Source organism: Salminus brasiliensis, chromosome 2 (genome assembly GCF_030463535.1).
Source record: "Salminus brasiliensis chromosome 2, fSalBra1.hap2, whole genome shotgun sequence".
Taxonomy (NCBI): Eukaryota; Metazoa; Chordata; class Actinopteri; order Characiformes; family Bryconidae; genus Salminus; species Salminus brasiliensis.
This window is the reverse complement of record NC_132879.1, coordinates 54,727,429-54,871,607: the sequence shown is the minus strand read 5'-3', so window position 1 is coordinate 54,871,607 and position 144,179 is coordinate 54,727,429. Positions and strand designations below refer to the sequence as shown.

Genomic DNA, 144,179 nt, shown 5'->3' with positions numbered 1-144,179 from the left:
ATCACAGCAGAGCCAAGTGCTTAGCTAGCTGAGTGTTGGCCACTTTTAAGCTCTCCAGGCTAAGTTCTAGAGTAGTTCTGAGCTCAGAAGAGACACAGATGACAACTGACAAGTCTAATATTGTTGTTTTGGGTTTTTTTAAACTGAACTGGTGTAAACTGATATTAGTATGTGATGTGATGTGTGGCGTAAAGGTCAAAGTTGTATTGCTTCCCAGCTGGCCACCAACATCAAGACGTTGATTTCTTGTTGAGTGTAGTTTTTGACGTTGTGTGACCAAAAACCCGTCAGGGTGGCGTCTAATGCCGGCGATTTGTGGAAAAGTGACGACAGCTGACATTGTTTTTTTGTTGGTTTTACGTTGTGATGTTAAAGAACCAAAAATTCGATGTCTTCCAAACATCTCATCCCAATGTTATATTGATGTAGAGTATTGACATTTAGACACAAGGTATGATGAACAAAACCCAACGTCTTCTAAACGTTACAATCCAATGTGATCTTGGCGCAAAATATTGACATTTAGACATAATGTATGGCGAACAAAACCCAACGTCTTCTAAATGTGTCATCCCAATGTCATATCGATGTAGAATATCAACATCTAGACATGAGGTTTGATGACCAAAACACCAACGTCTTCCATACGTCTCATCCCACTGTCACATTGATGTAGAATATCAACATTTAGACATGAGGTTCGATGACCAAAACCCAACGTCTTCCAAACGTCTCATCCCAGTGTTATATTGATGTAAAATATTAACATTTAGGCACAAGGTTGATGGCCAAAATTCAATGTCTTCCAAACATCTCATCCCAATGTCATACTGATGTAGAATATTGACATTTAATCATGAGTATGATGACCAAAACCCAACGTCTTCCAAACATCACATCTCAGCATGATCTTGGTGCAGAATATTGACATTTAGACATAATGTATAGTGACCAAAACCCAATGTCTTCCAAACATCTCATCCCAATGTCATATTGATGTACAATATCATCATCTAGGTACAAGGTTGATGACCAAAACACCAACGTCTTCCAAACGTCTCTTCCCACTGTCACATTTATGTAGAATATCAACATTTAGACATGAGGTTCGATGACCAAAACCCAATGTCTTCCAAACATCACATCTCAGTGTGATCTTGGTGGAGAATATTGACATTTAGACATAATGTATGGTGACCAAAACCCAATGTCTTCCAAACGTCTCATCCCAATGTCATATTGAGGTATAATATTAACATTTAGTCATGAGTATGATGACCAAAACCCAACATCTTCCAAACGTTACATTCCAATGTAATATTGACACCAAATATTTACATTTAGACACAAGGTTTGATGACCAAAATCCAACGTCTTCCAAACGTCTCATTCCAATGTGATATTGGTGCAGAATATTGACACTAATTGACACTATAATTGACACTATTGACCTAATCATAACCTTAACCTCCACCCAGCGCAACAATCTAACATCATTAGATGTTGATATTTTGTTGGTTTAAAATGATGGTGTTCAGTCAAAATGCTTATCTAACATTGTCTATGTCGATGCTTATTTAACTCCTGTCTAACGTTAGAGTCCAGCAACTTTCTCACATCAAACTGACGTCCAGCGCCTGCTGGGTCTCCTCGTTTCTCCCGCTCCACTGTTGCCCCCACAGTGTTCTGAGTACAACAGCTGTCTGTCATCATAGAAATGAACAGGAGGCGAAATGAAAATTGCGTCAGTCTGCTGTAATGTAAATGCAGCATAACACAGCAGTGAAACCAACAAGTGGATGACTGTCTTATATTTTCCATAGTTCTTGGTGTCCAACCAACTGCTCAAATAATCACTTTCAGTTTTACTGGTTTTGGCCCTCAACGATTTCTTGGCTCCAGGTAGAAAAAATCCATTTAAAAGCTGAATATACTAAATTCTCAGACATTCAGGCTACTTAACTCCAGCAGAAATAAACATTAGGGCATCCTGACAGTCTGACATTGGGGCAGTCAGGAGTCCAGTTCATCATTAAGCCCTACAGCATGAAGCGGAGAAGCAGTAAAAGGCCCTTCTACCAGAGTTTCCCCAATTCACAGCAGGCTAAGAGGCCTCGTACCTGCCCACCAGACCTTGTGTCACTCATAGCAGACCCCCACCACCCGAAAAAAAGAGGTTGGAGGAGCATGAAAACAAATGGCCACTAAAACGTGCCATTATTAATGACACTGCAGTCTTACAGAAGAGTAAAGCTGCCTTAAGACGATGTACATACGTGCAGAGCTGGGATTTGAGCACATAATCTCCCCCTTAAGAGGGTTTCCCTCTTGTCAGGCTCATCGTAGGAGATAAGCATTTCACTGGGGCACATAAAGAGGCCTGTATGCTTATATAAGGACCTGTCTCTTTCAATAGAGGGAGATTCAGACACTCGAACAGATGACATATACGTTAAATAGACTGTGTAATTTCTGTAGCAGATGCCTTGAGTTTTACAGGACCATCGGGATATAGTCCTGGAGTATCCCTTGCTTTTGTTCTCTGCTCTAACACTCCCACTGCTCAGGAATGGCTTGTTAATGAGCTGGGCCCAGTTAAGATCCTCAGGAGAGAGACTTCAGTGTGATGCTCGCTTGACCATTTAGGGATTATCTTTGTGCTAACATGCTTTTGGGAAACCCAGCCTTGAATAGTTATCACTAAAATCCGGCAGGAGAAAGGGCAGGAGATTCTCCAGAACCAGGGTTGGGAAACTTGGGGATCCTGGTGCATTTTGGAATTGAACACAGTGGAATCTGATTGGTGGATAAGCAGAAAGCCCTTCCCAATGTTTCTAAACACCCACAAAAAACAGCCCCTGTAGAAAGTGATTATGAAAAAAGCTCAGATGAGGATCATAAAGATCTATTTCTCGAGAATGATGGGATGGTGTGGTTCAGGCATGTCGGGTTTAACCAATTAAGTCTAGACATAATTGTAATTCTTAACAGTCAAAGACCCATTTGATGTGCTTCCCACCAGGTTGATGGTAAACACTTGATCTACTGGGTGGCTCATTCTGAGCTTGTGTTGTGATCCATTAGTTGTGCACTGGGGAACCTTTTTCCATATACACACGAAGGCCTGTTTGAGTCCCCGCCTATTTTTATGTCTGCCCTATGGGGTTGTGATTCAGTAGAAAGAGGAGACTGAAATACTGGGCCATTCCTGTCACATTGCATGTGAAAAGAACCCTGATTTGTTGGTTCTGGTCACAGGAGCCCTTTGGGATAAAATAAGAAGGAGAGAGTTTGAGAAACAGAGAGAAAACAAACTGTGTTGATATGAGAGAAAAATAGGGTTCTCCAAAGGGGTCTTTCAACGATGCCATAGAACCATCAAACCACACTTGGTTTATTGAAGATCCATGTTTAAAAAAAGATTTCTGAGGGTGAGGACCATTTTAAAGGCTTAAGGACCTGAAAGGTCATCTACTACTTAATTGGGCCTTTAGCCAGAACCTTCACATTATCGAGGGTTCTGTAAATGTCATTTCCTCTGCAGAACCATCCTTTTAAATGTTACTTAAGGAACCAGACCTGTTTCTTTGGCATTGGCATAGCAGAAAGAACCTTTTGTGGCCCACACTTAGACAGTCCTATCTGAGTAACTCTTGAAAATAAAGGTTCTTGATCTGGGCATATGATTCTAGGAGAAATGTTCAGTTGGTATTAAACCGGTACACTTCGGTTCTTTAAACATTACAAAGTCTTACACCTGTTTTGGCCCACACAGTGGGTTCCATGATATAGAAAAAACACATTTGGTTCTCTGAAGACCCATATCTTCTACCTTCTAAAGAATAGTTGAGGGACATTCACAAAATTCCAAAGTTCTGTACCAATTTAAGTGTTCTTACCAGACCCTGTAGATGATTTAAAGGTTATTTAAACCTTAAAAATGTTCTTCACGTTTACATGTTCCATTTTCTGAAGATAGCTCTCTAAAGAACCATCCATTTTTAGGCAACCAAAGTGGTTCTTCTACGGCACTGTGCAAAGATCCCTCTGTTTTACACCTCTATTTCAAGTGTCTGCTGTAACACGCCCACAACCTCCCATAGGGCCTGATGTAGTAGAGTGCCCAGCACCCTATAAATCCCTATAAAGAGACCTAGAGATGGAAAATTCAGGTCCAGGAGGTCAAAAGTCACCCAGGATTTTGTTCCAACTGCCTGGACAGCTCTTCTGGTCGTCAGTTAAGCTGTAGCAGAGCTACCCAGGCAGTTGGAACACAATCTAAGGGTGACTTTTGACCTCCTGGACCTGAATTTTACTTTCTGGACCTACTAAGCTAAGCTGCAGCAGAGCCGCCCAGGCAGTTGGAACACAATCCATGGGCGGATTTTAACTTTCTGGACCTGAACTTTTACTTGATGTACCTGAATTTTACCTTCTGGACCTGCTAAGCTGCAGCAGAGCCACCCAGGCAGTTGGAACACTATCCAGGGGTGACTTTTGACCTCCTGGACCTGAATTTTCCATCTGTACTGATACCGCTATCATTTCCTCTCATCTCTCGGTCTTTTTTAAGGCGTGCTTTAACAGAGATGGATATACATCTAAGTTCCGGTCAAACTAAGTCCATTGATCTGTTGCTTGCAAGATAAGTGAAATGGGAAGGACATTAGAATGGGAAGCTGTGTGGGTGTGCTGTGATAAAGTCAATACAATAATTAGAGATTGATACATCAGGGAGAGAAAGCGAGACAGGATGCCGCCTCCCTCTAAAGGCTGTAAAGACGGGGGTGGGGGGCGGGGGGGTTCCCGTTGTGCTTTAATGCACTGTAGGAAATGTAATGGTGCATTTGAAGACACAGACATTGCACAGCAGAGCAAGAGTGCTAATAGTCGTGCTGATAGAACATCTGATGGTCTACCATGACTAGCATATGATGGTATATCATGACTGACAGACCCTCTTCGCTCTGGGGCGGGAGTTTAGGAAAGTGTTAACCTAAAATGTCAGCTTCACAATTCGAGACAGGATACATTCCCTCCTGCGTTTCATTCGATATTCCACCGGGATGCCTCCTCCATCTCTATTGGGGGCTGTGGGAGGAGTAGATTTCACACAACAGAGGAACTCACACCGCTCTCACTTCCGTTAGATGATCTTGAGAATCACGAGTCTACACCCTCTACATACCCTTGACTTTGCTCATGTTTGGACTGTGCTTAATTCAAGGCAACATACCCTCATTGTTTTGGTACTGTGTGTAAAAGGCCCTGTTGTTGTGCATACTGTATACGACCACCACCATCCTGATCAAGGACCAATGGAAAACGCTGAAACCCAAGGACATGTGCGCACCCTCGGTTGCTGATTCTGAACACTTCCAGCTTTTGAAAAGGAGAAAATGTGCCAAAAATTATTGTATTCAAGGACATACTTACTTTTCCCACACGTCATTTTCCTCCCTGGGTGTGTTAAGACTGAGTGACTAAAAAAAAAAAAAAAAAAAAAAAAAAAAAAAAAAAACAATACGGAAAAACCCCAGATCTCTATTTTAGTAAGAAAAAAGTGTATGTTGGATGTTTCTTGTTTAGTGAAGTAGCTTCTGTTTGCCAACGGATACGCCCTCACTCACCTGGCGTCCCCCCTATACTTGTTCGGCCCTTGTCCTCGATTTGCTTTTGTTCGCTGAGAATCAGCTTTTCCGAATGTCTGGCTCAATTTGACCGTTTTTTTTTTTTGCTTTCTGATACTTGAAGGAGTGTTGTGAGTGAAACGGCCGACCACTTAAACACAATGACAACCCCTCCTCCTGTTACCGCAAGGACTTCTCTGAATAAACATGTTTTTTTATAACATCTGTTTCAACACGGTCTTTATTTTTATTTATTTACTGAAGATAAGATTCAATTAATTGGATGCAAAAAAACATAACACTGCTCATTGGTACATATGCAAGTTAACCAGAAAATGTGACTATACATCATCAAGTGTCCGCAACATATTAATAATGCAATAAGCCACAGGTGGCCATGCAATTACACAGATTTTACCATAGTTTAGGGGTGTTAAACCCCACTTTTAACCTTATTAACCATGGAGACGTCACTGCAATCCACAGCCTCTTGGACCTACAAATGTAGAAAGTCATGTTCAGTCATTAATTGAAAGGTGTATTTGTCACTGTACAGTGTGCACTGTACAGCGAAATGTGTCCTCTGCATTTAATCCATCTGTGGTAGTGAACACACACTCACACACACTAGTGAACTAGGGGCAGTGAGTACACACACACACACCCAGAGCGGTGGGCAGCCAACTCCAGCACCCGGGGAAGCAGAGAGGGTAAAGGGGCTTGCTCAAGAGCCTGGGAATCGAACCCACAACCCTGTTATCGATAGCCTGACGCTCAAACCGCTGAGCCACCACTGCCCCGTATGTGTTATTAATATAAAATGCCAACACTCTCATGTGGGGCTCACATGTGTTTTTACTGGGTCCCAATTGGCCTTCCCAAATCAGCCCCATTATTACAGCCCACCTTAATCTCACATGGGTCCCACGTAGGCCCTGTATGCAGCACACATGCTTAGCCCATCCAGGTCCCATCGCTGACCCTGGTGGACATCCATATGCAAAGCCAACGCAGAACCCGAGGACAACATGGTCTAGCTGCTAGTTGGGCTACCCATACAGGCCCTATATGGACACATTAGCTGGGCAGGGACTATTTTAATAAGATAAGATAAGATAAGATCATTCTTTATTAGTCCCACAGTGACTAATAAAGGAAATTCTCAGTGTCCCAGCAGAAAAAAGATAGCAAGACACTCAGATGCAAAAACATAGATAAATTACCACCATATACACAATATAAATAATAGAAGTAAAAAAAGCAATAACAATATTATTTACAGATTATTTACAGATAATTGCAAATTGACTCTTAATTGCACTCTTAAAAACACGTAACCCACTGTGAAAAAACAGCAACAACACACAAGCACAGCAGGTAAAGAGATTGGCTGTCATTGCTGGTTATGAGATTTTGGTGATGCCTGCTGTGGCCATGCTACCGTGAGACCAGTGGAAGGAAATGTAAGTGACCACCACTATTTGGCAGCCTCTAAAGACAGCAAACCATATGCCAAAGCTCACAAGGAGAAAATAGCCCTGGACTGTGGTTAATTAGGATGTAATCCTCTTGTAGCTTGTTCTTAGTAGTTCTTAAGACTCATTTTCGAGGCAGAAAAAAACATTACGATTCACTCATTAGGGCACCAATAGCCTTGGTCATCTGAGGTAAAATGCCTCTGCTATATAACCGTAGTGCCATTTTTATCCTAAAGAGCCCAACAGTCAACACATACTAAATGAAATCAATTTGAACAATATTTCTATTTAACTGCTGAGCAGAATGTGGTTCTGAATGACTCACTACACTTGTTTATTGAATACAAAGGTCTCTTGTATGGAAGAACACTGGCACAGTCATGGCTCTACAATTAAACCAAGGCAAATGACCTAAATAGTACGTAAACACTATTCAGCGTAGCTGTTGAAGAAATCCGTTAACTCGTTTAGGAAACAGTTTTCAAAATAAATGTATAAATATAGACGCCATAGCACCATCTATCCTGGACCTTCTGTATTTTTTAGATTCCAGACCGGAAATCAAGGAAACAGACGGTGCAATCGATTGCCCATGCAGCGCACAAGCCAGATAGGGCAGATAGAAGGCTGCCAAATAGTGGTGGTCACTTACATTTCCTTCCACTGGTCTAATGGTAGCATCACCAAAATCTCATACCCAGCCAATCTCTTTACCCGCTGTGCTTGTGTGTTTTTGCTGTTTTTTCACAGTGGGTTACGTGGTGGTCTTGGGCATACACATGTCACACACATGCCTTAAATGCTGTGTTAAAATAGTCCATTCCCATCTAATGTGTCCATAAGGGGCCTGTATGGGTAGCCCAACTGGTAACCAGAACATGTTGTCCTTGGATTTCACGTTGGCCTCGCATATGGATGTCCACCAGGGTCAGTGATGGGACCTGGAGAGGGTAAGCATGGGCCCTATCTGGGTTGTGCGCTGCATACAGGTCAATCGATTGCTTCGGCCTGCCAAGAATCACAAAGTCCAGGAATGGAAAATGGAGACAAGGTCAGAGTTGAGGAACCGCTTTTGGTTCCCTACAGAACATCTGAGTTTATCCGTGTTTGAAGAACCTATCTGAAGCTAAAAGAACCTCCACATATAGCAGCCCACCATCCTTTAGAACAGTGGCTTAGAGGAGGGCCCCCCTGACTTGCTCATTTTTCTGGTTTCCTGGTCAAACACACCATCGTCCACTCAGGAATGGCTTAATGATGAGCTGTTTAACTGGATAAGGTGTGCTGGGAGTGGGGTAGACACTCAATTGTGCAGGGCAGGGGGTCCTATAGGATTGGGAACCACAACTTTGAGAAGACAAGCACCGGGACTCTGGATGAACAAACGTTCCTTGGATGTCCAAAAGGCTATGGTCTATGTGTAGATATGAACAGTCTCCTGAGCTTTCTTTAGGCTCCAGCCCATTTGCAGTAAATAAGGGTACATTTTTGAGCGGACAAACCATATGTGGAGGACATCTAGATATCTAGAACCTTCAGTGTACACTGATCAGCCTGGAAAAGTGAAAAACACTGATTTTCTTAGTTTTGAAGGTGATGAAAAGCAGAACAAATGGGTGGGCGTAAGAATCTGAGCCACTTTGACAAGAACCAAACTGTGATGCTGTAGACGACTGGGTCATCAGAACATCTCCAAACCATCAAGCATCAGGTCTTGTGGTGTTGTTCTGGTATGCAGTGGTCAGTACCTACTAAAAGTGCTCCAAAAAGGACAACCAGTGAACCAGCGGCAGGGTCAAAGGCTCATTGATGCTCATGGAGGCCCAGCGCACCTCACAACTTACAGACCTTATTAAAGGATCTGCTGCTAACGTTAGTTAGTCTTGGTTCCACAGCAGGACGCCTTCAGAGGTGTTGTGGTGGCACAAGTGGGCCTTCTCAATATTGGTTTTATTGTTTTGGCTGATCGGCGTATTTAAAAAAATAAATATTGCAGAATAATGCTTAAACCTGAGCGAAATGTGGTCTAGCCTATTGCCTAAGGGCCATTTCGTGAGGTCTTTATGAGAACGAAACTGGAGAAAATTCCAAGCCCCAACAGTCATAAAGCCCCTTGACCTCAAAGTCCAGTCAATGCTCCAGGGGCTATGACACAACACCTCATCTCAGCACCCTGCCCCGAAGAACGCGAGGGTAAACTGTTCACACAAAACTACAACAAACACCCTCTGGCCTTGGAAAGGTCATCTATTCATCTCTCACTCTCCTCACATTTCCATAAAGTAATATCCACTCACGTCTCGCTCTCATTCTCTCCTGCCTGCTGCGCAAGTCTCGGATTACTGACAAAAGCGCCGAGCCCTCAACTCACAGATTCTTCTTCATGTCACTCTCATCACACTCACTCCAGTCCCCTGACGAGTGTAAAGATGTCATTCTCTCATTGCGCTTCAAGGGCACTGCCACGGTGACCCCGTAGCCAGTTCCTCTGACCTTTCTGCAGAAACGGGGCCTTGCTGGTGAAGAGGCCTGTCAGGAGGGGTTCCTCTCTGACCTGAAAGCAGATGTGTGTTTTTTTCCCCCCAAAATTTAGAATTAGCCTGAAGCTTGGATTCGGATGAGGGAAGGGGTCCGATTTTGAACATCAGCACCGCTGGGAACATAGCGACAGGGGCAGGAACAATTAGTTAAGATGGCTGCAATGCTGGATTTTATTAGCACTCCAGTGGCAGTTCTAGCAGCCCTCTGCCGAAATAGCTGTGATGTCTGCTCTGTGTCGTCAGGGTATATTACTGATTGTGACAGTAGGTTGACCGCCTCATAATATCTGTGGGATAGCTAAAGGAGAGCACACAAGAGCAAAGACAATACAGGATATCTGCAGCTCAGGTGAGTTATCAAGGTTATTCTCATTGCAGGTGTATTGAGAGCCATTGTTGTTCTAGTAGAGATGGAATTGTGGGATCTGTGACAAAGTAATGGGAAGAAATTGGGGCTCTTTGAGTAAACACATGGGCAAACTGCAGCTACACTTGCTGTAATTGCTGTATTTTCAGAATTCCATGTCGTTCTAAAGAGTACTCATCGAGAAGGCCTGCGATTTAAAGGAATTATCTATAATATTTAAATTGATGTGTATTAATGAGCCGTGTGATCCTCAGCAACTTCGACTCGGGATGGCCCATGTAAAGAGGTTCGCTGGAATTCCCATGTCTAAGGTACACGTGCAGCTCATCACATTCCTACTATATATCTAAAATTTCCTCAAAAAGTTGAATAGTCCAATCCCTTTAAACCAGATATATGGAATAACATGTCCTGTCCTGTCTGGTTTCGACACTGGTGGTCTTACGCTATATGTCCAAATATATTAGGACACCTGCTCCTTCATTGTTTCTTCAGAAATCAATGGGTATAAGAAAAGAGCTGATCCTGCTTTTGTTGGAGTATCTCTCTACTATCTCTACTGTCCAGGGAATATGACTTTCTACTATTTTGGAGGAGCACTGCTGTGAGAATTTGATTGCATGAGCTAAAAGAGCGTTAGCGAGGTCAGGATGTTGGACTATCACCACCCCACCACATCCAAAAGTACTGGATGGAGCACCAACCATCATTCCACAAGTAGTTCCACAGCTAGTTCCACTGCTCCACAGCTCAATGCTTGGGGCCTTATACCTTATACCTTAGCTCACGCCTGGCATTAGGCAGCATGGTGCCAGTTGGTTCATGATGTTTATCTGCTCCAGAGAGTCCTATTCAATTGGCAGTACTTCTCTACAATACAGGGACTAGACAAACTGTGTATATGTGTGCATTAGCACATCTGTGTCAGCAACGAAAGCAGCTTAAAGTAGCTGAATGCATTCATTAGAAGGGGTGTCCACAAACATTTGGACATATAGTGTTTGTTTGCTACACTGTGACCAGCAGAGCTCATTCACTTATAATACTTGCTCTAAAGGCTCACCAGAATGGTGCCTTGCTGTCTTTTACGCAGTGTATGAGAGACATGTGCAAGGAGGAGGACTACATGTTCCTACAAGGCCGGAGAGAGCTGGAGAAGACTCCAGAGGACAGCACGTTTCAGGACAGTGAGTGGCAGCAAAAACAAGGAGAAAGGGTAAATAGCCCTGTGAAATGTTTCCCGTCAGTTCTCCTCATAAATTCCCAAACGTAGCCGACCAGCCAGAACTCGTCTGCCCTTCAGGTTTGGCTTTCCTCTTCAGTTTTCGCTGGAGCTATAAGTTTTAATATAGCTAGTTACAGTTAGTCCCCTAACAATGGCCGCCCCCAACATTGACCACGTGCCATGTATAGCTCTCTACGCTCTCGCTTTGCCAATCACTTGGATGGAATAAAAAAAAAGTAAGCTTCCGCCGTGGAGAGGCATTTCAACTTTATTCTGGCATGAAATGACATCGCTACAATGCCGTAATCTTGCGCATCTAGAGCGAAAATATGCAATATGTGGAAGTGGTTGAGATTGGGGGCGGCCATTGTTAGGGGGCTATATTGTTACTGTCCAAAATGGCGACTTTACAGGAGAGGGCAAAAATGGTCTTAAAGGTCTTAAGTCAATGTAAAATAAGAGCTTATTCTAAGTAATTTAGAGCATTTCTATTGGTCCATTCATCCACAATGGGTTTAAACCATGGAGAAAACTAAAGAGGGCCAAAAATGTTAAAAAGTAGCTCGTACTCAACTAGCTAGCATGGTACAAATCTTACACTTGCCACAAACCATGTCATATTTGAAAGTAATTCTAAATAGACTTGCTTATGTTTGCTTATGTTCTAACACTGTAAGACGCATTGTTATCCATACAAATCTACCGACAAAAGTACCGACAAAATTCAAGCCTCAGAATATAGCTAATGTTTTTAGCCATGCAGCACGCTAGCTAGCTTCCCCCCATCTAAAAGTGCACAAGCAAGTCTGTTTAGGCAATTCGCCACTGTTTAGGCAAGTGTGAGGATGTACGCATGAGGCTGGATGATTATTGGTGTACGTTAGCCGTTAGCTTCCATTAGCGCATTTGTTAGCCTTGTAGCTCCAGGGCAGAACTGAACATGTCGTGGCTGATTGACAACATTTTCTGTGAGGGGAAATTGTGTCAATTCCAATAAAGGAATATTTGCTGGTTTCGTTAGTACAGCAGCTAACTGTGCGCTATGTCCTGCAGCTCCGTCGGAGGTTGGAGCGAGAGCAGCAGGAGCAGGAGAGGCAGCAGCAGCTGGAGGAGCAGCAGAGGGTAAAAATGCATGTTGGGATGTAAGAAGGCTCATGAAGCGTTGATCTGAAGATGGCGATTCAATTGCCAGACTGCTGTCCATCTAATTCTGTGCCTATTTTGTTAATTAGCCTCCTTTCACCCTGTTCCTCAATGCTCAGAACCCCACAGGACTGACCACCACAGAGCAGGCTGTAGTATTGGGGTGGTTGGTCATTCTCAGCACTGCAGTGACACTGACTGACGTGGTTGTGGTGAGTGTGTTAGTAAGGTGTGCATGTTGTGCTGGTGGAACGAGTGGATCAGACGCAGCAGTGCTGCTGGAGTGTTTGAACACTGTGTCTGTCCACTCACTGTCCACTCTGTTAGACACTCCTACCTAGTTTGTCCACCAAGTTAGAGACAGAAGCTCTGATTTGTTGCTGCACAGTTTGTGTTGGTCATCCTCTAGTCCTTACTCAAGACGCTGCTGCCCTCAGGACGCTGTTGGCTGGGTATTTCTGGTTGGTGGACTATTCTCAGTCTAGCTGTGACACTGAGGTGTTTAAGAACTCCAGCAGCACCAGTTCTCGTACCTCCGCAACACATGCTAACACACCACCACCCTGTCAGTCAGTGTTACTGCAGTGCTGAGAATGACCCACCACCCAAATAATACTACCTACCTGCTCTGTGGTGGTCAGTCCTGTGGGGTCCTGATCATTGTAGAACAAGGTGAAAGAAGGAGGCTGATAACAGAGTCTGCAGAAAAACAGATGGATACAGTCTGGAATCACAGAACTACACAGTGCTCCTATATGAGAAGTGGAGCTGATGGAGCGGAGTGGTCGGTCAGTACAGTATGCACTCATTTTTGGCCTAAGTTAACTTCTTGAGCTGTTTCTCAATCCAATAAATATTTCAGAATGCACTGAATCATCTCCTAAAGCGTCATATTCAGATTGAATCGCTATGAGTCAGCCATGGTTTCAGTTCAACACCCCTAGTACACAGCTTCCTAAATACCACAGATAGGCGCCAGCCTGCCCAGCCTGAGCTATGTCCATCTGCAGCGATAACACTATTTATAACCAAGTCTGATACCCAGGGCTATGTCTTTGCAAGCACAACCAGCCTTCCTCAACAGACTTACTTGTAAGCCTAATTGCGCTTGATTGCATTACTGGTGAATTGCTTGGCTGCAGCTGCATGTGCAATGACCCCTGCTGCCCAAACCAAACAATGCTGAGTAGAGTCATGGAGATTCCTACAATAACACTGATTCCTCACTTCCTTTCACGTAAACAGCAGACGGAGGGAGAGTGTGCTGAGCTGGCAGAGGTTCAGGGCTGTAGCAACAGCAGCAGAGGCCCAGAGTAAGGAGTCGTAGTAGGTGTTTGTGTGTGTGTGGAAGGAAAGAAGCCTCCCAGCTGCATGAGGTCCACTGCCAGCATGGTGACGGTCTAACGGCAGAGTGTGAGGTCAGCAAAGGACAGATTTTGCTCTTGTTGTTGTTGTTGTTTTCCTTTGTGACTGGAACGTCAACCACTTGGGAAGCTCTCACCAGGCTGATCTTCTGAAGTCTTGTCCCATGTCTTAGGTCCAGCACCAATATATATATATATATATATATATATATATATATATATATATATATATATATATAGTGTATAGAAATGATGGGCAAAGTAAGGAAGTCATCAACGTCCTCACGAGTTAGCTGAGCACAGTCCAATGACTAACGAATGGATGAAGGTGCTACCCGTGGCTGGTTCACAAGTGAAACTTGGTGCATTATCTCAATTAATTAATTAATTAATTAATTAAATCCTCACAGCAATGCCCTGCTCCTCCATAATCTAGTAGAAAGCCTTCTCTCCTGGACAGTAGAGACAGTTACTCCAACAAAAGCAGGATCAACTCTTTTTAATACCCTTGATTTCAGAAGAAACCATGAATGAGCAGGTGTCCCAATACTTTTGTCCATATTTTACACTATATTAATGCGGGTTGGGTTAAATTAAATGTCCTTATGGGCTTATTTTGTTTTTCCCCTCTTGGGACCCTTGTTAGCCCAGACCTTGTTTTGCCCCCCCTAATTCCCAAAAGCTACAAACTGACGGTCGACTACTTGCAGTTCCTTCCTGCCCAGCTGCTTGTTCCATCTCGGCTTAGAAGAGGCCGAGGCCTAATAGTGCCAGGCCTTCGTTCCCATGTGTCCTCCATTTGAGGCATTTACCATCCATCACCACCATTTTCCCAAACCAAATAAATAAACAGGACTATATAGACACCTCTGGCAATCCCTCCTTGGGAAGGGGAGCTGGGTGTGAAGGATTCGGGCGTCTGGGGAATGAGGTGCCGGAACATGTTTTTAAGAGCCGTTACAAGCGGAGGCGCCGCGTCTCAATGCTTTCCATATGCCGAAAAGCTCCAGGCACAGCGCTCTGCCTATAGGAGCCACACGAATAGCAGGAAGGAGCGTCCCCACAGGACATGTTTTAGGAGAGGAACGGCAGAGGGTCTGGCCCAGCCCTATTATATCACTCCACATCAACCGGATCGCCCAGACATGGACAGCGAGGGCTGTCTCTTAGCAACACAGGAAGCGATTTTTCAGCATTAGGTATTTCTGTATTCTGCAGTATGTAGGGGTAGGTCTAAGGTCCAGGGAGGAGCCATCTCCTCCAGTTCAGAGTGTGAGCTGTTTTCAGCCTCCCACAGGCCAGCAGACCAGACCTCACACTCCTGCCTCGAGGAATTTGCTTCTGCTTCTAATGGGATCCTTCAAGCTGTGCATTTCGGCAGTTATCATATTTACACAGTCCCCCGAATGTAGTCGATTAGCCAAGAGCTGCTTAGGGTCAGACGTTTGGTTTGGTGGATGTATGAACTGGAGGTGTTAGGCTAATGCAGCTAATACGTAATACAAGCTTATGGCCACCAGGTGAGCATGAGGGGGGGGGGGGGGGGGGTCTTCGTTCACACATATTAGCTTCTAGTGGTGTAATAGATCACAGAAAAATCCACTAATTCAAAGAGACAGACCGTGTCAAAATAAAAGTCTCTAATGCAAACGAATAAACAGACTGTCAAAATAAAAATCTCTAATGCAAACGAATAAACAGACTGTCAAAGTAAAAGTCTCTAATGCGAACGAATAAACAGACTGTCAAAATAAAAGTCTCTAATGCAAACGAATAAACAGACTGTCAAAGTAAAAGTCTCTAATGCAAACGAACAAACAGACTGTCAAAATAAAAGTTAGTAATGCAAACGAATAAACAGACTGTCAAAATAAAAGTCAGTAATGCAAACGAATAAACAGACTGTCAAAATAAAAGTTAGTAATGCAAACGAATAAACAGACCGTGTCAAAATAAAAGTCTCTAATGCAAACGAACAAACAGACCGTGTCAAAATAAAAGTCAGTAACGCAAACGAATAAACAGACTGTCAAAGTAAAAGTCTCTAATGCAAACGAACAAACAGACTGTCAAAATAAAAGTTAGTAATGCAAACGAATAAACAGACTGTCAAAGTAAAAGTCTCTAATGCAAACGAATAAACAGACTGTCAAAATAAAAGTCAGTAATGCAAACGAATAAACAGACTGTCAAAATAAAAATCAGTACTGCAAACGAACAGACTGTCAAAATAAAAGTTAATAATGCAAACGAATAAACAGACTGTCAAAATAAAAGTCAGTAATGCACACGAACAAACAGACTGTCAAAATAAAAGTCTCTAATGCAAACGAACAAACAGACTGTCAAAATAAAAGTTAGTAATGCAAACGAATAAACAGACTGTCAAAGTAAAAGTCTTTAATGCAAACAAATAAACAGACTGTCAAAATAAAAATCAGTACTGCAAACGAACAAACATACTGTCAAAATAAAAGTCAGTAATGCAAACAAACAAACAGAAGGAGTGAAAAATTGTTTGAAAAAGTCACTAGTATAAACGTACAAACAGACAGACATGTCAAAATAAAAGTCAGTAATGCAAACGAATAAACAGATTGTGAGTAATTGTTGCAAAAAGTCACTAATACATGAACAAACAGACAGTCACACATATTAGCTTCTAGTGGTGTAATGGATCACAGAAAAATTCACTAATACAAATGAACACATCATGTCAAAATAAAAGTCACTAATGCAAACAAACAAACAGAACAAGTGAATTGTTGCAAAAAGTCACTACTACAAACAAACAAACAGACCGTGTCAAAATAAAAGTCACTAATGCAAACGAACAAACAGATTGTGTCAAAAATTGATGCAAAAAGTCACTAGTACGAAAGAACAAACTGAACAGTCACTAATATAAACAAATAGACCTTACAAAAAATAAGTCACTAATACAAATGAACAAACACGCCATGTCAAAATAAGAGTCACTAATATAAATGAACAAACAGGTTGTGTCAAAATAAAAGTCCCTTATACAAATGAACAAACACATTGCGTCAAAACATCAGCCATTAACACAAATGAACAAACATACCATGTCAAAAATTGTTGTAAAAAGTCTCTAATACTAACAAACAAACAGGCTATGTCAAAATAAAAGTCACAAATAAAAATGAACAGACAGTGTAAAAATAATTCACTTATACGAATGAACAAACAGACCATATAAAAATAAAAGTAACTACCACAAATTAAGCAGTTTGAAGTTTAAATTGAAAGCTAAAATTACTGTCTCAAATTTGTTGATCTGAGAAATGATCCAGGTTTTTGATCCATTACACCACTATAAGTTGATCCGTTACTCCACTACATGTTAGCTGCATCCCAGTGAGCATCGACTGATGTTGTTATACTATTTACACTGTGGAAACTAGTTATTACAGCTGATACTAGTTGTCTTTCTCAACCTAAGCTGCCCTTTTATATTAGTTTAAATGACATTCAATTATTTAGTGTTGTGAAGCTCCATTGTTTTAAACTTTAACTTCGGATGGGATCCAGACATCGCTTGAGTGTGATCGTAGTCGTTGTATTGACGTCTGTTAGATGTCCTTGTGCTCACTGGAATTTGCCACACAGCTTCAGTGCAGAAAAAAAACCCAGTGTAAATTAGATTTTTGGCCAAACCATTGCTTTCAGCTTTTACTATAACTGATCATACTGCTAATCAGATTAGTGTCAGACTGAAGTGTGTGTGACTGTGTGTGTGTGTGTGTGTGTGTCCTCTGAAGAAGAAGGAGGAGGAGTGGAAAAGTCATGTGGCGAAACTAGCATCTGAACGCGAGTCTCTCCACAACAGATTACACAGGCTACGTGAATTCAGGGTGAGGTAACCCCATTAGTCTTACACACACACACACACACACACACACACACACGTGCATGTACACTTGTGCCTTAATGTTTTTCATAATATAAATACGCTAGCTGCTTTTTAGACATGTGAATATATACACCAATCAGCCATTACATTAAAACCACTAAGAATCTGAGATGACAACCAAACTCTGATGTTCTAGACGTCCGGGTCAGCACATCTCCAAAACATCAGACAGGTCTTTTAGGGTGCTCCTGGTATGCAGTGGTCAGCATCTACCAAAAGTGCTCCAAGGAAGGACAAGGCTCATTGATGCTCATGGAGGTCCCGCCCACCTCACAGCTTACAGGACTTATTAAAGGAGCTGCTGCTAACGTTAGTTAGTCGTGGTGCCACAGATACCACAGCAGGACGCCTTCAGAGGTCATGAGGTCAAAGTGGGTCATGCCTTGATGGGCCAGAGCTGTTTTTGTGGCATGAGGAAGATCTACGACAATATTAGGCAATGTTGCGTTTGGGTTTATCTATGTATTTAATGATGAAGGGACCAATGTCCAGAGATTTGAGGAGTTTGAGGAAAACGTCCCAAATGTACTAATCATTTTCTCATCTTCATTTAAACCTCAAACACTAATCAGACACCAAAACCGAAGGGGGTCTGTTTACGTGGCTTTTGTGGCCTGTAGGTCTGATTTTATCTAGTCTTCCTACAAACTACAAAAAAAAAAAAAAACCCACACAAACATACACAGAAACTCTGATTAACCACACAGATGTGAGACTCAAGGACAGACTGACTCAGCCAGACCAGATGTTTTGTACAGCATGCTGAGCAGTGCCAGGCCACTCTGCATTCGACCGATCCCGAAACAAAAGGAAACCATAACACACAACAGAGCACAAGCTCGGTTCATCAACTCCCATAAGAACACAGTGTTCTTCAACTGAGCAGACACCGCTGATCTTCCGTGACACTGACCGTATTTTCAGTCTTCCTTTGTTCATGGGACAGCTGCGCATCTGCAGTTTGAGTCCAGTCTAATTCAATTTAGAACTTAATATAAATGTGATGAGCTGAATAAATGTGATCGGCTATAAATGTGATCGGCTTGACTGAACATCAGCTGTCAACACAGCCGCACGTTTCGTCTTACTGTGGGCTTTATCTAATATTAAATTAACGGAAAATAAATGTAGCTTTTTGTTACAGCGTATTAAATGCTTACGGACCTACAGAGACTCGCCCCATCACCAGGAGACCAAGAATAATTTAGCCCTGGCAGTGCCACAGATATGCCTAACCGGGATGTGGGGTGATATAATTTAGCTACAGTACGTCTGTAAAGAAATCTCAGCATAAATGACTGAGATGGGAGGGGGTTCTCGACCCATGTGCTGCCATCACCCCCAGAAAAGTGTCCCATGACCACTGTATTACAGGAAAATTAGCAGCTACATGTTCATGTAATACATTGGAGGCTGTAGGCTACGCTACACAATGACTTACCTAAAGCTGCCGGAAGGGTCGCATCTCCGAGGAGTCCTTTGGCTCATCTTCTGGATCTGAGTGTTGGACATTGTAGAGCACCTGAGGTTTGCCATATGCTTTGAACGACCCAAGGTCCTCTTTTCCGAACTAGGCTGGCACCGGCTAGCAGGAGCCAGTGACGTCTGCCAGCGCAGCACTACAGTGATGTAGGCGGTTAGTGCCATCTACCCACCCTATTGAGAGCAAGGCCAATTGCCAATTTCTCTGGGCCCCGGCTGCCGATGGCTAGCAGCGTGACCGGGATACAAACCAGCGGTCCTGCCATCACAGTGACAACGCCTTAGTGCGCTGGACCACCTCAGGGCCCGGTTCTGTCAGATTTTATCTCATATCTTATAGAGATGTGAGCCTGGTCTCTTAAGACTGGTAATAACTGCCTGGCGGTGTTGTATATACAGCTCTGTTTTGGTTATGTTGGTGTTTTTTTCTTCCTTCAATGGATGCAATCTGTATTTGATGCAGTTCTAAAAGTTGCCCTGAAATTATTAGGATGAATCCGAAATCTAGTGAAGCATTTTGTTGGAAGCTTCCTGCTGTGCATTTTAACCAATTGACACTGAAATGTTTCCTTTCAGGACTTTCAGAAAAAGGTGCTGATACAGGACCTGGGCCTGGATCCAGAAACGTCCAATGAGAAGCTGACACAGATCCTTATGAGACTGTAATACTGGATATCTGACATGACAGAAACAGAAACACTGGGTGTACAATGTGCTGGAGGAAGAACCCACAATATACTGTATCACTGCTGTCACGCAAAAACCTTACACCTTCAAAACAGCAACTTAACAGACCTTCTTAACGTTCAGTGTCAGGAAGCCAGTGTAAGAAGAGTATGTCAGAAAGTACAAAAACGCTAAAAATAGAGATACAAGGTTTTTGCATGATAGTGACGATACACTATATGTACATTATATAACTAATCAATCATCATAAAGCACTGACATATTTTGTGTGTGTGTGTGTGTATAGCTCACTTTCAACAATATAGACTAAATGTGCAAAAGTTTGTGGACACCCCTTCTAAGGAAAGCATTCAGCTGCATTACGTTGCACCCATTGCTGACACAGATGTGCAAATAAAATAAACAGGAGCCTACTGGCACCTTTCCTAAAGCCAGGCGTAGGCCAGAGGGGTATAGAGCCCCCCAGCATTGAGCTGTTAAGAATTAGGGATGAGGTAGGATGATGATCATCCAACTTAACCCGACCTCACTAATGCTCTTATCGTTGAATGCAATCAAATTCTCATGGCAATGCTCCTCCAAAATATAGTAGAAAGCTTTCTTCACTGGACAGTAGAGACAGTTACTCCAACAAAAGCGGCATCAGCTCTTTTTAATAGCTTTGATTTCAGCGGAACAGCGAAATAACAGGTGTCCCAATACTTTTGTCCATGTAGTGTATTTTGCTGGAAGACTGAAAAAATGGAAGAAAAACAGCTTTTAATGCTTTTAATGGAACCAAATCATTCATTAGGTAATCAGTGTGGTTGGGCTGCAGTTGAGGAACAGGGATTAGGGATTAGGCCCAGTCCTGGACTATACAGTACACTGAATGGAGATTCCTTGCAGTCCAGGACTAGGTCTAATCCCTGTCTGGGAGACTGGTCTACACTTTGAAAAGTATAAAATCCTTGAGGAACTTTTGGAGGTTCTTGAGGAACCTCCAAAAGTTCCAAGGATTTTAGAAGATAGGTTCCTCAAAGCACTTTAAGAGGTTCCTCCACAGCCTCACACTGAGGGACCTCCAAAGTGAGAGTCAGACTGTTGATGTACACTGATGTCTGTTCCACTGGCGTGTATCTTTCTGCTTGTCTGTGTAGCATTTCTTCATTTGGTCAGTAGTGCCCGTCATGATGGACGGAATCACTGCAGTTTGGCTGATGGGAAATAAACGTGTGAAGCTGCTGGTGAAACTACAGTGGTGTCCGGTGACGAGTTGAGCCTACTGGAGTGCCAATAACGTGCTAAGACAATCCTGCACAAGCCAACCCAGTTTCTCACATGTGATACTCATAAAGAGAGCATCACAGACATGTCAGCTGACCACATTTCTGATGGAATTGTGGGAGATGTGGTTTTGCAGTTACGCAGTCAGACAGTTGTTTAGATTTGTGGGCCTTCTTTGAGGACTTTGGACTCAGAAAAAGTGAGAGAGAGAGAGAGAGAGAGAGAGAGTGTGTGTGTGTGTGTGTGTGTGTGTGTGTGTGTGTGGAGGGGCTCTAGCATTTCCAGCAGTACAGGTCTAGTGTTAAATAAAGGAGAATCTGGGGAGTCGTGTTGCAACGCGTCTGGACCCTGAGGGCAGGAAAATGCCAGGCTCTAGTGTTTCTCTCTCTCTGCCCCCCTCTCTCTCTCTCTCTCTCTCTCTCTCTCTCTCTGCCTCCTTTTATCTGATACAAACAGACATCACCAAGCACCTCAATTCCCCCGAATCACTCCTGCTCACCTCAAACCTGTTTAATTCTAGTCCAGTAGACTCTGAAAAAGCCTCAATATCTAACACATGTACACTATATGGACAAAAGTTTGTGGACGTCCACACAGCTACTTTAAGCTGCACCCATTGCTGACACAGAAATGCTAATGCACACACACAGAGCTTGTCTAGTCCTTGTGGAGAAGTACTGCCAATAGAATAGGACTCTTGTTGGAGTCTTGGAGTTGAAGCAGATAAACATGAGTCTATTGGCACCATGCCGCCTAATGCCAGGCATGCCCCCCTCAGCATCATTGAGAAGAACTGTGTTCTCTGGAATGATGGATGGTGGTGCTCCATCCGATACTTTTGTGATCAGCTGGGGAGTTGGGGACGACTCTTTTTTTTCATACCCTTGATTTTGTGAGAAAAGCGTCCCAATACTTTTGTCCATATAATGTAGGTTCATTATAAGCACCTGGGATGTCTTTTGGAAGCGCCTAATACATGTCTAAATGCTTTGACATTAGCTTGCAGCTAAGATACTGCTAGAATCCCATAGGGTCGCTAGCAGAGAAGATGCATTGGTGGGTATTTCCAGGTCCATCATTCTTCACAGTGGTGTAACTATGGGGTGGGGGTGGGTGGTCGTGCACTGGAACTGTCTAAAGAACTGTGTTGCAATAGTACAACTCTACTCTGCCTCTTGCGTGCATGTGTTGAAGCTCCCCGGCCTGTTGTTGCCAAATTCCATTTGAAATGAACTGCATAACTTGGAGTAATTTCAGGGTATTTTGGCCATGTCGGAAAAAGCCACCCCATTCAGATTTTAATATTGAGCTTATATAGCCTACCCCTTCAGCTCATTTCATTTAGTCTTTGCAGCACAACAAGCACTGAGCTTTTCCATGGCTCCTCCGTGGCTGCAGTAGTAGCCTCTACTATAGAAATGTAGGAGAGAGCACTGAGGGAGGAGGTTAATGGAGATCACCTGAGACAAATCAGGTCAGCACAAGGTTTTGTCAACTCCACAAAGGAATGTGCTACCGGGAGGGCTTACGTGATGCACTTGTGTACCCACAAATACAAAATGGAGAAGTGTGGTGGTGATACACTTACGCGCACACACACACACACACACACACACATACACACATACACTGGTGGGAATCATACATTGTCCCATATCTTGTCACTGTCATACAAAATGATGTATCTCCCTTCCTGACATAATATAAACCCAGCATGAAGATTTCATGATGAATGGACCAATAGAAATGCTCCAAAACGACGTCCATGTAAAGTTAAATTTTTTGGAGATATGAGGTTTTTGCAAGATGGTAACAATATGTAATAAGAGTACACCAATCAACAAAACATTAAGACCACTTGTAGTAATATAAGTTGGTCCCTTTTTCTGCTGCCAAAACAGCTCTGACCCGTCGAGGCATGGACTCCACAAGACCTCTGAAGACGTCTGTCCTGCTGTGGCATCAGCTGTGGCGTCTGGCACCAAGACCAGCCTTATCAGCAGATCCTTTAAGTGCTGTAAGTTTTGAGGTGGGTGGAGCCTCCATGGATCTCATCAATGAGCCTCAGGTTGCCATGACCACCGAATGTCCTTACTACTTCTTTTCATGACCACTGCATACTGGCAACACCCCCCACAAGACCTGATGCCTGATGTTCTGGAGATGTTCTGATGACCCAGTCAGATTCTTCTGCTTTTAACATCAACATCACCTTCAAGATCTGATCACTGTTCACCTGCTGCCTAATATGTAGATCCACCGCTTGAAAGGCGCCATTGTAACATCATTGTGACCTCACCTCTTAGTGGTCTTAATGTTCTGGCTTTAATGTAACATCTGCTTTTCTGATATTTCTGAACTCCTCTTCTGAAACTAAGGATGTTAACAAGGACTTTGTCCCTTCTGTGCTGTAGTAACAGCTTCTACTTCTACTTACCCATGCGTCTGGAAAGGCTTTGCCCCAGCCAACAGGCTCAGGGGGGGCTCAACATGGGTGTGGAACATGGGCTAGGTGGGTTCCAGGTGGGCCTGGGCGCTGAGTGGGTTCGTACATGTGCTGTTACTGGTGGTTACGGGTTGTACTATGCCGTGTACAACCCAGATACCTCTCCTGGTCTCAACACTGAACCCAGTGGGACACTGGTGGGCATCCATATGTGGGGCGAACATAGAACCCATGGACAAACCCATTTTGGGGTAACCATGCAGACCCCACATTGGCATGTAATCTGGTTGCTGTGCAAATCTAGTTGCATTCAGCCACAACAGTGTTAGTGAGGCCACATGCTGATGATGATGGATGATGAGTTCTGGATCGCCACTTCACACCACTCCGGATTATCCTGAAAAAAAAAGAGACTGGACGGAGCTCCATCACTCCAGAGAACGTAGCTCCGCAGCTTCACAGCCCAATTCTAGGAGGAAGATCTGACTGCTGCCCTTCTGTGCTTCAGCTTTGTAGGCTTTGTTCTTCAGTCTTTGGAAAATTCATCCAAGGAACACACAACACACAGCTCAGGAGACCTTTTGCGAATACAGTTTTGGCCTCTCTCTGCTTTGATCCCTCAAAAAGTCTTCTCAGATTATTGCATTCACTTCACTACTTTACTGTGAGCCCTGCTCCCTGCCTAACCCTGCGAAAAAATGCCCAGAGGGAGAAAACCAGGCAGGTTCCCATCACTGATCTCCTCCCTACTGCTTATACTTCAACTATTGGCTATGTGCCAGCAAATGATTCAATTAGAAAACCCCCCAAAAAAACAAAAAACACCATGTGACAAATATTGCACTGTAATTGTTAATGGTGGTGCATCGCACCTTAGCAAGATCCGGTCACTTGCTGATCTCCAGTTTGTGGCCTGTGCCGTTTCAGAAATACGCTGAGGCTTCTGCACGGTACCACAGTTTGAGGATTACACACAGACCACATCTAGCATGACATCCATCAAGTCATTTGCCAACCACATCACATGCCGTACTGGGGCTTTATAGGGTTATTCAGCCCTCAGCCCACTGCTGTCAGACAGAAAAGAGGAGGGATTAGAATTACAAGGTGAAGCCGACCCTTTGCTTGAGTTTTACAGTTCCACACAATGGCGAGAGGCTTTGAGAAAGATTACACGTGTCATCAATAAGATGCATCGGAACAGAGCCAGCAGGTGGGATAGGGAGGGTTGACGTTGTGCATGGTTCTAGACTGAGCTCAACAGGAGCTTTGCTACCTCCTGAAATCAGTAAGCCCATAAACTGTTAGATACAACATTCGAGGAGCACCTTATCTTTTCTAATAACCGTCATAACAAGACCTTGTATATCTGAAATGAGCAATTTTGCAGCATAATTCTAAAAGGAATTTGAAAAGGGATTCCAACTATTTTCCAACTAAACTTCAATCATTTCATTTCAGTCAGTGAAAGACATTCATTTCAGGCCTATAGACCATTATCACACTCCCATGTTCATCGTTAGTAGCGTTAAACAGCTTCCGGGTGCTGTAATCAATGAGGCTGAGGCTACTGCCTTTTTAACGAAGCAACCAATAAAACAGAGTTAAACTGAAGTGGAGCGAACGCAGGGCTGAACAGTAGGACAGATTGAAGATCAACGTTAATTTTTTCAACATCCATTTGATGTTAAAAGCTGTTTCAGCAAGGTTCGGTTAGAAATCTTGAGAAATAGAGCCCTCAGTGCCGGGTCAGGCCCTTCAGTGCCATGTCAGACCCCTCAGCACCGGGTCAGGCCCTTCAATGCTGGGTCAGGCCCTTTAATGCCGGGTTAGACCCCTCAGCGCCGGGTAAGGCCCTTCAGTGCCAGGTCAGACCCCTCAGCACCGGGTCAGGCCCTTCAATGCTGGGTCAGGCCCTTTAATGCTGGGTCAGACCCCTCAGCGCCGGGTCAGGCCCTTCAGTGCCAGGTCAGACCCCTCAGCATCGGGTCAGGCCCTTCAATGCCAGGTCAGACCCCTCAGTGCTGGGTCAGAGCCCTCAGCGCCAGGTCAGGCCCTTCAGTGCCAGGTCAGACCCCTCAGAGCCGGATCAGACCCCTCAGCGCTGGGTCTTGGTGTGGAGTTTAATGTAGAAATACAGTGCTGTGTCTTTTTGCTAGCTGTGGTGTTCAGGGCACTCACTAATGTTGCTAATGTTTATATAGACTAAATGGGAGGAGTTAAAACGGCCGTTTTTTTCCCTCCAGAATGAAGCTCAGTTAGTGCTGGTTTTGATTTGATTGCATTCAGCATTAATGAGGTCAGGAAGCTGGAGAATCACCACCCCACCCCAATAGTATCGGATGGAGCACCATCAGTCAGCTCAGTGCTGGCCTTTAGTAAAAGTTGACAGAAGTAATTAGACAGTCACAGTGTGTTTATCTCTTGCAGTGCTCATCATAAACCTGGTTCAGTGTCTAAGTGTCACTTTTCTGGCAAACAGACTTGCTTTGCAGGTTTTACTGCTGCATAGCTATATACCATTACCGCTATAGAACAATGGGCTCGCTGCAGGCTAGGAGGAGAGACAAACAAACAGAAGAGCTGGGATAAAAGTCCTGGCGTTCTGTGTTTTGACTGCTCATACCTGCATGACTATCTGAACCTACACTGTATGTCCAAATGTTTGTGGACACCCCTTCTAAGGGGATTACTGTGGGTAGTTGGTGTGATGAGGTGGGCTGGTGATCATCCAGCATCCTGACCTCAATAATGTTCTTGTCACTGAATGCTGCAATCAAATCCTCACAGCAATGCTCTTCCAAAATCGAATAGAAAGCCGCCTTCTTCTCTGGATAGTCGAGACAGTTACTCCAACAAAAGCAGGATTAACTCTTTTTTTAATACCCTTGATTTCAGAAGTATATAATGCTTCCTGACTACAACACCCAAGATTCCACTCACTCCGTCACAGTCACATGCCCCCAGTCAGCCAATCAGATCCTGTATATATACCAGAGCCGCTTTATATGGTGTCTATGGGGCCAAGGGGCACGGATCAGGGTGCAACAGTGTCGAGTCCACGGTGGTGGACTCGACTAGTGCTAGCACTGAGTTCTTATGCTTAGCCAGTGTAGATATGGCAGCAAGTGTGTGAGTTTGGGTAGCCAGCATTAAGACATCCTTAATCTCCACTGAAGCTCCACCCTTCTACCTAACAGGACACGACTGAGGCGGTATTGTGATCGTAAACAGGAGAATTGGAAAAGGGCTCTAGCCATGAGAGAGTTATGGAAATACGACTGGTGAACCTTAATCAGACTGGGGTTGATTGCTATGCTTGGCTGGAAGTTTGGGAGGCTGAACAACAAGCTGATCATATCGGAGATATGCAACGTTTCCATGCTGCTGGGCTTCATGCAGCTCCTTTCTTTTTAAACGTACAGCTTCAGAGAGTGCCTTCGAGTGCTTTATATAGTTTTAATATTTCCTCCTTGTCTTTGTAGCGCAGTAGCTTTACTACATACGCTTCATGCTTTGGGCTTGTGTTGCAGCCAGTGGCACTGGGAACATTTCACTGGTAGAGGAAATGGATGGATTCCATTAAACACCACCAAATACACCCAGCCAACATGCTCATGTGGGGCTCACATGTGTAGTACCTAGGCTAGGTGGGTTTGTACATGCAACCCAGGCAGGTTTTTCCTTGGATCCTAAGTTGGGCTTCCTAAATGGGCCCATCGTTACAGCCCACACTGATACCAGGTGATCGTCTACAATGGCTGCTTTCTTTGGTGCCATCTTCAAAAATGGTGCTGGAATGTAACCGTGCCAAAGAGAGATGTCACTGAGCTCCGCTGACTTCACCTTGTAAGTAGTAAGTAGCGGCCAGAGCGAGCAGAGTTAGCATAGCGGTGACAGTGACAGTGCACCGGGACCAGTTTGCTGTTCTGTGTCGAAGAAATGAGGCATTTTTCAGTCTGAAAATGATCAGACATTCATAAACTTTGATTTTGCTCAAATGCTCCATATTAACCCATTCATTTTGAACTCTCTCAGGAGCGCCCTCTAGTGTCTGACAAACCCGGAAGACCTTCTGAAGTGGTAATTCTCGTCTCTACAAGTTCTCTGTATAAACCTATTTGTTCTTTGAGATCTTTGTGAGCTATATCTGATCTTTTTATGTGAATATTGAGCGTTTTTCCTCCTGTCTCTCGTTATATTTGACCCTGTTTTTGTCACAGTGTTTTTTTTCTCTACCCTGTTTTTGATTATTCTTTTTATGTAATCTTTCCCCATGTGTCTGTTTTGCTGCTTATATTGCTGACCTGGTCTGGCCTACAATACCATTCTTTTGGACTGGGCTTTTACTACTAAAGCCTTCTCCTAACAGCGTTAAAATGTGAAGCAAGATTAGTGTATTATGTTTGTTTTGTACAATTTTAGAGTGAAAAAATGAACATTTTGGGACCCCCAAGAGATCTAAGCTGAGATTAAGTTGAGGTCTGGAAGACCAAAAACACTTTCCAAGAGAACTTGGAACTTGTAGGATTACATAAAAAGACAAAACTGACCCCTCAGCACCAGGTCAGGCCCTTCAATGCCGGGTCAGGCCCTTCAATGCCAGGTCAGACCCCTCAGTGCCGGGTAAGACCCCTCAGCGCCAGGTCAGGCCCCTCATTGCTCGGTCAGACCTCTAAGTGCCGGGTTAGACCCCTCAGCGCCGGGTTAGGCCCTTCAATTCCCTTCAATTCAGGGCAAAGGCCCTTTATGTTTGTTTTGTACAATTTTAGAGTGAAAAAATGAACATTTTGGGACCCCCAAGAGATCTAAGCTGAGATCAAGTTGAGGTCTGGAAGACCAAAAACACTTTCCAAGAGAACTTGGAACTTGTAGGATTACATAAAAAGACCTTCAGAAAGATTTAGCAGACTCTGGAGGGGTGGTGCACTGTTCCACTGTCCAGCGACACCTGCAAAAATACGACCTATCCAGCATCCTCACCACAAAATTCACAAAAATCAGCACAAAGGAACATCTAATCAAGCCTGATGCAAACTAGTCATGGAGAAAAAGAACACCTCTCCAACTGTTAACGAGGGGGGTGGATCGATCATGCTTTGGACTTGTGTTGCAGCCAGTGGCACAGGGAACATTTCACTGGTAGAGAAAAGAAGGGATTCCAATAAACACCACCAAAAACACCCGGACAACGTGCTCATGTGGGGCTCACATGGGTGGAACTAGGTGGGTTCCAGGTGGGCTTGGGCTCTGAGTGGGTTTGTACATGCAATTCCTGGGTCCCCATCATTACAGCCCACCTTAATCTCACATGGTCCCATCTAGGCCACGTGTACAACCAAGATGGGGCCCATGTTTAACCCCTCCTTATCCTATCACTGACCCTGGTGGGGATGCATACGTATGTGGCGCCAACGTGGAACCTAACAAGGACTAAACTTTTCAGTTCCCAGTTGGGCTATGCATACAGGCCCCTTGTGGACATGTTAGCTGGACAGGAAGCAAATACTACACCTTCTGTAAAAAAGCTGAAGTCGGAAAGAGGATAAAGATCATATACACACCTCAAAGTCCACAATGAACTACCTCAAGAGATGCAAGCTGAAGGTTTCTTTTTTTGCCATGGCCCCTTAGAGCCTAACCCTGACCTAAACATAATTGAGGAAATGTGTGCAGCAAGGACCCTAAGAGGCCTAATAACCTCACTGACCAAGACATTTTTTTTATAAGAAAGACTCCCAAACATATGGAAATTGTGACTAAATCTTGCTTAAAATATTAAGCAGAAGTGTCATGTTGAACCTTTTTGGGAATCGGATCATCTTTTACTCACTTTGACCAGGGGGCCCAAACCTCTGCTTTGCACTGTAAGTCCCATGTAGTCAGAGAGTGCTCATGTCTTTCATGAAATTCATGAAATTCATCCAAACGCAGTACCCTGACAACATGGAAGGAAATCTGCTTGCACATAATTGGGATTAAATGTGTTTATTCTTCTTGCATGAGTATTAAATCCTGCAGGTCCATTGAGGAATGGGAGATAGAGGGAGTGATGGCCAGATGTTGGTCTTCCTCATCCAGCCTCCCACTATATGGCAATCATCCCATGACTGATGATGGCCAAACCAGGAGTGGGGGGGGGGGGGGGGGGGGGGCGAGATTATGGGTAGGGCCCAAAAAAAGAGGCCAACTGCCCCACTCTTAAACACGGCCAGTGGTGTGCCATGTGCTAAGCTGCAGAATTAGAACGCTGGATCAAGAGAAGATGGCACGGCATCTTTAAGGAATCAGAGCAAGTTAAGTAAATGGTGCCGTGACTTTAACATGGTAGGGGATACCAATCCCAGATCTCCAGCGAAAGCTATGTGTTCTAGATATGAAGTCCTAGTGGATAATGACTATTGATTGGTCCTCCTCAGGTGAGATGTGCTAGATTGTGGAACATATACCTTTGAAGTCTGTTAAAATGCAGCAGTCAAACACAGTGTGTTGAGTCAGACAATCTGTCAAATGGCCTTAAAGGTGAATTCCAGCAGGTCGTCACTCCACTCATTCGGGCTGGTTTGATGTGAAGGGGTTCATTTCGGAGAAACTTGCCAACTTTTCTTTACAGAAGCTGATGATACAAACCTGGGGTTACAATGTACAATCTACAATAGGCCAAAAAAGCCTATACACTGATCAACCATTGACTAAATCCCCCAAATACTGCTACTACAGATCTGACCATGTAAGGCATGGACTCCACAAGACCTCTGAAGGTGTCCTGCTGTGGTATCTGGCACCAAGACCAATGTTAGCAGCAGATCCTTTTGAAGTCCTTGTAGCTGTGAGGTGGGACCTCCATGGATTGCATCAATGAACCGTAGACCCTGTTTACATCTGGTCACTTCATGTGACCAGAATCTGAATTGTGTCCTGATGAGATTTTAGCCACATGCATTTACACTCAGTAGACAAATATGTCTGACTAAAATCTGATCACTGTATGGGACAGATTATGCAAATTTGCATCTTGGAGAGATGGAGGTGTTTACACTTCTATGACATAATGTGGCTCCAATACCATCTCAGACCACCTCCTGAAGTGGTGTGATCAGACTGGTATCTATATGAAGTAAGTGATCGGACACCCCAAAAGACCTGCCTCATGTTTTGGAGATGTTCTGATGACCCCGTCATCTAGAACATCAGTTTGCTTCTTGTCAAAGTGTCCCTCAACAGATGAAGACCCCACTTTAGATAAGGATAATCAGTGTTTTTCACTTCACCTAATGGTACTAATGTTATGGCTGATTGGAATACAATTTTATATACCATCCAAATGACCAGCAAACACACCCCATTTTTTTGAATGTTTTTATATGTCATTTTATTATGTCAATTAATTGCTGCAGACTAAGGCGCCTGATGACTGGTTCGATTCCCCGGTCATGCAGCCTGCCATCAGCAGCCGCAGCCTGGGAGAGCACAATTGACCTGGCTCTTTCCAGATGGGTTAGATGGCTTTCTGGCTCTCCCATCATCACATCAGCGTGTTGCCAGGTGGCACAGGCGTATGCTAGCCGAAATATCACAGCTGGCTGCTCAGTGCTTTCCTCCAAGCGCAGTGGTTGGTTGCTTGGTGACGTTGCATCAGCAGCAGTTCCAAAAGAGGCGGAGGCTGGTTGCACATGTGTTGGAGGAGGCATGTGTCAGTGCTCACCCTCCTAGAGTCGGGAGCATTACTAACGAGTGGGTTGGGTATATATACAGTTCTGGAAAAGAGACCACTTAATTATTTTTTTCTCAAATCTGCATCTCTACGTGTCTGACAGATGTTTTATTCCAGGCGTTTCATCAAACAGAGCTGAGTTAGCTGAATCTGCAGACTATGAATGGCATAAAGTCTCAACAGCGATGTGAAAGACTAGTGGAGAGTTGGCCAAGACATGAGAGCTGTGATTGGCCGTTGAGGTTATTATTTCACCATAGTGATTCTGAATGCTCTCAAAGTTCAGATATTAGCACTGTTATTAAATCTGAATAATAACTTTTTTACTTTACAATTATTATTATAATCATTTATTTATTTATTTGAGCAGTTTTTTTGAGCAGTTGTCATTTCTGTAAATAAATAAATGCCCTAAATATTTTTTATGTGGAATTTAGGAGAAATGTTGTCCATGATTTATAAAGTACAGTGCAAATGTTAATTTCCCTAAACACATTGCTCTTATTTTTTTCCGGAGCAATATATAATTTATATAAATTAAATTATTTATCAGATTTAACTCTTCAGATGTGCAGTTCCATTTGCCACCAAGTCAGCAAGTTTCTTTGAAGATAAGCATTTCACACCAGACCCCCCTGAATGACTGTTTACATCATAACAAATTAATTATGCAGATGTTTTAAGTAATCTGTGAAATTCCCCTTTAAGCACATACAATGCATACAGCTTACCCTGCTCGAAAGACCCAGTAGACGCTGGGCAGGTCACTGTCTGTTCTCTACAATGATTTTGAAATCCATACGATTTGACCCCCACTGAGATTTACCATTATACCTCCACAACTACAGCCTACTCTAAGGGCCCAGGCAGCAGTTGAATAAATGGAATATGTGCTTAATAGTTATGGTTCCATTTAAAAGGCCGCACACTGAACTGCTCACCCAGTTGGCAGAAAGCCGAAAGCCCTCGAAGTGATTATCATGGTCGTTCCAGATGTCCCACAGACAGGGCAGAATTCCACAGCACCTGGTAGACCAGGCAGGCAGGCCATCAGCTTCGTGCTTTTTGAAATACTTATGCAGTTACCTACGTCTTGAGAAGTGCTGCGTTCACACACACTACTGTCCATTTAAAAAAGCAATAATAATCCCAGTGAGCACCACCTGACACGAGCTGTCCATGGAGATCCAGTGCTGGGTCAGCCTGATCTGTCCTCAGACTGTCCTGCTGTTCTCTTGGTGGGTCACCAAAGCTGCCATTCTTATCACTTTAAATGACATAAAACTCAGCATTAATGATTTTTTTTTTAACATCCATCAGAAGTTCACCAAAACAGTCATCTTTTTTTACGTCCTCGAAAGATATTAAAATGTTCTTTCTAGCGAAATCTTGCAAAGTGGTCTTTCACAAAGATTATAAAGAGCTTGTTACAAAAAGCTGCATGGTCAGATAACTTATCGCGAGGCCCTAAACACACACGTGGATCTTACGGGTAAATGGGCCTTCTACAAGACGCTCAAACACACACGTCAGCAGTAGGGGTGTAACGGTACATACGGAACCAGAATGCACAAGTGCAAGTGTCCCAATTCAGGGGCTTCATCCTTTGAAGGACGCAGTTTACGACGACGTGGCCTTCAAAGACTGCGTAAACCACAACGGACGAACCCAAATGCAATCTGCGTCTGCTCTACTGCGTTTTTCTGTTTGTAACTAGCCCGTTTGTTCCTTGATTCCTAAAACAGAACGATACATTTTTTATTATAATAATTTCATTTAATATTAATTACCTGAAATGATCTATAATGAATTTACTCCCAATATCTTTTATTAATAAAACAAATGGAATCGATGTGTCGAGTCAGCTGGAAGGTTTTGCAGGAAAAACGGTTTAGCATGTTGGTGTTAGCATTGCTGCTGTATCTCGGCCCTAAAGTGCGCAACATAGCACTAAATCCCTGATTCTGTTTGTGATAGAGTGTGTAATTCACTTCACCCTTTCAGAGTTGGGTGGAAGCTTTGACCTTGGATTTTTAGGTGTCTGAGGTTTTAAGAATCGTCCACATCCCCACCGAGATGCATCTAAGAAACGAATCCCCGGCCCCTAGTTCAAACTGAAGATTGCAGCTAAACACAGAACAAGAATCTTAACTTTATTGTTTCAAAAAGAACAGGATACTGATGGAAAGTGTTTCAATCAAGGTGAGTCTTGGCATGAAAGAGCTTACAGCTTAAGGCATGGAACCGCTGCCTGCTAAATAAAGCTGTAAGCTATTATCAAGTGCGCAACCTGCCCTGCGAAGCTTCGCTCAAGCTGACTGGTGTCTGAAAATATAAATAAATGGAGAGAACCCTAGCTTTACCGAAGGCCAAACGGAAACCGTGACTCTTGTGTATCATTACACCCCTAGTGAGCAGCAGACCTGAAGGCCTTGTTTACCAACGAGCAAAGTGAACAAGTCAGGGACTGACCTGCATCTTTAAAGAGAGAGAGAGAGAGAGAGAGAATCCTTAACGAGATTTGACACTCATTCTGATTTATGTATTGATTTTTGTACAACACGATTTGTGCATTAAAGTACAGTTTGTTTTGTTCCTAAGTTCCTTATTGACTGACAGGTTTGGTACTCTCTATTAAACCAAGAGATGTCACATTATTCAGATAAACAAATAAAACCTACAGTGATGTCGTTACCTGAGAAAATGAAAGGTTATAATTATTTGCTGCGATACGCTACATCTCATCAAATTTGCAAAGCAGTTTGTGATTTGTGCAGTTTCACAAATTGTGCAATGACCGCATGAGCATGGACCAGATGTGCACTATAGTTTTTTTTTGTTTGGAGTTGTGCAAAAAAAAATGAAGAAAAAAAAACAACAACCCAAAAATCATCCTCCTCTTAGTTCAAGAACAGATGGAGAAAAAATCCAAAAATCCAAAATGTGCGAGAGGCCCTCTTTTGGACTGTCAGACTGTCAGAATCCCACTCCTACTCCAGTGTCTGCATCAACTGTGCATGGAATGACAATGCAAGCCACCCTACGAAGCCTCTGCCCTGCGGCCGGGATGACTCTGGCTCCCCCTCAGACCGGGAGGGAGGACACGTCAAAAAACGGAAGAAATCAAAAATCGAAAAATCAAAAAACCACGCCGCCGTGGACATATGCTTCAGACGTTACAGTACAGGGATTAAAAATTACGACCTCTCTCGCTTTTGCTCCAGTGAGAAAACACTGCATAGAGGGTGCCACGCCCCGCCCACTTTAACAAACTCAATGGAGAGCTCAGCCCTGCCCTCCTCCTTTCTTCTCCGTCCTCCACTCCCAGCACACTGGGCACTCTGAAGGCCGCTTTGGCCCGGCTGACCCCTCCCCCCCGCCCCAAGCTCACACGGCCGTATGCCTGCCCGCATCACTGCGTGGCGACATGGAGGCCTGGCGGGTGAACTGGCTAAAGCTGGCGGCGCGGGGGCGTGTGCGGGAACGGCTGGACAGGGGGATGGTGGCCCCAGCAGCCGTGGGATCGTCGGTCTGGGCCAGGTGGGGAAGCTGTGGTTCCGAGGCATCCTGCGGAAGCTGGGACTGCTGGGGCTGCTGAGGCCGGGGCTGGGAGGCCTCTTTGGAGAAGAGGCTCTGGATGAGCTGGAGCTTCTCCTTCTCCTCATTCATGAAGACGTCCACCAGCAGCGTCTTCTCGCGCTTCAGCTGCTCGCTGATGTTCTTGGGCACGTCCGGGATCACCCAGGCCACCAGCACACCCATAAACATCACCAGGTTCTGGGAATGCACAAGAACACACACACAAATGCAGTCATTCCATGCTAAATGCAACAGCGAGTCTTTGTAAACCGACAAGGACCTAGTACCTGTACCCTTCCTCCGGTCATGAAATCCAACCGTTGAGTGGTCACTGGAGACGCATTCAATATGTAAACAGCTATGCATCTCGCTGACAGTTCATATCAAGTGTGAACGAGCTCACTGAGGACATTCGGTCTGAAACTGCTTAACACCTCATTAAAAAATCACCAATATTCTCATACACAGATCAGCCATTACATTAGTACCACCTGCCTAATATTTTTGAAGTAGGTCCTCTTTGTGCCGCTACAAGATCTCTTCACAAGAGCATTCGAGGCTCTGAAGGTCTTTGGATTCTCGTTTAAATATGAAAAGAACGTAAAATGATCCGTGGACTCCCCCACTACCCCTGTGTGTCAGATACGCTACATGGACAAAAGTAATGGGACACCTGCAGAGTCTCTGTCTCTACTGTCCATGGAAGAAGGCTTTCTACTAGATTTTAGAGGAGCATTGCTGTATTGCATTGTATTGGATTTGACATGTTAAGGCCTAACCCTAATAGAGTCGGGAGCCTTGCTAGAGCTCCCTGCTCCAACACACCGGACTACCTGATGAGCTGGATCTGGTGTGGTGTAGAGAAAGCGTTCAAACAATGAAACAGAGCTGTTCTGCACTATTCATATGATACGTGCAGCCATTCCCACAGACTGTAAAGCACTACAGGGACACTACATATCGGTGATATGGCCTCGAGACAGGTACTGAAGAATGCACTGTGTATTAACAGAGCAGTCGTTAGCAGATCAATTGATTGTGGATCACTAATCATTATTTACAGCCCTCATTAGTACAAACACACCAATAATGGGACGCTGGGTGTGAAGAAACAATAGGTAGCAGAGCGAGTATATCCTAATGTGCCTGTGTGTGTGTCTCTGTGTGTGTGAGTGTGTTCCTTTAAGCCGACGGCACGTCATGGCATTAGATTTCGGCCACTCCCTGTGTGCCAATGTTATCTGTTACGTGCAATGGTTACTGACATGGGGTTGGGAAGGTAACTTTCAAACTGGGTTCAGTTACAGATTACTGATTGTCTGATGAAAACTGCCATTCATATTATGCAATACCAGCATCCAATTCCAATTACCTTCCATTCATTTTCCATTTAAAACCATGTATTAAAGGCTTTTCAGTTCAGCTGTCTCAAAGCTAAAGCAGTCATATTGCCCTTTCTGGCACCACCTAGTAAGGATTAGTAATTTTTTTGGTATTTTAAATACTGAGTCCCGTTTAATCCACTTAAATAATGTATTCTGTTGCTGCTCAACCCTTTTACTGTGGAATACAGGGAGCAAAAGGAGCCGGAAAACATGTAGAGTTACTGCAATGGCCCGTAAAGAGGAAGCCTTTTTGCTGACTGTCCCCAAATAAAACACACAGTTAAACTGGAGGTGCTGGTGTAACACCTGGTCACAACGTCGTATATATCACCATTAAGTGTGCTAAGGCCCGCGCAGTATGTTCCACAGTCAGCAGCTGCGTGTAAGGAAAACTACCTTGCATTTACATCTGCAGTGCGGAGGAAAGCAGGCCCCGTGAACAGGAGTCATAAAAACAGAGCAGTGCGCTTTATGTGTTTGTAAGCTTGACTTCACGCTACTGTAGTGGCTAATCTGCAGCTCCCTGGGACAGCAGCTCTCTTGTGCTAAAGTTAATAGCATGAGCTTGAAATGATATGCATGAATTAATGCCTGGATAAAACCTGATAAAGTGAGAGGGGGAAAAAAAAACATGCCACTCCATGGCAAAAAAGGGAAGGCCTCGCCGGCCTCGTGCTGGGTGAGCTGGGGTGAGAGTGGGTGGTTCACAATGGGAGAACTTTGGTCAACTTTCATGTATTACCCATCATGCTGCCTGCCATCAGCAGCCTGAGCCTGAGAGAGCACAACTGTTCTCTCTGGTTGAGTAGACGGCTCTCTCACATCAATTCAGTGTGATGCTGGCCGGCACGGGTATCTGCTACCCGGCGCTTTCCTCAGAGCGCGTTGGTTGCCTGGTGGCGTTCAATTGGTGGCATTTTAAAAAGAGGCGGAGGCTGGATGCACATGTGTTGGAGGAGGCATGTGTCAGTGCTCACCCTCCGAGTGTCATTACATGTGATAGGGGGAGAGCAACTAACAAGTGGGTTGGGTAATTGGCTAAAATCTGAAACTGGGAAGGAAAAATGGGTAATATTTTATAAATAATTTTTAAAAATTACAGAAAATTTTATTCATAAATAAATAAATACATTTATTATATTTATTATTTGTTATACATCAAATTCAGCATACATTTAATATTTATAAATCAGCCTGATCTGTGGAGATTTTCATCATATACATCATAATACAATCAAAATGTTGTGAGGTCAGAGATTTTGACTCATACTGAGCCAAGTAAAAAAAAAATCCGTACCTGGAAGAGTATGACGAAGGCTAGTCGAGCTGCTAGAACTGACCAGTAATGTTTGGAGAACTGGTAGGGCTGGGCTGACCAGGGTGGTTCTCGGTAGTCCTTGTACCTGCAGATCAAACAGACAGGGCCAGAGGTCTTCAGCTGAGAGCTGTTTTGCTGTCCGGCCAATAAAAATAGAGCGCAAGCCAGCAGCACATGCTTCTCACATTCTTTCAATTCTTCCATGGTGAAAGACATTGAGACGTCCGTCCCTATTAATTAGACCAGAGGGCTTAAAGCTCACATTTTAAAGGGCCAGGAAGACATTTCAGTCTCAGTCTGTCTGATTTCTGTCTGTAAGATTGTAAAACAGTCCCTGGTGTGTTTTTCTGTCATTTGAGAGGGAAAAAACATGGCGGAAGCTTTTTAGGTTGCCAGAACCATCATGAAAAAGGTTAAAGGACAAAATGTTAATGTTTCATTGTGTAAAGTCATCAGATCCTGCTGCGGTGAGAATGGAATTATAGGCTCCTCAGGGAAGGATATGGTCAGTAAAGTGAGTGAATACCTTATACAGTATGACTGAACCTTCCGCTTGCATAGCATCACATTAAATTAGCTGTATCCTTGCACGTTTCCCAGAGTTTTGATTTCCTTTATTGAATTATGAAAACAGTTGGGCTTTATTGAGGAGCTCCAGACTCCTACACTTGACTTCATTGCCATATACAGTAATATTCCTGGGGCGTGTAGGACTGGTTTATATTCCCTAGGACAGACAGCCATCTTCATCTGGAGATATAATTATCTGGGTTGAAGCTCCTTGTTTACACGGGGCTAAATCAGCAAAAACTGCATATATGGAAGCGATCAAGGTTTATTTGATTTGGGAGTCCAAATGCATTACTGTATATTTGAAAGAATTTTCTACTTAGACATCCCAACTGTACCACCATCCCCTCACTACCACACAAACAAACACAAGGGTAGTAGAACCCCTTATGGTGCTACAGAGGCCTCTAGGGAAAGTGGCTAACAAGTGTGAGCACAGGGGTCGTCCCATTCCCGACTGTCTGCGCCAGAAGAGTCTGCCTGTCTCCGATAACCACATTCTTCAGCGATGGCCTCCAGCTTGTTATATCCAATATATGAAAGCAGCCACCCAGACCTTGCACTTCAGAGTGTGTGATGGAGTCCTGGTGAGGAACTTTATCTATGTGTTTCTGTCACTCTGCCACTCTCTCTCTCTCTCTCTCTATATATATATATATATATATAATTTTTTAGCTACCACTTCTAACCACGCTACGCCCTCCCCCGAGGATGCTTCCCTTCCAGTTACAGCCGAGTAATCTGACAGTTATCTCTGCTGCCACCTTATCATGAGGACAACAGAGGAAAATCCATGAAAGAGTGAAGTTAGCGGGGTGTAATTATCACTTATCATTCTGGTGGTTGTTGTCCCAGCTGACCATGTGAAGAATAAAATGTCCATGTCAGGTCCACTCCTACAAACCACTCCTACGGTCCCCAAATCCAGGTCTTTTTACTGTCGTTTCTGGTTTAGACAGCATTTGTTCTGTGCAAACTTGTTTTAAACAGTATTTGTCATCAGATTTGTCCTGAAATCTACAGAATTTGTACTTGGACTATTCCTGGAATTGACAGTATTTGTACTCAGATTTGTCTTGGAATCAACAGGATTTTTATTCAGCCTTTTCTTTTTTGCTCAGAATTCTTACGGGCTTAACATTATTTGTGCTTGGATTTGCCATGGGATCTACCGGTTTCTAGTCTCAGACTCTGTAGTATTTGTATTTATACTCTGACTTGTCTCAGACTCTGTAGTATTTATACTTGGACTTGTCTCAGACTCTGTAGTATTTGTATTTATACTTGGACTTGTCTCAGACTCTGTAATATTTATCAGACTCTGTAGTATTTGTGTTTGTACTTGTCTCAGACTCTGTAGTATTTGTGTTTGTACTTGTCTCAGACTCTGTAGTATTTGTGTTTGTACTTGGACTTGTCTCAGACTCTGTAGTATTTGTACTTTAGTATTTGTATTTATACTCTGACTTGTCTCAGACTCTGTAGTATTTGTATTTATACTCTGACTTGTCTCAGACTCTGTAGTATTTATACTTGGACTTGTCTCAGACTCTGTAGTATTTGTATTTATACTTGGACTTGTCTCAGACTCTGTAGTATTTGTATTTATACTTGGACTTGTCTCAGACTCTGTAGTATTTATACTTGGACTTGTCTCAGACTCTGTAGTATTTGTATTTATACTTGGACTTGTCTCAGACTCTGTAGTATTTGTATTTATACTTGGACTTGTCTCAGACTCTGTAGTATTTGTATTTGTACTCGGACTTGTCTCAGACTCTGTAGTATTTATACTTTAGTATTTGTATTTATACTCTGACTTGTCTCAGACTCTGTAGTATTTGTACTTGGACTTGTCTCAGACTCTGTAGTATTTGTATTTGTACTTGGACTTGTCTCAGACTCTGTAGTATTTGCACTTTCACTTTTCTTGAACTCTACAGTATTTGTACACAGATGATTTTGTAGTATTCATACTTAGACTCATCTCAGACTTGACAGTATTTGTTCTTGAACTGGTCTAGACTTAATGGTATTTGTACGCTGACCTGTGTCGGACTTAATTGTATTTGTACGCTGACCTGTGTCTGACTTGACACATGTACCTGGACTTGTCTCTGTCCTGAAGGTAATTGTACCTGGACTTGTCTCTGACTCAGTAGTATTCATACTTGGACTTCAGACTTGATTTGACAGATTTGTCTCAGATTGACACTTGCATCTGTACTTGTCTCAGACTTAATAGTATTTGTACTGTAATAGTGTTTGTACCGGTCTTGTTTGTGTCTCGACTGAGACGTGCAACCATAAAAAAGATTAAACTGGTCCTCAGGAACCACCAGCCAGTCCAGAGTTTTGACAATTCATAGAGGACAAAGCAAATCTCTGGAACATCAAGGGTCCCAGTGGACTGGTTGCATAAGCACAGCTTTAGGGACCAGAAGCAGTTCTTTTTATGGTATCACTCAAAGAATCTATTCTGAGGACAATGTTGGACACCAAACATGTCTTGATTAATTGACTGTGTTTTAGGTTAGAGAGGAAAACTATGTAAATATCATTTATTTACAAAATCTAATTGGTTAAGGCTTGATCTTTTAAGCCTTACGGATTTCAGGTTTTAGTCTTATTTGGCCTAGGAGTTGGTCTTGACCTGACTCATAGTCTTGGATGTGTCTTAGACTCAACAAAGTTGGTCTCTGCAACAGCCCTACAGGTAATACCGGTCCAGCCTGACTCAATGTCTCAGTAGCACAAGCATGTAATTTACCTGATTTATCTTATTATCAAGTGTCAAGAAGGTGGGCTAGACTTAAAAATTAACACTGTTAAATACGACCTCAGACGAATCCACTCAGTCATTCTCCTTCTCATGTGAACAGTACGCAGGAATTATAGAGGTGAGGAGGAAACAATTCCTTGGAGGCTCCATGTAATTTTAGCCATGTGCGAAAAAAGCTCAAAGTAATGCTTTCCTGCCAGACCAGTTACCACAAAATGTCCAATTATGCTGTCACTCAGATCCTTCAGAATATCAGCATGAAAACAGCCCTGGTTTAGAAGTTCGGCACTGCCGCGTAATGCAGCAGATCTCGAAGGTACAGTAGTTTGTTCTTGAGCTCTAGGGGGCCTGCACTGGTCCGCACTGGACTCCGCTGGACCGTTATGGGGGAGCAATTGCTTTAGACACATGATGTCAGTGTTTTGATATATGATTAAAGATTTAAAGTCCACAAGGAAGGCCAGTACAGCATCCAACCCATTAAGACCCAAGCTGGCCCAAGCTAAAAGAAAAGTGTGAGGTCATCTTTTCCCATCTCATTGTAACTCGTCCACTGAAGTACAGCAGTACAGAGTCGGGGTGGTGGTACAATTTCGCTGAGCTCACTGAGAGGGGGGGGGGGGTGCAGGGACACTGGTGCGGAATGCGATCTCCCCTGACGTTTGCCCTACACAGTACAGGCTATATTTTCATGTATATTTCAGACCCATGTGAAACGGGTGACCTGAAAGTTGACCACTCGACTCCCCCTTTCCGAGTCAAAGGCTATTTTAAACTGATTTAGTTTTTATTAAATTAGTTTTGAACTGGTTCAGATAAAAACTCATCTTCATGCATAAGTGCCCAGAATTCACTAAAAGCATTAAACCGCTACAGATGGCCTCACCTGCAAACTGTGACAGTGGAGCCAGATGGTGCTGTGCCTTCTTTGAAATGGCTAACATTGAAGTAGGACAGGGTGTGGTCGATGAAGCCGTGCATGGTGCCGGTCTCACTGTACATGTACTGATACACCAGTCGTGGGATGAAGTCTGATGTGAAGGAGATGACAAAGGCCTGAGAAATAAAGACAAAATGTAATGTTATTATTACTGATGTTCTACTCTATGTAATATTATGACCTTATATAATAATAATAATAATAATAATAATAATAATAATAACAACAATGAATAACCCCTTAAACAGCCTATAGGCCCCCACTATAAATACATAAACACATAAAATAAATGAATAAAAGCCAGAAATAAAAACAGATAGAGATTTCATTTTTATTGCAAATTAGGGTTATGGCATGATTCGGGATTCGAACTGGCGACCCCCCGGCATGTTTAACTGGATCTTTCAGCATGGACAATACCTCTGCTAACAAGCTACACTGTAAAAAGTGGCTGGTTGTGTGGTGGCAAGCAATTAAACTGAGTTTACTCAACTCAAACAACCCCTACATGAACCATTATTTGATTTAAAGTAGTCATTTGAGTTGAATAAACCCAGTTCAATTGCTTGTTACCACACCCTGAAGTGTTAAAATGGTTTTAAACATCTTAAAATATCTTAAAAACATTACATGTAAGAAATTCTTTATAATCAGAGGTGATGATTAGAGTAGACGTTAATAGATGTACGTGTTGTGTGGTGAAAATCGTATTATTATTATTTCGTTGTTGATGTTTTTGAGGTGTATCACTCAGTAACTACAGGAACTCCTGTACAAACTGGATAGGTGGGTGGGAGGGGCTATGCTTTGCTAATAGAAGTTTATAATAACACCTTTGGCCTGCCGGTGAGTCATAGCCTTTTTAACGGGGTTAAAAACTCTGGAAGAGATGCAGGCCAGCCTGCACCGTTCACTCTAGCCTGCGATCCAGCCTGCTTATTTTTCTCATACTGTTTAAATCATTCTTTATTAAATTCTATTAAAGTAACCTTGCCAGGGCTTTGTGAATGAACCGTGGGTTTGAAAATGAGGTAAAATCCTACTTTTAAATTCTCAAAATAATAAACTTTTTATTGGACTTTAAATACAATGCGTGCAGCTGTAATACAAAGCATATTAAACAATCTCATAAAATCAAATAAAATGTGTGAGAAACAAGTCTGAGTGCCTTAAAACTGTATGCTCTTCCTGTGTGGGCAAAGAACTGCTTTAGACAGCACAGTTCAAAGCATTCCATCATATGTTTGCATTTGAGACTTCTGGCCCATATTAAGTAGAGCAGCTGTAATCCGGGGCTTATCTGATACTGGAGGCAGAATAATCCTCACTATAGGCCCAAAGCCTATCACAGGGAGGCACAGTACTCTCTCCAGAATGGACTGACAGCACAGGAAAGTCTTCTTCCTCCAAGTCCATCAGTTACGCTGATCAGCCATAACATTAGCACTAGCTGACATGAAAAACAGTGATTATGTTCAGCTACAGTGGCATCTGGAGATAATAGGGGTGGATAAATCAGTCCTTGAAGGTGATGTTGGTGTTAAAAGCAGGAGAAATGGTCAAGCGTAAGAATTCGAGACACTTTGACAAGAAGAACCAATCTGGGATGTTCTAGATAACTGGGTTAGAAAATCTCCTAAACATCAGGCATCAGGTCTTGTGGGTTTTTCCTGGTATGTAGTGGTCAGGAGCTACCAAAAGTGCTCCAAGAAAGGGTCATTGGATTCGGTCACTAATACAATCCATGGAGGCCCAACCTCACAATTTACAGAACTTATTACAGGATCTGTAGCTAACGTCTGGTCTTGGCACCAGACCTGTTGTGGCAGCACACGGGGGACCTGCTCAATATTAAGCAGGGGGTAATAATAGAGATGTGTAAGTAGAGATAATAGAGACGTGTGAAGAACCTTTAAATTGGTGAAAAACCTTTGAATCGAGTCTCAGATCATGGAGTCTAAGTTTAAAAGGCTCTTCACACTCATACAAAGCTATTTTAGCTCGAACTCACAATGTGCGGTACCAAAAGGGGTTCTTCTGTGGCATCGCTCAAAGAACCCATTGCAGAACCTTTATTTTTAAGAGTGTCCACTTCTGGAAGACTCATGGGAGCAGTGTGGAGAATGCAGTATGTGGAGAGGGGCCCTGAGGACTGCTTTTGAGAACCCTTGGCTGAAAGAATGGATCTGACACTTACGTTGATGATGACTGAGAACTTGCCCATGCCGCTGAGGATGTTGTACCAGATTCCTGAAAGAGAAAAATGAACACAGAGGTCAAATTCCTAAACTAGTTCATCTGAGACAACTTTACAGTACGTGCACGTTGCCCACTGCATAGCCTGGACAGGACGTCCGAATGAAAGTTTGCTCTTTTTGAATAAAATGTTGTTTTTCATTTAGAAAAAATGAATCTAAATGAAATTAAAACAGATTAAACTAATGGCTTTGATATTTAGGGCCTAAAACCTCGCATAATCTAACCTCTCGTATAATCTAACATGCCCTAATTCATTCAGCTCTGGCATTCGGTTCTTGTAGGGTCTGTTTTTTGCATGAAAAAGGACCTAACTGGTCAGTAAGATCTGATCTTTCATCTGATTCAGTCATTTTGATGTTTGTTTGTCTTATGTGTGCTTTGCTTAAACAATGCGGTGGTGTAAACAGTACCCACATTTTATACAGTACAGTATATATATATACACACATTCATATCAGGACATCATGACCACCGACCTAATAATGGGAATAACCACCCTTGGCTCAGATGACTCTAATATACTCATACTGTATATTCAAAATCTATACATTGCCATATATCATATCATATATGTTAAGTAGGTCTGTAACAGCAGGGAAATCAGCAAACTTTTAAAGAGGTTCTACTACACATTTCACACCATATAGGAGACTCATGTAGGCTCTGTTTAGCTCCCTAGGCTAAAGGGTTGCACCACCTCATGTATTTTTGAATATTGACTAGAGAAATTAGTTAGCTTTGGCTAGAGTAGTCAGCTTTTGTTAAAGCCAGGGTTACACTATGCACTATGTTTAGCCCCAGTTTGAGCCCCGGTTGTCAGTCTGCTTGCTTCTGAGCTGGTTGGTAGTGGTCTGCAGATTATTCTTCAGCTGGGATTGACAGTTGGAGAGAGAATCGAGGCGCGCGTGAGGGCAGCAGACCCCTGATCGCGTCTATATAGTGGTCAGCAGCTCAATCTGAATGGTTCCCGTTAATAGGCAATGAAAATTGAGCATGAAAAGTTTTTTTTTTTTTTTTTTTTTCGTTCCACCTTAAATGATGCAGCAGCTTCATTCTGATGGTTGTACCTGTCCTGTATTGCAGCACCATTTAAGGTGGAATGGAAATTCGTATAAGAAGCCAACATCTGCCTCATACGTATGGTAGCCTTAAGCTAATCGCCTCCAATTCCCTCTGCAGTCTGTATAGACCCTGCTGACCCCAGCATTGTTAAACAGCTCAACACGCTTGGAGGAGAACACTAAACTGCCAATGCAGCTACATCACCCTGCTCACCTAGAGAGACTGGTGTGAAATATCTCACTTCTGCCCTCAGACTGACAATGTGCTTAAAATGAAGTCAGCGCTTAGACAGTTGCGCCGTTCTGCAGTTTTGTTTTGTTTGTTTTTTTCGTTTGAAACACTTCACTGCACAAGCCCGTATCACTTTCATCATCTAGCTGTTAACTCTGTGATAAAATGTGGGCATGTGGGTCGTGTACAAACATGACTGTGACCCATCATACTGAGAGATCAGATCTTGAGCAATAAAGCATTGAGCAATAAAGCTTGTGTGAATCTCCTCTCTCGATATGTAAGTATAAATAATGTACCGATATCCTTTGCTCTCACTGCATCCGGCCTCCGCAGCTCGGTGACAAACTTCTTAGCGTCCAATCGGATCTCGATGATATTGTTCAAGAGAGCGAAGAGTGGAGCCAGAGGGAAGGAGGCCACGAAGAGGGAGACAAAGCCAAACTGGATGACTGCAGGCGCAGAGAAAGAGAGAGAAACACAAACAAACAGACGGGTGAGATAAAGAGCCTTCATCTCACTTTCATCATGCTCCTGCCTGTCCAATCTGCAAGCGTTCAGCGTCATGCTCAAGAGCAATAAACACGGGCTGGGCTGCACGCGTCCACACTCCGCTACGTAAGTGTTTATACAAACCTGAACTGATCAAAAGCAGGAAGGCCTCATCCACCAGACTCATTTTACACCATCATCTGGGCTGGATATTACTGAGGTGCTGATTTCCATTTACACTGGCCTAAGCATTTTCATTAAGTAATGGTATTACATAATACTGGATGTAGTACTGTGCAGAAGTCTGAGCATGTTAACCCTGAAGGCCTGTGCATAGGCCCACCCCTCAATTCCTCACCATTTATAGTACCATCATTTTTAGCAGATAATGGATCATTTCTAGCAGATAATGGATCATTTCTAGCAGTTTCTGAATCACCTATAGCAGTTTATAGTGGATTCTGGATCACTGACAGTAGATACTGAATCATTTACAATACAAACTGAAGCATTATAGTAGATACTGAATCATTTACAATACCAACTAAAGCATTATAGTAGATACTGAATCATTCATCATAGATACTGAATTATTTAAATTAGATGCTGAATCATTTATAGCAGTTACTGAATCATTTATAGTACATACTGAAGCATTTATGGAAGATTCTGATTCATCATAGATACTGAATCATTCACCATAGATATTGAATCATTTATATTAGATACTGAATCATTTAAATTAGATGCTGAATCATTTATAGCAGTTACTGAATCATTTATAGTACATACTGAAGCATTTATGGAAGATTCTGATTCATCATAGATACTGAATCATTTATATTAGATACTGAATCATTTATATGAGTTACTGAATGATGTTTAGTAGTTACTGAATCATTTACAGTACATTTTGAAGCATTAATAGTAGATTCTAATTTACCATAGATAAAAAATATATATTTTATTTATCATTAAAAGTAGGTACCGAATCAGTAATATTAGATACAGAATCATTTATATTAGATGCTGAATCATTTATAGCAGTAACTGGATCTTTTATAGTACAGTGAAGCATTATAGTACATACTGAAGAGATACTGATTCATCATAGATACTGAATCATCATAGATACTGAATCATTTATATTAGATGCTGAAACATTTACTGTAGATACTAATTTATTCTTCATAGATACTGGATCATTTAGAATACAAACTGAAAACTTTATAGGAGATACTGAATAATTAACATTAGATGCAGAATAATTTATATTAAATGCTGAATCATTCATAGCAGTTACTGAATCATTTAGAGTAGATACTGAATCATCCCTAGCAGAATATTTCTTATATGATTTTTAATTTATCCTACTAAATAAACTTTGAACACGGGCCTACTGCTGGATTTACCACTAGCCCATATCTGCCTGGTGCAACTACTATTTAATTTAATTTTATTCAATGTAATAAAACAGGCTGCTCTCATCAGCTCACGATCAGATGTGCTCACATTCATCAGGTAATGGTTTAAAACCCAGACGGCAAAAAGTGTAGGGTGTGTTAATAAGTAAAAGCCTGGCGAGAGAAGAGCAGACAGTCAGGGGTGAGGCAGTCAGCAGACTGCTGATTGAGCAGGATCAGCAGCCACAGCTGAGGTGTGCTGTCATCTGGCATCCTTCACTCCTCACTAGGCAGAGGAGAAGGAGAGAGAAGGGAAATGAGGAGAAGGCTAGAGAGAAGATCAGACGTAGGAGCCCGTAGATTAGATGTGCACAATCGGATTCACAAAGGGTCAGTGTGGGAGCAGGCTGTCATTACAGCACGTCTCCACTGGAAGACTGAGAGACCAACTGATACAACAAGTGGAGTCAGGTGTGTGTCCAGCTTGTGTGGAATGAGAGCCTGCAGCCACGCAGGCCCTCTGTGGATATGACTGGACACCCCTGCCATAGATGGTGTGTGTTAGTTGGTGTCTCCGGCGTTAGCTGGTGTGTGTTAGTTGGTGTCTCCGGCGTTAGCTGGTGTGTGTTAGTTGGTGTGTGTTAGTTGGTGTCTCCGGCGTTAGCTGGTGTGTGTTAGTTGGTGTCTCTGGCGTTAGTTGGTGTGCGTTAGCTGGTGTCTCCGGCGTTAGTTGGTGTGTGTTAGTTGGTGTCTCCGGCGTTAGTTGGTGTGTGTTAGCTGGTGTCTCCGGCGTTAGCTGGTGTGTGTTAGTTGGTGTGTGTTAGTTGGTGTCTCCGGCGTTAGTTGGTGTGTGTTAGTTGGTGTCTCCGGCGTTAGTTGGTGTGTGTTAGTTGGTGTGTGTTAGTTGGTGTCTCCGGCGTTAGTTGGTGTGTGTTAGTTGGTGTCTCCGGCGTTAGTTGGTGTGTGTTAGTTGGTGTCTCCGGCGTTAGTTGGTGTGTGTTAGCTGGTGTCTCCGGCGTTAGCTGGTGTGTGTTAGTTGGTGTGTGTTAGCTGGTGTCTCCGGCGTTAGCTGGTGTGTGTTAGTTGGTGTGTGTTAGTTGGTGTCTCCGGCGTTAGTTGGTGTGTGTTAGTTGGTGTCTCCGGCGTTAGTTGGTGTGTGTTAGTTGGTGTGTGTTAGTTGGTGTCTCCGGCGTTAGCTGGTGTGTGTTAGTTGGTGTCTCTGGCGTTAGTTGGTGTGTGTTAGCTGGTGTCTCCGGCGTTAGTTGGTGTGTGTTAGTTGGTGTCTCCGGCGTTAGTTGGTGTGTGTTAGCTGGTGTCTCCGGCGTTAGTTGGTGTGTGTTAGTTGGTGTGTGTTAGTTGGTGTCTCCGGCGTTAGCTGGTGTGTGTTAGTTGGTGTCTCTGGCGTTAGTTGGTGTGCGTTAGCTGGTGTCTCCGGCGTTAGTTGGTGTGCGTTAGCTGGTGTCTCCGGCGTTAGCTGGTGTGTGTTAGTTGGTGTCTCCGGCGTTAGTTGGTGTGCGTTAGCTGGTGTCTCCGGCGTTAGTTGGTGTGTGTTAGTTGGTGTCTCCGGCGTTAGCTGGTGTGTGTTAGCTGGTGTGTGTTAGTTGGTGTCTCTGGCGTTAGTTGGTGTGCGTTAGCTGGTGTCTCCGGCGTTAGTTGGTGTGTGTTAGTTGGTGTCTCCGGCGTTAGTTGGTGTGTGTTAGTTGGTGTGTGTTAGCTGGTGTGTGTTAGCTGGTGTGTGTTAGCTGGTGTCTCCGGCGTTAGTTGGTGTGTGTTAGTTGGTGTGTGTTAGCTGGTGTGTGTTAGCTGGTGTGTGTTAGTTGGTGTCTCCGGCGTTAGCTGGTGTGTGTTAGTTGGTGTGTGTTAGTTGGTGTCTCCGGCGTTAGCTGGTGTGTGTTAGTTGGTGTCTCCGGCGTTAGCTGGTGTGTGTTAGTTGGTGTCTCCGGCGTTAGCTGGTGTGTGTTAGTTGGTGTGTGTTAGCTGGTGTGTGTTAGCTGGTGTGTGTTAGTTGGTGTCTCCGGCGTTAGTTGGTGTCTCCGGAGTTAGCTGGTGTGTGTTAGTTGGTGTCTCCGGCGTTAGCTGGTGTGTGTTAGTTGGTGTCTCCGGCGTTAGCTGGTGTGTGTTAGTTGGTGTCTCCGGCGTTAGCTGGTGTGTGTTAGCTGGTGTGTGTTAGCTGGTGTGTGTTAGCTGGTGTGTGTTATTTGGTGTGTGTTAGCTGGTGTGTGTTAGCTGGTGTCTCCATCGTTAGCTGGTGTGTGTTAGTTGGTGTCTCCGGCGTTAGCTGGTGTGTGTTAGCTGGTGTCTCCTGCATTAGCTGGTGTGTGTTAGCTGGTGTGTGTTAGCTGGTGTGTGTTAGTTGGTGTGTGTTAGCTGGTGTCTCCATCGTTAGCTGGTGTGTGTTAGCTGGTGTGTGTTAGTTGGTGTCTCCATCGTTAGCTGGTGTGTGTTAGCTGGTGTGTATTAGCTGGTGTGTGTTAGCTGGTGTGTGTTAGCTGGTGTGTGTTAGTTGGTGTGTGTTAGCTGGTGTCTCCGTCGTTAGCTGGTGTGTGTTAGTTGGTGTGTGTTAGCTGGTGTGTGTTAGCTGGCATTTCCCGAGCTTTCTCCTGAGCGTGACAGCTGCTTGGCAGTGCCACCTCGGCAGCAGTTGGAAAAGAGGTGATGGCTGGCTTTATGTGTACCGGAGGAGACATTTGTTAAGTCATTACTTCCTAGTGCTAGAGGGAGCTACGAACAGGGGAGTTAATCGGCACAAGAAAATTGATAGAAAATGAGAAAAATTCAACAAACTATATAAAAAAGAAATGGGCATTTCTGTCTTATCTTGGTTTACAAGCAGCCTGGATCTGTAAGAACAAGAGTTACAAGCAACCTGGCTGCGGGAGAGAACACACGCCTGCCTCTTCGCCAGCTCAGCACAGATGCAACATAACCTTTGTGGGAAACAGCATTTCCAGCTTTGGCTTGATTGACATTCGCTATTTTCTCTCTGCAGCAAAACAATGGCTTACGCAGATCAGGCTGGAGGGCAGGCTTCAAAAACGCCCAAGACGGAGGTGCTATACTCTTACCTGTGAGCTGTAATTGTCTCACAAGTTTAACACTGCTATTTCTGAGTCTCTGAGTTTGCATCCTAAGCAAGTCTGAACCACCACAAATTAGTCATGGTCTGGGAAATAATGTGAGCATATGTTCACGTACAGTCAACCAGACTTTAGGACTTTAGGAGGCGGTTGCATAACTTCATGCAACAGAGGTACAAAACAACTTATGGCCTAGTTCTCCTTTACTGGAATACAATTAGGTGGCACATTCACAGGAACTCTTACAAAGCTGATTCAGACATCTAAAAGCTGAGTCCCTGGAGTGCGTCACCACAGCAAACAACATGAGCTTCCTTATCCAGAAATAATCTTTACACAGAATTCTGTTGTTAAGAAAAGTCCCATGGCATTCTGAACAACTCTCAGGACTGGAATACAACTACGGTTGCTTGTTTTCCAATATGGCTTAGATAAACACTGATGGATAAAAGCTGGAGCTTGGAATCTGCATTGGTTTCACATGCTATCCTAGCAAGCTAGTGGACTTCAGGTATATGTGACACAGAGGATGGTGTAAAACCCATCTAATGCTGAACCAGCATCAGCCGACAACCAGACGCAGGATTCACACTCTATAATCTGTCCATGGAAATGAATTCCAGGGACATTTGGACTCTACAAACAGAGGTCAATCAAACGTGTTGAAGGCTTTAGGGGAGTGGTCACCAACCCTGGTCCTGGTCCAATAGAGGAAGAGTCTAGTTTTTGACCATCTAGCAGCTCCAGAGAATTAACACCTGAGGTTTCTAAGCCCTTAAATCATCTGCATCTACAACCTTCTTTCTGAAGGCCTCAGAGATGCTCTTTGGATCTGGCCATGATGGTGATCTTCATCACCACTCGCTTCAACCATCAATCAAGAGCAGACCAGACTGAACGTCTGAGGTTTAAATAAGACACCTTACCAAAAAAGAAAAGGTTTCACATGATTAAGCTTCCAGGACAAAGAAACGAGTCACCTTGTTTAAGGTGGTGGGAACCTCAGGCTCCTGCATGCCGCAGGAGGATGATCGGGCCATGAATACCTGTGGGGTGTGTGACGGGATTCATAGATTGAGAAGATTGGCGGTACAGTGCAGTGAGTGTCTTGTCGGATGCATGGAAAATGGATCGCAGTGGCAGAAACCCCACCAGTCTACAGGAAATTGTCCTTATTTTTGAGCAGAAGTGAGTAAAGGCCTCTTACGAGCCACTCTGCTCCATATGCTGATGGTCTGCAGTTTCCTGAGAAGTGTTTTTTCAGAGGTTGGTGGTGAAGAACCTGCACTGACTTCTAGAAGCAATTCTTGACTGGAAGTGAAGCAAATTTCATTTACAAGCCGTGAAACCCACCGGCGGTCCCTGTCCCTGTCTGAGGAGAATGTCCTGTAGACTGGTGGGATTTCTGCAACTGCTGGTAGACCCTTATGACCGTCAGCTTCCATACACCTGCAGATTTAGCTGCCTCCTTCACACTGTGGTCTTTGACACGCCCAAATGCAGTCACACCTTTTAGCCAAACATTAACTAGATCTGCTTTTCAGCCCATTTTCAACACATCCAGCGAGACCCTCACTGCACTGTACAACCTATTCTCAAAGTCTGAGTCCCATCGCACAGCCTACAGGTATTTATAGCCCCATTATCCTCGTACAGAGCCAACTGCAGAAGCCTGTAGTTACAACCACCTTAAACAGGGATCCTTAAACAAGGAACAAGAATCTGTACATCTTAGAAATGGGTGTTTTTATCTCATCTTGGTTTACAAGCAATTTGAATTGCAATTTGCAATTTGATTAAATTTGGAGAATGGAGAAAGGTGGTGTACACACTACTGACAGCCTTTCTTAACAACTAACATAAATCTTTTAAAATATTTATAAAAATGTTTACTACCCAAAATAATCAAATGTCCTAACCCCACGCATAAGAAAGGCAGCCTGATGACCAACTGATGTTTGGTAAAATTAGTTTAGTTAGATTACTGTGAGTAGTGAGAGAAAATATGCCCTTTCGAACATTACTTTCATATGGTTTCAGCTTAGCAAATGGTTATCTTACTCCTTTGTCTCTATGGAGATTACCCTTCATCTGCCGGACTGAAGTGGCCACTCCCCTTCTTTGTACATGGTAATTCAATTAACCTCCTTAAACTCCCCTTCTTCACCCTCACCTTCATCCCCCACATACCCCTCCTTTAATTCCTCATCTTCATCATCCTTTCCCCTCCCACAGTTCTCAATGTATATAAGGTCCTCTCGGAATATCCCTAACCAGACCGGATTGGTTTAGACTGGAATCGATCATACTGGATTCGATCAGACTAGGCTGGCTCGGACTGGCCTGGAATGGACTGGACATGGGTCATGAGTTGTACATCTCTGTGTGTATCAATGAGCTCATCAACACTGAAGATCCAGTCTCCTGACTCCTGAATCTGCCTCCTGTATGCCAGATTTCTAACAGTAGTCATGGGAGTATTATGTAGGTGCCATGTAGGCTTATGAACAATAGGAACTAGGAGGGTTGGTGACCACTGGCTTTTACACCCACGCTTCCTTGATCTCTGTTGGCTCTCAATCAGGCTGAAACAGGCCAGTCACTCACTCATCTCCATGTACTCGGGCGTGAGGCCGTCAAAGGGCTCCAGGTTGTAATCCAGGTGCCACTGGCGCAGAGCTCGGCCTGTCTGCTCCACACGCTCCTCAGGGGCTCTCTTCTTCTCCTTCAGTGAGCGGAAGAGTTTCTTCAGCTTCCTGCAGGGAGGGTAGGATGAGGGATGGGAAGGATGAGAATGCAAGGGAAGGCACATCATCAGTTGATCGTGTACATCGTGTACCAATACTATTTGTAATGGTAGGTGTGGTAACTACTTTTCAAAGGTCTGAAAGCTCTACACAGTGGCGGAGGGTGGATCAACTGTGGCTCCTTGGAGATCCTCAGTTCCAACATGTGCACATGGACCCTCACAAAGTGAACAAACCCCACTTCACCATACAATTTAAATAAACTGAATCAGAATCAGAATCAGGGACTGAAAGGATATCAATGCAAAGCTGATGTGATAATAATAAGGAAATATACAGGTGGCTTTATGCCACACTACACAATGCATAAGACCATGCAGATATGGACCAGCAGCTTCACGTAATGTTCACATCAACCATCAGAATCAGGAAAATTGTGATTTCAGTGATTTAGGGTTGCATGGTTGTTGGTGCCAGAAGATCCATGTCTGCAGATGGAAACTCCAGAGTTGCTAATAAGAGGTCAGACTGGTTGGAGCTAACAGAAAGGCTACAGTAGCTCAGATAACCACTCTGTACCTTAGAAAGCATAACACCACATCCACACATTGCTGAGAATGGGTTACAACAGCAGAAGACCACGTCAGGTTCCACGTCTGTCAGCCAAGAACAGAAAGCTGAGGCCGCAGTGGCTCAGCACAGACTCACCAGACAGTAGAAGACTGGAGAAACATGGCCTGGTCTGCTAATTCTCGATATCAGCAGAGGCACATTGGCACCAACATCACAATACAATTGGACTAGTGGCCTCTAACTGGGTTCATGATCATCACAACAAGTCCAGTGATGTTCATTGGTTTGCACCGTATCCCTGATCTATTCCAGTGGATCCCCATCACACTAGAAAAGCCTGGAGGAGCCACAAGCAAAACTGCAGCTCTACTGTGTTTGTCTCCTCCTACTGTTGCCTTCAAAAGTGAGGTGCCAAATACAAACAAACACAAACAGGGCATGTATCTGCTTGCTAAACTGCAGCCAGGCAACAGAACACCACAAAGGCCGACACAGCAGCAGCCAGCAACCTTTAATTGCGGAAAGGCCTTGCCCCATCTGTGTGTGTGTGTGTCCACCTCATCTACTGCAGACACTGGACACCAGACGGCGAGTGTCACGTCTGATCCTCTACTCAGGCCTATCCATCACTCTGGCCCCTGAAGCCCAGTGGTCATTAAAGGGCAAGCAGGAGCATGAACAGGTGTCAGTAGGACGGAGAGCACTACTGGCACATGAACATCGGAGAATACTGCTGGCAGCAGAGGAGCCATCAGCTGAAGGAACTCCAGCATGTGAGGTGACATGATCACTTGCCACTCCTCCTCCCAATCTAGCACCCTATAAATGCCATCTCTACTATCTAGGTCCATGACAAAGTTACCACCCCGTCACCTTCCTTCAACTCAGCCCTATCTCTCAGTTCTAGCTCCACTTCTCAGAGATGGTGGCTGGCCTTCTAGCTCAAAGCAGACGTCTTCTGACCTCCAGCCCAGTGTAGTTCTCCTACAGTCTCCCTTCCACATCGTCATATGCCGATGCCATGGTCCAAACTTACAAAAGTCTTATTGTTGCTGAGAAGAAAAACAAAGCCAGATAGACAACCACCTTCCAGCTAATAGAGCTAATAGATCTGGAGGCAGCGCCAACGTGAAAAAAATGGCAGAAAGCTTCTGCATGGCTGCCAAGCTGCTCGCAGACAGGCGTGTAGCTCTCCATTTACTCATAAATAACTGATACTGCTGTAAAGTTCAACAGCCTGAAGAAATAACAACAATTTTAGCCAATAACCTTCTGACAAGCAGGCATTTAACCTCTGTGATCAATGCCAGGTTTATTCTGCCTAAAAGATATTAAGAAAAAGTTCTGGGAGTTCTGCTACACGGATGCCAACTGGCTCCACATCCAGAGGTGAACCTGGACTCTCCAAATGAAGTGAAGAACAGCAGAATTCAGCAGATTATACAGCTTTTTTCACAGAAATGACAAAACACTGAAACCCTCATTCTGCCCCAGGAAAAGAACATGCCCAGGATGAGTGTTTCACCACCTCTAAGGTTGCATCCCTGTACGCACTGCTTTTGGTGCATGTTGAGAACTGCCACTTCCACCCGGGTGTTTGAATGCACCGCACCTCTTGAGATGATTTCACAATTCGACTACTGTTTGGAATGTTTTCCTTCCTCGTGCAGAACATTTCCAGATGCCAAAGCCCAAAGTGATTGACAGTGACTACGTATAACCAACAGGCTAGGAACTGAAAGCCTTTCCGCAAGACACTATGTGTCATTATCTCAACCACACAACCTGTACAGCATTAATGAGAGTAGATAGTGTTCTGCTGGACATCTGGAGCTTTCTACATTATGCTCGATTACATTTACATTTACACTGAAGGCGTTTAGCAGACGCTCTTCTCCAGAGCGACCTACAGAAGTGCTTCACTGTTCACTTACAAAATACCCTTAGCTAGTTTGTATGTGTAGTGTGTGTGTGTGTGTGCCATTTGGGCTTGACTGGATATAAACCATATTTAGTGACTCTATTCTGTCATTATTTTAACCCTTTAATACAGAAGGCGTATTACACACTAAGGTATAAGGTATTTCTCAGTAACTACAGGGACTTGTGTACAAACTGGTGAGGCTATTCTTTGGTAATAGATTAAGGGGTTAAGCATTTCTTTATGTAGGGATTGGCATAAACACACTAGATCAATTTAACTCAATGTAACTTTTTTTGGAGCAAAATTAATCGTTTTGATTAATCGACTAATCGACAAAATAATCGATAGATTAATTGATGGAACAATAAGTGTTTGTGGCAGCCTTAATTCTTACTGTTTGGAAAGCTGCCATGTAGACAGAATGAGGGGACAGAATCGGGGTTAAAGAAGGAAGGAGTTCACGTGCGGCGGGCTGCCTCTGAGGGCCAAATCCAGAGGACGAATGGTCCATATCTCTGCCTATTAATGCCTCCAATAAAAACCCACTGAACGCAGCTGTTGCATTATTTATTTCCAAAAAACACACAGGCCTTTTCCAAAGCATTACTTTTTAATGGATGTCTTTGTATCATAAGTGCCTTCCTCCAGCCGTGTTAAAGCTCCCATTTACCAGCTGTTGAGGGGAATTTGCATTTGGGTGAACACACAGAAACACACGCGCACACACACACACACACACACACACACACACACAGAAACCATATCGCTGTCAGACAAAAACCTCAACTTTACATTAACTTTCAATGGAAGTCGGTGTAAAAAGAATTTAGCGTTTCTATTGGTCCATTCTTCATAAAATGTAAATGATGTGACACAATGGCAAAAATGGCAAAAATGGAGATACAAGTTTTTTTTTGGCGTGACAGCTACGACATATAGATACACACAGAGAAGCAACCCTGGCCCGTGTCGTGACATATCCTATCCCCCCGGACACATCTTATCACCTCTGACGTCATCTTATAGAGGGACCAGTTAGCCAGTCACCTGATCCCACTTCGATTGTATTAGCTAGCATGCTACTCGTTAGCCAGTCGAGCTGATCCCCCTTCGATTGTATTAGTTATCATGCTACTACTTAGCCAGTCGAGCTGATCCCTCTTCGATTGTATTAGTTATCATGCTACCCGTTAGCCAGTCGAACTGATCCCCCTTCGATTGTATTAGTTATCATGCTACTACTTAGCCAGTCGAGCTGATCCCTCTTCGATTGTATTAGTTATCATGCTACCCTTTAGCCAGTCGAGCTGATCCCTCTTCGATTGTATTAGTTATCATGCTACCCTTTAGCCAGTCGAGCTGATCCCCCTTCGATTGTATTAGTTATCATGCTACCCTTTAGCCAGTCGAGCTGATCCCTCTTCGATTGTATTAGTTATCATGCTACCCGTTAGCCAGTCGAGCTGATCCCTCTTCGATTGTATTAGTTATCATGCTACTACTTAGCCAGTCGAGCTGATCCCCCTTTGATTGTATTAGTTATCATGCTACTACTTAGCCAGTCGAGCTGATCCCTCTTTGATTGTATTAGTTATCATGCTACTACTTAGCCAGTCGAGCTGATCCCTCTTTGATTGTATTAGTTATCATGCTACTACTTAGCCAGTCGAGCTGATCCCTCTTTGATTGTATTAGTTATCATGCTACTAGTTAGCCAGTCAAGCTGATCCCCCTTCGATTGTATTAGCTAGTATGTTACTAGTTAGCCAGTCGAGCTGATCCTCCTTTGATTGTATTAGTTATCATGCTACTAGTTAGCCAGTCGAGCTGATCCCCCTTTCGATTGTATTAGCTAGTATGTTACTCGTTAGCCAGTCGAGCTGATCCTCCTTTGATTGTATTAGTTATAATGCTACTACTTAGCCAGTCGAGCTGATCCCCCTTTCGATTGTATTAGCTAGTATGTTACTCGTTAGCCAGTCAGCACTCTAGAGCACAACAAAGGCCTTGTAATGACACTGGTTGGTCAAAATCATGCAATACAGTGTGGAGTCTGTGGGGACATTAGAATTATGATGTAGGTCAGGTCAGCTTATTGAGGGAATTGTGGGATATTGAGTCCTCCTGTCCCCTCTGGCCTCCATCGCACTGCTTTGCAGCAGGCACGCTCCATCCCTGCGCCTTCCCCAATAACGAGCAGGTATTTATAGAGCAGAACAAGAGAACCGGTTTAAAGTCACGCTCTCCTCGTTCTCCTCTCTCGGGCCTTCCCAAGGACTCCACTCTCGTCATTTGCATTCTTTCGTGAACTACTTTAATGGGAGGATTGTGTTTTTTTCCCCTCCTTTGTGAGTTGAATGTAAATAGCCACAGGTGCCGGACAAATGAGGCACTGGGAACAAGAACAGCCTTGTGATGGTTGTCATGTATGTTTACACCATGCCACCGTGATTCTCCATTGGATTAAGCCCTTAAGTTCAGTGGCAGCACTGGCTGTGTAAGTATGTCACAGTGTCAAGCAGTTAAAGGGGAATTTCAACCACTGTTCAAAACCTTGACGTAGTTAAAGCATTGAGATGTAAACACGGTCATGTAGGGAGGTTTGGTCAAAAACTCTCGGTTCTTGAGAAACATACAGCGGCAGGATTGTTCACAGTGATTGTGAATGAAACCAGACATACGAAGCTTTTAATGCCTCTATAGGCTACCTCATAGGAAGGTGTTACAACTTCAAGTTGCCTGGCGATTGCCAGGTGGTTGCTTTGGTATCCCAGGTGGTTGTTATGGTTTCACATGTGGTTGCTATGGTTTCACGTGTGGTTGCTAGGGTTTCCAAGTGGTTGTTGAGGTACATTAATGGGGTTGCTAGGGTGTATTTTTATCATATTTTTATCATTGCGACATAGGTAGGGTGCACAAACTTTTGCACCCCAGCTGTTCTTTGTAAAAAAAAAAAACAAAAAAAAAACTGTCTGACCAAATCTGACCAAATTGCATAACAAAAATATTTGACGTTTAAAAAATATATATTTTTATACATATCTGAAATTAAATAAATATTAAAATGTTAAAAATGAAAGTCTGGAGCTGGAATGATGTCAAAATCATGAAACTGACGGAAAGTTCAAAAAAATTCAGCATAAAATATATTATTGACCAAAAAAATATCAATTATATTTAAAAATAATAGTTGCGCATCACCATACATTTAATATTTGGGTTGTAGAGGCTGTGAGCCCTCAATCTTATCATCACCCTTCTAAGGGAAATATTAAGACTCTCTAAAATATATTATTTTATATTAAACCATCTTCAATGACTTTGTTTACTTATTAACTTTTTTTTATTTTTTTAAACATTTTTGGATAATTGTCTAAAACTCACGTTTAAAATTGTCAAATTAAGAGAAAACTTCAAACCATTAAATTTTTTTTAATCTCTTAAATTCACCTTGAAAATGATCAAATTAACTCAAACCAAAAATAAGGGTAAAAGAAAGCTGTGCAGCTGCAAACCTGCCATAACCCAGAAGTATGTACATCTTTTTTTAACAGTTGTTGTGTTTGTGCATGCTTATACATGATCATACTGTGGTAATTATTCTCGCCACACACACACACACACACACACACACACACACACACACACGCAAACAAGACATGCAGCAGCGCTGTTGCCAATAAATGATTGATGCTGCCGCTGTTGCAGGAGCGTGCAGCAGGCCCGTTAGCATAAACAGCCCTTTAGCAGTTGCACGCCACGGCAGATGTAAGCCGAGCTACGGGAAACAAAAACCCAAAAGCCACCAGCATTTATCGGCAACTCAGCGCACAGGAAGAGCGTCGCGCCGGACAACTGCCCTGAAAGCTAGCACGCTACGTTAATTACAATGAGTGGGAAACATGGCACAGATGTAGCCGCTGCATGGGCGGTGTGATTGGATGATGGCTTTGAAGGTTTTGAGCCAGACTGATTGGTCTAGAGGAAGGTTAAGTGCATGTAGATGCAGGTTAACCACAGAACAGGAAACCAAATACAGATATAGGATCCCTGAACAACTCAGTCAACACTCAAGCAGACGGCTACACCTTCCGAAGAAACCACGAGGCTTTAACCTGAGCGGTTCCTCTTCAGAAACTTCTAGAAACTAACCACTTTCACACTGATATGCAAAGTTATGTAGTCCTGAGAGTGGAATGTGGGCCCAAATGCTGGCCCATGCAGTTTAAGGGGTTAATGAAAGGAGGTGGAGAAACGGAGGAGGCGGTGGAGAGGGCTGGGGCACGTCTGAAGGACGATGAGGGAGAAATAGGTTAAAAAGGGATTTTTAGTAAGCGGGAATGCACCACTCCAGGTCCATTCTGTCGCCCTGGGGAAATCATGTCCTAGTTTTCCATTTCATCCTGTTCGAGGACTCTCAAGCCCTTGTGACAACTCGGCAGCCACATGTTGACTCTTGTCGGATGTCTATAAGGCATGACATGAAACCACCATTAAACCAACACCTTCAGGAATGCTAAAAATGCTGAGATTTATGTTCCTTGTAGGAAGTGTGTTTTTGCCTGTTAGACATCTAACAGCTTTATTGCTTTGGAAGGCTTTGGTATCCAAGGTGGTTGCTATGGTTTCACATGTGGTTGCTAGGGTTTACAAGTGGTTGTTGAGGTACATTAATAGGGTTGCTAGGGTGTGTGAAATATATACTGGGTGTATTTTATCATTGTGACATAGGTAGGGTGCACAAACGTTTGCACCCCAGCTGTCCTTTGTAAAAGATAAATAAAAAAAACACACAGAAACTGTATATCTGACCAAATTGCATAAAAAAAATATTTGATGTTTAAAAAATATTTATAATAGACATCTAACGGGTTTATTGCTTCGGAAGGCTACCTTACCTCACAAATACACAGTTGTATGGTGACCGCTTGCGGTCAGTAGCTCCCCCTAGCAGTAGCAATGCTCCCGACACTAAAAGATACATGAGAAGCCAGCCTCTTTTTTCCCAACCTCATAGGAAGGTATTACATTTACATTTATGGCATTTAGCAGATGCTCTTATCCAGAGCAACTTACAAGGTAACTCGTATTACAGAGGAGGGTCAGTGTAGTGTCAGGAGTCTTGCCCAAGGACTCTTATTGGTGTAGCGCAGCATAGTCACCCAGACCGGGAATCGAACCCCAGTCTCCCACATGGTGTGGTAGCTCACTGGCAGGTAGTGGCAGGTAGTGGCACATTACAACTTCAAATTGCCTGGCGATTGCCAGGTGGTTGCTTTGGTATCCCAGGTGGTTGCTATGGTTTCACATGTGGTTGCCTGGGTTTCCAAGTGGTTGTTGAGGTACATTAAGGGGGCAACTTCTGCCAAGGCCAACATGAGGCGATTAGGGAAGAGAGCACGGCCAATTGTGCTCTCTCAGGCTCCGGCTGCTGATGGCAAAGCCGCATTGCTAGGGATCTGAACTCGTGACCCCCAGGCCACAGTGGAAGTGTATTCGACCGCTGAGCCACCCGGAGCACTTCTTCTTTGTTGAGTGTTTTAAGACGTATAGTGAGTATGTGAATTTGATTGGGATGGAAAATGCTCAGATGGATTTTAACAGGCCTATTTCCCACCTTGTTACTTTGCCTCATAATTAAACACACTGTTTTTTTTTTCTACGGAGGGCTCTTGATTTGGCTTTCTCGAGTCTTACTAATAAATAATTAATAAGCTGCTGTTTGTACTTTTAGCTTTAGTTTGGTTCAGCTGAGATAGATAGGGCGAGGGCATTGGCTAGAAGCCACTCTGCTAGTGTTTAAGTAACCTTTAAGTAAGTAGCCGGTTTTTTCATCCACCAGCTTATTGTGAATTTTAAATATTGGAAAAACCTGAATGAAAAAACCCAAAATTGGAGAGAACACCCAAATATCACAAAATATTTGTACACTAGGATGAGGTGTAAGTGGTAAATGGTAAATAAGAGGTTTCTTGAATAAACAATGCTGTATCAATCTCTAAATCTTATGAGTTGGCATTTCTGACCGGTGACTGGAGATACGACCATACGCCATACTGCGGATGGTCCGATCACGACACCACTGTGTTTAGATGGGCCACTGCTCGTCCTGCCTCCCGTCTCTGAACTGCAACCAACACACCATCCATGAAAAGACTGCAAACGGCTATAAAGACGATTCTGCTAAAATGCGGCTTGTTTGGATGCCGCTCCTGATCACGGTAACCTACGTCACCTAAAGCTTCCTCTCAGCACAGCATTTTGTTCGGCTAAAATTTCGGAATTCCTCGTAACATTTGCAAAACGTTTGAATGGAAACCTGACTAGTGTTCACATGCTGAACTCTCATTATTCAGCGATGACAAGGTAAACACGGTCTGACATTCGAGGGCCCCTTTAAGATACTTTCATGGCAGAATTTCTTGGAAGATGTTTTGCACAGTACTTCCAGGTCATGCACGAACCTTGCCTTTCCACATTTTTCACTTTTTGACAGATTGAGAATTTGGCAGTTGTTCCTTACATTGTGTCAAACTTTCATGATGAATGGACCAATAGAAATGCTCCAAAATGGCTAGAAATCAAGGCTTTTTACATTGACCTCTGGAAAACTTGCTCCTTCTCCTGTAAAGTTGCCGTTTTGCTTGACAGCAGCGATGAGACATAAGACATAAGACTCAGGGAAGACCTGAGTGACATGATCTTTCCGTGTGCAGAAGTACCTTTCTCAGAATCAGTGAAGAAACCACACAGTAAGTGCATTTGCATTTTAATGTGAGATGATCACAGTGCATTTGTGCCTGTGTGAACACGTGAAGGACCATTGGAATGTGTATGTGTGCATGTGTGTGTGTGTGAAATTATGTGAGCGGCTAAAAAGAGGATAAAGCATAATGAAATTCAGAGAGGGGCAGGAAAGACCCAGAAACTGTAATCTTGGGATTTCCTGTAGTGGAAAAAGCAAGGAGCCCTCAGAACCTGCCTCATATGTCCAAGCAGTTATCTGACAAAGTTGTTATCGGAGCAGAAGAAATAGTTCTACCATCTGTTTGAGGTTCTTTCAGCTTAGAAAGGAGAGGCCCAACTGAGCATGTGCAGAGGCATGCTGAGAGTTTTGAGTGTTTTTGATAGGGCGGACCAGTCCCCTCTCTGATAAATGTAGCCATGAATAAGGACTATGACGCTGATACTATGATCTGAGGATCGCTGATCGAATCCCGGTTCATGCTGCTTGCCATCAGCAGCCGCAGCCTGAGTGAGCACAACTGGCCTTGCTCTTTCTGGGTGAGTGGATGGCTCTCTCACTTCCCGCATCACTTCAACATGATGCTGGCCGGCACAGGCATCTGCTAGCCGATGCAATGATGTTCGAAAAGAGGCAGTGGCTGGTTGAATCCTGGCTCATGCTGCTTGCCATCAGCAGCCGGAGCTTGAGTGAGCACAACTGGCCTTGCTCTTTCTGGGTGAGTGGATGTCATCAGCAGCCAGGGCCTGAGTGAGCACAACTGGCCTTGCTCTTTCTGGGTGAGTGGATGTCATCAGCAGCCAGGGCCTGAGTGAGCACAACTGGCCTTGCTCTTTCTGGGTGAGTGGATGGCTCTCTCACAGTGAGCTCTCTCACAGTGAGCATGTGTTGGAGGAGGCATGTGTCAGTCCTCACCCTCCCAGTGTTGGGAGCATTACATGTGATAGGTGGAGAGTACTAAGAAATGTGGGTTGGATAACTGCCTTATCTAAAATTGGGTAAAAATTAGACACGTGAGACACTTACGGGATGGCTATCTCAAAGACGTTGTTCTGAATGAGCTGCTTCCCCAACATGATGATGCTGAGCTGAATGCATAACTCAATGAGACAGCCTCCAGGAGCACACTGTGAGCGAGAGAGATAGACAGAGAAATAAAGAGAGAGAGAGTTTTAATTTGATTTTGCTCTGATAGTAAAATATGAGTCGTAACAGCAATATTAAATCACCCCGCTGAAACACACACACAAACACACATCAAAATTCACCTCTTCCATGCGATAATCATTGAATATGTAAACGTAGTCTCCAGGCCGGCCAGCAAACCTGTCGACAGGGCAAAGAAAAAGCAAAAAGGTCACGACCCGTTAGATAACTACTCATTTTCCTGTCTCTCCAGGCGGCCGTGCTCCTCCCGCCACATGCCTGCTTTATTTTAGGCCTTGATTCTAGGTTTTCACTCAAAGCCTCCTCCAGATGGTTTACTGTGCCTAAAGGGCTTTTTCCTGTCTTGACTTTGTCCACCTTAATCTGTACTATCTTTCATTATCGTACAGGGGAAAGCAGGAGGATTGTGTGCGTGTGAGAGAGAGAAAGAGAGACAGAGTGGGAGTAGAAGAACTATGCTTGTATGTGTGTAGCCATAACATTAACACCACCACCTTGTTTCTACACTCGTTGTCCATTCTGTAATTCCAGACTGTCTCCATCTGTTTCTCTGCAGACTCTGTTATCAGCCTCCTCCTTTCACCCTGTTCTTCAATGCTCAGGACCCCACAGGACTGCCCACCACAGAGCACGTAGGTAGGATTATTTGGATGGAGGGTCATTCTCAGCAATGCAGTGACACTGATTGACAGGGTGGTGGTGAGTGTGTTAGTAGTGTGTGTTGCGCTGGTGGTACGAGTAGTGGATCAGACGCAGCAGAGCTGCTGAAGTGTCCACTCACTGTCCTCTCTATCAGACACTCCTACCTAATTTGTCCAGCTTGTAGAAGCAAAGCCAGAGACAGGAGCTCTCTAATGTGTTGGTCATCCTCTAGTCCCTCATCAGTGCTCACAGGACACTGCTGCCCACAGGACGCTGTCGGCTGGATATTTCTAGTTTGTAGTGACACTGAGGTGTTTAAGAACTCCAGCAGCACAGCTGCATCTGATCCACTACTCGTACCACCAGCACAACACACACTACTAACACACTCACCACCACCAGGTCAGTCAGTGTCACTGCAGTGCTGAGAATGACCCACCACCCAAATAATACTACCTACCTGCTCTGTGGTGGTCAGTCCTGTGGGATCCTGAGCACTGAAGAACAGGGTGAAAGGAGGGTGATAGTAAAGTATGCAGAGAAACAGATGGATACAGTCTGGAATTATAGAACTACACAGTGCACCTCTATGGTGGTGGTGTTAATGCTATGGCTGATTGGAGTATGTGTCTTATCAGGCTACCTAGCATTACCTTTTTATTCTAAGTCTGCTAAGTCAATCTCTGAGGATGGGCTGATCACCTACCTCCCTTTGAAGAAGGCCACGTAAAAAATGGGAGCGTAGGCATTCATGAACTTCAGGAGGAAGGCCTTCAGGATAAGACGCTCCTCGAAGTTAGTCTCCGTCTTCGGGATCTCTGCAGACACATGAGAACAGAAGTCTTAAGGCTGCACTCAGGTCTGGGTGGTCAGTCCCATTGTTCTGAGAACGCCAGCAGCTCTGGCTTCAGCAAAGTTCTTCTTTTTGTGTCCTTTTCTTAGAGCATTTTCACACTGATCCCGATTCCAAACCCACTGATATCTGGTCCACCTGCAGTTGGTGCTCTGGGGTTCACTTCAAGCGGAAGGTATTTGCTCCTGATTGGTTTCCTAAAGGGGTTGCATGATTGGATTGCTTCGACTAAAAAACCTTTGAGAAGGGCTCCTTGTTTGCTGGAGTTCCTCCACGGTGAAATGCCATGACTCCAGAAAGTGCTGTTCTTCATTGTTTGAGTGCTTGTATCCAAGGAAAATAAGGAAAAGCACTAAACAAGTGAACCTAGGTCCGACTATTTTGCAAAAATGAGCTAAAAATAAAGTGACGTTTGAAACTGCGCAATCGATCCACGGTTCTTTTGGAGTTCCTTGGTGTGAAAGCAAACCAGTCATAACGAGAGCCTCCCCCAAACGAGCCTCATCCAGGAAGAGCTTAGGAAGAGCTTCTTGATCAGCTCCACATCCTTTCAGACCCACAGAGTTGCAGAGTTGAGTGGTCTTCTCAGAGTAGAAGGATGGACAGAATCACCTGTGGAGGTTTTCAGCTCTTCAGCGAGAGTGGAGATTGGTGGTGGACCAGATCTTGCAGGTTTGTTGGGATTCCCATTTGCTATATTGCGATGTTGCTAGTTTATACTAGACTGTACCATCAGCATTTGATGATTTGGGAGAAGACTGAAGAGCAGGGAGAGAACTCTGGGCTGAGAGCTCTGGGCTGGAGTTTGGGTGGGTGGTTTACTTGTGGGGAGCCAATCCCCCAGCCAGGAATGGGAGATGATAGAGTTAAAGGGAGGTAACAGGGTGGTAGAGGGTTGTGAAGACTTGTCAAAGACACGTAAACAAGTTAGAGATGGTATTTATAGGACGTTAGATTGAGGGGAGGGGCTTCTGGCATGTTCTTCCTCCCAAACGTTCACAAACGTTTCTTTTCCTCTAATTTCCTGAAAAAGTAATTAATGAATGAAAGGCTGTTTTGGCTTGAAATTAACTCAATAAATGCCGGGCTCTGACCTTTTGGTTTTGGTCAATGAACTTTCTCTCTCTTTTCCTCACTCTGCTCAGTATAATCTTTGGGTCTAATACAGCTTTCCTGCAGGCCCATTGGTTGGCTTAAGCCCAGGCACACAGCGTAAATTGTGCTGGGATTACATGTTTCAAGGCTTTCCCTTTTCATTTTACAATGCAGATTAGTGCCTGGGCCCCAATGACGTAGGCAATAAACACGCAACAAAGCCATAATGCCCGCACTCCGAAGGCAGGCAGACAAGAGAAAGTTCTCCAAGCCCGTAATTAAAAGATTCGTGAGAGGAAGGCATCTAAAGCACAGCAAACAAACACAAAGCATGTGGTGAACTGGACCAATCTGTCAGTCTGGAGGTCTGCCGCACCATAATCAGGCCCAGCTAAGTGCATTTGGAAGTAGGTTAAAACGTGGAGTGATGCCACACTCTCACTGTATGTGGTCTGAGTTTGGGGGGAGGGTCTATGCCTTATTCAGTAGGCAGTAAAAAGTTGCACCCCCTTTCCTCCCTCTCTCTCTCTCCCTCTCTGTCTGTCTGTCACTCTCTCGCTCTTCTTCCACCCTCCTACGGCTGAGGAGGCGCTCATTTATTTAAACGTCTCTTAAGGAAATCTCGTCCAAATGAAAGACCTCATTTCCCCAGCTTTCCTGGACAGGCAGAGATAAATCCCATCAAACTTTCATGACCACAGTGGTCCGGAACTGTGGGGCATCGGCAGAGGTCTGGAGCAGGAGGTCTTGTGAGCACGTGTAGAGACTTGGCTCGTTGATTTTGACAGTCCAGTGTAGATGCTTTGCAATGGCTTACCTTAACTTTAACTTTTAGGCAATTTAATACTGATTATATTTTAATTGCACTCTCAATCTAAGCCTAATCCTTAACTCATCTCTACACCTAAACCTACGTTTGTCCCTAACTGTAAACAGAGTTGAATCCCAATTGCTTGGTAACAGTTTAAGCTTTGTAGATAAGCTTTATAGGGCAACTTTATTCAGAAAGGAACAGTCTGAAGGTGATAATTCAGCTGCTCGCAAAGACTGACAGTACACACCAATCAGCCATAACATGGACGAGTAGGTCCCCTTTGTGCCATCCCAAAAAAACCTTACTATTCGATGCATGGACTCCTCAAGACCTCTAAAGGCGTCCTGCTGAGGTATCTGGCACCAAGACTAACATTAGCAGGAGATCCTTTAATGGCCTCTATGGATCGCATCAATGGGCCTTAGGTGGCAATGACCCTGCTGTCCTTTCTTGAACCACTTTTGGTAGGTACTGACCACTGCATACCAACAAGAAACCCCCACAAGACCCGCCTGATGTTCTGGAGATGCTCTTGAGACCCATTCGTCTTTAGCTGAAGTGTCTCAGATTCTTACTTTCAAGAACCGACTGTTCACATGCAGCCTATTATGTAGATCCCACCCCCTGATAGATGAAGATCCCACTGTAGATGAAGATAATCAATGTTTTTCACATCACCTGTCAGTGGTACTAATGTTATGGCTGATATGTCTTACCATATGAAATGTACACAATTACAACTGTGCTGAACTGCACCCTGTGTAGGCTTTTCCCATCATAGTCCTGCAAGTGGTGTAGTGTAAATCTCACCCAGCTCAGTGAGCCAGACAGCCACAGAGCCGTAGATCTCGTCCAGGATGAGAATGACCACCAGGTTGATGATGACGGCCGTGGCTGTGACAGTCACCCGCATGTTGGACTTGATCTGGGGGTCTGAGCTCATGGCCAGCAGGGCGGAGACAGTGATGCGGTACACAATGACTCCAAACACAGCGGAGAAAGTCACTCCGAACTAGAGAGAACAGAGGGATTGCAGGCAAATAAGAAGACCAGATGAATGAATAGAAAGACACTTGAACATTTATGGCGCTTGGCCGACTCCCTTATCTCACAGTGAGCTCTCCCAGTGAGACCAAAGACATTTGAAAGACGTGAACGAGGCACCCAGGCAAGACGTTGGAGTAGGAACATGGGCCTCATTCTCCAATATCTTCCCTGCTCACCTAGTGTGAATAAACTAGGGTCCAAAGGGGACTAGATCCTGCCAAATCTAAAAGTCCAGAGGTACTGATACTGCTTCAAAAGACGCTCAATAATCAACTAAAGCTACGTACCCGGTATGGACAAAAATATTGGGACACCTGCTCATTATTTCTTCTAAAATCAATGATATTAAAAAAGAATTGAAAGAAGAGTTACTAGAGTAACTGTCTCGACTATCCAGGGACAAAGGCTTCTGCTATATTTTTGGAGCATTGCTGTGAGGATTTGATTGCATTCAGCGACAAGAGCATTAGGTTCATGTTTATCTGCTCCAGAGAGTCCTATTGGCAGTACATGGCCATGGTCAGCCATGGGCGCAACTTGAAATATCTAAATGCATTCATTAGAAGGGTTGTCCACAAACATTTGGACATATGGTGTACATATACTACACTGTGCCTGAACGTTGAGCCAAGCCATCCTAGTAGGTTTGACCATTTGGTTTTGACCATTGCCATGAAGTAGTGAGGAGCTGGCCCAGCATCTTAAATATACTCGAGGGACAGGCATGGCATCCATATGTTGGTCAGAAATGTAAACAGCCAGCACACCATGTTGGCCCAAAACTGGACGTCCATGGGCGTCTCACATCAGTAGGTGCTCACTGGGCACCAGTTTAATCATGTTACAGTGTCTTTCCTTGGTTGGGAAATTGGGTTTGCTGGGTGGGGAACTGGACCCTAGTCCACTGCTTGGGACTAGGGCAGCAGGTTACACTACACTACACTGCACCACTCAATAAAGTGAAAGCAATGGTAGTCGTGAGCTTTGTTGATATTATTAAATGAGTTAACACCTCTTAACGCAGCACTGCTCACCATTAGTAAAATAGAGGAGATGTTAATGAAATATCCAGGCAAGCGGTCCCTCCACGTCAGCTTCTCATCTCCAGGCTGTGGGAAGATAAGAGAGAGAGAGAGATTGCTTGAGTAACACTCTGCCACAGGAACGCACACACACGTAATGGTAACGGGTGACTAACAGAACTGTGTCAGCTGTGTGTGTGTGTTCTTGTGTATGGATGTCGTTGATGGACCTGCTCTGCTCTCCTTCTGCAGAGGTTATTCGGTGAAGTAAGAAAGTAAGAGTCTGAGGAAGATCATTCCAAACCCATTTCCCAATTGGAAGTCCAAATACCAAATCCCTGTTCATGTGAACTCCCCCTAGTACTAGCAATGCCCTAACACTGGGAGGGTGAAGACTAGCACATGCCACTGATGCGGGAAAGCACTGCCTTAGTCCACTGGACCACTCTGAGTCCCTGAACGTCACTTCTCTCCATGCGCTTTTGCAAAATTGTGGGACCCAGGTTCATCCGTTTCCCGCTGGATCCTTCCTGTCATGGCATTCCATCATGCTAGAAATCCTGCAAGCCAGGGGTCGTTCCCGTAGGGGAAGGTTTTTAAGCCGTGCAGGCGATAAGTCAAAGCAGTCACATGATGTCCCAAAATGTCAGAAAATGGACCAATCACGTAACCTCAGGAGTGGATAGCGGCGGACCTCAACAGTCCGAGTTCACTAGGAACAATCCCCAGATCAATGATTTCAGGAGGACCATAGATCAGGGCTCTGGACTGCTCCCGGGGTCGAAAACAGCTTTCACACAACTTATGGAGCAAGCGGACCCGGGTTAGAAAAAAAGCTGTAGTGTAAAAAACGGCCTAATGCACAGCATCAGCAACCCCAGAACTGTCCAGCGAGCTTTTCATGGCTTCATCTTTTTGATTGGAACAAAAGCGACCAAGCCAAGAATAACAGAACCCACAGTGCTGGTGTCAGGAATGACCACAAGGCAACAGAAGCTAGAAGACCAGAAGAGGTCAGTCAGCTCAACTGGTCACAAACAAACAGCACAGCTGAGGGCATCTCCAGGTATCACAGCCTGTGGAAAACAAACAAATAAACAAACAAACAAATAAAGCACCAATCTTCCATTTGTCAGCGTTTATTGGTCAACACATATCCAACACAGCAGGAACAGGATCTCTGGATCAGTGCAAATCTCTATTCTGCATCCACACGCTGTCTAAGCCTCTCGCTGCTCTAATTGGGCTCATTAAGAGAGCAACAGCACCATCTAGCCCGCAGAAGCACCGGCCATGACTAAACCGGAGAGCGAGGCTCTCCGAATGCCGCAGCATTTTTCAGGGTTTCGTGAAACTAATGAATGAAGGTCATGCAACACTTTTAACCACAAACCACGCAGCAGGCCCGCTGTGGACCCGTGCTCTCAGCCGCCCGCCACGGGACCCACTCTGCGGTGAGGAAGACGAGGCAATGAGCCAAACTAACTAGGCTTCCTCCTTAAGTAAGGGAAGCGTTCCAGGATTGGGGAGGATCTGCGAGAGCAGCTACAATCCATGCATGACGTGATGCCAAGGACCATGGAACAAATCTCTAGGCTGAATGTGGAAGAAGAATTTGGCCAAAAGGTCTGGTTTGACTAAAGGCACAAAGGTACAGTTGTATGCAGAGGGTTGGGCACAGCTGGCCAAAGCAGACGTCGCTGATTTTGGATGTAGGAGTAAGTTCTTATTTTTCACTGTTCTGTTCATTTGTTTCTTTGAAATGATTGGGGAGAGAAATAAAATGTCAAATGTGGCATTAAAAAAGATTGTGCCTCATTTCATGTGTTGTTTAATATGTAATTCATTTCCAGTATGTAAATTCAGCAAATAATGAAAAATAATCATTAAAAAATGCTGTAAAAAAAGGGTATTTTCACAACTTTTCACTTAGAAAATCAATAACCTATGTGACTTAAGGGTGTCCAAACTTTTGCATAAGACTGTAGTATTAATATTAGGGCTGCCCGACAATATTAAAACTTTTTTTTTACATTTTTATACTAAAACAATAACTCAAAAATAAGTAACAAAGTAGCAATTAAATAATAATAATAATAATTAAAAAATTTAATTAAATATATCAAATGTTTTAGGATCAATAAGATAAATATTCTGGATAAATATATGATAAAAAATATATACATTCTAAATCTATAACCTAAACCTAATCTAACCTAACCAATACTACATGTCCAAATGTTTGTGGACACCCCATGTAATTAAAAATGCACACACACAGCTTGTCTAGTCCCTGTAGAGAAGTACTGCCAATAGAATAGGACTCTCTGGAGCAGGCCGAATGCCAGGCGAGTGCACTTCTGCCACACGATTGGCTGACTGGATAACTGAATGCATGAGTAGGTGTACAGGTGGTCCGTATACAGTGCTTGGTGAGTACTTAATTTGCCCCTTGTTCCCTGTTCTTGTCCTAGGGAACCTTCTGGAAGGCCTGCCTGCAGCAGCAGAGGCTTTATGAAGGTCTACATGCTGCTCCGAGGGCTGCGGACGCACAGCTGGCCTGGAGTGTGGGAGCCTCAGCGATCATGTGCTTTCGTGCTAGTGGGGACAGAGCCAACAGGGCATGTCCGGGGAGGATACCATAGATGGAGCTCACTGGATTAAGCATGCAGTTCAGCAGGAAAGGGGCAGAGAGCTGCTGGACTGTGCCCAGATGTGGGCTAAAGTGCCAGTCCCTTGGTGGAACATCTGTGAGGGAAAATAGGCCCAGAATGATTGCACCCTGCCATCCAAAGAGCTCCGTGTGGCTACGGAGAGAGTGGATTTGTTAATCACTCGAGGTTTACACAAGGCAAGGCTGTTTGTGCCAGTTCGTCTACTTTGTGATGGTGAAAACATCAGATGACAAAGCCAAAAATTCATTGCTTTGCATTTTGTTTGTGTCACCAATTAAAAACTCTTTTTGCTCAGTGAAAAAAAAAACAACATGCTGGCGGACGGAAAGATCCAATTATACCGCCTGAGACCAGTCCGATCATGGTCATGCAGTGGTTGATGTAGTGTAGTGGGTAACAACATTGCCCTCTCCTTAGCAAACTGTGGTCAGGCAAGCCCAACATGCTACACCAGGTAAAAGAGGCTAAAAATATATTTTTGGTCATAGAAAAAAAATCAGATCTTTTTGGTCATGCCTAAAAATCAAATCTTTTTGGTCATGGCTAAAAAAATCTTTTCTTTTTGGTCATCAAAAAAAAAATCTTTTCTTTTTGGTCATCAAAAAAAAATCTTTTCTTTTTGGTCATCAAAAAAAAATCTTTTCTTTTTGGTCATCAAAAAAAATCTGATCTTTTTGGTCATTTCTAAAAATCTGATCTTTGTTGTCATGGCTAAAAAATCAAATGTTTTTGGTCATGGCTAAAAATCTGATCTTTTTGGTCATGGCTAAAAAAATCTGTTCTTTTTGGTCATGGCTAAAAAATTTCAAAAAATCTGAATAAATAATTCAAAATATTTTTTTTGGTCATGGCTAAAAATCGGATCTTTGTTGTCATGGCTACAAAATCTATTCTTTTTGGTCATGGCTAAAAAAATCTGATCTTTGTTGTCATGGCTACAAAATCTATTCTTTTTGGTCATGGCTAAAAAATCTGATCTTTTTGGTCATAGACAAAGAAATCGGATCTTTTTGGTAATATGTGTCACAGCTGTGACAAATCATAAAATTTTCTGTTCCGATTTGGGCCAGTTTCATATGTGGTATTGAAATCCGATTACATATCTGATACGTTTCCGATACCCGGCAATAAGACTCATTCTAAACACCCAGATCAGATTTAGAACATCTCCAGAGTTCTCCTCTCTCATGGAGTCTAGTGTTATTTAGAGTTCTCCTCAGATCAACACCTGGTTTGGTGGTAAATCAGGGCTTAATGATGGTAAATCAGGTGAGCTGCTGGTGCTGCTGCTGCTGATGGAGTTGAACACATCCTCCACGCTGTGCTGGCTGGACTGGGGGGCGTCCGGGGGGTGTGAGTGTGTTATCAGATTCCTGCTTTGTGAAACTCTGCTGGATGCTTCACTGAACACCCAGGTTTAGTATCATACACAGAATCGATATATCTAAATATGTTCCTAGGTGTCAATCAAAAACTGTGTCAATCTTCCTGCTCTCCAGATCTGTGTGTGAAGAGGAAACTCCGTCAGTGCTTATGAAGCTGGGGTGTCTTTTTAGCGGCCAACTGCTGGCAAAACCCCTCGCTGACATCTGCTGCTGTGTTTCATCAGAGCAGGAGCGGGATTGCTGGCCTCATCCTCGGCTTCACCCGTTCCTCTCACCCCTGGGTCACATATGAAACGATCACAACAAATCCGAGCCTGCAACGCAAGACCTCCATGGTAGCACGCAACATTGGTGGAGGCGGAGTTCAGCCTGGGCCTTCTGCCCTCCTCAGCAGGGCTCTGTCCTCAGGTCAACCCTGCAGCTTCGACGTGGATATATGTCCAGATCTGACATGGTGGCTTGTGGCCGCATTAATACTGCCCACCTCACACACACACACACACACACATACACACACCCTCCCAACAGGGCTATGCTAAGCCCTTTGGGAAATTAGTGACAAGCTCACCAGCGTGGGGATTTCCTCCGAGGCCATATGTCACTTTACGGAGATGCGGCAGGCGGATTGACGTCACGCCCCCTGTCACACACCCTGTTCCCTCTCCCTCCCAATTCCCGTCACCCCCGGCTGGACGAATCAGAGAGAAAAAAAGGAGTCATAAACGGGCCTTCGCCCACGTCGGCCACGCGGCACACGTAACTGCGGCCCTGTCGAACGGGCAGCTTAGCAGAAAGCAAGAACATTGAGGGAGAGATTACAGTTGCATTAGCCACGCACATGCTGCCCCGGCCAGGTGTCCTGGCCCGTAAACAAGAGGTGAAATGGACAGACCCTTAGACAAGTGGTCTGTCTGTACATGCTGACAGGCATTTCAGTTATATGCATTTCATGGGTGTAAAATATGTAAAAACAAAAGGAAGATATGAAACATTCAGTTAATATTTGAAATTATGGTAATATTTTAACCCTTGAACCCTTTTCACTATTCAGTTATTTTAATGATTCAATTATTACAGTTATTATAGTATATTACATTACATTACTTACTAACTTTTATAAATGTACTAAATACATTTTTTACTAACTCCTATTTACTAAATACATGATTTACTTACAGAAAACTACTTTTTCAGTAACTATCAATTATTCGTTATGTAATATAAATTATTAGGTTACAGCTAACAATATGGAAATTACTATAAATGATGCAGTAACTACTATGAATTATTCAGTATCAGTATAACTATTATAAACTATTCATGAATTACTATATATTATTCAGTAACTGCTAATAATTTTGAAATGACTATACATTTTGCAGTAACTATTATGAATTATTTAGGATTTACTTTAAATTATTTAGCAACTACTACAAATTATTTACTATTTACTATAAATTATTCAGTAACTGCTAATAATTTGGAAATGACTGTAAATTATGCAGTAACTGTTATGAATTATTCAGTATTTACTTTAAATTATTTAGCAACTATTATAAACTATTCATGAATTACTATATATTATTCAGTAACTGCTAATAATTTGAAAATTACTGTCAATTTTGCAGTAACTATTTTGAATTATTCAGGATTTACTTTCAATTATTTACCAACTACTAAAAATGATTTATTATCTACTATAAATTATTCAGTAACTGCTAATAATTTGAAAATTACTGAATTATGAATTATTCAGTATTTACTTTTAATTATATTGCAACTATTATAAACTATTTATATTCAGTAAATATAATTATTCAGTAACTGCTAATCATTTTGAAATGACCATAAATAATGCTGTACCTACTATGAATTATTCAGTATTTATTATAAATTATTCAGCAACTACTAACTTTTATTTATTAATATCTACTATAAATAATTCAGTAACTGCTAATAATTGGAAAAGTACTAAAATTATTCATCAACTATCAAACATGATGTATTAACTACTAGGCTTTTCTCAGTGCCTTCAAACCTACTACATCCATTCACTCCACATCCACCCAGGCACACCTCTAATAGCACACCACACAGGCCTGCGCTCAGGTTCGGACTAGTATTTAGAGCCTAGACTCTGAGGTAAGCCTGTGTGCTAAGCAGGGTTTGGACTGTCCGAACAGTGTCAGAAAAAATCATTAACAAGTGAAGTAAAAAGCAGTGATTCTGTCCAGGGGTGGATCTATATATCAGACAGCAGGTGAACAGTGATCAGGTCTTTAAGGTGATGGTGTTAAAAGCAGGAGAAATGGTCAAGCATAAGAATCTGAGCCACCATGAAAAGAACCAGACTATGATGCTCTAGACGACTGGGTCATCAGAACATCTCCAGAACATCAGGCATCAGGTCTTGTGGGGTTTTCTGGCATGCAGTGCTCCCAAAAAGGGACAACCAATGGAGCGATGACGGGTCATGGGTACCAAAAGCTCATTGATGCTCATGGAAGCCCCACCTCACAACTTCCAGGACTTATTAAAGGATCTGCTGCCAATGTTAGTTAGTCTTGGTGCCACAGAGACCACAGCAGGAGGCCTTCAGGTCTTGTGGAGTCCATGCCTCGAATCTTCAGATCTGTTTGGTGGCAAAAGGGGGACCTATTCAGCATTAGGCAGTTATGGCTGATTGAAGAAGGCTTCTAAATGCACTAGGCTGGAGCCCTGTCTATGGGTTAAAAGCCTTTTGCCTGTCGGGGGACAGAGAGAATGATAGGGGAAGGGCACCGTCTAGGAGGGGGTCGAGTAAACGCTGCTGCCTTTTGGGCGTCGGATGCAATGGGGGATAAGCTGGTGTGAGCCCCATCTGACACACATTTTAAATCCCTCTCATTCCCACAAACACACTCACATTCCCACATATGGGCGGACCCAAGGCCGCTGCTCTGACAGACACAAAGAACTCCCACACTGCGACTGCACCTTCTGATTAATGGCCTGCACAAGGCCGTGGATTAGAAACACGGCTGATGACTATCAAAGACAAAGCAAATTTAATAAAATAATGCCTGGTTCCAGATGTAGTGCTGAGATATCCCCACTACTATCAGACCTTTACAGTTACAGCAGACCACGTAATACCACCACCACCACAGTAACTCTCAGCCAAGAGCCCTGTGGAAACCCAAATTGCCCTTAATTTTCAGAATAGGCCTAAGCCGAAAGAGTTTTATGAGCAATTTAGGCTTTCATTATAAGGAATATCATAAAAAAGCCCAAAGGAATCCTCAGCAGGGAGGAAAACACGGTCCTTAATCTTTCAGCAGAGCAGGATGGATCCAGGGAGTCTACGTTTTAGTGCAGGAGAGTGAAAACCGAACCGGTTTAGGGTGCTTTCACACCTGGACCTTCAGACTTTTCTGCTTTGTCAGAACCAAAACAAGCAAGTGTGAAATACAAGTGTCTCGGACCATGGTCTGGATCATGGAAGGACCGAAATGTGGTCCGATCGGATCAAACTGAACCATGGTTCGGTTCGTTTGCAGTGTGAACACTTGTGTTTGGATGGTTTGGACTTTTAGACCAATTACATGAAGCTGACAGTATTGTCACCCTTTAAACAATAGAAGAAGAAATAGAACCAGAGCACATAAGGATGATTATATACTATATGGACAAAAGTATTGGGACACCTGAGTTTATCCCTGCCGCTTTTGTTGGATCTCTACTGTCCAGGGAAAGTTTTTTTTACATGATTTGATTGCATTCGAGCATTAATGAGGTCAGGATGTTGGATGACCACCACCCCACCTTATCCCCAAGTCCCCAACTTATCCCAAAAGTGTTGGATGGAGCACCACCACCCTTCATTCCAGAGAACACAGTTGTTCCACTGCTCCACAGCTCAATGCTGGGGGGCCTTATACCCCCTCAAGCCCACGCCTGGCATTAGGCAGCAGGGTGCCAATAATAGGTTCATGTCTATCTGCTCCAGAGAGTCCTAATCTATTGGCAATACTTTATGCACATCTCTATTGACATCTGTGTCAGCAAAGGGTGCAACCTAAAGTAGTTAAATTCCATTCAATAGAATAGAAGGGGTGTCCACAAACTTTTGGTATATGTGTATATTGTATCAAGAACGTACAAAAATATGAACCTCAATCTGGACACTTGTGTAAAGGAGAGGCAGGGCGCACTCGAAATGACCTGCACACCTCGTCCCAAATGCTAATGATGGACCTTCTTGAGTCTGGCCGAGGACCTTCTTGAGTCTTCTTGAGTCCTGGCCGAGGAACACATCCCGGGCCTCGCCGGAAATAGCCACGCTTATCAAGAGCGCCACAGTGTATTAATAGGAGTCACTAATGGCCGTGTTTATTAAAGAAAGCTGCCAAGTTGGCCGAGCTGAGAGTGATCAGGCTTTCGCAACGCAGCAGATAAGAGCGACCCCACTCAGCGTCCGTGCGAAGGGGGTTGAGTGTGGCGCGGTTGCCATGGCGATGAGGCGGGGGCTGCGGCTAATCCGGTGGTTTGGAGTTCTGCCCAGCATGGAGCTGCGACACTCCTGCTGAGAGAGAGACACTCGCTCCCTCCTTCTCTCCTTCTCTTACTGTAGCTCTCATTTTCCTTCCTCTCTCTTTTGTCACTCTCTCTCTTTCGCTTTCTCGCCGCCTATTCTCCCTCTCCCGGATGCTCTCTTTCTTAGCTCTCATCTCACTTTTCATCTCTCTCTCTCTCTCTCTTTCTCTCTCTCCCTCTCTCACTTTCTCGCTGTCTCGTTTTTACTTGTCCTCCTCATCTGGAACTGCATCTCCCTCTTTCACACTGTATCTCTCTCTCTCTCTTTCCCTGTCAGTGTTTTCATATCTCTCTCTCTCTTTTCTTTTCTCTTCTTATCACTCCATCTCTCTGTTTCTCCCCCTGTCTCTCTCTGTCTCTCTCTCTCTCTCACACACACACACACACACACAGATACATACACAGTGAAATACACACATACATTACATTAACTAGGCTGGAGTCTAGCTCTCTCTGCTGGCCGGTATGTCCAAACTCCACTGAAAGAGAGAGAGAGTCATTTACCGGTGAAGCTTTATTTTGCTTGGTCCGTTGGAGAAGAAATAAAAGCCCCTCAGACTCTCAGTAATATCAGTGATGTAGCAGCAGTGAGGAGCCAGTAGATTAGCAACAGTGTGAATCTGCTGAATGGAGCTGCTCTCACTCTATTCTGAGAGTCCAAGATCTGTAGATGTTCATGTGAGAAGTCAGACCAAGAACACAGACCATCCCAACATCCTCAACCACAACCAGCTGCTATAGACCTGCTGCTCACACTAGACACTATTTAACCTGATTATGCTTTGGTCAAGATTCAGGTTAGGTTTAGGGATGAGGTTTTAGGATTGGAAGGTGGAGGAAGGTAAAGGTTTAGGGTTTTAGTTGAAATTAAGTTAGTAGGGTTAGGATTAAGGTTGAGGTAACAATAAGGGATGGGCTAAGGGTTAGAATTAGGGTTACATTTGGGGTTGAGATTAAGGTTGGGGGTTGGATTATGGCCAGGCTAAGGGTTACATTTTGGGTTGAAGCCAAGGTTAGAGCTAGGATTAGAGTCAGGGTTAGGATTAGGGTTAAATTTGAGTGTAAGGTAAAGGCTGGGGTTAGGATTATGGCGGTCTTGGGTTGAAGTTAAGGTTGGGGATAGGACTGGGGCCAGGGCTAGGGTTTGGGTCGAGGTTAAGGTTAGAGATAGGATTTGAGCCAGGCCTAGGTTTCGGGATTAGATTAGATTTTGAGCTAAGGTTAATCCTTTAACAGGCATTGTAACTGCACTATAATAAATCGCTATAATAAAAACTAAGCAAAACCTCTTTTTAAAACTTTAATCCCCTCTTTGAATAGAGTGTCGGATGCTGATATCCACTGTGTGGCAATGTCATAAAAATGTCTGAAAGCTGAGAAAAACATTGAAGTGGATTGGCGTGACGCAGCTCCTGACATTTACATCAACCTACACGGAAAGTTGAGGTAAGAAAACTGAAGAACACTGTGCATTGATTAACTATAGCTACAGCTGTCTAGATATGTAGGTAGGGACCTATAAACATTGCATTTTACTGTCACATATGAGGCTTTAATTAAAGGGATGGACATATGTATTATGTTTTATCCAAATTCATGCCTAGAATTACCCTAATAAGGCAAGTCAACCGGCTGGTTGACTTGCTTATCTACTTCCTGAATTGGTTATCTATAAAAAAAATTTTTTTTTTAAACGTAAAAATTGATAAATGAGGATCCTGTAACACGTTTTTACTAAAAAATGACTTTTGCAAATGTATTTCTTAGTGTGATCTTTAAAGGATAAAGGCCAGGGTTAGGGCTAGAGAGAGGGTTAGGATTCGGGTCTAGTGAGAATTTGTGAGAAGGTAAATCTGCTTAATGGAAGTAAGCTATTAAATCTACTCCATGGAACAGACCCATACAGAACATCTTCAGGATGTGCTTAATTTCCTCAGATTCTTCTCTACTGCTACTTCATGCTACTACTAAAACCCTAGGAGTGTGCTAATCATCTACAAACGACCACTCAAAATAGGGTGTTACCATGTATTGCAGTAGCATGTAGAACCTAGAAACCTGGCCTCTTTATGAAAAAGCAAATCCTGGAAGCACACGTTCATTCCTTCTGTCCTTCCTGCTCGTTTAATTAGATACATCCAGCAGTTCCTCACCTCAAACTGAACAAAGTGTCCCTAAAATCTTCGTGACCCAAATACTTTTACACATATTTTTTTTCTCCAACCCAACCATCCTCAGTCCTTCTCTACACTCATACCCCATAATTACACTCACTCCTCATGTGTGAGTGACCAATACTCACAGTCTTCTCAGAGAGCGCCAGGCCTTCCACATCGTCCCCTCATCAGACACAAGGTCCAAAAAAAGCCTCAGCTGTCAGCGGAGAAGCTGAGAGTCACCATCACCAGCCACTCACTACAGAATGGCCTTCAGAAACAGGTCAGCCACAGACGGCACCAGCCACAGTCCCATGACTCCGCTCTGTGTGGCCAACAACGATGGGAACACAGGCCGGATTATAAAGCAGGAAACCGCAGTGGGCTTCACCCATTTCTCAGGATTTGAAGTCCTTTTTGTTTGTTAACTTCTCAACACACTGCCTGCCTTCAGCCGGAGAGGAAAAGGGTGTCATATGCATCTTCTGACAGGGAATTTATAACACAGCGGGAAAGGTATCTATTAAAGGAGACTGTTCAAATGTAGATTTGTGACATCTAGGCCAGGACTGACCGTAGGCCATGCTATCTAGGACAGAGGAGCTAAACATAAGACAGGAGCTTCCCGTTGAATGTCACGGCTAGAAATCAGACTCTTGGACAGGCATGTCCAGGAACAATGGAAAGTAGGCTAGCGTTAGGTCAGAGTGGCCCGATCCAGATCAGAGTAAAACCCATGGAGAGATGTCCCCAGTACTCCCCAATCATTTAGCCCCTATTTAAAGTCAGTCTGCCTCTTTTCTGGGCCTTCATGGTCTAAAATGGAGTGTAAGAAGAATAGCATGAGACATATATAGTCCAGGTCGGTCATCAACTTCCAGCAATCCCTCATGGTCCCAATGCAACAATCTGTCATGCTGTTCACATAAACCTTGCTTCGGCACTGTACCTCACTAACTGCGCTACTAGGAACCCTCACTAGATGGCCTTATACCAAAACACATGTGAATGATAGTAATAGACAAAAGGCCATGCCACACACTACTGATGTATCAGCTGTTTCTTTTGTGTTTGAAGGGATCGAACCCCTCATTTTGGCAGCAAAACACCATCAATACAAGTGATGGAGTGGGTAGATTAGTGAGAAGGTTGTCAATCACCACAGATCATAGTAGTTGGTCCCCAGTTCAGGAGATCTACCACCCCCAGGAAGTCAGATCCAACACACACTTGAAATTCTTAAAATTCTTAAACGTTAAATCAGGCTCTGGTTAGTTTCGGCAGGTGTAAATACAGTAATCACACTCAGGTGGGGACCAAAGCAACCACACCAAGACCCTTGAGAAGTGGTGGTGGTCTTTGCTTGCTTGCTTTGTTTGTGGTTAGAATGTATCTGACCTCCATCCGACCCAACTATCAGGTGTATTCTACAAGTCTGAGCTAAACTCTGAGCTAAGCTCTGCTGTTGCTCCATGTAAAACATCCCAGAAATCTGCACTAGTCCAGATCACAGGACCAATAAGAAGAGAGACATTTCTCATATGATGTGTTGTAACGCATTCTGCTCCAAACCAAGGGGAAAACGCTCCAGGTTCACAAACTCGTTAAGTGATTCAGACCAGAGCGAACCAACTATAGGTGTGAAAAGGTGGAAAGGTTAGAGCACAATTCTGCAGGACAGCTCTGCAGAAGCTGGTGGATCACCTGGACCAGGGCTGGGCACCCCTGATTTAGACCATTTCAAGAAATATGTAATGTCAGGCAGTCGGAGGTCGGAGGAGGTCTTCTACAATGCTTTTACTCTCTGTAAGATGTTTGTATTGTGTGTTTGTGATCATTACATACCAGCCACCACCAGTCACACCAATACAACCCAAAAACCTCTCCACCTTACAATACTATATAATCTTTCTTCCTGTCATTCTTCCAGTCCTGTCACGACTTTCTGCAGCGCCCTGCTACTAATGAGTCTTGATTAACTCGAAAAATTTGCCTAATGAAGCCTGCTGTAATTCAAAAACTCTGAGCAGAGCAGAACTCTCCGTACCGCTCCATGACTGCTCCAGAGCGTCCCATTCATATTTCTATGGATTCTATACAAGCTGTGTGTGCGCAGTGGAGCGCCCGTGCCAGTACTGGGCCCAACTTAGAGCCCTGGTGCTTCTTCTTGTATACAAGCTAAAATCTGCATAGGGCCCCTCACCTACTGAGGACCTCCTTATGAATACAGCAGATGTTGCTAAGTAGTGGCTATATTATCCGAGATGGTTACTATGATGTTGCTAAGTGGTTGCTATATTATCCGAGATGGTCACTATGATGTTGCTAAGTGGTTGCTATATTATCCGAGATGGTCACTATGATGTTGCTAAGTGGTTGCTATATTATCCGAGATGGTCACTATGATGTTGCTAAGTGGTTGCTATATTATCCGAGGTGGTCACTATGATGTTGCTAAGTGGTTGCTATATTATCCGAGATGGTCACTATGATGTTGCTAAGTGGTTGCTATATTATCCGAGATGGTCACTATGATGTTGCTAAGTGGTTACTACAGTGTTGCTACAATATTACTATGATATCCTAGGTGGTTGTAATTATGTTTCTAATTGCTTGCTAGATGAGAGTTACAGTCCTGCAAGATGATTGCTATGGCATTTTAAGTGGTTGTCATGGTGTTGCTATGTATTTGCTATGTATAGTGGTGCTAGGTGTTTTTTATATTATTCCATGTGACTGCTATGATATCCCAGGTGACTGCTATAGTGTTACTAAGTGGTTGCTATGTTAGCCTAGGCAGTAGTTATAGTGTTGCTAAGTGGTTGCTATGGTATTCCAAATGATTGCTATAATGTTACTAAGTGGCTGCTATTTATCCTATGTGGTGTTGCTAGGTGGTTGCTTTGGTATTCCAGGTGGTTGCTATGGTGATGCTGAGTGCTTGCTAGATAAGTGTTTCAGTACTGCAAAGTCATTGCCGTGGTATTTCAGGTGGTTGCTGCTTAGTTGTTGCCAGGCAGTTGCTATGGTATATCACATGGTTGCTGATGGTGTCTTAGGTGGTTGATCAGGTTTTGCACTCCATTTATTCGGTTGCTACGTGGAAACCGTACTTGTTATTGTAAGGGTGTGTGCAAAGGTTCAAACCTACATTGGCAGCGGATGCTGTTTACGTGAGGGGCAGCCCCAGGTCCAGTTTTGCTGAGGGCCTTGAGAAGGCTAGGACCAGCATTTTCTTCAAGTACTTAAGTCAACCAGCTAAATGCACTTCTTAGAAGGAATGTATGGATACTTTTGGACATAAGGTGCACCAGTAGCTGGCAATGTGCATTGTTGGGGCTTCTATTTTTCATTTGACCCATAGTAACAGTGCACACACCAAATGCAAGCAGTTGCCAGATACATCCATCCTACTGTCAGAGAAAGAAACATGACCTCCAACCAAATCTTTTCAATAAAATGCAGCACATCCCACCTACACGTCCACTGAACTGAAAACGTGGAAAGAGAGTTTCACAGCCACGGCAGACGACCTTAAACAGAAAAGCCCAGCGTTAGCAGGACTATTGAAGGAGGAGCCAAAGTGCTAGTTCAAAACCAACCACTACGAGCTAAGCAGGGCCAGAAGTGCAGATTGAGAACCCGGCAATCCCTCAGCCAAGAAAAGAAGAAGGTTCCCCAGGCCGTAAGCGAGGAATCCTGCAGCCCCGAAGCGAGAGTCAGAGGGAGACAGTCAGCACAGAGAAGCACAGAGGGGCAGATGCAGAGAAGACTCTAGAGGAACTGCAGGGGGCGAGAGATAGCGGGCGAGCCAGCGAGCGAGAGAGAGAGAGGGAGAGAGAGAGAGAGAGAGATAGCAGCATTTACCGGGTTCCCTGTAGTCATGGCAGACAGCAACCACTGTCTCCATTTGTCCTTGCCCAGATCGATGCTCTCCTCCACACTTTTCTCAGGCTGGAACACACAGAGCCCACGGATCACACACTAACAGGTAACAGCACGCAAAACGCTAGCGGTAGAGGGCCTCCAGCCAGGAGTGCAACAGTGCTGAATGAAGAAGTTGTGATCTCACCTTCATCTCCACTGCTTGCCCATTTAGCTCTATCTCTACCTCTCTCTCTCTTTCTCTCTTTCTCTTTTCTCCCCATTCCCCTCCTTCTGCCCTGGCAGAACCCGTGCGGAGAGCAGCCCACCAAACCAAAGTTTTGGTGCCAAACGCCCAAAGCCAGAGCAGTGCATCATGGAGGGTTGCTGTTTTTGTTTTTTTTTTTTAGGGGTGGGAGGTGGGTGAGGGGAGGGGGGTCCGCTGGCGGCTCACAGCGTTTGGCACCAGCCCTCTAACCATAAGTCCTCATTCTGATTCCTTCCAAGAAAACATAACATATATGCTCATATATGCTGCGAGTGCTGCGCTCCTCGGTGACAGTTCTGCACAGAGCAAAAGCAAGCGCCAGAAATGGGTTCGGATCAGTGGTACACCGAAAGCAGTGTTTCTGAGGTGCCTGACTAGTGTAGCTTACCTACAGAAGTAGTTAGGTACAGTCTCTCCACCGGCAAGTGAAACAGTGACTGACTGCCTCACTACTCAATGCAGCTTTCGGCTGTGTACTAGCAAGCCACCCACCTCACTTTTGTTCTTCCTGTTCCTCCTCTTCCTCTGCCTCTTCTGAAGGAGTATGGTCTCGTATTTCGGCCTGGGGTGCTCCTGCGGACGAGAGGCCGAGCCACAGCGTTAATTTCTTATTCCGTATGCGACCTGCTGGGCTTCGTTTGGAGGAATTTCAAACCATTCAAATAGGTCAAACCCCACAGCAACTCAAGGACACAAAGCAAGGGCAAGCTCCAATCGTTATCTAAGGAACCTCAGAGAAATGAGACAGTTTAGAAAAAGGAAAAGACAAAAAAGTATAGTTATGAATTCTAGTGGTTGTGATTTTGGGGGGTTTTCGCTAGAGGGTGGCTCGGCAGGCAATGAAAACGTTCTAATGGGGAAGCTTTAATTAAACCAATCTGTGTAAGACGCAATTAATCATATTATAAATTATTAACAGAAAACAGAAAATATTATACTCAAATTGAATCTTCATCTCGGAGTTGAAGAAATGTGCATCACTATACCCCTTCCTGCACAATACACGTTAACATACACTATAAGGACAAAAGTATTGGGACACCTGCTCCTTCATTGTTTCCTCTGAAATCAAAAGAATTAAAAAAAGAGCTTATCCTGCTTTTGTTGGAGTAACTGTCTCTACTGTCCAAGGAAGAAGGCTTTCTACTAGATTTTGGAGGAGCATTGCTGGCTCAACAGGAACCTCGGAGGAGAGAGATAGTTTAGAAAAAGGAAAAGACAAAAAAATTAAAAAATACATTTTCAAACCTTTGCCCGTTCCTGGCATGGAAGATTGCGTTTTCAGAGGGGAGAGGGGAACGAACATTTCAAATTAAGGTGAAAACTACATGGGTCAAACAAGAAGCAATATAGCAAATACTGTTTTTTTTTCTTAGTCTTTGCAAACACATTTCTGAACAATCTCAATTTCTTTAAAGGTGCCCGATAATGAAAACCTTTACTTTTAAACCTGGTATAACCAAAAAGAAGAAAGTCTGGCATAGCCAAAAACAACCAAGAGCTATAAAACGGGCCAAATCCAAAACCCCTTGCAGCATAATTTATTTACACCCCCAAAATGTACATAAACCAAGCCTGCTAGCAAAAGCTAGTAATCAGAGAACAGGCTGCTACAGGAACCAGGCCTCATAACCCAAACTCGGCCAGCAAGTAAGCTAAAGCAGGAAAAGTGAGCAGTTATCCATGCTAGGCTAAATCCCAAGCTAGACCAGCTTTTACTATCTCTTCTTTCTAACACCCACTCCCTCTAAACACACTGGACTACCTCAGACCAAAGCTAAAAGCTAAACGCTAAAGCTAAAACACTGTGCTGAGAGGACACCATAAGAGGACAGCAACACTATCTGATTCAGCAAGGTTCGGAAACCAAAGAAATTTCTAATATTCTTGTTACATTGCTACAAACAAAGCTAGGTCATGCTCCATGGCTCCTGTGAGCCGCTGCAGTGACGAAAGCCACCTAATCAAAGCAGAGCTCATTAGGGAAAAGCTGTGAGGCAAAATAACAGGGTGGTAAATGAGCGTGTTAATCCGCTTCTGAGCATTTTTCACTTCAAGTAAACTCACAGACTTAATATTTATTATACATTCATGAAAATCTGTAATAGAAAGCACTCAGTAAATGCATTTAAAGGCACCTTTAAAGAAATTAAAGGCATTACTATAGGCTACTATAGGCTCTCGGGGAGGTAAACCCCACTAATTTTAGCATAAGCAGTGCTAATACAACATTATGACCCACACTGTCAGAAAAGGGTACTGGACAGAGGTACATTTAGCCCACAAGGTCAATGGAATAGACAGTATCCAGCAGTATCCAGTAACACTGTGTATGTTAAATGAGCTTTAGTGGTATACAGCATTCACGGATCCAATACTGATTAAAAAATCTAATTTGAAACTGATCTAAATTTAAAACTGTATCACTGATACAACCTCTGGTCTCTTGCCAGACTCTCTCATGTATCATCTTTCAGGCAGGCTACTGCCAACAAGCCGTCTGTGTGCAGCCTATCAGAGAAAAGTGGGAGGGGCTAATGTATGCACCCACACTCGAGCGTCTGGGCTATTTATAAATCAGTTATCAATTCTAGTGGTTGTGATTTTGGGGGGTTTTTGCTAGAGGGTGGATCGGCAGACAATGAAAACGTTCTAATGGGGAAGCTTTAATTAAACCAATCTGTGTAAGACGCAATTAATCATATTATAAATTATTAACAGAAAACAGAAAATATTATAATCAAATTGAATCTTCATCTCGGAGTTGAAGAAATGTGCATCACTATACCCCTTCCTGCACAATACACGTTAACATACACTATAAGGACAAAAGTATTGGGACACCTGCTCATATATTGTTTCCTCTGAAATTAAAGGTATTAAAAAAAGACTTGATCCTGCTTTTGTTGGAGTAACTGTCTCCACTGTCCAAGGAAGAGGGCTTTCTAATAGATTTTGGAGCAGCACTGCTGTGAGGATTTGATTGCATTCAGTGACAAGAGCGTTAGTGAGGTCGGGATGTTGGATGGTCATCACCTCACCTCATCATCCCCAACTTTCCAACTCATCCCAAAAGTACTGGATGGAGCTCCTCCACCACCAACATTCCAGAGATCACAGTTCTTCCACTGCTCCACAGCTCAATGCTGGGGGGCTTTATACCCCTCTAGCCCACGCCTGGCATTAGGCAGCATGGTGCCAATAGGTTCATGTTTATTATCTGCTCCTGAAAGCCTCATTCTTAAGGCAGTACTGCTCTTCAAGTACTAGAGAAGCTGTCTGTGTGTGTGTGTGTGCATTTGCATATAAAGTAGCTGAACTTTAGGGGTGTCCACAAACATTTGGACACATAGTGTGTTAAGATTTCAAAACTTCTTTACTGCTACTGACGAGAAACTCCCAGTCACATGACGTCCCACTGGGAGGCTTTTGACAATGGAGGGCTGAGACAATGGTCCTTGCTGGGATTGGAACCTTTGATCTTGCAGGCAGTTAGACTGTTGTGCCACCTCAGAGCTTAGTCTTGCTGCATCCAAGCAAAAACAGAGGCGTCTACAGTACAGCTATGTTCCCTAGCTTTATGTAGGCTACTGAAGACAGACCTATGGTAGATACCTATGGTTGTACCACCCCAGTTTATAGCCTTTTTCTGACAGTGTAAGAGTGACAAGGAGAAAAGGTCATTCAAAAAAACTCCTGCCTCCCACGTTACCATATTTAACAGGTTCTGTCATTAAGTGAAGAATGAATGTGCAGTAAATCACACACCTCCTCCTCCTCCATTCCTGTCATATTCCAGCTGTAGTTTAAACTGTTCTGCCTGCGCTTCCAGTGCTCCAGAAACATGACCGCTGCAAAAGGCCAGGAGAACAAAAAGAGGGTGAGAGAGAGACAGAGTGAGCGAGAAACATCACAAACATGTACAAAAAGGCCTGATCACTAATTATGTTAATGGTTTACTTAGTCTGTAATAAACCTCATGTCTTTCGTAGCCTCAGCATCCTCCTCGTGGAGGGTTGGATTACATACAATCTATATAACTGAATCCTTTCCCATTCACCTTGGACAAACACCAGAGGAGCATTTGCTCTGGGTCTGAAAGGCATACGTGAAAGCAGATAAACATCAGCTGCTCCAAGTGCATGACTGTACACACAAACACTCCACCTGCCCCCCAGTGGGGGTCCGCGTATGAGGAATAATGCATATACCCTGACGCCACACGCAGCCGTGAAAGACAAAGAACTTTCACAAAGGCTCCAGGAGAAGGACCGATGATGGCATGGCCAAGCCCAGGCCCGGGCAGCCACTGACAGGCACAGGTAACGCTACACCTCTGCCCATTCATCACCCACACATACTGTACACACAAGCCTTTTATCTCCATCTCCATAGAGACACACCAACAGATCTGCTTACTAACGGCACCCATCACCTGGGGCTCCGAGCCTCCAATCCATCAGAGCACTGCTGTGCTGAGGCAGCACACAGGATGGTCTGGGTGCACGGGGAGGCGGGCGAGGCCGGCCTGTGTCAGTTCTGATTAATTTCTTACCTTTTAAATTATTGAGTTATTAAAAGAAAAACAATCGGCAACAGCATGGTCAAATAATTAATGGACAAAAGTATTGGGACACCTGCTGATTCATTATTTTTGATAAAATCACAGGTATTAAAAAGCAGTTTCTCCTGCTTTTGTTGGAGTAACTGTCTCTACTGTCCAGGGAAGAAGGCTTTCTACTCGATTTTGGAGGAGCAGAGCATTGCTGTGAGGATGTGCTGTGGATTGCATTCAGCATGATCGCCACCCCAATTCACCTCAATTCCCCAGCTCATCCAAAAAGTACTGGATGGAGCACCATCATCATTCCAGATGAGCCAGTTCTTCCACTGCTCCACAGCTCAATGCTGGGGGGCTTTATACCCCTCTAGCACACGACTGGCATTAGGCAGCATGGTGCCAATAGGTTTATGTTTATCTGCTCCAGAGAGTCCTATTCTATTGGCAGTGCTTTTTCTCTACAGGAACTAGACGAGCTGTGTGTGTATGTGTGTGTGCATTTGCACATCTATGACAGCAATGGGTGAAACTTAACATTGTTGAATGCATTCATTAGAAAAAGTGTCCACAAACATTTGGTAACACTGTAAATTAGCATTTGACATCAAAGACTGTAGCATCTGTCTTGTAATAGATGTATGACTACTGGTAACATATGGCACATGGCATCTGCCATCGCATGCTAATAGAACGGGTATGTTTATGCTTTAGTCGTCAAGCTTATTATGCATTAACCCTCTGGAGTCTACCAACGCACCGGTGCATCACATTCAGCGCTTCTGGGTGTTTACATTAATATTGTTGTGATAATACAGCACAGAAATACGATGCAGGCATGTCCTGAATCTGTGGAGCCGGCCCTTTCCACTGCATCTCATATGCCATATGTGACTCACATCTGGAGTTACGAGACTACGAAGACGAGTGGAATCACTTGTATCTGCCTTTCCCTGTGTCTAACTGGTGGATTCGTGTGTCTGGTATCTGCCTCTCATCTGTAATTGTTGGATTTGTGGTTTTGCATGAAATTGACCAAAGTGGACACTCAGAAACTCGTCCTCTGCCTCTCGCCGTTTATTTACTATATACTGTTTAGACATTCCACTGCTTTTGTGAAGCTAAGACTCTTGCACTTGAGTAAATGGATGTTTTCACAGCAAATATGAAGAATTTCTGAAATTGAACTTCAGTTTTTCATGTTTAGGATAAGAGTATCTCTTCACTGAGTGCTTTAGCTCACAAGGGGTCTCATTATATAAAGAGCTGAGATCGTTCTGAACACTGTGATATAAAACATGAGGCTATGATCATATAGGCAAGTGCCTTTACGAAGGTCTGGAAAGAAAATAGAGAAAATGCTCTTAGACTCCAGAGGATTACCCACTGGAAAGCACTCAGTATATATACATCGTGAAATAAATGAAGGCCAGGGCCATCTTAGAAAGATGCAGTTACTGATTTAGTTACACTGATTTATACTGATTGAGTTACATTTTAGTCAAAAAATAGTCAAGAATTTAGTCAAAAGTTTGCCTATATCACATTTTCACATTTGAATCTCAGAGTTTAGCCTCAAAAATGTTAGTAAATGAGCTAAAACTTAAATACTGTGTAAGATGTTTACTCTATGGCTCCTCCCCCTTAACCTGTTTACTGTTTATTTCCATCTGCAGGTTCGACCACCCGTGGTGGAACACATGGTGGGAAGGCCTACCAATGGGCTGAGGTGTTGATGGGATTGTCAAGCTCTTGTCAAGCAAGTAGACAGTTAGACAGTTGCTCCATTCTGGAGCTGTGAAGCCGTGTAGATTACTGTGTCTGAGAATAAATTGACTCAGAACTGTTGTTTTATGTAGTGTAATTTCACAGGTCTGGACCGGCCCTACGGTCTAACTGCTGTGTATCATCAAGTGTGAGGAGATCATCAGTTCAAATCCCAGTAATGACTCAGCGCTCCATTGTGAAAAGCCTTACAGTCTGGGGACGTCATGTTATCAGGGGAGTTCTGACCTGCAGATGGGAATAGTAAACAGGCTGAGGGGGAGGAGCCATAGACTAAACAGCTCGTACAGTACTGAAGCAGTTTCAGCTGCAGCTCATTTACTAATGATTTGGCGGCGTAACTCAATATGTATTTTTGATCAGGCGGAGATGCGGAACTCAAAATTTGAGGATTTTTTTGAGAGGTCAGTTATGAGAAACAGAAATGGACTTGTGGACTTGTGGACGTGTGGACTTCAGAAATGTCCACTGACTGTGGAAAAGAGTTCAGGAAGTAGGAGACAAGGGTGCCTACCCCAGAGGGACATGAAGATGGCGAAGAAGACGGTGGCAGGGTTGTCGAAGAGATGGCTGGCCCGGGCAGTGCCGCAGGCTGTGCTCAGGTGCCAGTAGTCGCAGGCCCGGTCGCACAGCGGGCACATGGTGAAGTTCTGCTTCTCATCACACATCTCCAGACTAGCAGAACCAAAACACATACAAACACGAGGCCACATCAGTCCAACAGCACATAAAGAGGGCTTCTGTCAATCTGCCCCTCCACCCATGAAACTGCTACACCAGTCCAGTATAATGTGTTGTCACTTGTGCTGTGTTTATTAATATACAGTTGAATATGGTAACTTATATGAGATATGTGATACTGACTATACACCAATCAACCAGAACATTATAACCATCTGCCTAATATTGTTTAGGTCCCTCTCGTGCTGCCAAAACTCATCGAGGCTTGGACTCCAAAAGACATAGCCAGTGTCATTCACTTCAGTGTCAGTGGTTTTAATGTTATGGCTAATCTTGGAGGTAGCTACCTCCAAAACGCTTGTGTGTCCTCTCATGCACTGTTAAGCTATTTCTGTTCTCATTCTATGATATTCTTTCACTGGCTGTTGGTTGCTAGGTACACTATATGGACAAAAGTATTGGGACACCTGCTCAGTCATTGTTTCTTTTGCAGTCAAGACTATTAAAAAGAGTTTTTCCTGCTTTTGTTGAAGCAGTTGTCTCTACTATCCAGGGAAGAAGAAGGCTTTCTACTAGATTTTGGAGCCGTCAGTGAGGTCAGGAAGATGGATGATCTCCTCCCCGACTCATCCTAGAAGTATTGGATGGAGCACCAAGCATCATTCCAGAGAACACAGTTATTCCACTGCAGGGCTTTATACCCGTCTAGCCCACGCCTGGCATTAGGCATGGAGCCAAAGGGCTCCAGGTGTGTGTGTGTGTGCATTTGCACATCTGTCTCAGCAAGGGGTGCAACTTAAAGTAGCTGAATGCATTCATTAGAAGGGGTGTCCACAAGTATTTGGACATAGAGCTGGGCAATATGACGGGATTTTATTGTATTGGGATAAATATGCTTTTCTAAGCATATAGAGGATATCGTGAGTGATTAATTAACAGGTTTCAATACTAACAGTGTAAATAGACTGAAGGGTTAATTAGATGAAGAGCAGCAGATGTTGAGTATAAATCACTGTGTTCAGTACAGGAGAGGATCTGAATAGTAGTTTATAAGAATCTGTCGCTGCTGATGTGTTTAGTCTGATTACATGTATCGTGATGAATATCATGTACCGCATAAAAACCTCTTTTTAAATATTGTGATGTAGTATTTTTACCATATCGCCCAGCTGGACATATAGTGTAGATGGTTAATGTTTGGAGGCATGTGAGAAGAAAAAGCTCAGTATTATGATGTTTTCCTTCAGGCCAATAACATATTTCTTCCTAACTGAAACGATACACAACCGTGGTCCACTGTTCCCAAGCAACAAGCTGTCCGTTGATCTGAGTCTGAGCAGAAGAAAGAGTAAACGCTGGAAGTAGAGTAAGCACAGCGAGATGTGCAGGTTTAGACTTAGCAAATACACAGTGTTGAGCAGAGGTCTTGGGAATCTGATGAAATCTTCAATTACGTGAATCAGGTGAGCTGCTGCTGGAACTCAGACATCAGAAACCAAACCAATAACTTTATGAAAACAGCATATTCTGACTACCGATCACTGGGTTTATCTAAACAATATGGCTAAATGTTTGTGGACGCCCCTTCTAACAAACGCATGTAGATTGCTGACACATGCAAATCCACACACACAGCTTTTCTAGTCCCTGTAGAAATGTACTGCCAATAGAATAGGACTCTCTGGGCCAGACATAAAACACATACCTGTTGAGACCACGCCTAAAGCCAAGTGTGGGCTAGAGGGGTATAAAGCCCCCCAGCAGCATTGAGCTGTGGAACAGTGGAGTTGTGTTCTCTGGAGCTTCATCCAATACATTGAGTACGGAATGAGTTGGGAAGTTGGAGATGAGGCAGGAGGGCCTTACTTGGACAGCAGAGACAGTTACTTCAGCAAAAGCAACAAATTGAGCAGGTGTCCCAATACTTTTGTCCACTTCGTTGATATTTGCAGATCTAATGGTATATAATTCTTTATAATTTGTTGATCATTTGGTATATAGCATCTTTCTTCACTGTATGAAAAGTGCACCGTACTGATTCACAGAATATGGCTGACAAAATACTCCCTAAAAAAGGTTCTTCAAGGGTTCTACGGAGAACAATCGAAAAAGTTTTTAAATTGGTAAATAGGGTATATGTCCTTTATAGAATCCTTTACAAAATAGTTATAGCACCAAACAACTACTGTATGGAACCCTATTATTACTAGACTGTAGGTTAAATTTAAGGGACAGTGAAGGGATGTCATGACATCATGGTTGTTAAGCAAATACATATGATAGCCATCATACTTCCATTCTCAGCATACAGTCTAGGTAATGAATCCACGGTTCCGTTAGCATTATGGACATCAAACACAGAAAATATGCTTGAAGAAGCTCTAATAGCAGTCGAACCGCTGTATGATCACTGTGGACAGCTGATGATGGGCACTTAAGGCCACACAAACACGTCCCAGCATGGTCTGTGTGGAGTGGAGTGGCCGTATTCTCTCAGGTATTGACATTTTCAAAAGATCACATTACCCCTCAGGGATTATACTCTGCTTACAGTGTTTGCCCCAGGCAATCTTTCAATGCCCACAAGTCTAGAATGACAAAATCCAAGACTGCTGTGTTTTAAATTTGTTCAAAAGACACGTTTCCCAATTTTAGTGCATTTTCTTGTGCAGTGCCTCAGTACACTCTTGAGAATTCCACACGAGGTAATAGAACAGTGGTTCCCAACTGGTCCTGGTCCGGGATAAACCCAGTCCTGCTTTTTTTTGTTAGTCTTGTCCTTGATTCTAGATCAACGAGCTTGTTGTTCATCCTGTTAGTTGGATCAGGTGAAAACACCAAAATAGGCAGGATAGGAAGGACAGTACCAAGATCGAGAACCACTGTATTAGAATATATACAACCCAGATTTCCCAGCCAAGATTGCATGTAAACCTTTTTAACCACACTTGTAAAGACAGAGGTGCTACAGTGGGTTCTTTGAGCAATGCCATAGAACCCAGGTCTTCAAATCTGGACCTCGAATCCTGTTTCCAGTCCTGGATTTTGTTCTAGCTGGACGTTAAGGGAATAGGAAATATCCACCAGGGATTACCATGGATGTCCAGCTTTGAAGACCTCTGCCATGGTAGATCTTTACAAAAATGGTTCTTCTATGGCATCACTCAAAGCACCCTTTGCAGTACCTTTATTTTTAAGAGTGCACAGCCCTGCCTTCATGCCCATCTGGGGTCTGTATTGGTAGCCCAACTGGGAACCAATAGGTTTTGTCCTCAGCTTCCATGTTGGCCCCACATATGGATGCCCACAAGGGTCAGGGATGGGACCAGTAAGGGTGGGTCCCATCACTGGGTTGCACACTGCACACAAGGCCTAGATGGGTCCCACTTGAGATTAAGGTGGGCTATAACAATGGGGCCGGCCCATTTGGGAAGCCCGACTGGGTCCCAGTAGCAAAGTATGCACGAGCCCACTCAGAGCCCATGCCCACCTGGAACCCACCTAGTCCATGTTCAACCCATGTGAGCCCCAGCATGTTGGCTAGGAGGTCAGAAAACACATTATTGCTGCTGACCTTCACGTCACTGAAACGTTCCTGCTTACCACATGAGCTGGTCGACTGACCTGCACTTTGAGGTGCATGCTACACCGTAGATCCTCAGGCTACAGAGATGCTGAGAATAGCAGAGCTTGACTCTGACTGATATGAACATTTTCAGGTCCATTAGTTTTAATACCTGAACATGTGTTTGTTAATTTTTTACCTAAATAAATGTGTTCACATATTAGAGGACCACTGTTTTATTGAATACCCCACCCCTGACCTCACAAAGGCAGTGCTGCCAGGCCACCAGCAGCCTGACACCCACACACTCTAGGCCTAGAGCCCAGCACCCAGCAGGTGTACACTGCCCCATACCTGGGCACATTGGAGTCGATGGTAAAGCAGCCGTAGAGGAACACGATGATGCCCACCAAAGAGGCCAGGGCCAGCAGCTGAGTGTACACGCCAAGCCAGGCGAAGTAGAGGCCTATCTTCTCCCCAAAGTACTTCCTGAGGGCAAAAGAGCCAGAGTCGTCAGAAACCATTGGTACACACACATACTGGTGAGCATTCAGCTCATCCTGTGCAGTGTGAGTGTGTTCCACTAATATTGTGTCTACCTGATTAGGTCAACGGGCTGATATTTGTAAAAGGCTCCGTATCTGGCCCACTCGTCATGTAAGAGCTGGAACAGTGAGAAGAGATCAGATGGCATATAAAGAAATGATCAGATTACATCTGTCTAAAAAAATACACAAGTACACTCTTCAAAACAAAGGTTCCTAAAAGGTTCCTCATAACATGGCGGTTCCTTAAACCTCATTTAGAGTTCAGACATTCAGAAGTTGGAGCATTTTCTGATTCTCACCACCCAACTAACCCTGAACACATTCAGTGTTGTTGAGGTCTGGATTTTAAGGGTGGTAGGTCATTTGGTATGTTTTGAGAACACCAGCAGCTTCGTTGTCTGATTATTTCTCACTAAGAGCTTCTAGATCAGCTCCACATCCCTTCTTCCTTCTTACATTGGAAGGATTGTGGATTTTTACGGATGAAAGTACTGTTTATCTGGGTCAATTTTGCATGGATGGTAAGAGTCTTTCCAGCTAAGATTGCATGTAAACCTCTTTAACCACACTTGTAAAGACAGAGGTGCTATAGGGGGTTCTTTGAGCAATGCCATAGAACCCAGGTCTTCAAATCTGGACCTGGAATCCAGTTTCCAGTCCTGGATTTTGTTCTCGCTGGACGTTAAGGGAATAGTTAATGTCCACCAAGGATTACAATGTCCAGCTTTGAAGACCTCTGCCATAGTAGACCTTTACAAAAATGGTTCTTCTATTGCACCACTCAAAGCACCCTTTGCAGTACCTTTATTTTTAAGAGTGCACAGCCCTGCCTTCATGCCCATTTGGGGTCTGTATTGGTAGCCCAACTGGGAACCCGTTGGGAGGTTTTGTCCTCAGCTTCCATGTTGGCCCCACATATGGATGCCCACAAGGGTCAGTGATGGGACCAGTGAGGGTGGGCCCCGTCTAGGTTGCACACTGCACACAAGGCCTAGATGGGACCCACTTGAGATTAAGGTGGGCTATAACAATGGGGGGATCTTGCATGGCTGGTAAGAGTCTTATTTGTTCCTGTATCTTTTAACAGATAATAAAATCACACGCAAACTACCAGGGATTACAAAGTCCAGGTCTGGAAACTTGAATCCAGAAGGCCCAGATCACTCGAAAGAATCCTTTCAGGCACCTTTTTTTGTAAGAGTGTACGGTAAAATGGCTTTTTCACCTGTCTGTCATTCTTCCCTTGTGATTGTCCATTGTCTCCCTTGAAGTCTCCCTGCATTCAATCATAGTGTCAACAGTACTCAGTATAGGAAAGGCTGGGCAGCTTGTTTCATCATGACATTTGGGTCAAGAAAGCAGGCAGAAGTGAAGAAATGCACAAGGTCAACTCACATCATGCAGAGGAAAGGCGGAATCGTACACTCCTTTAGCTATTAGTGTGGTGATACCTGTGACAGAGACAGAGAGATCGCTATCAAACACCGGCAGGGCCGACTCCTTTGCCTCGTGTGAAGCTAGAACACTGGGTTTTCAAAATGAAAGGCGGCTGACATGTAGAACACAGGCTTTCGTCAAAGTAATTAATCAGTCCTCAAAGGAGCAACACGTACGCTCCGGTGATTAGCCCTCGATTAATAAAGTGGCTCCCCAGCAACAAACGGGAGGGACCACGACTTCACTCCACCGCCCCCCACGGACTCTGCTTCAATTCCGATCCCAATCCTAGGATTGCATGACCCACTTTAGACAGCAGAGGAGAGCAAGTGAGAGTGAGCGAGAGAGGAGGCTCGATAAAGAGAGCGTGAACCCAACCCCTTCTGTTAGCTAGCCTCGATCTCCCCGTGGCTGCCGGCAGTGTCCGTCTGCCGAGCAGATCGGTCCAGGAGAGCATATGGCCGAGGCCTGCCTCCAACACCCAGCTCCGCCAGCATCGGACCCAGTGGGCCTCTCATCCCGGGCCTGGCTTTCCTCAGGATCCCTCTACTAGCTCGCCTCGACTGTGTTACGGATTATTGCATTACTAACCCATGGTTTGGCAGGTCCGTGTGCAGGCGGTGCGTCTGAGGATTTCATACACCTGGGAGGGCAGGAGAGATCGAGAGCGAGAGGGTGGGTGAGAGAGCGAGAGGGAGAGTGAGAAAGCAAGAGAGAGAGAGAGAGAGAGAGAAGAGAGAGACAAACAAAACAAACTGTTCTTAGAAAAGCCCCAGTGGTATTGTTTCCTAGTAATATGCCTACAGAGGGAAGCGTCATCTCAGGCTGCTGGTAAATAACCACATTATTCCAGCAGCCTCACACAACAAGCAGGCCGGCCAGTTCCAACCACGCCGCCCCAATTAGACAAGATGACCCTTCCTGCGTGCCGGAAGTTAAAGGGACTCACGATCCGGCTCCTAGTGGCATTGTCAAAGAAGGTGTCCTTGGACTCGATGTTGTACCTGAAAACGACAGAAAACAAAGCGCCGAGTTCAAGGCAGGTATTAAAGCCAGGCTTTATGTTTTTGAGAAGCTCAGGTGCCTTCGGCACTAGCAGAAATCTCGTTATATCACCCTCCCCTACGCGCACGCCCCAGCCCCACAGGTTCCCCAGAGGTTCCTCACAGGTGGAGCTTGTCCCGGGAGAAGCTGTGTGAGAGGAACTTGGTGCGGCTCTGCTGCTGCAGGTGGGGAATGCTGGGCTGGAACGGCTGGTTCATCTTCCTCCATATCGTGCTCATGGTGGCAGACAGGCCCTTGTCTTCCTTCAGCTCATAGCTCTGGGAGAGACACAAAGCATGAGGTACAAGGCAACTACTGACATCAAGCTGAGGACTGGAAAACAACAGAGCACACAGGAGCAATCTTACTGCAATGCAATACTGCAATACTGCAATCCGATTGCAGATTCTAGTACAGTGACATACTGGAGGTGTCTCGTAGCGTCTGTCGGATACTGTACAAAAATGATGAAGGTACAGACGCATCCGGAATGAGGAACGGAGCTCTAGATCATAGTAATTTGGCAGAGAAAGCTTTATAAGAAGACACTTACACCTTATTTTAGATCAAATTATTATCTAAAATGAATACCTGCCGCAGTCTACACCGATCAGCCATAACATTAGCACCCCTGCCTGGACTCCGCAAGACCTCGGAAGGCGTCCTGCTGTGGTATCTGTCCCCAAGACTAACGTTAGCAGCAGATCCTTTAAGTTCTGCTCATTGTGAGGTGGCCAAAACCCTGCGGCTGTTTCAACGGATGTCCTTTCTCTGAATATTTTTGGTAGGTACTTGCCACCAAAGACCTGGAGATGTTCAGACCCAGTTATCTAGAACATCACAGTTCTTCAAAGTCAAAGTGTCTCAGATTCTTACGCTTGCCCATTTCTCCTGCTTTGAACACCTTTATATGTAACCTTCAGAAACTGACTGTTCACCTGCTGCCTAATATGTAGATCCCACCCCTTGACAGTTGCCACTGTATGTGAAGACAGTCAATATGGTTCAATTCACCTGTACCGGTACTAATGTTATGGCTATATTCTATATAATATGTCCGTTTTGGCTCACTGACTAATTGTAGCTCTCTGACTTTTTAAAACATCTTAGTGATGTATCTTCTTTGATCAATGAGGTTCAATGAGGTTCAAAGGAAAACCTTATAACCATGTAATTAACCTTTAATTAACAGCAACATGTGTCAACTATTGACAGCGGTCAGATATTATGTAATATTATTAGATGTGGTGATGTAATACTGTTACAACATAGAGCCCCTGCATTGCAAGGAGCCACGTCTTACATTGAACGAGGTGAGGAAACACATCAAAGGATTTGAGGCCGTTCCTCCATACAGAATCTCTCCAGGGTTCTTAGAGCTAGCCTGAGGACCTTCCTCTGTAGCTCACATCACGGGCGGCCTCCTCCAGACAGGCGTATCACAGCTCGAGTGGTTTTAAATTTTATTTTGAACACTTTTGATTTGATGACTACCTACACTGGTTCTGTCATAAGACATGCATAAGCATTACACAGCACATTTAGGAAGGAAGCAATACTGTACTATTCATGAACTGCCTCTGTAAGCATTCACGAGTGTAAGTTAACTATAGTTTATTTTTTAATTCAGTGCAATAACCTGTTATAAGCAGTGAATGTAGTTCAGGGGTTTTAAAATAATTAGAAATGATGTGTGTAGTGGTGCAATACTTTGTAAACTGGTGTCTGTAACAAAAAAATGCATGCTTCTTCATGGATGTGTTACGAAGTACCTATGTAGGCTGCCTCCAAATAAAGTGCCTTGATCATAATGTTTTAATTAGCATATTAATCTTCATATTTGTACAGCTGGTTCTTTATGCAGACCTTTTAGCTCTGTTTATTTGCATATTCCTTAATGTTAATATGTATATATTATATATATACATATACATATTATATGTGTATATATTATATTATATATACACATATATATATATTATATGCTTATATATATGCTTCAAATATATATTATTTGAAGCATATATATGTACATACCGATCAGCCATAACATTAAAACCACCTGCCTAATATTGAGTAGGTCTCCCTTATGCCATCATAGCAGTGCCACAAGACCTCTAAAGGTGTCCCGTGATATCTGCCGCCAAGACATTAGCAGAAGACCCTTTGAGTCCTATAAGTCTTACAAGAGCATCAGCAAGCCTTAGGTACCCAAGACCATTGTTGTCCTTCTTTGGAGCACTTTTGGTAGGTACTGACCACTGCATAAACGGCAACACCCTACCTGGAGATGTTTTGGAGATGTTCTGATGACCCAGTCGTCTAGAACATCACAGTTCAGTTATTGTCAAAGTGTCTCAGATTCTTACGCTTCTCCATTTTTCCTGCTTTTAACACCTTCATCACCTTCAAGACCTGACTGTTCACCTGCTGCCTAATATGTAGATCCTACTTCTTGACAGATGAAGCCACAGTAGATGAAGATAATCAGTGTTTTTCACTTCACCTGGCAGTGGTTATAATGTTATGGCTGATGTATGCGGTGTACACCCAAGTGAAGCAGGACAGGATGACAATTTGAAGAGTTCCCTAAAGCCTTAAAGGCTTCAAAGTGCTTCAACTGGTTCTTTGAGGGATATCATAGAAGAACCACTTTTGGATTAATAAAGAACCATGTCTGTAACAGACAGGTTCATTATGGAACCAAACCTAGTTCTTCTACGGCGTTGCTCAAAGAACCACGTGAAGCTTTATTTTGAGGAGTGTATTATTGGGATATGCGCCAATTTTATTTTATTCCTTCAGGAATATCTGTGGGTGGCAGCAGCAAACTATGACCCATGCTTTTGAGAAAACATCTTTCCTGACCTTAAAGTTCAGTTCAGTATCAAGGCTGCCAGTAACTCTGGAGCGTGTTACATCATGTCCTTTACAAGCCAACCTCTAGGACTGGATAAAAGGCACCCCTGCTTCACAATTTTATGATTTACAAAAGAGACAGTCCTACTCAAATATTTGCTCTGCTTCTTTTCACACAAAGGAAAAGGCAAATATCCAAATATCCAAGGTTGCGGGCTGTTCACTGGGTACAGAGACTCTAAAGGTATCTGAAAATCCAATTATAATAGTAATAATAATAATAATAATAATAATAATATAATAATAATAATAACCTTCCTGGACAAAAAAATAGTCACCTTGCCTGTTTAGGGTGGTAGTAACTTCAGGTTCCTGCAGATGGAGCTGCACAAGAACGATGGGGCTAAAAATACTTGTGGGGTGTGTGACAGGGCTCATACTTTGAGAATAGGTGGTACAGTGCAGTCAGTGTCTCGCTGGATGTGTGGAAATGGGTCGCAAAGCAGATGTCTATGATTGGCTGAAAGGAGTGGCTGTATTTGGGCGTGTCACCATAGACCATTGTGTAAAGGAAGTAGCTGAATCTGCAGGTGTATGGCAGCAGACGGTCATACGGGTCTACCAGCAGTGGCAGAAATCCCGCCAGTCTACAGGACATTCTCCTCATTCTTGGGCAGAAAAGCCTCTTGTGTGACACTTTGCTCCATATGCTGATGGTCTGCAGTGCAGTGCCTTGCAGAAGCTGGTGGTGAAGAACCTGCATTGACTTCTAGATTCTAAATTCTTGCCTGGAAGCGAAGCGATTTTCAAGCTGTGAAACCCGCCGACGGTCCCTGTCTGACGGCCACAATTCTGAGGAGAGTTTCCTGTAAACTGGTGGGATTTCTGCCACTGCTGGTAGACCAGTATGACCGTATGCTTCCATACACCAGCAGATTTAGCTACTTTCTTTACACAATGGCCTTTGGCCACGCCCAAATGCAATCAGACAATCACTAACATCTGCCTTGCGACACATCCCACAGGTATTTATAGCCCGATTATCCTCTTGCAGCGCCATCTGCTGGAGCCCTGAAGTTTTAACTACCTTAAACATGCCAGGTCACTAACTTTGTGTCCAGGCAGCTTATTAATCTATTTTAGTCGCTTTACAAGATTATACTTTACAGCAGTAAGAGACAAAGAAAAGAAAGGAAGAGACAGCAGTACAGTCCCGGATAGATTAGGGTAGGGAATTCCAAAGTTTAGGAGCCACAGCTCTGAAGGATCTGCCACCCATAGTGGAAGTTGAGAAGCAAATAGAGACAGAAGCTGGGTGGTGTGGAACACCCTCAGTGCAAACATGAACAGAAGAGAGACCCACCTTTTTGGTGGGAACCTTGATCTTGAGGAATTCTGCCTCCCTGCTCAGCACTTGCCAGGGCGCATGCACCCGGATAAAGCCCTGACCATGGACCTTGTGCTAAGGAAAAAACACAGAGGGAAAGAGAGAGAGAGTTAGTTGGAAAATGCTGATTCTCTAGTCCATCGGTTGTAAGCTCCGGTTCTGGGGACTTCGTGCAATGCACTGTTTACAGTCTTCCAGTTGTGTCTGGGAATATCTGAAGTTGCGCAAGGCAATGGGCAATAGGAGATCATCAAGAGGTGTTGTGGACACCTGCCCGCCAGATATCCATTACTGTGACAGCGAGTGTCTGAGAGGGTGTGTTTAACATCACCCATGAATTCATAAGGATTTCATTGGCTTTACTGTGGAACCTGCAGGCCAACCTGCTTTTTTTATTACCTGCTTTATTATATCTAATATTTACATGTGTACGATAACATTTGAAATCAACAGGTTTAAAAAACACACTGACATAACCCTGACATGGCAGATGTCATGTGCTGTGATTAGCTGTGCTCAGCAAAACCAGCAAGTGTTGTGGTATTATTATGTAACTGTCATGACAGATGCTATAATGTTTGATGTCCTGGACGGCTTTAAATGTGCATGTGGTATAAACGGCCATGATAGAGAAGACCGTACAACATCTGTCAACATCTGTCATGACAATTACTTGTTATATTACTGTCCAAAATTTACAGTAAATTACAGAATTATACAACATTATTTATCAGGCAAATATTCTTGTTGTTTCCAAAATATTCAGTATATAGATTAAAGCATCTGTATATGATTTATAATGTATTAAATTTTACACTAAACATACACATTCTTTGTTTTTTTATGATGTAAAATGTAGAATATGTGTAAAATAACATTATATATATATATATACAGTAGTGTTCACTAGCATTTCAATTTATACACATATGAACTTTTCTATTTACAATAATACATATATTGCATATACAAAACATAGAAAAGTTTTGTTATTGTTATTATTGTTATTTTATTATTATTATTCATTCTATTTTACTATTTTACCAGGAAATCCCATTGAGATTAGAAAAACAAAAGAGAAGGGGAAATATATTTTGACTATATATATATATATATATTAAAAGTTAGAACAGTAGTATCACAAGTAACACTTGTATTTATATATACATTTCAATATAAAATAATATATATTATATGTGCGAAAACAGAAAAAATCTATTATATTTACAAAATTTATATTACCTACTACAATATATACTTATATATAATATTCATATATATATATAAATAAATATATACACTAGTATAACAGGTCATATTTATATGCATTGCACATAAATTACACACAAAAATATACTAATATATAATAAATATAATAATATATATACGTTACAACAGTACACTCGAATTACAAGTCATTTGTGTTAGATGAAATTCTCTTATTCTGCAAGTAGGCTGCATACCTCCTAATAATTAGAGCCATTTTTCAGTTCAGCCTATTTCTCACTCTGAGGAACAGGACGAGGAGCCAGTTCCTGGAATGCAAAGCCTGCTAACGTATCTTTCCGCAGCATCGGCCCACAGCAACACCGCACACCAAAACCCACTGAAACAGCGTAGAAATCTACCCCATGAGCACACAGGCACCAGGCAGCTTGTGGCATAACTGATAACTGGGACAGAAAGCCTGGTCCCAGCTGTCGGGTGCGTCTCTGCGCTGCTGGTCAGGGCTTTGATAGGGCACACCCTCGGCACTCTCCGGGGGGTTAATTACACATTAAAAAATATTTTGCATGTAGATAACAGTTACTAATGGAGGTAAACGGTCACTTTATCCACCAGGTCCCTGCAGAGATGATTACATAAACTTCAACATGGAGCTCAGCATAACAATGTGCATGCATGTGTGTGTGTGTGTGTGTGTGTGTGTGTGAGGGAGTGTGTAGGCAATGTAACAGGACTCTTAAGCTGCCTCCTCTTCGCACGGCGATGATAGTAACTTTATCTGTCTGGCCGTACTCAGCTATGCCATCATGACCAAGGCATAAGCGTGGTGTGTTCAGAAGAGACGAGGAGGCGATGCTGACGATCAGAGACAGACAGAAAGAGAGATGGAGAGAGAGAGAGAGAGAGAGAGAGAGAGAGAGAGAGAGAGAGAGAGAGAGAGAGAGCATGGAAACATGAAGCGAACCTTGCTCTGCCCTGAGTTCTAGCACTCTCAGGGTTTTTTTTCCTGTGCCCTCCACATGCGCACACACACACACACACACACACACACACACACCACACAAATGTGAGATAAAAATAACATGTGGATCTGAGAAGGTTAATTAGGATAAGATATTCCAATTAGTACTTCATCTCAGCAGGGTAAGGCAATTAGGTCGATTTTAGTGCGAGCTGAGGGGGAGCCTTCGCTACGGAAACCGGCTGTGGTTGACATTTCAGGGGCTTCCAAACGCACAAAAGCGGAAGTGTTCCCACATGCTAGGGTGAATCCTGCCTTTGACATTTGGAATAATTAAGCACAGATGAATGACGGTCTCTCGTGATAGAGGGAAATGACAGGCGGTTAAAAGGAACAACAACAAAGGCAGGGCAACATGTGGTTCTGACGGCGACGAGGAAACGAGATCTCAGACAATTCGGACATGTATCACTAAAGTGATACATGTCCAAGGAAATTTCGAACATTTGAACGAACGTATTCGTATAAATTTTGCGATTCACTGGGAGCTCTCGTCCACTGGTGGCGCTGTTTTGAAAAATACACACAAGCCAGTCTGCATGTACTCAATTAAGAATTGAGAAAACAGCAGCGTACAGCGTTCTGCTTTTCTCCGCTATTAGTAAAGTTGTAGGTGTAGGTTGGGTAAAGTTTAGGTGTAGACTGAGGTGTAGGTTAGGTTTAGGTTCAGGTGTAGGTTAGGTTAGGTTAGGGTAGGTTAAGTTTAGGTGTAGACTGAGGTGTATGTTAGGTTAGGTTAAGTTTAGGAGTAGGTTCAGTTGTAGGTTAGGTTATATGTAGGTGTAGGTTGAGGTGTAGGATAGGTTTAGGTGTAGGATAGGTTTAGGTGTAGGTTAAGTTAGGTTAAGGTTAGGTTTAGGTGAAGGCTGGGGTGTAGGATAGGTTTAGGTGTAGGTTAAGTTAGGTTAAGGTTAGGTTTAGGTGAAGGCTGGGGTGTAGGTTAGGTTAAGTTTAGGTTTAGGTTTAGGTTAGGTTAGGTTAGGTTAAATTAGGTTTAGGTTTAGGTGTAGGTTTAGGTGTAGGTTAGGGTAAGTTTAGGTTTAGGTTAGGTTAGGTTAGGTTAGATTTAGGTTAGGTTAGTTTTAGGTTTCAGTTGAGGTTAAGTTTAGGGTTAGGTTAGGTTAGGTTAGGTTAGGTTTAGGTTTCAGTTGAGGTTAAGTTTAGGGTTAGGTTAGGTTAGGTTAGGTTAGGTTTAGGTTTCAGTTGAGGTGTAGGTTAGGTTAGAATAAGTTTAGGTTAGGTTTAGGTGTAGGTTGAGGTGTAGGATAGGTTTAGGTATAGGTTAGGTTTAGATTTAGGTTGAGTTGTAGGATAGGTTAAGTTTAGGTTTAGGTTTCAGTTGAAGTGTAGGTTAGGTTACATTTAGGTTTAGGATTAGGATTAGGTTTAGGTTTAGGTAAAGTTTAGGTTTAGGTTTCAGTTGAGGTGTAGGGTGGGTTTAGGTGTTGGTTAGGTTAATTTTAAGAAGTAGGTTGAGTTGTAGGTTAGGTTAAGTTTAGGTTTAGGTTTAGGTTTCAGTTGAGGTGTAGGTTAGGTTAAGTTTAAATTAAGTTATGGTTAAACTTTGAGGTTGAGATGTAGGCTGGGTTAAGTTTAAGTTTAGGATTTAATTTAGCCTTAGGTAATAAAGTTACACTGGTTTCTTTGTAACATTCTCTGTTCATTGCCATTAAACATGATCTTGATGATCTTGATGATCTTGATGGTGGTCCTGATGAAGATGGTGACCATGATGGAGAAGAAACTATAAGAGCAAAACACTAATGAAGCAACAGTAATGATGATGGTGATAAAACGTATTCACCATAACAACACACCAGTGATATACGCCAATCAGCCACAACATTAGTACCACTAACAGATTGATCATCTTTATCTACAGTGCCTTTATCTGTCAAGGGGTGGATCTACATATTATTCAGCAGGTCTTGTGGAGTCCATGCCTCGATAGGTCACATCTGCTGTGGCGGCACAAGGGGGAAGTACTCAATATCTAATGCTAATGTTATGGCTGGTCGGTGTATACTGTATGATGATCGTGATGATGATGGTGCTCACCATACCTCTCACCTCTACTGAAACCTGGGTGAAAGGAGGATGTGGTTGCCCAGATTGCCGTAGCCATTACCTTACAGATGAATAATTTATGGTCTGTGACTTTAAGCGTTTAGCAGCAGTCACAGAGCACAGCCCTTGGAAACGTGAGAGCGCTGCAGTTTTACGAGTTTAGAACCACGGCCTAATTAGGAACGAACGCTGCTAAACAAAGGCAGGATGGTTCGGTAGTGGCAGAAGCACAAAAACCCATCCATTCGCCCACTCACCTTCAAATTCTTGGAAACCACTAAAGAATGCCATGTCTTTTTTAGAGAGATGGCCACCCAGCCAGATAGAGAAGTGCTAAAACATTTCCTGGCAGTTCCAGTAACACCAGTTTGGGGGCAGCTAAGCTAAACGTGGCCTACTGTCAAAAATGTAAGCCATGGAAAATTACGTCCATCACTGTCTTGTCTTCAACTACTCCACACACCACACTCCTCTCCTATGTTAACCTCTTGAACCTTAGGTTGTTTATTCAATCACTAATCCTAACAGAGCAACTGTGAAGTATATGGTAACTGCTTGGTTTAACATACACTATATGGACAAAAGTATTGGGACACTTGCTCGTTCACTGTTTCTTCTAAAATCAAGGATATTAAAAAAGAGCTTATCCCGCTTTTGTTGGAGTAACTGTCCAGGGAAGAAGGCTTTCTTCTAGATTTTGCTTTGCTGTGAGGGTTTGATTGCATTCAGTGACCAGAGCATTAGTGAGGTCACAATCTTGGATGATCACCAGCCCACCTCATCCACAACTCATGCCAAAAGTATCGAATGCAGCCCCATCCATCATTCCAGAGAACCCAGCTGGAATGCTTTGTACCCCTCTAGCCCACTCCCGACATTAGGCAGCATGGTGGCAATAGGTTCATGTGAATCTGCTCCAGAGAGTCCTATTCTATTGGTAGTCCTTCTCTAAACAAGCTGTATATGTGTGTGTGTGTGTGTGTGTGTGTGTGTGTGTGTGTGTGTGTGTGTATTCACACACACACTCATTAGAAGGGATGCCACAAACATTTGGACATATACTGAATCTTGTGAAGTCCCACAGGGTTCGGTTTTAGGGCCTACGAAACCTGTGTTAAATACGACAGTGATGCAGTTGTGAAAGTGAAGAAGGGGTCAAAGCCTTTCGGCGTGGTGGGATCAGCCAAGTGAAGGCATTCTGGAGGCATTTTAATGATCACATTCCTCCAACATCCAACCTTCCAGACATCTCTTCTGCTTTTCAGAGGGCGCAGAGGTAAGGCTACAATAGGAGATGTTTAACAGGTCTCTTTGGTAGACTTGGAAGAATGGTCAAGGGCACCTTTTTAAACACAAAAAGGAAAATCTGAGTCACAAGGTTGTGACATTACAGTGTGTGCTTACTGCCTGTATACCTTTGGCACGTCACTATGGGTTCTGCAATGGCTGGAACCTGAATAGTAATGCAGGACTGGACCAATTCTATAAGATTTCTATATACTGTACACCGATCAGCCATGTAGTATGTACCGCGTGCCTAATATTAAGTATGTCCCCCTTGAGCCATCACAACAGATCTGACCTCTGAAGGCGTCCTGCTGTGGTATCTGGGAGCAGGTCCTTTAGTAAGTCCTGTAAGTTGTGAGATGGGGCCTGTAATGAGCCTTAGGCAGCTATGACACTGGTTCACCAGTTGTCATTTCATGGACCATTTTTGGTAGGTACTGACCACTGCTTACTGGGAAGATCTGAGTGTTCACTTGCTGCTGTGTAAAAATAAATATCTGAGCAGAAGACTTATCTGCTTATCTGGGCAGTAAGTGTTTACCTGTGGTTCAGTGGTTCTCCATCACTGTGTTCATCATTAGAACATCTCCAAAGTTCTCCTCTCTCATGGAGTCTAGTATTATTTAGAGTTCTCCTCAGATCAACACCTGGTTTGGTGGTAAATCAGGGCTTAATGATGGTAAATCAGGTGAGCTGCTGCTGCTGATGATGGAGTTGAACACATCCTCCACGCTGTGCTGGCTGGACTGGGGGACGTCCAGGAGAACCCTGGAGGAACCGAGCTCTGTTCTTCAGACTAGCTCACCGACAAGATCTCACTACTTTTTCTTCAGAATGAGAAGCTCTCGTTTCTCCTTTTTACTGGATTTATCTTCACCTGCTTTATCTGTTCAGATGAGATCTGGAGCTTCTACAGTAAAACTCTTATTACTGAGAAATGCTTTATGGTGTCTGAAATAGTTGAATTTTACTGCACAGAAAAGGAAATTCCTAAAATTCAGCTGATAACAAACTTAATTAATCCTCAGGAAAGTAAAGATTCCTCATTTATCGCACATCTAAAAGGCCACATACACACATGCAGACCTAGGTGTGTTGCTGCTTTAAGGATACACAAGAGTGTTCTCATGAGCATTCCTCACTGCACAAAGTACAGCGTGAACACTACTTTGACAAACAACTCTGAGGCACATTGAGTGAAAACGTTAATGTGACCAGCTGAGTCCTCCAAAACCCTACGGCTTGGGCTCAGATACAGAACCAGTCAGCAGGGACAGCCAGGTTACGATTTACTGTAATTAAAGCATCTCTGTGTAGAATATTCACCCTAAAACAGCTTCAGCAGACTGCTGACTCTGGTGAGGTGGGCAGGCCAGTGCAAGAACTGTGCAACACTACGTAACCCGAGTCATATTAGTGGAAAAGCCTGGGATGTTACTCTGCCGCCTCAGTCCACACGCTTCTTTTCCTTGCAAATGTTGGATCTATATTTCTCAGTTTGTCCAGAAATGCACTGTAACATATCCTAATTTTATGGAAAATATCTATTTATTTTTTTTGTTTGTTTTTTATTGTACACAAAATCTTTAAAAAATGACAGAATTTCTCTGTAACCCTTCTTTTTAATAAAATTTTTATTACATAATAAATACTGTATTATTAACACTATTCTACTTTCCTAAATTACAATTAAATACATGTAAAATGCTAATAATTAGCTGTACTTAAAACATGCAGAATATGTATATAAAAGTGTATATGTCTGTATTAACAATTTAATTTAATTTAATGTAACTTAATTTAATTTAATTTAATTTTAGGGTTAACTTCATTAGTTTTAAATTTTTGTGTACACTGTAAAATGTCAAATAAAATGTGATCTGATCCCAGCTGATGCCAGCCATGGCCGGTAGCCCTGGAGGTGTATAATCGGCCTTGCTCTCTGAACTTTGGTAAGATGACCCTCCCTCTCCTCACATCACTTATGAGCTATAAGCTAAATGTTTCTATTTGTTCATCAAAGCTCAAGCGGAAGGTACTAAAGAAACTAAACAGTGCATGTCAGACCTCAAACACATTCGATCTTAACTTTTAAATCTAAACTTTAAATCAATCTTTTAATTTTTTTTAATTAACGTAACACAAAATCTCAACCAAAGGTGAACCACCTTACAACAGCACTGGCAGTGTAATCTTGTGAAAATACTAGAGTGAGCACTGCAGCACTGCACTAAGAAAACGTAGCCTAGGGGGAATGACTACACTAAGATGGTGCACGGGGGTTGGTGGGACACGCCTAGTGTGCTAATAGATGATGTCAGGAGCCAATGGGAAGGGTGTGAGCTTTACTGGGGGTGTAAACTGTAAACTGTATATTACTGAAGCAGCACAGAAACGTCAATATAAGAGAAAAGATTAAATCCATCATCAGTGTAGTTTGTTATTTTTTAAAAGCGTGCTTTTTAAAGCTTGGATCAGCCAATCCCTGATCTCAAATATGATCACAAATACACATCCAACTCAAACCAGGTGAGTAATAAATATTATTTCCAGTTTTACGTACAAAAGACTTCATTAATTTGGGTAAAAACGACTATTAAAACTACTAAGATTACACTACACTGATTAATACGAATAACACTCCTACAGAAAGTGGTGGTGGTTCTCCATAACTGTGTTCATCATTAGAACATCTCCAAAGTTCTCCTCTCTCATGGAGTCTAGTATTATTTAGAGTTCTCCTCAGATCAACACCTGGTTTGGTGGTAAATCAGGGCTTAATGATGGTAAATCAGGTGAGCTGCTGCTGCTGCTGCTGCTGCTGCTGATGGAGTTGAACACATCCTCCACGCTGTGCTGGCTGGACTGGGGGGCGTCTAGGAGAACCCCGGAGGAACCGAGCTCTGTTCTTCAGACTAGCTCACCGACAAGATCTCACTACTTTCTTTCTTCAGAATGAGAAGCTCTTGTTTCTCCTTTTTACTGGATTTATCTTCACCGGCATCTGATCTGATGAGATCTGGAGCTTCTACAGTAAAACCCTCTCACTGCTGAGAGACATGATTTAGAATAATGAGCCTAGGTGCCTAAAACCTCTGTACAGCACTGTATGTTCCAGTCCAATTTGTAAAACAGGGTTCTTCAAATCTGGTCCCAGGGGGGCTGGTGTCCAACACAGTTTGGTGATTTCCCTGTTCAGACATGCCTGCTAGACCTAGTAATTGAGGCCATTCATGATAATGGAGTCCAAGCACGGAAATCAGGCAGAGGAGCTGTGATCTGGGGATGCTCAGAAATGGGAGTTCTGGGCCGATGGTGATATCTGATATTTTTACTGTGCATATGAACAGATAAATAAACATTTACTGTTGTTATAATTGACATCACATCCACCTGTACTGACTTTACAGATTATATTTCTCATGCTTTACACATGTTTACACATGCAGTCAGTAAACTACAACAAATACCAGCTAGGTAGCCTAGTGTCCCCTAAACACTGATCTCATGCAGTTTGATAAATAAACCATTAGAAATTTAATCTTTTAAGCTTATTCCATATCTGCTGATACCAACATGATTCAAGGGTCAATGTGGAACTTCATAAGGCAATTCTAAGCTAGGAGAGCCACTGTAGAAACAGATTATACAGTATATGGGCAAAAGTATTAGGACACCTGCTCATTCATTGTTTCTTCCGAGGTGAGTTTCTCCTACTTTTGTTGAAGTAACTGGAATCTCTACTGTCCAGGAAGGAAGTAGGGCTTTCTACTAGATTTTGAAGGAGCATTACTATGAGGATTTGATTGCATTCAGCAACAAGAGCGTTAGTGAGGTCAGCATGTTGGCGATCACCACCTCACCTCATCCCAAAGCAGTTTCACTGCTTTATAGCTCAATGTTGGGGGGGGGGGGCTGAATACCCCTCTATCCCATGTAAAGGTTCCAATGGCAGTACTTTACTACAGGGACGAGCTGTGTTTGTGTGTGCATTTGCACATCTGTGCCGCTTAAAATGCCACTTACAATAGCTGAATGTATTTTTTGGAAGGTGTGTCCGCAAACATTTAGACCTATGGTGTATCTGTCCAATTCACTGCATCAGATCAGGTGCCAAAGGTTCTAAAGCTCAGCTCTTCATCATCTATTCCAAATTGTCTGTTTCCAGTGCCGCTCCGGAGCAGGCATACAAATGAGTGACAACAAGAGCTCATCTCGGATCATTAAAAATAACGCAGCGCTCAACTACTTAATAATGGATGCAATCTATAAAAACAAGGGGGTTGCACCATAAACCAAGCTGCTCTTTTGCCCTCCGAAACTGTTCTGCTGCCAAATAGAGGGTGTCTTAGGAGAGGCTGGCAAAAGTCCCGGCGCAATCTGAAGAGACAGCCAAGAGGAGTAGCCCAAACCCAACACCCACACAGATTCCACTGTGATGCACATGCGCACACACACACACACACACACACACATCACTTAACACATTGTGTTTCGTGCAGCAGTGGCTCCAGAAGCTCAGGCAAGAACAAAACATCTCACTCTGAATGATGCTGATGAACAAAACAGCCTTGACGAAACTGCAAAACATTCATAGCGAAGTATCAAGGTCCTTCTTTAGTGAAATTCTATGGCTGGCGCCTGAAGACTGCGGAACAATCTCTCCCTGCAGCCTCGTGAAAACCATCCCTTTAGAAAAGAGCTGAAAAGATTTAAAGCTACCGGCACGAAGCGCTCTATTGAAGCATCTTAATATTGGAAAGTTGACCTCATGAACGGCAGCTTTGCTCATGAAAACGTCAGCCACTGCTGCTTTCTGGGACTGCAGTCCGTTGAAGCGTCGTCGTGTTTGAAAGCGGACCTCAGGACATTTCCATTAGCATTGAAGGCGTTTAGAAGACGCTCTTCTCCAGAGCGACTTACAGCAGTGCTTCACTGTTCACTCAGAAAATACCCTTAGCTAGAGGCTCTACTAAACCTACCTAAGCTTAGACTCTACTAAATACAGAAGTCAGTCTGGAGACCACGGTACTCTACACACTCTGCACACCAAGTACTCTCGGAGGAAGAGGGTCTTCAGTCTGGGATTGAAGACAGTGAGCATTGGACTCACATTGCTATTCGGACACCCAGGGGAAGTTCGTTCCACCACTTCAGCGCTAGGACAGAAAAAAGTCTGGACACTTGTCTTCCCTGGATCTTAAAGGATGGCGGGTCGAGCCGAGCCGAGCCGAGCCGTACTCGAACCTCAAAGGGCTCTTGGGACAGGTTGCTTTTGGACATTGTCATGAACGTCTCTTTTTTTCGCTGAAAACCCCACTAAGTCTTTCTGGGATTGCATTCTATTAAAAGACACTACGTGTCCAAATGTTTGTGGACACCTCTTGAAATGAATGCATTCAGCTACTTTAAGTTGCACCCATTGTTGACATAGATGTGCAAATGCACACATACACACTCATCTTGTCTAGTCCCTGTGGAGAAGTATTGCCAATGGAGTAGGACTCTCTGAAGCAGATAGGCATGAACCCTTTGGCCGACCCTTTGGGCTAGAGGGGTATAAAGCCCCCTCGGTGTTGACCCCATGAACAGCAGCTTTGCTCATGAAAACATCAACCACTGCTGCTTTCTGGGAAGGCGTTTAGCAGGTGTTCTTCTCCAGAGCTGTGGAGAAGTATTTCCAATGGAGTAGGACTCTCTGAAGCAGGGCATGAACCCTTTGGCTGACGTGGGCTAGAGGGGTTGAAAGCCCCCCCACCTTGTTGAGCTGTGGAGCAGTGGAAGAACTGTCTTCTCTGAATTGATGGACGGTGCTCCATCCAGTACTTTTGGGATAACCTTGTGATACCCTTGATTTCGATTTCGGAAGAAACAATGAACGAGCAAGTGTCCCAATACTTTTGTCCATTTAGTGTATATTGATATTTAAAAGGTGACAGCTCTTTTACTAACATCTAAATGTTCAGAAATTGTCAAGACCTCAACATCTGAGTACTTAAAAGTCGACCATATGCAGAACCTCTTTAGCAAAACTGGAACTGCGTCTTCCTGTAACATCTTAATGCTTAAAAGCCAACCTCGTGGACACCTCCCTGGCTGACAATATGACAGCTAATATGGCTTTCTTGGATTGCATTTCATTAAAATACATTACTATTCAAAAGGAGACCTCTTTTACTGATGTTTTTTTGAGAATAAAGTCTAGGCACTGTGGTTCTTGTGATGACAATCTGTTCTAATGGGAACTACAACCTAGAACATCTTAAAATTTGTCCGCTCACCTTGTGAACACCTCTCTGGCTCAAAAAACGACAGCTAATATGGCTTTCCAGGATTGCATTTTATTAAAATATATTAATAATCAAATGGTGACCATAAAAACACCTGGTCACCTTTTGTTTTTTGGTCAAAAAAGTAAAATGGGGACGGCAATCTCGAACTATATCCTATGAGAACATCTCAATATTTGAAAGCCCACCTCATGAACACCTCTCTCGCTCAGGCAATGACAGCTACTAGAGTTTTCTGGGCTTGCATCCTATTAAAATACATTAATATTCAAAAGGCAACCTTCTCAACGCCTCTTTTACTAATGCTTTTTGCGATTGTGCTCCAGCTCAGTTGAGACTGGATATCCTGAAATCTGAAAGACTTCTAGGCCCGGCTGTTCCTGGATCAGCAATCTGTTGAAACATCTCAGTACTTAAATGCTGATTACAAGCAGAATCCCTTTTACTAAAACAACAACAGTCAGCTGAAACGGCGTAATGTTTGAAACACCTCCCTGGCTCATAAAATGACAGCTACTAGGCCTTTCTGAGATTGCACTGTGCTAAAATATATTAATATTCGAGAGGCGACCTCAGGAACACCTTTTTTACTAATGCTTTTTGAGATTGTGCTCCAGCTCTCTACTAAATATTCAGAAATGGTGAAGTCACTGGGGCAGCAATCTGATGAAACACACTAATATCTGAAAGCAGGCCTTGCACATAAACCCTTTACTCTAACCACCTCCGTCAGTCATGATTTCTAGGACTGAATTCTGTTTTATTGGAAACATCAGAATATTCAGAAGTCAGTCTTATTAATACACACGAGCGATACCAACAGTCGGTAGTGCTTTTTCTGGGATTGCGCTCTACTGAAACACCTTCATATTTAAAAGTTAACCTCATGCCCACGTCTTTTGCTCAAGAAAAAGAGACGGACATTAAAGCTTAAGATTGTGCGGCATTGAAATGGCAAAATATTCAAAATTCACCGTTTGAAACCTCTTATGAAGGTTTCCAAAAAAAAATAGCCATTTAAAAATTTCGTTTCTGGAATCAAATTCTGTTTAAATGTCAAAAGTCATCCTTACGAATAATAATAACAATAATAATTTGCTTAAAAAACCACAGCCACCACTGCTTTCTGGGATTGCACTGTTTTGAAAGATATTAATGTTCAACAGCTGATAAATGCTTTCCTCAAAAATCCCAGTCATTAGTGTAGAGCTGTGTTCTACTAAAAACCTTAATGTTTAAAAATGGCTTTAAATTTAAATAAATCCTATCAAAACATCTCAATGCTCAAAGGTCATCCTCAATATTCAATAGCTGACCTCATGTCTGCTCAAACACGTAACTGTAGTCTCCTATATCTGAGTTTTCCTGAATTGCGTTCCATTAAAACATCTTCATATTCAAAGGTCGACCTGTTTAGCTCCAAAAACTGTTCAGTGTAACAGCTCCACCAGTTTGTACAGAAGTCCCTGTAGTTGCTGAGTAATACACCTCAGTTTATGATGAGCCTTGGAGTGTTAAGAGGTTAATATTCCAGAGTCAACCTCCTGAACATCTCTCTTGCTTTAAAAAATCGTAATCCTCGACAGCTGACCTTATAAACACCTGTTGAGCTCGGAAAACAACAGCTGCTAATTGTTTTTGGGAAAGAGTTGAAAAACTCAAAAACCTTGCAGTCTCAAGACTGAAATGCGAATTGCGTTCTATTGAAACACCACTATATTCAAACGTCGACCTTCTGAACGCCTGTTTAGCTCAGAAATACCCCGTCGCTTGTGTTTTCTGAGATTGCATCAAACTGAAATTCTGTTTATTTAAAACTTCAACCTCTTTACACCTCTTTTGCACAGAGATACTGGCAGTAACTTCTGTTTTTGTGGGTTGCACGCTACTGAAATAATAATAAATAATATTATATTATAATAATATTAAATAATATTAAATAACAAATTATTTAAAATTAATATTCCACAGGTGACCCCCTGAACATCTCTTTTGCTTTAGAAAGTGACAACCCCATAGTGATTTCTGGCATTGGCTCCTATCAAAACATCTTAATACTCGAAAACTGACCTTATAAACACCTTGAGCTCGAAAAACAACAGCCGATTAGTTAATTTTTTAATTTTCTTCTACTGAAACATCTAAACGTCCTAAAGCTGAACTCATTCTTGCTCATTAAACCCACAGTCTCAGAGTTTTCTGGAATTGTGTTCTACTGAAACACCTTAATATTTAAAGGTCACCCTTATGAACACCTGCGACCTGCATTTCCTGAGATTACATTCTACTGAAATTCTTCTTAATTCAAACCTCGACCTCTGAACAATTCTTTTGCACAAAAATACTCACAGTAACTTCTGTTTTTTGGGGTTGCACGCTACTAAAATATAATATAAATAATAAAAATACAAATTAAAATATGTAAGATATTTAATATAATAAAAAATAAATAAACAATAATAATCAATGCATCCTTTTTAGCTTTTTCTTTTTTTTTCTCGTAAATATATATTTCTTATTTTCCAAAAATAAGAAAGAGGACAAACATTGATGCACCAACATGAGGTTGAGAAAATAAAACAGATATATAATATATAAGATAAATATAGATAAATAAATAAATAAATAAATAAAAATAAATAATGATGACTGCTTGTGATTTCTGGCTTTGGCTCCTACCAACACATTTTAATACTCAAACTGACCATATACACACCTGCATACACACCAGCATACACACCAGCTTCGCTCAAAAATACTCTAAAGTTTCCTGAGACTGTAGTCTACTGAAAATCAAAAACCGGGCTCCTGAACATCTCTTTGATTTTCATGCCTGGCATTGGCTCCTACCAACACATCTTAATACTCGAAAGCTGACCTTACAAACACCTGTTGAGCTCGAAGAACAACAGCCGCGCTGGGACTGCGTTCTGATGAAACATCATGATCATGTCGGTTCGAAAAATAACCGTAGTTTCAAGCGTTTCCTCGAATTGTGCCGTATTAAAACACCGTAATACTCAAAAGTCCACCCTGTATTCTACTGAAGTTCAAAAACCGACCTCTTGAACTTCGCTTTTGCTTTACAAATTGACAACCCCAAGTTATGTCTGGCGTTGGCTCCTATCAACACATCTTAATACTCGAAAGCTGACCTTCTAAACACATGCTGAGCTTGAAGAACAACAGCCGCTCTGGGACTGCGTTCTGATGAAACATCTAAACGTTCAGAATTTGATCTCAGGTCGGCTCAAAAGACGCAGTTTACTGGAATTGTGTTCTATTAAAACACCTTAATAATCAAAGGCCCACCTTACGAACACCAGTTTAGCTCAAAAATAGCCAGTCACTGTCACTGTTTACGAAGATTAAGAAGAAGTACTTTACTGACATTCACAAGCCAGCCTCCTGACCATCTCTTTGACAACCCCTAGTGATTTCTGGCATTGGCTCCTACTAAAACATCTTAAAGCTGACCTTATAACACCTGTTGAGCTCGAAATACAACAGCCACTAGTTTATTTTTGGGACTGCCTACTGCTGAGACATCTAAATTATCAAGCTGACCCCACGTCTGCTCGAAAAAGCCACGGTCTCAAGAGTTTTCTGGAGCTGTGTTCTACTGAAACACCTCATGAACACCTGTCTAGCTCAGAAATGCTCTGTGACCTGTATTTCCTGGAGCTGCTTCCATCAATACTGGAAAGCCAACCTCACGAACCTTGGACCGTCTTTCTCAAAAACACACCAGCTACACGTTCTTTTTCAATCCTCAGGTCGAGAAGCACACGCAGCAAAGTACCAGTAAGCGGAACAGTTTGTCGCCATAACAGATAGAGTCAACAGAAACAGTCCTATTCCTCAGGAGGCTTTCAGGAGCCGTATGCAGTGCAGCCATTAACTCTCACCCACCTCATTGTCCCGCTCCATCTCCAGTCCAGCCTCCCTCAGGTTGGCCTCGAACTCCTCTCGGATCATGAGCTTCTCGCCCTCGGCCGGGTCGGTGGGTCCTATGTCCAGCACCACCTCCGCGTGCTCTTCCTTGACCCCTTCGGGCTCTTTGCTGCCCACCCGGGGGAAGCTGCCGTTGGAGATGACGGAGAGCCGGTGCTGGCCGGGCGAATCGTGGACCGAGGACGGCCTCCGGTACTGGTACACCAGCACATAGTCCACTTTCCTCTTCCCGTCGGCAAAGTACAACCCTTTGCCCGGCTCGTGCCCCGGGTCCATGAAGTTGTTGACCACCTGTGAAAGCGCCAACGGGGGAAACACAATGAACAGAGGAGCCCGATGCTCAGCGCTTTGCCTGCATATCAAATTCACATCGAGAGGAAAGGGATGGTGGGGTGGTGGGTTGGTGGGTGGGTAGGTAGGGGGGGAGAGCAATGACAGGCGTGGATGTAGGTCAGACTATTGCTTGCTTAATTTGGCTGCTCTCAATACATTTAAATATAGACACCAAAGACAAGGAGAGCGCCACTTTCCACTCCAGAGGGGTGGAGGCACCTGGCTGGATGCTCAGAGGTTCAGCTGGAAGTCTGAACCACTTCACATAGGTGACATAACCCTCAAGAAATCATGTGGAAACGGCAGCAGGTGGAAACAGAGGAGCATACTCACAGGTATCTTGTCATCCCTTGAAGGGTGCAGCATGTTGGAGCTCTTGAAGGGAAGCCAGAGAGAGACAGATAGAGGGATAGAGAGAGAGAGAGAGAGAGAGAGGGGGGGGGGGGGGGGGGGTAGTTGAGACAACAAGTTGAATCCGTTGCACAGCTGCCCGCCTTATTCACAGCATGTCCACACCCCTGGCACCTCGAGCGCAGCACAGCCAGCCGTCCTCATCGTCAAAGCCTTCGCGCGAGGCGCAGCGCGAGAAACCCATCCGCCTGCCTGCTGCTCCGTGCTGCTCTGTGCTGCTCTCTGCCTCGCGCGCTGTGCCAGCCAGTTGACTAGGAACCAAGCGCGCGCACCTACTGATCTCCATAGAAACTCGTGATTCGTCACTCGCTAATTCCAGGGATCAGGGAGACACCTGTGCGCGCGGAGCGGCCACGTTAAACTGGGGGGGGGGGCGGTGGGACAAACCGACCCGGCAGCTCGACGTGATGTTTGGACGCGAGCGTGCACGAGCGCTGGTTGTGTGGGCAATTCGTGCACAGATTAGCAGAGGTGGCTAATGGTGTGACGTAAGTTGCACCAGTTGCTGACACGGATGTGCAAATGCACACACAGAGCTTGTCTGTAGAGCCCCTGTAGAGAAGTGTACTGTACTGCCAATACAATAGGACTCTCTGGAGCAGATGTACATGAACCTATATATTGGCACCATGCTGCCTTATAATGCCAGACGTGGGCTAGAGGGGTATAAAGCCCCCCCCCCCCCTCTCCGCACCCCTCACCATGTGACATGGGTAGCCCAACTGGGAACCATAAAGATTTGTCCCCGGTTTAGACAACTGATGCTCACTAGGGTCAGCGATGAGACCAGGAGGGGTTAACCTTGACCCCATTTGGATTGTGCACTGCAAAGAGGGCCTATATTGGACCCTTGTGGGATTAAGGTGGCTTGTAAAGATGGGGCCCATTTGGAAAGCCCAGCTCCAAGTCCCACTAAAAATGGGATGGAGCTCCATCCAGTACTTTTGGGATGAGCTGGGGATGATGAGGTGGGGTGGTGATCATCACCCAACATCCTGACCTCACTAACCTCAGTCTTGCCACTGAATGCATCCATCAAATCCTCACAGCAATGCTCCTCCTTGTAGAAAACTTTACAAGGAAAAACCTGCTTCACGATGTAGTCAACGAGTCATTTTGGGGCATTTCTATTGGTCCATTCATTCTGGCATTCTGACATGTTATAGAGAACAACTCCCAGATTTACGCGTGTCAAAAGTGTCAAAAGTGCATCAACGACACAACATGGAGATACAAGGTTTTGCAGGACAACACCCATATGTTCAGCTCAGCTCAATAACCACCCTTCCCACCCCACCATGCTGCCATCAAACAACACTGGGGAGAAAATGCTGGCCTCTTCTGGTAGCCTTGTAGCTTGTAGCATCTGGGGGGGAAACGTAATCGGGGGGTTAGGGTGGGTTGTCTAGGAGCAATCAGGGATCACTAAGCCAGCGTGAAAGTTCTCCACGCTGTTTCTTTTATTAGTTATTCAAACCCCATTTGCTGAGACGTCCAAATGAGGCTGCACGTCTAACCCTAACCCAGAAGCTTGTGATAAAGTTTTAAAGGAAGGAGACGAGTCAGTCTGTCAGTCTGGGACACAGCCAGAACATGACCTAAGTCAGCCTTGGCAGAATGACATGGATTACACGATCCATCTATTCTGGGCTAAATCTTAGCCTTACTATAATGGATACGGTTGAAATCCTGGTGCTGAATGAGGCCCCTTAACTCTGCCTAAGTACCTAAAGTACTCTCCCGGGTTGTGTCAGGTAGCTGTCCTCCACCCAGCTATTCCAAATCTGGACATTACACGGCTGAATTTACACACCTGTGTCCACGTGCTGGTGTGCTGTACATCAAATACCAATCACAGGTTTGCCATCCATGTTTGCCAGCCAGGCGTGGGCATTAGCATTGAGCCTCCCCCACAACAGCGTCCTCTGGAGTGATGGGGCTCCATCCAATACTTTTTTTTTTGGGGATTTGAGTTGGGGAGTTGGGGCAATGAGGTTGGGTGGTGGTTGTGAGTGTGGTGGGCGCTGAATGCAATCAAATCCTCACAGTAATGTTCCAGAGTAGAGACAGATACTCCAACAAAAGCAGGATAAGCTCTTTTTAATAGCACTGATTTCAGAAGATTGAGCAGGTGTCCCAATACTTTTGTCCATCTAGTGTATTTCTAATGTTACACTCCTGGCACTAGAGTTATTTGACTCTTAACAGTAGTGGGTCTCTTTCAGGTCCTGTACAGAGCTATATACTATATACTACAGACATAACCATCGCCTTTTCATAAGAACCCCTAACTATCCCGTTGTTAGGGGCGTACTCCTGCCACTATGTCATTGGAGTAAGGTTGCTTTTACTGAACGAATGGGGTTGAGCCTCTCTGCCCATCTCTGCTGTGCAGGAAAGACATCCAGGCCTTTCATTTTTTTAATTTAGATTTGTTTTTGATCAAATATGCAATATCAAAAACATGTAATCATTTGATCATTTTATTATGGGTGATATTATAGGAGTTTTATACGAGGTTCAGAGCTGTCAAAGCTCGAGGTCACTTTAATGAGCGGGTAAACCTGAGCCCATTGTTTGTGAACCCCATGAACCCTAGGTTTATTATTCTGTGATAAATCCTGCTATTGCTGCAAAACTATGAGGAATTATTTGGTAATAGTTTCACACTTTCTGTGGAGTCCCACAGGGTTCTATTTTAGGATCCATGAAACTGATAATGTTACACATACATTCGAGTAAGACGGTTAAGAGGGCGAGGAACTGAAATGTGGGTCTATGTACAGGGTTTAAGGAGTTAACAGTGAAAGCAACGCTGAAGGACACTCACAGAGTGTGTTCGGTCCTCGATGAAGTTGAAGGGGTCGTCAAAGGTGTAGTTGACCGGGTCAAATCCCATTCCAGAGAGTTCCCTCGCTATGCTGTACAGCCTGTCGCTGTGTATGGAGGACGACTCACTCATGGCCATGGTCACCCTCATCTGGTCCACGACGTTATTCCATGCTTCTGCTGCATGGAGACAAAGGAAGAGCTGATCATTTATTTCATGGGTTACTACCATTACTGCTGTGCTCGGTTTCAGCACCATGGACAGCAGCCAAAGAACCCAAAAGTTCTTTACGAGCTAAATCACGAGTTCGTGGGCAAATACCTCAGCAGACTTCGTCTACAAGCAAAGCAAAGGGTTGAGGGTCCACTTTGTCAACCATGTCTATCCATGCGTAAACGTGCGCTGCGTAATGGCCACTCGTTGTTTACTGCTTCCAACGCTTCCAATGGCTTTACGAGTTCTCTGCTGTGCCCTATCATTAAACACTGGCCTTCTTCTGGCACTGGAAGTTTATTCTAAGTAGGGGGTTTTGGAGCTGAGCTTCCACTTCATCACTAGCAGCAACTTAATTAGGCTAACTAAAGCGCAACAGCGCCAACAGCGCCAACCACGCGAGGCAAAAACACACACCCTATGGGGATTATCAAACTACGCAGGCTCTGTTTGTTTCCGCGAGGACTCTCAAGCACTCACCGCTTGTCGAGGACGATCTGGACCTGCTCACAGCCATGTCGCAGGCGAAAGGCAACGGCGAACGGGTCCTGGGACGCTTGGTTGCAGTCAGGTGGCGAAATCCTCTCCTGGCTTTCCCCAGGCTTACTTTGCAGACGGTTGTAGCAGTTAATACCATGCCTGCTCGAGAGGAGGCTTATGGTCGGGCAAAACTTTGACTAATTGCCAGGACCTTCTGTCTTGGTTTAATGCACAGAGTCCACGACCCATGCCAGTCCCGTTTTGACCTCAGCTCTGTTGGGCAGCACGAAGGACAATGAGCTCAAAGGGAGGCTTTCATTCTTAACAGTCCTGCCTTAGAAAAAAAAGACCAAAAAAAAAAAAAAAAGAAAGAAGGAAGGAAAGAGAAAAAGTTAATGCAAAGAAAAGGAGCAGTAAATCTGTCCAAGGTGAGGAGGCTGGACCCTGAACGCCCTGAAAGCCCCACAGTGAGCCACAGTGTCTTATTACAGCGGGGCTGTTAAATATCTCTGTAATTAAATATTAAGGCAGCATGTACCCGTCTTTCGAGGAAACCTCAACCTGTCTTCAAGGAAATCAACAATGTCGTAGACTTTATTAGGCCTCAGCTATGTGACTGGAGTATGGGCCCTGCGGTTTTGGATTGAATGAAGTCAGCCTGGCTAATCAGCATGATAGTGCACACTAGAGAACATTAGACGCCCTGTAAAAGAGGAACGTCAGGACTTTAATGGTAAAGTCAGTGGCACACTAGTGATTTATGTACTGAAAAAGTGACACACACACACTGTTTATTGTGAACAATGTTATTTATTAGGATAGAGCCGACACTGGGATGTGCAAGCAATGTATATAACGAAGGCATACAGCAGAGAAGATGTGTAATAATAATAATAATAATAATAATTTACAATAAAACCATTGCTGTAACCTATACATCAAGGATATACTGTCATATACATATATATATATATATATATATATATATATATATATATATATATAAACAGTCTACATCCACAAAAGTAACGGGCCACCTGCTCATTCATTGTTCGAGGATTTACACAATGTTGGATGATCACCACCCTACCTCATCCCCAACTCCCCAACTCATCCCAAAAATACTGGATAGAGCACCATCCATCATTCCAGAGAACACAGCTCTTCCACAGCTCAATGCTGGAGGCTTTAGCTCAAGCCTGGCATTATTAGGCATGGTGCCAGCAGGCACTAATCTAGTCCTAATCTATTGGCAATATTTCTCCACAGGGACTAGACCAGAGAACCTTCTCATAATATAAAAGCTTCAACACCAAAGTTTCAAGAACTGTGCGGCCAAGCTAAGAACATCCTTTAGTGGGGTCCTTTATGTATTCTATATGTATATACTGTATGCCTCAGTAATTCGGCCCGTAGCTCCCTAAAGCCTGACGCAGCATCTCGTATGTGTTGCAATACACAAAGCATTAGAAATGAAGAATCAAACAAAGGATGAGTAGGATGAACTTATTAACATCAAATGAATAGGCCTTAAAATAGAACCCTGGGGTACTCCACAAGATTTACATTTACATTTAACATTTACGGCATTTAGCAGACACTCTTATTCAGAGCGACTTACAAAAGTGCTTCACTATTTACCCTCAGCTAGTTTAAATAGACTAATAATTTAAAGATACCCCTAAGTTTAGACTCTACTAAACACAAGTCAGTAAGGAGACCACTCTGCTATTCACAGTATAGTACTCTCAGAAGAGGAGGGTCTTCAGTCTAGGTTTGAAGACAGCGAGCGTTGGACTCTGCTGTTCGGATACTCAGGGGAAGTTCGTTCCACCACTTCGGTGCAGGACAGAAAAAAGTCTGGACGCTCGTCTTGAACAGTTCAGCATGAGGATTAACAACTGAATACTAAACCCCAGGTTGAAGGGATTAAACCAAGCTTGCAATCATTTATTTTTTAACCGTCAGGGGGTTGAAAGTTCTATTACACACTTTTATTACCAAGAAATAGCCCCTGTACCCTGTGTAGCAACTAAACAATACACCTTAGTGTGTAATAAGCCTTTCTGCGTTAAGGGGTTAACAGAAACAAGGATATCAAGAAGATCAGAAAACACTGAGGGGACCCTGGACCAGGGTTTACAGACAGGGGGTCAATCACAAAACCCACAATATGTTGAATTGTACCAATTGCTCTGTTGATAGTGTTTTACAATGCTTAAAATCGACAGAGTGAGATTTTTATATAAGAAAAAGGTACAATATATGTTCCTATATATATATATATGCTCCAAACATGATGGCCTGCCCATGATTCCCAGTGTAAATGCCACCTTGGTTTACATGGAGCAGGCATCTTTAAGCTACTTATATGAGCTGTTTTACCTTCTATATCTCTATGCCGTAGTAATAAATACAACATACCGAAGACAAAAACACTCTGAATGGTTGAAATTATCGTGGGTTGTTGATATAGGCCACTACACCTCACTGCCAAACTCCTAGCAGGCGTATACACATTCAGGCCATGCTAGCAGAATGGTATGGTAGCAATTGAAAGTTACTCCATTCGGAGCCTCTGCACATAAATAGGCATAAAGCGCTCACCCACACAGCTCGGCAGCTGCTCTCGATTTGGTTGATTTCCCTCTTGGAAACAAGAATGCAAAATATGTCACATTTTTAACTCCTCAAAAGCAGGCCTGTTAAATGGATCTCCATCATCCCATTCACTCTCATTACAGGGTTACGCTACCCGTCTCAACATAGGCCCCATACGGTGGGGTGCAGCAGTGGTGTGGATCAGTACTACTACCAACAAAAGAGGGGGTTGTGTGTGCTGGGCTACGTGGCAGCACACAGCACACTACGTGGATTTATTTGATCAGTGTGGCAATTCAAAGCTTTTAACGTCAATGTTGTTTAGGCTATATGTTGAGGTTATATGAAATGTGGACCCGTGGCATGACATGAGAGCGTGTACTGTAGTATATAAGCAAAGTTTCAAGATGTTCTATCACGTCTGAGTCCATACAACATCTATACCACGAATCTAAGCTGCAGAAGCTATACATTTTGGCTTTGTTGCTTTTGTGATGTCTTAAAAACCACCGCATTTGCATACTAAGGCTCTGTCTGTAATGTAATAAATGCTGCCTACTCAGGGCACTAGTTAAAGGCAGGATGGTACAGAGTCTATGTGTGAAATCAGCGAAGATGTATCCTTCGCTGCCTTGTGTATCCCATGAGCACCGGCTCGTCTGTACAAATGATTTTCTCTTAATAGTTCATGTCTGTGGAGAAACTGTCAGTGTAATATTGCCTATATTATATTTGCACTTTTTGTGTCTAATGATTTGAATTAGTTACAACACCAGCTGACAGTAGTTGCTGGAATCCCGGCAATGTCATGACGCATTGCTGCCTTCATCACAATTATGCCCCCTGACTTTGCAGACACTATAGGGCTATAGGTGTCCGAAACTATCTATCTATCTATCTATATATATATATATATTGTGTGAAGAACCTCTTTAAGGATGTAAAGGTGCTTTACCATACTACATACACACACATGCTCTTGGATGTATATATAATATGTATCAAATTGTGCAGAGCTCCAGCCCCCAAGCAGTCGCTTAATTTGTAGCCTACACATCGGCTTAAGGTTTTATTGGCATGAATAGGAAACTATATATATATATATATATATATGATTTTGTGTGAAAAACCTTTTTAGGGTTGATAATGTAAAGATGCTTTACCATACTACATACTAAGAAGCATTCATAACACACACACACACACACACACACACACACACACATGCTCTTGGATGTATATATACATATATGATATTATATTAATACATATACTACATTAATCATTTGATTAATTAATTAATTTATTTATTTATTTAGATTGCAGTTTGGGGATTAAACTGCTCTAATGCGTACAAAGTCATTAACCCCTAAATTGTGCAGAGCTCCAGCCCCTAAGCAGTCCATTTTTAGCCTACACATCAGTGTAGGGCTAGATTTAAAAATAAAATAAAAAAAATAAAATAAAAAATAAATTGTTTAATGTGATGTTTTATTTGTTTTATTGGCATGAATATGAAACTATATATATATATATATAAATGATTTTGTGTGAAAAACCTTTTTAAGGTTGATAATGTAAAGATGCTTTACCATACTACATACTAAGAAGCATTCATAACACACACACACACAGACACACACACACACAAACACACATGCTCTTGGATGTATATATACATATATGATATTATATTAATACATATACTATATTAATGATTTGATCTGATCTGATCTGATCTGATCTGATTGATTGATTTATTTATCTTGCATTCTGGTGATTAAACTGCTCTAACGCCTACAAAATCAGCCCCTAAGCAGTCACTCAATTCGTAGCCTTCACATCAGCATAGGGCTAGATTGTGTATTATCATATTTTCACATTTACCGATGTGAAAAAAAAACCAAACTGACATGATTTATAATAACTCGTGAGCCTGAAGCCACTTATCTCCACAAATATCACAAATAACACCAACAAATGAATAAATATATTACCCTAAGCTCAAATCAGGCTCAGCATCCTCCTAACTGTGGTGAGAGGAGATACACAAATAGGGCAGAAAAACAAGGGTCAGGTGCAAAACATCAGCCAGCCCATGCTAAACCACACCCCTGCTTGCTACACTCCGAAAAATAAAGGTGCACCAAGGGGTTCTTTACTCATGCTATAGAAGCTCATTACCATCCCTCACTGAGTGTGTGTGTGGTGGTAGGCCTCTGGGACCAGGGCTGGGGAACACGGTCATAGAACCAAGCACTTTCTGTTCTTCAATGTATATAATTGTGAATTATATAATGTATAGGCTCAAGAACACTTAAGAGTGTATATGTACAATGGTCGGCCATAACATTAAAACCACCTGCCTAGTATTGTCTTGGTTCCTATTCAAGGGTTTTGGCACAAACAGGTCTGACCTGTCCAGGCCTGGACTCCTCTTCAAGACCTCTCCAAGAACTGACTGTTCACTGGCTGCATAATATGCAGATCCCAGCCCTGTATACCCAGATAATCAATGTTATTAACACACACAGCCAAATGACTAACATCCCAAGACCACACATCCAGATCTGACACAGTTGGGTATGGTCCGAGGAGAAGTCCGATGCAGGTTAGAGTTCTAACTGTTGAAGGTTCTGGACATTTCCAGCACTTGCAATCTTCCCCTGAATGAACGTGAGTGGAGAAATGTGCCACTGGCTCCCTCAAGTGGTCAGATCATGAAAGTGTCAGGTTACCTTCATTATACAATTGCCCCCCCCACCCCCCTCACCCCCCTCACACTCCACCTTTTGATTTAACCTCCTGACCTCCAGGCTTTTTATTATTCAGTAACAGCTATGAATTATGCATGACCTGCTCCTAAATGAATATGCAAGTAATGCAGTTATGAGAGTGAGGAGCAGAAGTGTGGACCCACATGCATGCTCTTGTTGTGTGTCCAAATGTTTGTGGACACCTCTTCTAATGAATGCATTCAGCTCATTTAAGTTGCACCCATTGCACATGCATATGCACACACACAGTGCTTGTCTAACCCCCATAGAGAAGTACTGCCAATAGAATAGGACTCTCTGGAGCAGATAAACAACATGAACCTATTATTGGCACCATGCTGCCTAATAATGCAAAAAGAGGCGGTGGTTGGCTTCACATATATCGGAAGAGATGTTTGTTAAGTCCTTACCCTCCTAGTGTAGCATTGCTAGCGCTAGTAGTAGATAGCTTTAGGTCAAGGATTCCAAATGAAGCTTTTTGATAAAGTATCTGAAATTAGGAAATTACAGTGACACAACCCAACAGGGTGTCCTAAGACTAAGACTAAGACTCAGACTGACCGTCCTGACTGTCCCAAAGCAACTTTGCTTTTGCTTCTGTTGTTTGACACAGTGTCCAATTCTAATGTACATCCCTTGTTAGTGCTCGTTCCAGTGCTGCTCTTAGGGCTGGTCTTGGAGTACCACTGCCATGCATGTAGAGTTTCCCTGCCCAAACACACCCAGTTCACCCAGCCCAGGAAGTGCTTATTCAGTAGAATCAGACGTGAGAGCAGGGAAAACTCTTAAAAGTGAAGGGCAGTGGTGCTTTAGGGTCCAGGATTGAGGATCACAGTTGTTCAACACTGAATAGATGCTCCATTTTAGGGTTTGAAACTCAGTTTTTTCAGTAATGTGTAATTCTGTATTGAGTTAACCCCTTAAAAGTGATATTACAAACGTCTATTACCAGAGAATAGCCCAACCAGATTGTACAGACGTCCCTGTAGTTAATGACCAATACACCTTGGTGTGCAATAAGCTTGGGAGTGTTAAGGGGTTGAACAAATGTATGGCAAATGTACGGTCAACATTGGCAATGGTCACTGTCACACAAAAGGCTTGTATCTCTAAAACAGCAACTTTACAGGAAAAAAAAACGACCTTCTTAACTTAACTCAATAAAAAAAAGTCAATGGAAACAGATTTTATTCCAGGTCATTTTGGAGCATTTCTATTGGTCCGATCATGATGTAATTTGGACACAATGTAAAGTACACCTGTCTGATTCACATTAGGTCAAAAAGTGAAAAAAGGCCTCGACAGCCAGAATGTTGTGTACCTGTACCGTAAAATCCAAGAGGTAGTTCTTGCTCCCGGTCCAAACAAATTGTGGGTTTACAGCAGGGCCAATCAGGGCCAGCTGACATAGAAGTGCTTGATTTCATCACATGTTTGCTCTCTATAATACATTTCCAGTGCATGTGAGTTGCTGTCAGACTAGATTCTACACTTCCTCAGAAGCTAGCACGAGAATTCTTTCATAATCCCCCAGCTTCCCCCGCACTGTTGCGATCTACCAAAATATCATGGCCTCACAAGACGCCGAGGCGCTTTCTGAAGGCTGGCTTTGTGTCAGACTGAGAGGGCTGCCAGGCTGAACCTTGCCTTGTTTTGGAGAAGAACACAGGCCCTTTTATCGCCATTGAACATAACAGGTCAGCAAGTGGTATCTTAGCCAGAGTTTAAAGGGTCAGAATAACACGCTTTACTTCGGGGTGAGCGAGGAAAGTGTTGCTTGGTTTGAAATGAACCACCAAGACTGATAAGCCTGCTGCGAACCATGGTCCAAAGGCAGTGCTGAAACACAGCAGAGCACTCCCATTTCAACTCATTTGGAGCTTCAAACACTGTAAGGATGAAGGGGGAGGAGATGATTCAGGAAATGCATCAAAGGTTTGGTCTTTGAGGGTTTGCTAAAAGGCCGAGGAGAAGCAGATAAAACCACGTCCGATAAACCTGCTCAAGGTCAAAAATAAGGTAACTGGCTACTGCTTCTATGAATAGATTGACGTCTGAATATGGTGTTTCAGTGATGCAGTGTCCAATAAAGAAAGTGAGATCAGGAGAAAGAGCTGCTTTAGTGGTTTTCTGCCTCTAGGCAAGGAAGAAGCACCCGAGATTCATGAGCAGTGTAATAGGAACTCGCTGATGTTCTGATGTTCAGCTCTTCTCTTCATATTCCACAAAATTAAAGCCATTACCAGACCCCCTGTTCGCATAATTAAGCCACTTTAATTCCACATGTTTCATGCTTTCATTCATCACTCATCTCTATTTTAGCACAGAGCCCACAGACTACACAAGAGCCCCTAAAGAACTTCAATTGACAAAAGTATTGGGACACCTGCTTATTTATTGTTTCTTCGTAAATCATTAAAAAGCATTAAAAAGAGTTTCTCCAGCTTTTTTTAGAGTAACGGTCTCTACTGTCCAGGACAAAGGCCTTCTGCTAGATTTTGGAGCAGCATTTCTGTGAGGATTTGATTGCGTTCAGCGATAAGAGCTTGGATGATCGCCACCCGACATCCACCATTCCCAACCCATCCCAAAAGTACTGGATGGAGCACCAACCATCATTCCAGAGAACACAGATCTTCCACTGCTCCACAGCTCAACACAGGGGGCCTTTATAACCACCTCTAGTCCATGTTTGTAATTACTGGCATGGTGCCAATAGGTCCATGCTAATCTTCTCCAGAGGGTCCTATTCTATTGGCAGGACTTCTCTACAGTTTCATTCTGAGGCAAAATAACAGGGTTGTTAATACGCATTCAGCTACTTTAGGTTGCACCCAGAAGTACTGCCACTCAGCCACAACACCTGCCAGATATTAAGCAGGTCAATGGACTCCACAAGACCTCTAAAGGCATCTTGTGGCATCTGGCACCAAGACTTTAGCAGCAGATCCTTATCCTTAAAGCCCTGTAAGCTGTGAGGTGGGGCTTCCATGAGCATCAATGAGTATCAGATGCCCATTAATACTCTCTGGAGCAGATAAACATGAACCTATTGGCCCATGCCTAATGTCAGGTGTGGACTAGAGGGGTATATATAAAGCCCCCCAGCTTCACTGAGCTGTGGAGCAGTGGAAGAACGGTGTTCTCTGGAATGACAAATGGTGCTTCATCCAATACTTTTGGAATGAGTTGGGGATGGTGGATGTGGGGTGGTGATCATCCAACATCCTGATCTCACTAATGCTCGCTTGTCACTCAATGCAATCAAATCCTCACAGCAATGCTTAGTCCAAATTCTAGTAGAAAGCCTTCTTCCCAAACTGTAGAGACAGTCCCCCAACAAAAGCAGGATAAACTCTCAAACTTTTTAATAGCCTTAATTTTGTGATAACAGTGAATGAGTAGGTGTCCCAATACTTTTGTCTTTTTATCCATTGAAGAACAACTTAAAATACTCAATAAATGCATTCTACGACACCTTTAAAAGGTACAAAAGAGAACGTTTAAATAAAACACATCGCTACCAGCCTGCAGGGCCTTTAAAGAATCAGTGGGATGGTTTTTATTCATAAACACGCTTTCGGTGCTCCATCACAGTGCTTCAATGCTTTCTAATTCCATACTGCCTCATTCCCTGGATTCTGAGCAGTTTCCAACCACATGATTGACAGCTATTGTGTTCTGGTTGCTAAGGATGACGTGCGCCACTGACGGAGTTGGATGGCTGTCACAACAGTGGCGAGTGGGTGAGGGCGTGCGGCGCCGTGTCCATGACAATGGCTTCCATTCTTCTATACAAAACAGAGCCTTTCCCGAAAGCGCAATTGTCATCATTACTGTCCTTTCCTCTGTACCACCCCGACACAAGCAGCTTGAGGCGAAATCAGACAAAGCCATTAACATTACTGATGAGAGGGAGGATGATCTGTCAGACTCTATATGCAGCAGCAAGCACAATGTGATGGCATCGATGAGTAAGGCGACAGCGCATACTAATGAGCAACACTGACAGCATGTGTAAAGGCCACAAATTTCATAACACAAGCCCACAGCTGGGCTTAAAACCCAGTTCTGTGGGAAAAGCCTGTGTGTTGTTCTTCTTTTGGGGTGGGGGTGGGGGTGAGGGGGTTGGGTGGAGCAGTGGTCACTCTGGTTGGTTAATGTGCAGTTAGCTGGAGTGTGCATCCTATATTTAGAGGATCATTTGTAGGCCAGATGATTGAGACCTGTGTAGAGTCTGGTTCACAAACAATGTAAATGTACCCTCAAAGACACACTACAACCCTTTGTCCTCACATTTCAATACACTACATGTCCAAATATTTGTGGACACCCCTTCTAATGAATGCATTCAGCTATTTCAAGTTGCACAGACGCCTCCACAGATGTGCAAATGCACACACAAAGCTTGTCTAGTGCCTGCAGAGAAGTATTGCCAATAGAAAACATCAGCCTATTGGCACTGTGCCTAATGCCAGGCGTGGGCTAGAGGGGTATAAAGCCCCCCAGCAATGAGCTGTGGAGCAGTGGAAGAACTGTGCTCTCTGGGGATGATGAGGTGGGTTGGTAACAGATTTGACGCTGCATGCAATCAAATCCTCACAGCAATGCTACTCCAAAATCTAGTATAAAGCCTTGTTCTTCTTCTTTCCTGGACAACTCTTCAACTCTTTTAACACCCTTGATTTCAGAAGAAATAATGAATGTGCGGGTGTCCCAATACTTTTGTCCATATAGTGTACATTACAATATAGCTCAATTCAAAAGCATGTAACTGTACACCAGTTAGCCAATTCCAATATTTCTAATGGTGACTATGAGAGGAATCCCTGTCCACCGTCAAAGCATCTGGACCTGGTCAGGTACCTGTTTGCCACTGAACTGTGGGATGTGCTGGATCTGCATAGGATGCCCTGGTCAGGGGCATCCTATGGGTGGGATTTACTGGACCACCCCATAAAGTCAGTAACCCCCCTCAGATTGCCCAATTTTCCAGTTGCAGGGCTGACCAGGGCTTGGCACCCCCTATAATAAACAGTCTAATAAACCTTACCGTCCACCATTCCAGACCTGAACCATGCCTTGTGAATCACTGTTGTGAGCCCCCCCCCCCCTCTTTCCCTGCTGTGGTGGGAGTGCACTGTTACTCACGCGCCGTCCCGGAGGAGGAGCAGTGCTGACCAGCGGAGAAGAAGCGAAGTGCAGCAAACAGCACAGCCACAATCCTAACAGCAGCTTTTGGGATTTACTCACTTCATTTGCAGAAGGAGGACTAACCCCGCGTGGGGCTGAGTGTGCAGAGCTTGGGCTGCAGGCTGCGGTTCAGCATCCCTCATCATGGCAGCGCTGACCAGCGGAGAGCTGTGCGTCAAGTATCTCCTCTTCACCTTCAACTTCGTCATCTGGGTGAGTTTCAGCCAACTGTTGCTCTCCCTTCACTCTCCCTGCACTCATGTTGTCATATTAGATTAGGTATTATTTTATTATATTAATATTTTATTTAATATTCAGTAATAACTCATACAGGTTGGGCTTAAATGTAATGCTAAATAAGACATTAGGCAATACGAGGTTTTACATGGATTAGGTATAACAGACATTTCAATTAATTTCAGAACAAGCTGCTAAATAATAAATGATCAATTATAAATAATATAGCCAGTGATTTATATACTGTAATTAATGATTCGACTGCTTTCAGCACTTCTGAAATGTAAGGATATTAATCTCCCTATAACAACATTCCCAATGCTCCACGGCTTTCTCACTTATCTTCCTTTATTATTAGGATTAATTGGCAATGGCCTTCAGATTCAGAAAGCAGGCCTGAAGCTGGACACAGTTAAATGGTCATCTCCCACATTTTCCTTGAAGTTTGTTTGTTTGTTTGGTATGAATGGGCCGAGCTAAACTGATATCCTGACATGAAAATATCACAATAGTAAACATGTAACTGAATTAATACTGAGTGTTCTCTTTAAGCCATAACATCTGGTTTTCTAATGGACTAAATGTGTCTTTAAAACATTAAATAAACATTGATCCACCGATCAGCCATAAGCGTAAGAATCTGAGACTTTTGAGCAAGAAGAACCGAAGAACTGTGATGTTCTGGATGACAACTGGATCATCAGAACATCAGGCAAGTCTTGTAGGGTGTAGGTCCTAGCATGCAGCGGATAGTACCTACAAGAAAGTGCTCCATGCTCATGGAGACCCCACTTCACAACTTACAGGACTTAAAGGATCTGCTGCTAACTTCTTCTGCTGCCAGATACCACAGGACTTAATATGACTGATATATATATATATATATATAATGTAAATATACGCCTCCCTGTTAGAGTGGTGGTCAGAAGAAGAGGGAGGAGACGGGTGGAGGTGGGTGCAAAGTTTGTTCGGACGGGGATAGACTGGGACAAATGATTTATTATTCAGATTTTTATTATTCAGTATTAATTTGAGTAATACATTTCTCTAAAATAATAATTGTATAAAATAATAAATATTGTATTGTAATTTATTAATTTATTGTATAAAATAATAATCTACAGCTTCATCTTTTTAATTTATGTAAACCTGTGAAAATGAACAGGAATCAATCAATCAATCAATCAACATTTTAGAGAACACAAAATCAACAATCAATCAACTCTTTAGCTTGCTCTAAAGAGGCTCGGACCCGGATCTCTGTACAGTTGCTTTGTGACAGCGTTTGTTATAAAAAGCGCTATATAAATAAAGTGTGATTGATTGATTGATTGATTGATACTCACTGATGCTCATGGAGGCTAAATCTCACACCTTACAGGACATAAGGGCACCATTGTTAGGGACCTTGTTATCATATGATCTACAAATCTATCAGAAACTGGATGTTCATGCCATTAAAACTCATAATCAATAATCAATTGTTATTGGGTTTCAAACTGAATAGACATATATCATTTATTAATTTATTGTATAAAATAATAATCTACAGCTTCACCTTTTTAATTGATGTAAACCTGTGAAAATGAACAGGATTAACACGACCATAAACATTTATCTGCAAGCTTTCTGGTCGTCACTACAAAGGGATCGCCATACAATCACCACTATTATCCCAGTAATGCCATCATGGTACAGAGGGTGTGGAGCTGGTGTATCAGGCAGAGCGCTGCAGCTGGGCTTCTGCACTGTGTGCACTTACAGGCCACTTTACTTTACTGCAGCCGTGCAGTGAGAGGCAATGGCTCACGTTCGAGTCATTCTCTACTTCTTCATCACTGGTGGGGTGAGCCCCTCTCTCACCCGGCAGCGACACTGAGGTGTTTAAAAGCTCCAGCAATGCTGTTGCACCTCATACACACTCACATACCAGGCACGTACAAGGCACGGCCGTGGCAGCATCGCTGCTGCGCTGAGAACAGTCCAGAGCACAAATTCAGTCTGGTCAGCGGTCAGTGGTCCCATGAGGGTACCTGATAGACAAGGTACAGTGGGGTTGATCAGTTGTGTGACAGATGTCAGAAACAGTGTGATAGACAGGGTATAGTATATATATATATATATATATATATAGTCACCATATACAGCAGTCAGCCATAACATTAGTACAGGTGAAGTTTAAAACATTGACAAAGGGTGGATATACTAGGCAGCAAGTGCCTAATATCAAAACGAATAATACAGTCAGTTCTTGAAGATGATAAGGGAGGCCAGCAAGACTTATTTAAGAAAAATGAGAGTTGGAGGACGCCTGAAAGAGTGTCTACATTACAGTGCAGTGTTGGGCCATTAAAAATATATCAAATGAAAACAGGCCTAAAAATAATTGTGTGCATCATTCTATGCATTAGCTAAATCCATGGTCTTTCAAGCCAGGACATTCATATAATATAATCATATAAAAAAGTCTAATTCCTTAAAACTGGACTGATTATCTGAGCTTTAGAGCAATTATTTCAATTAAGAAAATTAAAAAGGACTTTTATTTTGCATAATTTTCAATACATCTGGAATTTATATACATAAATCTTTAAATTGCTTAAGAACGTATTCTCTTTAACATTTTACACTCAAATCTATATGCACACTATATGTCCACATATTTATGGACACCCCTCCTAATGAATGCATTCAGCTACTTTAAGTTGCACTCATTACTGACACAGATGTGTAAATTCACACATACTCACACACACATCTTGTCTAGTCCCTGTAGAGAAGTGCTGCCAATAGAATAGAACTCTCTCTGGAGCAGATCAGCCAGATGAACCTATTGGCACCATGCTGCCTAATGCCAGGCGTGGGCTAGAGGGGTGTATATAAAGCCCCCAGCATTGAGCTGTGGAGCAGTGGAAGAACTGTGTTCTCTGGAATGATGGTGGATTGTGCTCCATCCAGTACTTCTGGGATGAGTTGAGGAGTTGGGGATGAGGTGGGATGGTGATCATCCAACATCCTAACCTCACAAACATTCTTGTTGCTAAATGCTATCAAATCCTCACAACAATGCTCCACAATGTCACAGGTGGTTCTCAAACCAGTTCTCAAGGCCCTTCAGATGCACTAAGGAACCAGAATCAACTGCTTCCAGGTTCTTATAGTACATAATTGGGACGCAGCCATTGTTTCCTGATACTTGGATTACGGGGATAGCCGGGTCTACAGCAGTGTTGTACATAGCATGCCCTGCCTGGCACATTTTAGTAACACACCTGATCCAACCAGCCACACTTTGCATGGGTGGCCATGGGAACCATCACTCATGGTCCATTGGATTTGGACTCCTGTCAGTTGTCCTAAAGTACTGACACCTTTTCCCAATAACCCAAAGATCCCTGAACACTCCCATACAATGTGTATTAAAGAGCCAGTGGGGCAAAAAGAGCAATACGGATCCAGAGCAACTGATGCCTAATTCTCTGTTATATATGCTATGTGACGAAATTTCAAGTGAATATACTGATGATTCTGAGTGAACGCAAGAGCTGCTGCGTCGCTCTAACGGTCTCAAAGTTCACGTCGCAGCTTTGTGTACTTGTGGACATGTTCATGTGTTCAAGCGTGTCCCACAATCACACTGCCTTTTTGCAGCATTTGGAAACGTCAGATGTGCGCACTATAGCGAAACCCAAGCCATAGATGTGAACTTTGGAACAGGCCCGAGTATTAGGTTAACACACACCAAGCAGTATTCTAACCTAAAACAGCCCTTTTGAGAACAACATCAGCATGATGATGAGTAAAATAACATATAAATAACAATAATATCTACTAAATTAAATAAACAATAATGTATTTCATCAATTGTCTGATTATGTGTTCATTGCATGCACCAGAAACATACACTAAATGGACAAAAGTATTGAGACACCTGCTAATTCAATATCTTTGTTTCTACTGAAATCAAGGGTATTAAAATAGAGTGTATCCTGCTTGTTGGAGGGAAGGGAAGAAGAAGGTTTTCTACTAGGTTTAGATTTAGATCCCCAATTCAATAGTTGTCCAACCAGTCTAACGGACTGAAACCAGTCCCAAAAGTGAGGATGGAGCACCCTCATTCCAGAGAAAAGCGTTCTTCCACTGCTCCACAGCTCAATGCTGGGAGCTTTATCCCCCCCCTCTAGTCCATGCCTGGCCTTAGGCAGCATGGTGCCAATAGAGAGCCCTATTGTATTGGCAGCACTTCTCTACAGGGACTAGACAAGCTGTGTGTGTCTGTGCATTTCCACATCTGTGTCAGCAATGGGTGTTACAGGCATTAGAATGCATCATAATGAGAACCGCCCTTTCTCCAATTTAGTGTGCAGTCAAAACTGAATGATCATTCCTGGAAGGTCCTGGCCCGATTAATCCCACCAGCCGTCAAGCATAGGTTGTAGAGGCTGAGACCACTGGAGTCAACACATCCTTTGTGCCTGCTCCAGGAACCAAATATCATATATTTCAAGCTTTTAAACGGGCTTCTTTGTGTCAGTGACTGTTATCTGTTGTTAGCAGAAGGATCTCTATGAAAAGAGCAACATCCTTCCGTCGCTTCCTTCATGTGTCAGAATTTATAGTTTACTTTCTGGCCAAAGCCAAAGTTACTGGAAGTCAACAGGGCATGAAAGCCAGCATATTAATGTAGTGATAGCCAAGCTGTTCAACACTTAGGCTGATCTCTTTCAGGGTAAACCAAGCAACCCAGAGAAAAGCCAAGACTCCTCAGATGTTAAGATACCTGCAGATGCTCTGTGTTGTATGTCCAAATGTTTGTGGACACCTCTTCTAATGAATGCATTCAGCTGCACCCATTGCATATGCACACAGTGCTTGTCTACCCCCTCTAGAGAAGAAGTACGGCCAATAGAATAGGACTCTCTGGAGCAGATACACAATAGGCATGAGCCTATTGGCTCCATGCTGCCTAATAATGCCAGGCGTGGGCTGGAGGGGTGTATATAAAGCCCCCCAGCATTGAGGAGCTGTGGAGCAGTGGAAGAACTGTGTACTCTGGAATGATGATGATGATGGTGGTGGTGGTGGTGGTCCAGCCAGTACTTTTGGGATGAGTTAGGGAGTTGGGGATGGTTAGATGGGGTGGTGATGCTCCTGTCACTCCTAGGTCTTCTTCCCTGGACAGCAGACGCAGTTACTCCTGTAAAAAACAGAATACGACCTTTTATTATCCTTGATTTCAGAAGAAACAATGGACGAGCAGGTGTCCCGTTACTTTTGTCAATTTGGCTGTTTAGCTTTGACGCTATTATATAGCTAGCTAGCTACACTCTGGCATGTCGTATTGTCTTAAATGATGTATTAAAAATGTCTTGCTGATTAAATCACGAGGATGACAACAACACGCCCTGAAACCGGAAGCATTAGCTAGTAGCTAGTAGCATTTAGCACGCAAACTAGCTGTTTATGAAGGCTACAATGCTGCTCATCCATTCAGACAGGACGGGGTATCGTCCTAATTCAGCATACTGTCAGAGCAGACCGCTTTTAATCGTTTTAAGACTCAGACTAGGGCGGACATTGCCCCAGACGCTGTGCTGTGAGTTAGCTAGCGCTAGCTTCCCCGCTACTTTCCAGCAGGCACCCACAGCGCATGCGTGGAGCGGAGCATGTTTAGGCGCCCGAAATTATGCCTGAACACAATTGCAGAGCGACTCCGTCCAGAACCGAAAGTGAAATGTGAAAGTATTCAGTTTAAGCCTAATCTTAGTCTACATCCGTCTTTTAATGAGAAAACAAATTTATTTATTTATTATAGCTAAGCTTAATTCTCTATACGTGTAAACTATTAAAGCTTAACCATGGGAGTAGTAGGAGGAGGTGTGAGTTTCGTCAAGTATCTGATGTTTGCCTTTAATTTGCTGTTCTGGGTATGTATTATCTCTCTGATAGTGATCAAAATGTTGGTTTAAGATTTGCTTGCTTTTTATGTATTTATTTTTGTCGTAATATCATATTATCTATATCATTTTATGTATGAAATTTCAATATCAGCACTGTTCAATATCATTTCCAGTATTACACTCTGAATTTCTACAGTGAATAAAATATACTAGGAAATATTTCAGATATGTTCAATAAAACTAATTAATTTACAAACAAATAATAATAACAAAAATTACACAACTTTTTTTTTGTCTTTAAAATAATATAGCCTATAATAATTTCTGGAGCATTGCTGTATACTTTGCAACAGTAACGATAACTTGCTGATTCAGCCCCCAAGACTAGCATCCAGCATTACAGCATTTTACAGACCCCGACATTAACACCGACATCGCCTTCAAGATCTGACTGTTCACTTACCGCCTAATATGTAGATCCTATTTCTGGACAGATGAAGACACTGTAGATTAAGATCATCAGTGTTTAACACTTTAACACTGGCAGTGGTGATAATGTTATGGCTGATTGGGCATGATTCAGTTCTGTATTACACCCGTCATTATAATTCTGTGTATTAATTTATTTTAATAGAACCATTACCTAAATAAGCGATCTGTCAATCATCTGTGGGTCAGGTATTGTACAGGACATTGATGTCCCCACATTTCTCAGCAGACCTCGCTAGACGCTGAAGGAGCTGCCTGACCAAAAAAGCCCTCTTTTCTTATTTTGCTGTCTTACCAATGCCGTTCTCGATGCCACATGACCTGGCAAACCACAAACAGCACATGCTACAAGGAGTTTCCATGTGAGCTGCTGGGTCGTCTCAGACGGGACCCCCTGACCCCTCAGTTTCAGAGTGCTTAGTGATGATTTAGGAAGCTGGATTCTATGATAGTCTGGCCTTATTTGCAAATAATTGGCACCTTTAAGAGTGTAATATGGTCTCTTTGTTAATTGCCTTTAATAGCAGTCTAATGTGCAGCATTTCCACATGCTGCTGCCCTACAGATTGCAGTAGCATAGTCACCTTCAACTGGTCCTCTCCGGTGAACAGAGCAGCCCGATGTTGAATAGTGGTTCACTTTTGCATTACTTTTGATCATACACTCTCTCTTCATGCTCTTCGTGCACACACACACACACACACACCACTACTTGCTGCACACTTCTCCTGCTTCAACTATCATGACCACCCTACCACACATCGATTCTTTTTACTTCTCTCCTCCTGGAAACTGCTAGGATCGTAAATATTTGCGGCCTAAATTGAGGAGTAAGAACTTTACATTACCTTTACATTTAAATTTACATTTGACATTGATTTAATAGGATTTACACAAACTCGAACACCATTGGGCTACAGCATTCATCTCTTGTAAGGGCTACATGTTCAGCTAATTCTGGACTAAATCTGGAATCTGTGAGCTGATAACAGTACTGGCCGGGTATATGCCTCATCACATCAAGTAATATTGTAAAATATGAATCCCTAGAAGATTCAGTGTAATGGAGATTCAGACAGACACTTACTGGATGGCTTAGCCTTCATGTGTTCTGTTACTGTACCAGAGTCAGCACTAGAGTCTCTGAGAGGTTCAGCTTGTCAGACAAGGCCGACTGAGATCTTACACTTGCCCATTTTCCCTGCTTTTAACACCGATATCACCTTGAAGATCTGACTGTTCACTCGCTGCCTAATATGTAGATCCCATTCCTTGACAGATGAAGCCCCTGTAGATGAAGATCATGGTGATAATGTTATGGCTGATTGGGCATGATTCAGTTCTGTATTACACCCGTCATTATAATTCTGTGTATTAATTAATTTAAATGGAACCATTACCTAAATAAGTGATCTGTCAATCATTTGTGGGTCAGTTATTGTACAATGTTACCCATGAAACAGTTAAGCCAGTTTTCAGATAGGCCAGGTTGATCATTAATCAGAATAGGGTCTCGTTCTGAGTTTTCGTTCCTCTAATGTGTGAAGTCAGGTATCCCCACGGCAGGATTTAACATTAGCTTTGTTTTTTCCAACTTGTCCAGTCTGGCAAGCAACCTTACCAGATTAATCAGCATTTCAGTTTCCATGTCAATGTAAATATATATATATATATAGATATATAGATAGATAGATACATATAGAAAGACAGAGAGACATATAGACAGATAGATAGATAGAGAGATAGAGACAGATATAGATAGAGAGACAGATAGAGATATAGAGAGATAGAGAGACATAGAGAGACATAGAGATATAGACAGATAGAGAGACAGATAGATTTTTTTTGTTTTGCTGTAGATAAGCATGGTTTTCATAACATAAAAAAATTACATTGTAGATCACCATGATAAACCAATCATAAGTTTTGTTTTTTTTTTTAACAAAACTGATCAAATTCCAACCACTGAATGATATTTGTTTTTATTATAAATAGATTCTCAATAAAGTTGTCAATAATTTTAACGCTAGCGTTTGAATGCAAGGGTTAACGGATATTACCCCACCTTCTGCAAGCCATGGCATTTTAAGGTCTGCGTCGTGTGGATAGTCGGTGAAAGGTCTTTCTGTTTTAACTCCTAAAACCCTGTACGAAGGCCCGTGCTTCAGTTCTTTGCGCTCATAACTGTGGTATTCTCATAAGTAATCAAATAAGTTTCCTAGACCCCAAAATAGAACCCTGTGGGACGCCACAAAATACACTAAACCAAAGGTGCCCAAATAATTCCTAGAAGCTTCTGCATTAGTATTAATTAACAGCATTCCAAACCCAGGGTCGAAAGGTTAACTGTGATATGCTGTTGTGATTCATTTGGTCAACGTGAAATCGGCTTTGCTGTTCGTCCAGTGTATGTTCGTCCACGCTAGCAGCTTTTACCACAGCTGTACACTTAATTTGACAGAGCGTACATTTCATCTGCCTTGTTAGGAGACACCATGCAAACAGAGGGGTCAGAATCGCCCCATGGTGAATGGATGAGACCTCTTTTTGGTATGGCGACGGGTTAAACTAAGGAGTTTGGGCTTAGTTACATTTGTCGTTCCATTAGCACATTGCCTCCCCACCTTAATATAAATTTGCCCAATTTGACAAGTGATTTTTGCAGCTGCTGTCCCAACGTCGCCCCGGGAATTTGGGCAATCGCTGTTGCTGACCCCTGGCCATGCGATGAAATATTACATTTTAAATGTCTCTCTTGCTTCACCTTGTTTTATATCAGAAGAATCCCACACCTGTTGGAGGTGCAGCCCGTAGCCCTTGCCTCTGTTTTGCGTTCATTTTGTATTTGGGTTTAGAGCTCGTCAGCCCACTCGGCTTCATGAATATGCAAATAGCTGTACTTCAGGCCCAGCCACCCGAAACTTGTACAGCAGTTTCAGTTCAGAAGCTGTGATCTTTTCTAAGCAGAAACTGAGGGTGTGCACCATATCCACCTTTAACCTTCTCAAGTCTCCTCCCCTTCTTCCAAGCTATTTTGGAGGGAGGGAAAAAAGCTAGCGCCTCAGGGCATAATGGCAGAGTTGTTGCTTCTTCTAGGAGCCCACAGGGAGCGGCCTGTTCCTGTGTTACCTGTGTATTTTCTCACAATCTACTTCATCAGCTTTTCACAGAAGACTTAAAAAACAGCTCTGGTTACCTAAAGCACTTTGACTCCTAGTACCTCTAATCTGCCAGGTCAAGAACAGGCTTGCTGGCAAGCATTCTTCACGTCTGGATGTACACACAAGTCAGACTTTCCAGGACAGAATTTAAACAAGTGTACACAAGTCAAGTGCCACCATTAACACACACACACACACACACACAGCAGCAGCAGCAGAAACCTCGCCTTATAGCTTATATAGAAAGAACAGGCCTCCATAGTCATATCCTGATATCACCCCGTGGTTCGGTGGTGCTTGTTTTCCAGCGTTCCAGGGTTCATACAAGAGCCATAAGTCATTTCTGTGGGTATTCATGTACTGCAATTTTGCCCATCCCTCATGTTGGCCCTCCCACACTTCCATCAGCCACTCACATGCAGCACAGAGGAGTCATAAGGGTGGTGTGGGTAGGGCTTTTTCCTTCCTCTCCCTCACTCAAGGAGACAACACTGTCTTGTTAGAGCCTGCCACACACAACTTGGGGCTGGTTTATTTTAGAGGTTGTTTCCCTACACTTAAAAAACTCCTAGCCTAATCATGGGTGTAGTAGGTGGAGGTGTTAGCTGCATCAAGTACCTGATGTTTGCCTTCAATTTCCTGTTTTGGGTATGTATTCTCTCTCTCTGCTGTGGTGACTTTGGTGGAAGGTTTGCTTGAGCCAGGTGGGAGCTGGAAAAAGAGGTAGAACTCCTTGTTGTGTAAAGATGTTGGTGGTTGCCATGTATTTATCATATTTCAAGCACGTATTTGAGCTGGGTTTTATGTGTGAAGGGTCTCTTTGTTTATTATTTAATAGTTAACCTCATTAATTCTCACCCAATGTTGGCTTGTCCATCTCAAATGGACAAAATTGGTGTGTTGTGAGGCAGCAAGATGGCTGTTATGCAGCTTATAAGGGTTTCAAACTGACTTGTGTTTCAGCTCTGCCCTGTGAGCTGCCCATGCTTTTAGACAAGCAGGCCTGCTAACGTGCCTAAAAGCAGATAAAAGGGAGAGTGGAGTGAGGGTGGCTATGAATACAGCGTCTCTCTACTGTCATTTAGGCCAGAGTGTGAAGTCCAGGCTGATTTTACAGCTACCGACTGTAACCTCTGACCATAGGAGGTCATTTCTCACTGGGGGAGGCCCATGTAGTAGCATGTATATGCTGGTTGTGAACCCATGTAATCTTCATTGACAAGTCAGCTTAATCTAAACAACTGAGCAGTGGTGCCAGATCTTCTACTGATTTCCTTCCACCCACAGGTGTAGGCCCATGTTCAGTCAATGAAGAAACTGCCCCTGCAACTTTTGGGTTAGCGTGCATGTAGGCCTCCTGTAGTGAGGTCAAATAGGCCTGCAAGCATGATTTTAGTGTTCTGGGTATTTAAATATAAAAAAGACCAAACCAACAAGGCTAATGAGTTCATACACTGCATATAGGGCACATTAGCACATCTGCAGTACGATGCAGCACTGCATTTATGCTGAGTCGCCAGCAAGTTTGTTTTTTGCGAACTTGAGTAAAACCGGACACGCCCTAGACTCCCTAGTCTGCGAGTGTTTTTCTTTATGGCGAAGAAAGTTACTTGTTCCCACTAGACTTCAGCATAGTAAAGCATGGGCGGCAAAGCCAGCATCCTGACTGTGAGTCATGCATGACCTCGGATTGTTCATCCTCTTGATTGCCAAACCAAAGCAGGGGGTGTCAGAGGCCATGTGGGTTGTTTAAAGCACCTGCCTTTTAATTATATCAATTCCTGAAGTTTAGGGACTTTAAGTTTAATCACCCTTATTAACTCATATTGAAAAATATGAATCGTGTGGTCAACCCAAAGTCTGACAACCTGAGGGCCGCTGTTGGCGCTCAAACTGCTTCCAAGCAATGACGCCATCT

General features: G+C 43.3%; 3 protein-coding genes across 6 annotated transcripts in view; 2 read left to right on the top strand and 1 right to left on the bottom strand.

The window, feature by feature from the left end:
• Nucleotides 1-10,284: 10,284 nt before the first annotated feature.
• On the top strand, nucleotides 10,285-19,829 carry LOC140550159 (uncharacterized). Its single transcript, XM_072673994.1, has 5 exons — nucleotides 10,285-10,326; nucleotides 11,109-11,231; nucleotides 12,294-12,362; nucleotides 17,530-17,622; nucleotides 19,740-19,829. Exons 1-5 carry the CDS (start codon nucleotides 10,285-10,287, stop codon nucleotides 19,827-19,829), a joined length of 417 nt encoding a protein of 138 aa, XP_072530095.1.
• Nucleotides 19,830-34,656: 14,827 nt separating this feature from the next.
• Nucleotides 34,657-118,611, bottom strand: ano2b (anoctamin 2b). 2 transcript variants are annotated; one of them, XM_072673992.1, is made up of 25 exons: nucleotides 118,303-118,611; nucleotides 117,595-117,927; nucleotides 101,767-101,865; nucleotides 97,668-97,822; nucleotides 97,450-97,504; nucleotides 97,092-97,143; nucleotides 96,459-96,514; nucleotides 96,289-96,339; nucleotides 95,115-95,179; nucleotides 94,870-95,004; nucleotides 90,784-90,944; nucleotides 87,695-87,777; nucleotides 84,419-84,499; nucleotides 83,662-83,748; nucleotides 69,016-69,090; nucleotides 67,745-67,946; nucleotides 64,879-64,990; nucleotides 63,632-63,689; nucleotides 63,390-63,490; nucleotides 52,982-53,130; nucleotides 45,702-45,854; nucleotides 44,048-44,100; nucleotides 41,797-41,966; nucleotides 37,538-37,643; nucleotides 34,657-35,053 (listed from the first exon to the last, which is right to left on the bottom strand). In XM_072673992.1, the coding sequence occupies exons 1-25, from the start codon at nucleotides 118,333-118,335 to the stop codon at nucleotides 34,664-34,666; spliced, it is 3,015 nt and encodes a 1,004-aa protein (XP_072530093.1). In that variant the 5' UTR covers nucleotides 118,336-118,611; the 3' UTR covers nucleotides 34,657-34,663. The 2 variants fall into 2 exon arrangements, with proteins under 2 accessions (XP_072530093.1, XP_072530094.1); XM_072673993.1 differs by lacking the exon at nucleotides 83,662-83,748.
• A 13,886-nt stretch (nucleotides 118,612-132,497) lies between these two features.
• cd9b (CD9 molecule b) overlaps nucleotides 132,498-144,179 on the top strand; it is a 17,799-nt gene continuing 6,117 nt past the window's right edge. Inside the window, exon 1 of one of the 3 annotated variants that reach the window (XM_072673202.1) lies at nucleotides 132,498-132,687. In XM_072673202.1, coding sequence (XP_072529303.1) covers nucleotides 132,619-132,687 — 69 coding nt within the window. In that variant the 5' untranslated portion in view covers nucleotides 132,498-132,618. Of the gene's footprint in view, nucleotides 132,688-138,458; nucleotides 138,639-142,718; nucleotides 142,910-144,179 lie in introns of those variants that run through there. The other 2 variants (XM_072673203.1, XM_072673200.1) reach the window with 2 other exon arrangements.

Bases quoted from the DNA above. Each gene is read 5' to 3' on its own strand.
- LOC140550159 (XM_072673994.1), top strand. From the start codon at position 10,285: ATGGCCCATGTAAAGAGGTTCGCTGGAATTCCCATGTCTAAG. The intron at 10,327-11,108 runs GTACACGTGCAG...TCTTTTACGCAG, and splicing joins CTGGAATTCCCATGTCTAAG to TGTATGAGAGACATGTGCAA. The intron at 11,232-12,293 runs GTAAATAGCCCT...TATGTCCTGCAG, and splicing joins AGCAAAAACAAGGAGAAAGG to CTCCGTCGGAGGTTGGAGCG.
- ano2b (XM_072673992.1), bottom strand. From the start codon at position 118,335: ATGCTGCACCCTTCAAGGGATGACAAGATACCT. The intron at 67,947-69,015 runs GTGAGCAGTGCT...TGTTCTCTCTAG, and splicing joins TCTCCTCTATTTTACTAATG to TTCGGAGTGACTTTCTCCGC. The intron at 37,644-41,796 runs GTGAGGCCATCT...TTTGATCTGCAG, and splicing joins TCCACTGTCACAGTTTGCAG to GTACAAGGACTACCGAGAAC.